The sequence below is a fragment of the Cupressus sempervirens genome, chromosome 7 (assembly GCF_028749045.1).
Source record: "Cupressus sempervirens isolate cs-2001-9-10 chromosome 7, ASM2874904v1, whole genome shotgun sequence".
Classification (NCBI taxonomy): domain Eukaryota; kingdom Viridiplantae; phylum Streptophyta; class Pinopsida; order Cupressales; family Cupressaceae; genus Cupressus; species Cupressus sempervirens.
Genome location: NC_143124.1, coordinates 534,886,322 through 535,030,500, shown reverse-complemented (window position 1 = coordinate 535,030,500; position 144,179 = coordinate 534,886,322). Strand labels below are relative to the sequence as shown.

At 32.3% G+C, this 144,179-nt stretch overlaps 1 protein-coding gene across 1 annotated transcript; it reads left to right on the top strand.

Moving 5' to 3' along the window:
* Positions 1–69,546: 69,546 nt before the first annotated feature.
* LOC149547871 (DNA-directed RNA polymerase II subunit RPB7-like) lies at positions 69,547–70,113 on the top strand. The gene has a single exon (XM_089794200.1). The coding sequence runs from the start codon at positions 69,547–69,549 to the stop codon at positions 70,111–70,113; it is 567 nt and encodes a 188-aa protein (XP_089650326.1).
* Positions 70,114–144,179: the final 74,066 nt, after the last annotated feature.

Genomic DNA, 144,179 nt, shown 5'->3' with positions numbered 1-144,179 from the left:
TGACATTTTTCTCTTTTTGGTGTGATCAGTATGGAACCATCTCCTCTAAATTTCTTTCGTATGAGAGTCTTTTATTCATTAAACATGGACACAGAAGACCCAAAATCAACATGACAGTACTTTTCCTTCATGGGGATGTAAAATGTAGACTACATTAGTGCCTTGTTGATTGATATGAGAATAGACTAGCCAGGAAACAAAATATTCCTTGATTTTGGGTTGTATCTTTTGATGCATTCCCTTACGAGCTCAAGTTCATGCACTACCATAGGAAAACTAGCTACTTGAACTAGTCCACTCTCTTTAATTTTCTAAGTGATTGGATGAATGGGTTGATAATTTAGTCTTCTTTGAAGATCACCCAAATCATAGAATTTGAAGGATGTGTCTATAAGCTCTTTTAACTCACTCTCCAAGACAATTAACTTATCCTAACAAATAACTCTGATTTCCATTCACAAGATGTAGTTTTTGATAAATAGCCATTTAAATATACTTGAAGAAACTAATTTCATGTAATTCTAATGAAATAGCTTTAGGGATTAGAACATTGGCACCACATGAACAAAATTAAGTTTGGCCAATGATTATAATGATAGGATTTGCATTTAGTTCCATGAGTAATGACTATTTATACTTTCTATTCAATTTCATATAAAATACTACATTTGCAAAAGCTCTATTACTTTACTTAAAGTAATGTGATATGACTAAGAATCACTTAATAACATGTGAATTCTTTAGCTTTATAAGAAGTGCCCTAATTTGATTCAAAATCTATAATGCATATATAATTGATTGTTCGATACAGTTGGTTAATTATGTGTTTTCTTTGATAAAAAATGTCATACCATTATCAGTCAATATATGTTGAGTTCACTTGGGTAGTGAAGATAGTTCTTAGAATCTACCAAGTGTTCATGTGTGCATAGTTTAGAAGAAAATGCCTACCGAGTTCACTCGGGCATCAAAGGAAAAGTTGCAAAAGGTGAGTGTTAATTGAACTGACTTGGATAATGAAGAAAAGTTGGATGGAGCCAGTGTTAATTGAGCTCACTCAGTTGCCAAAGGATTTTTGCAAGTTTGCTATGTTAACTGAGATTCTATTGGTTAACAAAGGAAATCATTTTTGAATTAGTTTCCATCGAGCTAGTTTAGTTAATGAAGGATTTTCTTATTTTGGCATATTAAGCTTAATTGATTTATCTAATGCTTCTAGTTGACTAAGGTGATGAATATTGATTATTCTAAGTTTTATGTGAGCCAACTTGACAAAGTGGAAGATATAAGTATAAGGTCAAGTTGTGATTTCAAAGTGTGTAAGTCATGAATGTGTTATTGAATATTTGATGATGAAAAGAGGAAGCAAATTTGAAGGATAAGAAGAATATCCTTATGGAGCAGCAAAGCCATATTCGATCAGGAAGGATCAACTATAAGAAAGAATAGAGATCTGAAATCAACAATTCAATTGCATTCAAATTAGGTCATCTCATTGTTATTCTCTAATCATTGTAGTAGTGATCTAAATCTCCTAATAGAGTTGGCTTAACAACTATTTGCAAATCCTCTAACAAGGTGGCAATTCCATTGAATTATTCTCAAGACCTCTAAGAAGGCCACTCCTAACAAGGTGATTAATTGCTCTAATAGGGTCACATTTAATAGTGTGTTTTGTAACCTTTAATACAGTTGGCTTCTAATAGGCTCACTTCAAAAGAGTGAAAAATAGTAAGTAGTTGCAATTGGTGGTTTTTCTCAAATTGGGTATCCACATTAAATCCTGGTGTCTAATGTGTTCATTCTATTTTCTTTTGTGTTTGCAACTTAGTTAGAGTAATAAAAAATAACATTAAAGGTTTATATGTTAATCACTTACCAAGCTAATTAAGTTATTACCGAATTACAACATTTTATGTGTTTACCAAGCTTCATCAGTATTTAGTTATCTATTTACATTTTGTACTAACATGATCTAAGGGATCTAGGATTTATTTTAGTGATAACTGATTCACCCTTCCCTTCTCAGTTACTCCTCTTATATTTCCAACATTGATGATGTTACACATATGTGGGAGAGAGAAATACTTAGCTTTTTCCCAAGCCAATTTTCCTTCTATTTGAGATCGTAGCATGGGGAGTGATCCTTTGTTATCTTGCGTACCTCATTCTTTCACTTTTTTCCTAAATATTTTTACACAACATCTCCTTCATGATGGGTTTGCATTTTCATAACTAACTATCCTAGAAGTATCTTTTGAGCATCTCCAAAGAACATTCACACTAGAGAGTAACTTGACTTTCTATTCTCAAAGCCTCTAGAGAAGCAACCTATTCCATTGCCTTAGGATGGAAAACCCCTTTCTCAAAAACATTTTTCAATGTGGAGCACAAAAAAAACTATAATTCATCCTTTCACCTCAATCTTTTGGCCTCAAAGATATATCTTGGAGTGTGTCTTACTTTTTATGAGCCCTAAATGATTCATTGAACACTGTACTTGCACTATTTGATCATTGGGACTGAGATTTGGCTAAAGTTCATACAGCATCAGAAGTAGAACAATATAACTTTGCTCCATAGTAGAAACCCATATACCTATGTTTCTTCATAGCACTTGATCTTGTCTTAACAAATTTGAATAAAATTCATTCTAGCTTTGATCCAAAGCTTTAACCTAGTGAGGATGTGATCATGAGTATTGTGCTACTTTTTTACTTTAACCATCAATCTACCTTAACTCTTTGTGATGGTGTGACTATCTTTATCTTTACCTTTTTCACCCCTTCACAACTACCAAACACAAGGCTTTCTCTAATAGTGCAATGTTGTGATCACTATTTTGATTAACCACCACTTTTGTTCACAACTTTTCCACTTTAGCTTTCACTATAAATTAGATTCCTATGACTTTGCAAAAACCATATAATGTTAACTATTTCATTTCATCACAATCTCACAACTTGAATTCTTAACTCATTTCTTAACCATGTGAAGCCATGATCAAAGCACTTCACTGCTTCACGACCTTAACTTTGGGTTACCTTTAACTAGCTACAAAGATGTGATAACCACTTAACTTAGTTGCTATTGTCTTTTGCACCTTCATAAGTTAGACTTTAGAGCCTAGTTGATTGCTTGTGTTGTTGTGAGTGCTTTTATCTTTGACTATAATTTCATGCTCTTTCACATTATAATAACTTAAAATTCTTCATGCCAAAAACAAGCCACAATCATGTGATTTTTAGTAAATCACTTGTTTGAAACTCTATCTTGATAGTTAGCATTAACATCTACAAGGGTGTGACGATCGTTATGAAGACCAATTCATTCCTTTGCAGCCTCACAAACAACATATCATAATCATATTCTCAACCTATTAATCCCTATCTCAGATTCATCCTTTAGATATGCGCTTGATAGAGTTTGCTCAAGGGGGAAAATAGCTTGAAAGCTTAGAATCCATGGGATATGGAATGTTAGGGAAAGATAGAAGAGATGAAGTATGGAAAAATTACTTCTCATCAAGAGGATGCCAGAACACATCCCAACCATGCCTAGATCACTTAGACCCCATGCGCACTAGAAAAATAGGAAATCTACTTAGAAAGATTAGGTAAAGGTAATTCAAAGGGAGACTCAAAAAACAAATAAAGTAGAGCACTCATGAAAGATGAGAATTAAGTGACGTAAAAAATACTTACACATCATACTTGGAAAAACACTCACTTTCATACCAATGACTTCAAACTTTAAAGGGGTGAGAATAAAATTTGGTGACAAGGTCATCATTTCATTTTTTTTTTGTAAAATAGGATTGAACCTATAAACTTTGAGGGAGTCCTTAGATGATGTCAAGATAGCTTGGATAGAATTTATACTCTCCATTCATAAACCAAAACATATGATGAATTAATAGGAATTATTACTAGGAATCTATTATTATACACATTATGATTCTTACTATTATTATAATTTCATTGAACAATTGAAATTATGACTATTATAATCATATTCTTAAGACTTATATAGTTTATGATGGATTAGATAAATATTTCATGAATGACCCTAAAAGGGTACATTACAAATTATAAACCATGTTGTGATATTCTCATAGAATGATTTCTATCTTATTCTTCATAACCACTAATGTCAAGTTCCCATCTTTATGTAAGATATACTATTATATAACTTAATAATTGTATATGAATTAGCTCATGTCATTATCTTGCATCTTTGTTCGTTATTGTATTTTTTATATAGTCATTTTTAGATATTGACTTATATTTTAATTCAATGGAATTGTGTTTACCTTTAATAAGTATACACATAAAGAATATTACTTATTAGGGCCTCCTAAGGATTCCTTCCTAAAAAATTATAGATTATTGGACCAACATTATGGCTTATTGGACCATTATTTCACTTTATTTTCATTTCTATGTTCTAATTCTATGCTATAATTTATATTTTTCTCTCTATACATCACAATACATGCCACTTCTACTTCCCAAAAAAAGTAATTCCCTCTACATTAATTTTTAAGATTTCATGGTCATAATATTAATTTCAAATAAAATTAGCTCTCGAGCTCTCTTTAGCTTAGTTACAACAAAGTATGTGATTAATATTCACTTCACATGGTTAGTCTTCCCATAATATGAATGCGGCATCCTTAATCAACATAATGGTGAGATCCTTTGCTAGCCTAATTTTCCTAGATTTACTAGCATACCTTTTTATGGTCACAAAGAAAAAATGGAAAAATGGGAAACCATGTCATATGTTAGAGTCCTATGGACTAGATGGATAATTCCTCTCAAATAGTTGGCACAACCACTCTATTATGACCTGACTCTTCTTACTAACATAGCTTTCAATACATAACATTTTAGCAATACGTTAGTTTTTTTGTTAAATATTATATTAAATTTAAAATTTGTGATTCCATTTTCTTCATCTTTTAGATAAATTAAAATGATAAATTTGTACATTTTAACCAATAAAATATTATATTCCTAATTTGATCTTAAATTGATATACTATGATGTTGAAAAGGATATTACAATCCCATATGATGTCGATATAATATTTAGATTCCAAGGACACATTGAGTGTAGTAGTGAAAAAAAGAGTAATAACATAATATCAAGAGGACTTGGAGAATGCACTAACAACCAAAACTCATTTCAATGTCATTTCATCCCATTCTATTTCCTCACGAAATATTTGAAAAGTGTCTCACTTTTACAAATAGTTATTAGAATCTTTAATATAGTGAGCAATTAAAGACCTACTAGAAACATGTTGTTTCATGTACCATAATTGTAGTTATATCTAATTATAAATTCCTTTGTGATATTCTCTTGAAATGATTTCTCTCTTATGCTTCATAAGCAAAAATATTAAATTTCCATCTTGTTGTAAGATACACCATTTTATAATAATTATTGTATATCAGATTACCATGATTAACATAAATAATGATTGTGTTATTAAAAAAAGATAATAAATGATCTATATATAACTATACACATGAATATTTCAATAACAACATAACTTAGAGAGAGAAATAGAAACATTCTAAAAAGAGGGATAAAGTTTTCATATTTGAAGAGTTAGGATATGGAAACATATAAGAAGAGTAACCATTAGAAATAGTAATAAATATACAAAAGAGAGAAACCAAAATAGAGATATTTAACTCTAATGCCCCCCCTTAATGATCAATCTAACTTCAAAAAAAAAGTCTAAAAGGGTTCATCCTTAAAAGGCCTAGTTAGATAATTCTTTTTATTGAATCTTTGGTTGTCCCCCAACACTAAGTTCATTATGCCATCTTGTACATTTCCAAATGCACAAAAAATGAAAATCAAAGAAGAGGTGATACCATACTATACAAATTCCAATGCATAAAATGGAAGATGCAAGTACAAACTTAAAAAAAATAATGAAGTGTGATTGGCATAAATTTTGAGGAAAAAATTTAGCTAATCTAGGGAAATTAAATGAAGACCCAAAAGAGATTTTGAAAATTTTAGAAGGAATCTAAATTCAAAATAAATTTTTGGTGGCATAGAAAATGAGTTATGTATAAAAATATGTCAACAATCCAATTTAAATCTCAAATAACCCTCCAAGAATTTGCAATGAGTTTTCTAGACTGGCATGAAAGAGGAGAGACTCAATGAGACTGTAACTAGTTGAAGGAAACTATTTATTTAAAATAATTATTCACTATAAAAAAAATGGTTGAGAAGATTGAGCCACAAATTAGAGAAAGACAATTATTTTAGAAACCTTAGATGACATTGAAAATGAGTTTGGATGCTCAAAACAAAATGAAGCATGATGGTTGTATAGAATTCTAGCAAAAAAATCACCACATGATTTCTACAAATAGATTTTGAACACACCTAAACAAAGAATTCTAAAAATCTTATGAGCCTAAAAATTTCATGATGAAATCAAAGATTTTCAAAATCTATTAAAAAAAAACAAGAAATTTTAATAACGAAAACATTAGCTTTTGAAAAATAACTATGATAACATATTATGATAAAATAATAAATGCGTTATTAAACAAAGATAATAAATGATCTATGTATAAAAGTATACATATGAATATTTCTAAAACAAATAAAGAGAGAAATATAAAAATTTTGAAGAGAGAAATTAAAGTTTCCATATTTGAACAAAGAGAGAACATGGAAATATTGAAGAAGAGTGAAAATTAAAAATATAAATAAATCTATGTGTGTGTGTGTGTGTGTGTGAGAGAGAGAGAGAGAGGGGGGGGGGGGGAGATTTAACTCTAATAAGTTTATATAGTGGCCTTATATATTTCTTCATTATTGCAATCAGTATTAGTCACATGCTTTTGTGCATGCAACAATGAGCCAATATGAGATTTGGTTTTTACCTATAAACTATGTGTTACCTAAAGAATAAATTATGTATTTTAAATTATATTTCTATACATATATTTTTTGTATATTTCTTCGACTATAGAAAATTACTCTTAACATACTAAGTAACAGTGGGATTGTAGTTTTGTAAATAGTGAGTGTATGATATGTTTGCACCAAATTTCCAACCAATAATTAACACATAAATATTTTTTAATTGGATTTCAAAGAGGTCACAAAAATGATTATTTAGTTGTGTGTGTGTGTGTGTGTGTGTGTGTGTGTGTGTGTGTGTGTGTGTGTGAGAGAGAGAGAGAGAGAGAGAGAGAGAGAGAGATTTAACTCTAATAAGTTGATATGGTGACCTTATATATTTCTTCATTATTGTAATCAATAGTAGTCACATGCTTTGGTGCATGTAATAATGAGCCAATAGGAGATTTGATTTTTACCTATAAACTATATGTCGCATAAAGAATAAATTCTATATTTTAAATTATATTTCTATACAAACATTACTATAATATTTTGTGTATTGCTTCAACTACAAAAAATTCCTCTTGACATAATAAGTGACATTGGGATTTTAGTTTTGTAAGCAATGAGAGTATGATATGTTTGCACCAAATTTCCAACCAATATTTAGCACATAAAGTTTGTTTGATTGGATTTCAAAGAGGTCAAAAAATTATTATTCCAGTTATGTCAAAAATAGTAACAACCAAGATAATAGGTTTTAAAAATGTACATGTTCTAGAAATTTCAACCTTGTTGCAATTGTTCTATGGTATTTTCATATCTTTGATTGAGATTTATTTCTCCAATTATATGAATGACCATTAAGGCAACCTTAGTTCCAAAAACCATTGAATGTGGAATTGATATTTGTGTATAATTGGATCCATTGATACAATTGATCAATACTACTTCTAAATGTGTTAGGGTTTCCAACCTTTTCCTTTTTTCACAATCACTATACCTCATTTATTTCCCTTACAATTTGATGCATAGAAATAAAAGAAATATTGTTTCATATAAGTTATTCTTGTGCACTCTTTTAGATGAAGAGTAATTATTATTCTTTCACATCAAAAGGAGCTTTGACCCATATTATATGTGACAATTATACTTGATAATCATGACATTTTTAGTGATGCATTAATTGTATTTGTAGGAAGGACTCGTCAAATTGGAAAAAGGAAAACTCTTTACATCCCAAAAGGATCAATCAACTATTCTCAAGTTTAAAGTATAAACTTCAACATCAATATTTTGAGTATAAAATAGAACAAAATTTTAAATTCATAGGAACTTCAAAGCCAAACACATTACTACAAGAAGACCACATACAATACTAATTAAGGATAATCTTGATTTCTCATCAATCTTAGTCATAGTAGTTTCTAGCTAAAAGTGTAAAACTTAGCAATACTCTTTGGTTTATTGAAGGAATAAAAAATAAAAATAAATCAAATCTATAGAAGCATAAGAGAAAACTACAATATATTAAGAGAAGATCACTTTGTTTATAGTCAGTATTGGTTGGTTCTAAGAAAGGGTAAATAGTGATGGCCACTATCAAGAATCAAAAGAATTTTTTTATCAACTAAAATTTACAAACATAATTATATGGCATTTAATACATGTTTCATCTAAAAGTTCATTTTATATAGATCCATAGCCTTATGAATGATGCAGATATTAAATTTCTTTGAATTTTTTGTGCTGATTAAAGTATGATTTGATTAAATTATTCACAAACAATACTTTCTAGGAAACTTGGTTATGCACTATAATTGACATCCTTATAACCCCAACTCAATGTATTTCTAAATTTATAAGATTGAAATTGAAGGGACCTAAATCAATCTTCTACAAGATCTCAACCAAAGACAACTTTGTATAGTTACCAATGATGAATCCATTTTAATTGCATTTTTTATGATCTTATGTTGGAGGCATTCAAAGAGGATAAATTATGCCGTATGAATTAAGAGCTTATTTATAACTTATTTATAACTTGTAGTAATAGTCTCAAACAAAATATAGAAAAGAGAGATTTAACTCTAATAATTTTATATGGTGACCTTGTGTCTTTCTTCATTAGTTTAATTATTACAGAGTCCTTGTTAGATATTAATTTATAATTTTTAACTCATTGAAATTTTATTTACCTTTAATAGGTATACAAATAGAATATCATCCTCAATAAGGCCTCTTAAGAACTCCTTAATGAACACACTTTAACTAATATTCCCATTGTTTCACTTTATTGTACCACCTTTTTCACATTGTATGCCCTAATTTTTTGCTAGAAAAGATATTTCTCCTTTATGTAGATGTTGCTAATACATTCCATTTCTCCTTTCCAAAATTATACTTCCCCTTATATTGACATTGTTATTTCCATGGTCATAATGTTTTTTCCAATTGTAGCTATCAAAATCAATTAGGCCCAATTACAATAAATTATGTGACCAATCTTCACTTCCATATAGATAATCTTTTGATAATTGGATTGTCGCATCATCAATTTGCATAATAATGAGATGTTCCCCTAGCTAAATTTTTCTATATCTATTTTCATGGATTTTTGTGATAATAAAGAAAAGGAGAAAGGGACAACATGTCATATATTTGAAGTCTATTCTAAATGGCTAAAACCTCTCAAATAGTTGACACGACACCTCAATTATGACCCTCTTGTTCTAGCCGACATAACTTCATAAACATATAATAAATATTAGAGATTCATTCTATACATCTACATTAAAATATTTAATTGTCACATTTGACCAAAGAAAAAATTCTATTCCTCATTTGTTATTAAATTGGCATAAGAGGATTTTGAAAAGGATCTTATGGTCTCGTATTATTGCTTTAGACTCTTAGCAAACATCTGATGTAACACAATAGCATGGAAAAGAGTGAAAACATGATGTGGAGAGGACTTGGAGAATTGACAAGTTGCAAAGAATCTTGAAGGAGATGTGACATATTCCTCCTATTATAAAGCTTGTGGGAATCTTAGAATGGACAAGAGATGTATCCATCCATTTTTAACAACTCATGACACTCTCAAATATTTTGATTAATTAGGATATAGATTTTACAATGGAGATGCGACTTTCCCATTTGATAAAAAAAATACATATTGGTATAGTCATCCATTTTGTAAGAGTGACAATACAATGTGGAAATCATTGGAGGTACTTCTCTCTTTGCTACATATGTCTTTAAACAAGAATGAATGTGCTGGCTACAAAGGATGGTAGAGAGAGTAAGTAAAATATATAGAGTTCTTCTTTGGGAGGAATGGATTTGTTAATCACAAATTAGTAGCATAATGAGCATAATTGTTAGAACCATGTCCTACTCAACAATTTCCACATCATACAATTGCTAGAGATGCATAAATGATATAAGAGAAAAACCCTAGTTTGAAAAGTCAAAAACCATTCTATTAATCATAATCAAGTTCAACAATTGAGTTTACCATAACAATATGTAAATATATTGTATTATCTAAGATGTTTACCTACACGTCATTCATCTATCAAAATTCATGATCAATAACTACAACAAGATCATTATAGATACACTATCCATTGAACATAATTACATCACAACGATCATCATCATATGACTGTTTACATTACATCAATAATAGGGTTATCATAGTGCCTCAAACATGTGTCCATCTATGTGATCCAATCTCCAAAGCCATCAGGTGTCATCCATTCTCTATTTGAGATGGGAGTGTGGCCTATGCTCCTTTACCACGCCAACCATAGAGTGTTTATATCCCTCGAGGTTCTTCTTCACATGAAGAATGCCCCGAACCTACCACAAGAAGCCTAGCTTTTCGAAACAAGATGGATCTAGTGCATCCATGAAACATACTATGTATACACATTTTCCTAGTAGCCTATTCACAAAATGTGGTAAGAAAAAAAAATGCATGCTACATATTTATTCATATGCAGTGAAAATAATTGAAACATATCTACTCATATCTAAGATGAAGCATATCTACACATATGAACCAAAAATATAATAGCATCACAAATGTAATAAAGAAATAAATGGCTTGACCAAGTACTCGCAGATAGAAAGAAACAAAACATATTGTATCCATTTCTATCCTTCCCAATTAAGCCACATTACACCCATCCCATGATAGATTTCAAAAGAAACGCCCCAAACAACATTCATAAAATTGACAATACCAAATAAAGAACGTACTCAACTTCGTTTAGCATGTTCTTGAAACGTTATGAAAAATCTATCAGTCGTCCGTATACTTAATTGTCATTGTTAACAATTCAACCGCATCATGATATCTATGTCCCACAAATCAGAATGAATATCAATGTCTCACATAAAGAATAAGCCATATATGTAGGGGGTCAGTTCCAGTCATAGTTTGAGATTCAACATTTATGTTCCTCTTCAATCAATTCTTAAACATGTTTTCACAAAAATAGTACGCCGATAGGTATGTAACATAACGATTCGGTCATTGTGCATAGAAAGAAATTTTCAGACTGAGATCTTCTTATGCTTCAGTAGCATCCTTCTTAATTTATATATAAGAGATCCCCAAATGTCCTACCTTACTCAGACATTCCGTTAATTTAGTTACTTCCACAGTAAAGTAATCATAGAGAAAACTACTTGATCTTTTTACAAACGACCATTGGTAATGGACTGTATCTTTCATTTCAAAATATTACACAACCTTTTCCAATATTTTATGTATGTAACTACTGCAAAACACAACATATAATCTCAAGAGATTTTAATCACAATGTATGACCTGAACTACTATATAATTTAGTATGTCATGGATTTCTACAATGAGAATAACATTCTACTCAAACTCCAATAGTGCCATTCATGAACTTGGAAATGACAATTTTAGAAATCATATAATCAAAAGATGTGTCATTTTGCAATACTAACAATGTAATGGAGTTCACTTAAATCATATTGACATTCAATATATATAATTCAAATATGCACAACTAGTGACATACAATCTACATTTCTGAATTGAATAACTATTCTAATCTTTTTCCAGAAATCAATGTACAGTAAGAAAACACGCATAGGTTTTCATTATTCTAAATTTAGAATGTTAGAGCATCAAGGAAATTTTTGAATGACCTATCAACACATAGACAATTTTGCTGTTGGAAAATATTTGGACATCAATATTCATGAAAAGAGCACCTTACACAACATTAAGGTTTCACAGCATTGAGTTTACAAGAAGAAGAGCGGATTTATTTCAGTCTCAACCTTGAAATTCATTAAGGTAAGCCCTTTAGTTTTCGGATTATTCCAGGCTACAACAGTTATATAAAAACAAGACTTATCTACTTATGAATTTCATTTTTTTTTTGTAATGGCTATCGTCTTAGAGGAGGATCGGTTTAAAGTTTCTTGAGTTTACGTACTAGTTTAAATCTAAAATTCAATATCTAGTTTCAAACCCTTCTTGAAATCCATAGATGGTATGGAGAGACTTCGACACTTAAATATGAGGAAGACCTATAGTGTTTTGGGTGCACATTGAGTTTAGAGTAAAACATTACATTTTTACAGCCACCGTTATAATTAAATATTTTCCCCCCTATAGTCAAATAAACACCTCTTTTATTCAATTAAATATCACCAAAAAATACGTTACAATGTATTTCGAAAGCATCAATCAATTAAGACAAATAAATATCAATTCCCATTTCTATATTTAGTTGATAACGGTTTCTGTGATGAATAAAAGAAAGAAGAGTACCATGTGCCCTAGCTGCACACTGATTCACCATTCTTTGGCTGTGACTGGATGTTACTCTATAGACGTTGTTGGGAAAGTGAAGTTTTGTAATTCAAATATTTTAGTTTCCTAGTTCAGATGTCACTCAACTATCGTTGCCAGTGGAACCGGTTTCAGCAATACTCTCCATTTAGAGATAAAATTATTCTATGGATTTTTTAAAAGAAAATGAAAGAGATGTACTCTAAAGAAAAAGTTTTCAATGAAATACAGTAATGATCAACAATACTTAAGTCACGAGATAATGTGATGCTGTTACAAAGCTCAGTAAATCATGGGAAAGTTTGATAATGAAGGGAAAGAGTAACCTGAAGCAACTAGCAATGTCAAAACCGTAATGAACTCATTTTCTCCCCAATATTTTCCTCTGCGCAGTAGCCAATGCCCTCCAAGATTTGCCCAGTTTGTAAGAAATATATAGCTTTCTCCTCCACATTTTCATTTTTCAATTGGAAACTCCATTTAGTGAGGTGGGAAAATACTGGAATGTGATTGTAAATAGCTGTTGAGAGAAGAATGAATTTTATTTCCAAGCATGCATTATTTCAAGGGAAAGTGAAATAGATTTTTGGAGCGGCAACGGTACCTATAAATTTCCCCTTTACCAAGATTAGTTACTATATATTTAATATCATATCCTTTTGCGTAACTGAACTAATCTAATACATCTGAGAAAACCAATTATGTCCTAATCAAAGAATGATCCTATTAATTTAATCGATTTCTCTAAGAAAATCAACATGGCAACATATTTCCACGTTATTTGGATGATAAAAAGACAGTTTGTGACATCCTCCCCTCCTTAGAAATTGTATCCACCTGATACATTGATATATAATAATTTCAACCATTTCTAAAGATATTTAAGAAAAAAATATGAATAGGATGAAATCTAACTTTTCATCACTTATAATAAGACTTATGTTGCATTGATTTCTATCAATAGTATTGACTTCCATCTAATGAACAAGGTCAAAAAGCATCTTAATACATTATACACCAAGTTTTTTTTTTACTCTATGAAGGTAATGTATTTTATAATCCATCTTCATATATCATAAATAATGAAATAAAATTATTTACCATCTACCATTTTATGTTTTTATCATAGGAACAAGTAGAAACAAGACTCAAAGTAGACCTGAGATAAGAAAGAAACAAGAGTTAGTAAGCCAATAACAATAATAACTATGTGGTGTGTGCAGGCTACCTAGCGATCTGAGCTTCCCCTTCCAACGAGCTAGCCTTCTCTACCTCAGCCATACTCTTGCCTTCTCCCTACAACCACTTAGACCCACTTGAAATCACATCAATAGGTCAGTGCACATAGAAACGTGATCATATATATGTCCATATTATCTCATTAATTAAATTAAATATCTATATAAGTACTAAATAAAGAACTTCCTTATCTCAAGGATTCTCAAAATTAAGTAACATATTACCTTGAAAGAACATGATTTCACACACATACTTGTGTTTACTTTCCATACCTTGGCATCACATGGATTTGACCCTACTAGTAGATACTTCATATCCACTTCCTACCATACTCATACATGCACACTCACAATACCTTTAGTTCATTTACAATGTCAATGGATCGAGGATAAGTATTCAACTATAAATATTAAGAGTCAATATTTCCTTTAAACTCATCTTTAATCACACTTTGATCATAAGTAACAAAAACAATCAATCATATATACCATATAGCATGTCATGCTTTCTAAATGAGTATGCATCCACAACATTAGGTCAGTATCCATGAAACAAAATCAAGCAATGTAATCACATTACATCTAAATATAAATGTTAGTGTAATAAAGTAATTACTTATTAACTCTATTTTACTTAGCCTAAACTTTGGGCATATAATAATTAATTCTTTTATTTATTCTATCATGTAACCTAAGTTTTACCCGTTAGGGTTTTGATTGCCTTCTATAAGGATTGATCTCTATGTAATTTATTTAATTCACTTTTGATAATAGCAATCTCCTTTTTGCTCATCAAGAATGTGCCATCTATGGATTTGGGAATTTCAACCTCCATAGCTTTTTCTTCTCTCTTTCGATAACATGTATTTGCATGCAGGTGTTTCGTCGGAGTTATAGGGTTGATCTTTTATCAACTTCAACATGGTATCAAAGCTCCATATATCTTCATGCCCCTATTTTGTTTGTAAGAGGTTTGGCTTGGCTTTTAGATTTTTGCTTGTTCTTTCAAAGGGTTTCATTTTTCATAGGATTTTTGTATTGGATCTAGGGAGTCACTAATTTTTGGTGCACTTTGAGCAAAAATGGACATCACCATTGAGCTTAGAGTGCCCAAAAACCCTTATTTTCATTTGAAATTTTCCCAATTCGAACATAGTTGGAATCTGAGGCAAAAATATTGCTCTTAGATTGGGCATGTTTCTTGAGGTGGTGATTTAATGATTTATAGCACATGAATCAAGATTTTAGTCACAAAAATTGAGATTTTTTGTAACAAAAATAATGATTTTTTAGCACACATATCAAGATTTTTGGCACACAATTTGAGATTTTTGGCATGCAAATCAATATTTTTTGGAAAGAAATTTGAGAATTTTGGCACACAAATCAAGATTTTTTGGCACATAAATCAAGATTTTTGTCACACAACTCAAGATAGTTTTGGTAGGAAACTGACATGCTTCTTGAGGTAATTTTGTACTAGTGTGCATTTTCTAGCGTATTTTGCATGAATCCTAAGGAGGTAAATATTTTTCCCTACCTACTCTATTTTGACCTACATGTGGTTTTTTGGTTGTAACTTACTCATCTATACTCCATTTTTTGCAAATGACATATCACTAAAAAGTTAGTTCTGAGCTCATTGTGCTGGTGCAATTTATTTAGACTTTTGATGCTTTTTGGTTTCGAGTTAATGCATTCAATGTTAGAGGTTCTATTTGGCACTCCAAGAGACATATCTAGCAACATTCTCTTTTCTAGATTCTACTCCAGGCATATCCCATTCAATTTTTTACTTTTTGATATTCTATTGGATATCTTGGCTGTTTCTAGCCTAGAGATCTATTTTGTTACTTCAGATGATTTATCATGGGTTGTACTATCTCTTGTATCAACCTTTTATCTTTTTAAATATTTGTTAACATCCTTTTCTAGTATTTTTGCAAATGCACTGAGCTAAAGTGTCACATTATTACATTTTAGGATTTTGCACAAATTTGTGTTTTTTTGTACTTGCACTACATTATAAAGTACCTTGGGGGGTTTCATGTTGGTCATATTCACCATCTTCCTTTGTCAAGTGAGTGTTCCTTCCACGACATTAGCCTCATGATGCATCAATGACACATGAAATTATAGGTGTTTGTACTTCTTTTGCACTCTCAATGTTCCTAGTTCTTCTTCTTACAAGAGATAATATATTTAGTTTCAATGTTCATGTCTTACCTCTCAACATTATAGGGGTGATGTTGGTTTTATTTCTTTCTTGGTTTGATAGAGTGAACTATTTATTTAGTACTTGATCCTATGTACTAGGTGATTACAGTGGCTAGATACCTATGCTTTTTAGTGAAATGGATCATATACCATATAGATATTCTTTCATTCCTATTTTTTAAGGCCACAAAGATACCTTCCATCTTTGATTGATCAGCTCTTTAGACTTAGTCTTCTCTACTTGGTCATGTTCTATAAAGTGGAGGTTCCTTAGATTGGCAGTTTGGCAGTGTTTGTAGCTTCTGTCATGTCCCCTAATTTGAGTAATATAATTAAATTATTATGAATAAATAAATATTATTTCTTAATGTTATAATATATTAAAATAGATATTGATATATTATTAATGGTATAAAATATTATTAAAGAATAAATAATAATATTGATAAAATGTTATTAAGGTAATAAGGTAATATTAAATCATTATTAATAAATCAAATAATAATATTTTTTAAAAATAATACTACATTCTAATTATATAATAATATCATATCATGTTATAATAATCTAATATAATATAGCAATGTACTATATTAATAAAGTATTATAATCTAATAATACAGTTGATATATTATTGAATTAATATATATTATAATATAAATAATTACATGATATCCCTAAAAGTTATGAATACAAAAACAATTGTAAATAAGGCAAGGGAAATTAAAAGACACCTTGTCATGAAAATAGTATGTGCATACTAGTTAGGATCTCACTTGCATTTCATTTTCTACATCATCCATTACATTACTCACCTTGATGCACCAACACATGCATGAACATCCATATATGTATTAGTACTTATGCATTTACATATATGCATATATGTACACATACACATGCCTACATTCATACATCATTGCATATACATAGGAATAGGCATACATGCTCATATCATACATATACACATGCATATATCCACATACATGCATTAGCACTTACATACATATATCCATGCTCATACATATGATTGCCTCTTAGCATATATATCTGATACACGTGATGGCATCCATATGACACCCTTGGCATGCACATGTATCAATACATGTTACGATGATCAATACTCTGATCATTATAATCTGTATGGATATATCCATACAACAATGATGCATGTTGCTCAAGTATCACATTCTGATGGACTATTAAATCCATTATTGGGTGTCACTATTGATATATGGAATAAGTGAATCATGATCAGCAAGATTACTCACAATAATGAATAATGACTATTATGAGCAATATACATTATTTAGCCTTGATGATTATTGACACTTGATCAGTTTTATTACTTGTGATTATGTCATGACCGTGCCCTTACAATAGTTAGCACTTAATTGCTTTATGCTTAATATATCATTTACATTTTTAACTAATAACATCAACATATGTGACTCTATATTGCTTAAGCTAAAGTTTGGGCATATAATAATTAATTCTTTTATTAATTATTATCGTGCAACTTGGTGTTCTAAAATGTTGCACTTTAAATTATCTCAATGAGAATAGAATACATCTCTAAAGGGGCAACAAATTCCCATCTACAACATATCCTTTCAAAAACTAGGCCAACTATAAGCCTACACCCTTTTTCTACTTCAGGCTCTACAAAACCTAGGCAGGTATACCTTAGATTCATTTATATAGTACCAGTTGTTCAAAATCATGTATACTTGAATATAAACAAAGTAGATAAAACCTTTATTTCTTCTATACTCATGCAATGACAAAGAATTCCAGTAGCAAATTGCAAATCCTATGAATTCCACAAGATGAGTGAGGGCATCCTTTCAACTCTTAAATGGAAAGGGAAATAGATGATTATGAGTTTGATTTCAATAGATTCCTAAATATGTAATTGTAAGAGTAAATTGATCCTGTAGCTGATTAGTGCCTTATCTATTGGGAAGTTCCATAAATCACACACATAAATCTATGATACCAGTGACATATTCCATACATCAAGACATCACATATATCCTATCACTTTGTCAATCAAAATTCAATGTTCATAAAAACCTCATTCTCCTGAAATATCCTTCTCAAATAACTGAAAACCCTATCAAATACATCAAGCATTTACTTGGCTATTTATACCAACAAAAAAACATACCAGACATATAACCTTAAGGGAATGCAAAAGGATCTAAGTTGTTTGTCTCTAAACCACAAAACATTGCAAATTACTAAGATAGGAGACACGAATCAAAATGAAACTAAGAAGTTTTTTGCTCATTGTGTATATTTCTTTGAAACTATACATTCAAGGTGCATGCAAATGACCCATAAAACTACTAGATAAATTAGAACTATCTATATTAGCTTTATTTATTTCTATTCATACAAGAGAGAATGTTGAAGAATGTGCAAATATAGTTTTTGATCCAACCTTGTGGCATCATAAACTAAATGTAAACAACATGGTTTCATAGCCATGAAAATTATTAAAACTTAGAACCATCCTTGTGGTATCACAACAATGAAAAAATTCTCCAGGAAATGGAACCCTTACAATGAGAGAGAAAGAGAAAGATATAGAAGAGGATTAAGAAGCCACATCTAATTTGGAAGTGACATTTGTTCACTTGAATCTTCATTCCCTATTGTTGCAAAACATCTCTCTTCTCTCTAAAACTAAAATTAGAAAATAATCTCATCATTGTTTTGTAACAAACTCAAAATATCTCCTCCAATTGATGAAAAATGATAATACATATGATAAAACCATAAGGCATGGCTCTAAAATGTTGATAGAATCTTCCCTAAAATGACTTAGAGGTGATAAAATCTATCCCTAATTGTATTCTTACTACCTCAGGCACACATCCAATTCACCATCTTGCTAAAAATCAAATCTAAATTGCTATACATGAATGTGGTTGAAAAATGGGCACTCGGTACAAAGCCATGAATAATTTGAAAAAATGGCTTCCTATGTAGAAACAAACCTCAAACATAGAAAATTCACTTTCTTCCAATTTTGACAATATATGATAGTGCTATGTCAACTTACCTGAAATGCCTAGAGTCTCCATTTGAAAATTAGCCCCTCAGTATTGACTTGTAGCTATGCTCTTCATTTTCCAAAAACTTAAATCTCCTAAGGTCAAAACTATATGTTATAACCTCTGTTTATTAAAAATTATCTGTACATGCCATTTTTGGGAAAAATAATAAAATATTTGATTTTACAGTTTTTTATTTTTCTCTTACTTTCTATTTGGGTCAACTCAAGTTTGACTTCTATGTGCCACATGGAAACACATGATTTGTTGGTATTGCACCATCATCCATCACTTGGGTGCCACATGGCACCCTCTAATTTGTCTATAGATTCTCTACTTTTTATCTAAAACGTTGCTATGTGCCACCATTTCATTGGTCCTTCTATGCATGATCACTGTGCTATGTCATCACCTACTGGGCACCCCGCCGTGTCACTTCCATGTGGTGCTTCCTAATTCATCAAATTTGTCACCTTCTTGAAGTGGTCCCACCATCACATGTTAACATGTTGCTATGTCACTATGGTTATCATCCTTGTAACTTCCTATGGCAACATAATGACGTCCATCGGATCTGACACATATCAGCATCCTATGCCTTTGATCCTAGACCTTCCATCTCATCACTCCTTATTTTCCACACCACATCATCGATGCCACATTATTGCCCCTACTACATGGTGAATTGTTGCTTTATCACCATGAAATCTTGGGTCTGCCACATTGCTAATGACATAGTGACATCATGGCACTTGTTGCTCCTTGCCATATCATTGCCTTAGGAAGTGCACTAGGCTTTGGTCTTGTCTACCACATGTCACTCTGGAGTTGGCCATTGGAACTACTAACATCATCTTTTCAATTTGTACATGTGGTTCAAAATTATCTTATAGTTTCCAAGCTGGCCAAGGCCCACCATGCGAAGCTTCACCTCTCAAAACCATCATGTCTTTAAGACACTTAAAAGGTGAGTGCTTGGGTTTTCAAACACAAATAAAAATCCATGTGGCTTCAATGTGGGACTAAATGATTAAGAGGAGAACTCACAAAGGTTACTACTATCTTATGCTCCAAAACCATTTCCAACCTCTTTCCCTCTATTGTTGCCTTGTCATTGATGCTTCTCTTCAAATCTTACCACCTACAGATGATCACCCCATTAGCAATGAAAGTGTTTTAGAGAATGTTCTATCACTACCCATTACACTTACTCCTTTGTGCTCAAGCCATAGTCAAAATTTTTTTTTTTATTCCCTCATTATATTAACCAAACTGCAGGGATCATTGAGTGGTTCTATAATCTGTGGCTCTACAACAACTATTATTTGAAATTTGTATGGTTCCCCTTAGTATGCCACCACAAATGGAGCTAGAAAACACTACAAATATAGTGAGCAATACTTTTCTATAATGCCCACCACAATGTGATCCTTTGAAAGTTGTGATTTATATGATACTCATCAAAATTGATGTTGTTTAAGGCATTCAACTCTTCTCATTTGTCACACTTCTATAAAATCACCATCTATAATAACCCTGTGTGAGTCTTTAGTTTCTTTTTCTTAATTCCTTAAGACTACCACCACCGAACTCCCTATGTCATCTGTGGCTAGCTATAGTGGATGAGTGATCCATTGGCAATGTTGCTTTTGAAGGTGACTTCATCTAATTCCCATTAGATTTGCCATGGTTTGGAATAACAAAAACATTTGTACCCCCATTTAGTATCTACTATTTCTATTAACTTGGGCATCACCATATAATCTAGGATATCATGAACTATTAAAACTAACAACCCTGCATCCACTTCAAGCCACATCTCAATTGTGCTCTGGATTACATTTTACTCCTACAACTCTACTTTCTCTTACTATCCAAATCATAGGTATCTCCCCAATACCATGTGCGCCATCCACTTGAAAATGATTTACATTCCCTCAATCAACCTCTCCATCTTCCACCTGATAATTTGCAAATTAGATGCAATATTTCTTCCTCCAAATGATGCAATTAGTTTAACAACTCCAATGATGCCCATTTTGTTGTACCTTGGATCTAGATTCACAAGTTAGAAGTGATCTTCTGTTTAAAAGTAGATCATGAAAATAAAATTGTAATGAATCTCCTTTGCCTCTAATGCATTAGTAAAGAAAAGATTCATTTAAATAACCAATAATGGATTTATTCTGGATTATTTGCACTATGCACTTTTTTGCAAAGGACCACCATTGTCATAGATGATAAACAACAACCATATATCAATCATTCTGTGATCACATTCTCTTTCAAGGCCTACAATGAATATGCCATTTCAGTGACTAATGTACATTCAAGGATCCATGTGCATAAAAAAAAAAACACTTATTTGCATATTTCATAGAAAATACTTTTGATGATGATGGCCATTATGTCTTATCAAGACGTTTTTCTCTACCAATCAAACCCCAAAGTGGGTCTAGCTAAAAAAATTCAAACTAAAACACTTGACCTATTGAATCCACTAATTTGGCTCTTTAAACTAACTAGATTCAAATTGGATTGAAATACACCATCAATTGATAAATTAAAAATCAATTTACCATGTTCAAGAAAATCATGGTTTTCCTACCAAGAGGTCCTCTCACTAGCCTTAAAAACTGACCAAAACACTTGACCAGGCTTTGAAACTGACATGTTGATTCTTTGTTCCACATTCTCTTACCCTACTAGATCTTGTTTCATGACAACACTTGGGTCAAAAGATATTTACCATCAAAGTTTCCTTCGTAAAACTTCCTACAAGAAAGCATGTCAAAAAACCATAAAATGCATTCAATTTTGGCTTCAAAAATAGGTCAAACTAACACTAGGGAGCATGAAAATTGGCGCATTAGTTCATTGTCAAAAGGAGATTATAAATTTGTGATTTGGGCTCATAAAAAATAACATGACACATTTTGCAAGTAGTCAAAGTAGGCTATGTGGATTTGCAGGACTGTGAACAATGGCAAAAAAACAATTTTCTCAAACGAAATGGACCTAGAAAAGTGTGCAAACAGATTCATCAAGACTTGTGAACCAGCACACTCAAAGAATTTATAGAGTAGAACACAACAGTACAATCCATTTTGTTCACCTATCATGGATTGAGAGTTATGACAACCCGAACATGGATACTAATCAATTTGCACTTTATGACACCATTAAAACTTTAGAAATTGCATATGGAATCATGTTAGAAAACCAATCAAATAGATCTTTCATAAGCTCAAATATGAAACATAGAAATTATTTAACCTCTAGAATTTAATGCAAAAGGAATTTTCTCATTTTGTTCAATAGTGTCAAAGTTACAATTGGTCAAATAGGGCCCCTCAAAATTCTGAACAATTTATATCAGCATGACAATAGTAAACAACCAACTTTGAGGGATTCAAAACCTAGTAAAAACATTTCAAAATGACTTGAAATCTTAAATATAGGTTCTTTTATATGCATATTAAATACTACCAAAGTGGCAAGTCATGAAACATTTCTAGGCACAAGATACTGAAATGCAATCTAGGCTACATATAATTGTTTGGCAAAAATGCAGATTTGGGCATTGCTCAAAATGAAACTTCATGAAATGACTTGGAATGGAAATTTATCTTCATGGGATGAGTGGATATACTAAATGCAAGGTGTCAAAAGTATTAAACACTTTTTATGCTTGAAAAGGACTGTCTAGTAGACATGCATTAAATGTGCTCATAGGGCATAATTTTTAGGATGACAGTCAAAATTAGGGCTTCAATTTTGAGTTGCAACACAGCCTAGCTTTTACCTATTAGGATTTTTATCTTCTTTTATAAGGATTTATCTCTTTGTAATTTATTTAATTCACTTTTGATAATAGCTATCTATATTTTTCTCATCAAGAATGTCTCATCTATGGATTTGGCAATTCCAACCTCCATAACTTTTTCTTCTCTTTTTGTGACAAGTGTTTGCATGCAAGTGATTCTTGGGAGGTGTGTGGTTGATCTTTCATCAAGTTCAACAATAATGACATCTGCATATACCATCATTTAAATAATAATAAAACATAATGACATCCACATATAACATCATCAATCTACTCAATGACATTTAATCATCATTATGCATCTAAATGTGTGCAAAATTTGACCTCAAAATGCATCATTTAGCTCAAAATTAGTAGCATATATTACCAATATAATAGGAAGATGAATGATAAAAAAACCGCGTAGTCAAATGTACCAAGAAACATCGATCCAGAGTTCTACATCCAATAGAAAATAAAACAAAATCCCAACCACACCCAAGACCAATTGTCTAAGTCAAATACATAATGATCAAGTCAATGTCAAACAACATATCGACTAGGAGTCCAAAATAGCCACTCAAGATGACTAAATCATCAGTCTATGCTCATCAAGTAAGTTGAGTAAGTCAAATGTGCCCATGAATTCCTATTAGCTAGGAAACACAATATCAACTTCCCTTTAGATTATAACTATGGAAAAACCCATATTTCCATATGCCACCTAGGCCAAAATTAAGTTAAGTCAAATCTATTCTTGACTACACATAGTCAAGTCAAATAGTAGTTAAAATATCTTCCAGATAATTATGTATCTCTATTGTTTTTTTTGACCTACATGTCAAAATGATAGATACCATAATGATTATATTTCATATATTGAGTATCTAACAAACTGTCAAATACAATATGTCATCTCAAGACTATACCATGAATGAATACACTTGAGAAGTTGACATACATGTCAAACTTTGTTCCATCATATGTTTACATGAAGTATAATCTTCAAGTGGCATACCTTAATGAGCATCATAGAAATTGTTGACCTTTACATTAGACATGGAAGAATAAGTACATCTTACAAGTATAGTATGTAATGTGATTTGCTCAAATTTAGTAAATCATTTGGGTGTGCCCATTAATCATGCGTATAGCTTTCTAATTTTTTTGACCTAGGACCTCAAGCCCATCTCGTCACCTAAGTACTCCAAGGAAATTTTAAGTCAAAATGTTACACATTAACATTAATATTCAAGGTTTCATTAGGTGTGATTAACAAACATATAAGCACTTGTTGTGATGTACGACTTACTCACCATGCTAAATCACATAAAGTATGGTTGAGGTGCTTTCCTACCCAACCATGAATCCTTACACTTCCTTGGGATCATACTTAACATGTAGAATACCCAACCCTACAATGCCCAAATAATACAAAATGCACTTCCTTGGGATCCTACCTAACACATAGAATTCCTAACTTGGCACTACCCAAAAAGTACCAAAGGTACTTTCTTTGGGATCATACCTAACATGTAGAATTCTGAACTGGCAATGCCCAATTAATGAAAAAGATAGGAGGTATTTAGTGTAGCCATGAAACATACTACTTCCTACATATGTCCAAGTAGCTCTAATCATGGATGTGTTGGGAAGATAGAACATGAGCAAGCATAAAAAATACATATTTGCACATAGCTTTGACTAAAGCATTTTTAAATTTTTGTACCAGTATTACATTGGCAGGTAGAGTGAAAAAGGAAAGCATCACTTCTACCCCTTCCTATCTATCCACATTTGGCACCCATGTTAGAATGTAATCTTTTCAAGCATCATACATAAAATGATAAAATTTTAATGTAATAAGAAGAATGACATGTTCTTTACAATCTAATCCCTTATATATCCTATCAATGTTCCACATTGAACATGATAGATGACATCACTTTTAAATCATAAGACTAGCATCATGAAAAAATACACGCACCCTAGCTACCTCAAGATCAAAGAAATCTTGAAATAAAGATTCAAAATTTTTAAATCGACAAAAAAGGAAAAAACCAATAAAAACAAATAAGAGTAGTAGACGATAGATCAGCGAGAAAATAGTTTGCTAGGTGGTCACAAGAAAGATTTAAATGTTTGGAGCTAGCCTTTCATTACATTAAAATTCATAAAAATTTGAAGATCAAAAGATCAAATGAAAAAAAAATCTTAAAAAACACAATGACTCACCAGTCACCATAGGGAGTAGATTTGACATTACACCTTGCATCCAAGGAGAGCTAAAAACATGACCAAACTTCAAAAACATGCATCACATCTTGTTAATTTTATCTTTTCTTTTACAATTTAATGCACTAATCCTAGATAAAAAATGAAACATGCAATATCTTTACAATCAAAATCCCTTATTCTTCCTTCATATAATATTAGATTATTCCAAGAATCTCATCAAGCTAATATCAAATTTCTTTGACCACCTATGAAACATGTGCCACATAAATAATATAAGATATATTTCTATTGTTGTCACAAGTCAAGTATAGAAAGTTATAGGAATTCCTAACCATCAATTTACTACCTCAATAAATAATATCAATTTACACCCTTCTTTCCTCACACAAGCAAGAATCTAATACTTTATTTTTAAATCTAAAATGCATATTGTACAAACATAGGATTCGTACAATCCTGCCAATATGAGATTCTCCACTTACTAGTAATTTTAGGAAAGCTCTAATTTGACCATATATAAATGAATGCAAGGTCAACCCAAGATCATAGGGTAAAAGCACAAACCTATGTCACCCTTTTGTAAAGGAAAAAGCTAACAAAAGTATAGTTGTTCCCTTTCAATGAGATAAAACTAGTATTATTATTTTGAATTTGAAAATGAAGTAAACTAATGAAATGTGTAGAAATGGATGAAGTTTAGGATTATAAATTTTAATAATTATTGGGAATAAGAATTGATATATTTTCCTCATTTTTATAGATAATTTTTAGCTCCTAAAAAATGCTAAAGATTAGGGGTCTAGTTCTCACCAAAAAATTATATGGAAACAAACTTATTTCCCTTCGATCTTAGACTATGTTATAGATAACATATGTAGCTAGAACTATGAAAAATAAAAATTGGATTTAGACTTATATTTTCTCTTTTATAATGATTCAAATATCAAGTCACCTAAAATCAACAACTTTCATCTTCCACCACATTTTTCAAAACAAATCTATTCTAACCAAAAGAAAAATTATACATTCTAGAAGAGGACTCTCTCCTCTAGAACGTCATATAATTTTTTAAAAAATTTCATATGAGTTAATTTTATTTTCTTTCTCAAAATCAACATCTTTTCGAGTGTTGAAATATGTGCTTGCAGAAATTTTTAATTACAATATAGTATATCAAATTAAAACACTATAAAATTTATATGAGAATATTCCTAACTTTGAGCTCTATAAAATTGAGTTTATATGTTATCAAAAAAATATGATAAAAAATAGTAAGAGTTATTGAAACACCACTTTCCTGAAATAATTTTATTTCTTTAGTAATTGGATACAAACTAGTATAAAATATGCATTTAATAGACATTTCCAATTGGAAAAGTGTGAGACCATATATAACTTAGCTACAATGAATTTATCTAGATCATATCTTTGAAAAAAATTGGATTTTAGATAGAAACACTCAAATTTAGTCATTTTGATAAGTCACCCTAAAAGGTGACACAACTTTGTACTTTTACCCCACAACATACTTAAGGAGCATCCTATGCTTTCTTGTTCGAATTAATTGCAACTTAGAGAGACAATATACAACCTAGGAGTTTATACCTATACACAAAGACTAAGCTTAGTTGATTCGAAGTTGTGTTACTTGGGGTCACATCTAACCACAATGAATTAAAGGCCCTAATGTGGAACCAAGAGCTCTACTTCTCATGGTGACAAATCAAACAATTGAACCCATAAACATTTTCATACCTTAGCATGGTAGCCCAAATGTAGTGGTTGGCCCTACTTTGCATTTTTTCTATTATTGCCAAACTCTTTTAGGCTAGTTTTATGCTTGATTATTAGTAGTATTATTTTGAGATTATCATATAGTGTTTCATATTCAGTTGATTTATGATGATATTATTTGGTACTCTATACTTCATGTATGTATGATGATTATTAGAGTGTTTTTAGTTATTGATGATGATTAGTTAGATAGATTATCGTATGTATTTTCTCATGGATACTTACCCCATACTGCATGTGTATAGTGTGCATGTATGTTTTCTTTATGTATGGTGTTTCTAATTTGGTTAAGGAAGGGAGTTGTAGTCACCTACTAGTCAGGATCTACATGATGCAACACTTCCTACCATTGCCTATTTAGTTTAGAATATTGTGTTTGTACATGCATGGATTTTATGCAAATTGCAAGTACCAAGTATCAACTTCCCTAAATTGTCAAGATGAGTGTATCATATCAAATTATCTCAATGGTAAGAGAGGGGAGATAAATTCTTAAGTCCAAATCCTAACCTTTGAACCAATTTGTCCTAGAAAATTAGGGCAAGTATCTAAGTCAATTACCTTTCGAATGCATTGTATGATGTTAATTCATGATTATAGCCCTTTAGTTTGATCTTGTATGTGTTTTATGATGATGAGTTTTTGTATTTTGTTTTTGAAATTAAAAGCGACCAAAAGCAAGGGGGTTGGCCCTTAACAGTCAAAAGGCTGGTACCCAGCACATTACCAACCAGTAGCAAAAATAGACAGCAAAAACAAGAGAACCAGCAGTCAGAGATAAGAACCTAAAACAAGAGAGCTAGAACCAGAAAGTAACCCTAGCAACTAACCAAAGTCCAATGAGGCACCTAGGCCTAATAAAAACATAATTACAACTGATAACCAGCAAAACTATAACTGTCATAACAATATATAAAGTCTTTGGATCCATGGACCCCATAACTGAACATAAAATAAAAAAACTTAGATTTCTTTTTTCCTTTTTCCTCTTGCATGAAGAAGAATTTGGGCCCAGTCGTCAGCAAGGAACTTAAAGAGAAATTTATTGTCCTCCATGTCCAGGCCAACTTCCTCCTTCTCTTGTGCTAGTAATTGAAGGGTAGTTGCAGCAGCATGAGTAACTTTAATTCCAAACTTGGAGAAGGTGAAAAACCCCTCCTCCAAAGCTTTTACTCTCTCCTCCAGGTTTTTGTAACGCTCCTCCACCATCACCATCTCCTCTTTATGCTCCTCGACCTTTGTAGCAGCAACCTCCTTCATTTTCTGTCCCTTTGGTTTATCCTGCAGCACCCGTGGGTTAGAATAAATCTTTAGATTTTATTTAACAGGGGAAGAAATGGTAATAGGGGAATTATCCTTTTTGCTCATCTAATCACAAAAAGTAAGGGGTTTGAGTGAGAAGCTAGCTGAAACATGGGTTGTGTTAGTATTCCTTTCTTTGCCGTCCGACACTTGAGTTTGAGTGTCATCCATGAAAATGCTCCCAGAATTGAAAATTTTTCCCCCCTCCTCATTACCATCATCCTTTTTTGAGTTGGAAATTCTTTCCTCCTCCCTTCTATCACTATTATTGTCAGAGCTATCTTCTTCAACTTCCTCAACAGGGTATCTAATAGACTTCTGCTTACCCCTCACCTGGGACTGAGCTAGCCTAGCTGACCTTCTTCTTGCTTTTCCCCCAATATCTTCACCAAAATCCTCTCCAACAACCTCTACCACCTTATCAACTTTTAATTTCTTGTTTCCCTTTTTTTCTATGGCTATGTCAATTTTTATGTTTTTCTTAGTGTCCTTACTAGGAGATGGCCTAGGAGTATGGATTTTCGTCCCCGTATTGGAGCTCGAGGGGGAAATCCCACTATGGTGGGGGTTTTCCACAACAACCTCTTTGGGGGGACATAAAGCTAAGTGGAACTGATACAGACAGAAAATTAATCCCTAATGAATAATGGTGAAGTTTAGGCCTTTACTTTTTTTCTCCTTAACATCCTTAATCATATCCTCAAGCGAATATAGAAGAAAAAACAAAATGGAAATGAAATCCCTATTTCTAAAATGATTCAACAAGGGAAAATGATAGTAATAGCACACTCCAAACCTACCTTCCAGGGTGAGATACTTCATCAAGACTAGACACACATCATCCCAGGGCTCAAGAAGCTTATCCCTTTTTGACCCTCCTTTGTAGTGAATCGGCTCCTCATTCTCTGCAAAGAACTTTTTCATGCTATTCTCATCTGAGACTTTCGTGACTTTCTTCAACATTTTTCCCTTCATTGTGAGTCCTGTTGCCATGGCAATAACCTCCTCCGTGACTTGAAAAGTAATGTCGTTGATTGTGACCTTCCTATCATCCCAATTATTCACAAGCTATAATGCACAATTTTCATCGTGCCCAGCCATGGACAACATATATGGCAAAAAACCCCCTTCCTTCAAGAGATACCAAGTTTCCATCCTATCCTTGAAGTTCTCAAGTCTCGTTGGTTCCAACCAATTCAAATCACCTCCCATATTAATTTCTCTACTATCCTACCTCTCTTCCTCAGAAATACGCATCAGAACTTTATCGCTTTCCAATTCTCTATGGCTACTCTCTTGCTTTAATCCTTTGGGGGAATAGGGATCGAAATTACAGACTCGCATATGATGAGCACCAGAATCCCATAACATCTTATTATGAAATTCGTGGGTATTAAAAAACCTAATTTTCTCTCCCCGTCGATTTTTGACATCCCAATCCATCATATCTATAGTACTTCCATTTGGGAAGTGATTTGAAGCTTGCCCCGAGTTACCATAATTGCGAAATGAAAAATTTCTTAATTCGTAATGACTCCACTTATCATTTGTACGACCATGTCTGTCTCTTATTTCCAAAACGCTAAAGTTAAATTTAGTGACAAAGTTCTCCATCTCGCCAAAATTGGCCTTGCTTTTAAATTTAGTAATCATCATTTTGAATTATGCTGACTTTTTCTTTGATTATCAACATCCTTAGATTTTCATTAATATCAACTAAAATTTCCCAGCACGTGATTGCCCTAATGTTAAACCCCATGGAAGCTGTAGCGTCTTCCAATTGATTACCCTCCCTGTAGATATGCTGCAGGTGGACCATTCTCATTTCCTCCAATATATTTTTAATATCTAGGATGATATTTCTAATTTTCCATCCTAATTTTTCCTCCCCCTTGACCCAATCAATCACCAATTTGGAGTCCCCTTCTATAGTTAACTCTAAAATGTTTCTTTCCCTAGAGAGTTGTAGGCCCCATAATAACGCCATAGCTTTTTCCACATTATTGCTACCAATCCCCACCTAGCCTACATAAACCAATAGAACATCACCATTCCTGTCTCTCAGCACACCACCAGCCACTCCCTGTTCTCCTTTTTGTAGCTTCGTCAAAATTCAGTTTATACTGTGTGATGGTGGGTGGTCTCCATATTGTTTATTGTCTCCTCCTCCCAGAAGAGCTATCAAAAAGGAAGAAGTCCTCTTGACAACCCTAATTCTAAGCCACAATTCTTTCAAGTCTTCTAGGTTCCTCCTTTGGCATCTTGTATTTAGCTACTCTTATATTTTCCTTCAACAGTTTGTTCATCACTCCAAAAATGACTTCAACTGTCCTATTTTCTCCCCTGAATATCTTGTTATTCCTTTCTTTCCATATATGCCAGCATACATATGGTGGGATAAACTTCCAGAAGAGGATTAGTCTTGGATGGTGGAATGGGCAATCCCAATTATCCACAAACTGTCCCAAGTTATCTTTCATGAACCATACCACCCCCAATCTTTCCCAAACCTTAGTCCAGATGTCAACTACAAACTGACATTCAATGAACAAGTGGTAAATACTTTCTTCCTTTTGTTCACAAAGGCAACAAAAGTTTGTTATGTAGAATCCCCTTTTTTTCAAATTATCAATTTTTAGGATTTTTCCATGTTGAACCATCCACCAAAAGAAATTAATCTTAGGTATAAAGTTACTGATCCATACCTTACTCCACATAGTTGGGCATTGTTCTTTACTGAACATCAGGGTATAAGCAGATTTGACAGTGAAGTTTCCAGTCGGAGTTAAATCCCAAGCTAAAATGTTGTCCTATGGCAGCATTGGGATCCTTTGTTCCTTTATTAGTTCTTCTAGTTCCTCTATGAGAATACCTATCTCCCACGGATAATCCTCCTTCAACAACTTCTTCCATCTCCTCCCCTGATCAATGTAGTCTCCCACTCTAACCCCTATGTGCTCTTTAAGGCGTTCCTTTAAAGCACTAAATTTACTTAAAGCTAGCGGTTTCCCCTCTATCCACCTATCTTCCCAAAACCTTATATTGAATCCATTGCCCATAATCCACCTCAATCCTTCTCTTAGCAGTCCTCTATTTCTAATAACGTTTTTGTATTTTGTTATAAGTCTTTGGTGATTTTTTTATTAATTATGTTAGATTCAAGGATTAAATTAATGATTTAATTTAAGGGAAAACTATTATGGTATTTTTAATATTTAATTATCTTTAATTAATTAGAAAATTAATTAAATAAAAAGAATTAAATTTAAAGGTAAAAGTTATAAGTTTAGTTTTAGAACGTGATAATATTTATTTAATTTAATAATAATCTATTTAGAATTAATTTTTAAATAAATGCTAAATATTATTATTTTTTAAGTTAATAAATATTTTTATCAATTAATGTTTCAATATTTTTTTTTTAAAAGATAGATATTAATTATTAAAAGTTCTAAAATTATGTAATGTGTGCATGAGATTAAATTTTAATAAATTATTTAGGAAAAGAGAAGACATGTGAAATTAAATAAAGTTATATTTATATTTTATAAACGTGCATGAAAAAGGTAAAGAAAAGATAGTAAAGAGTTAATGTCTGGTGAGCAAGGAGTCCTCTTGGGTGATCACACAATTAGTGCCCCAATTTTAGGAGAGAACTCCTTATCACTAATTCGGGGTTTATTTTCAAAGGACTACAAATTTTGGAGAAAGAGAATTTTGAAAGACAGAAGGTTTTGAGAGGAGAAATTTCTCTCACAATCTTTTTGGGTGTAGGGATTAGCATTTGAGTCCAGGTAGGTTCTTGTGATGATTCGTACAATTTATTACACTTTTTTTTTTCTTGTCTTCTTCGTGACTGTGGATTGTAAATCCAAATTTCTCTATGATGAATCCTTGAATATGTCAATATCTTCTATATGCATAGAGATTTAAAATATAGTAAAAACCCTTTTTCTGTAGTTTTGGAGTCACAATTTTATTTGGGAAGGGTTTGAAATGATATGGAAATTTTACATTGAAAAGTTGATTGGTTCCCTAAATTTTCTCTATTAGAATTTTGGTCAAAATTCTATTAAAAAAAAAAAATTAAACAAAATTGCATTTTGGGAAAATTTTTTTAAAAAAAACAAATCTTATATAAAAATTTATAAACATTAAAAAATTTAATTTGAAAAAAAAGTTAAATATATTTAAATGGGGTCGGGGCCACCATACTTGCACTTCACATATCTTACCTTATAGTGGCCTACCACTGACTGCATGATATTATGATAGTGGTAGTACTATCTACTACCATGGTCATAGGCCCTTGCGGCAGTCACATGGCTCATTAAAGCCAACCAGCTTTTAAAAGATATGTGGGGTATTACTACATCTACATCTATCTACATAGGTACCACTCCCTATTTACTGATGATACTTTTCTTTTTGGTACGTCAAATGTAAAGGAAGCTAACCATATTAAATATGCCTTGGATCTATATTCAGAAGTTTCTAGTCAAAGAATCAATACCAACAAGTCCAAAATTTTCATTTTCAACACTAATGATGTAGTGGCTCAGAGGATTTCTTCAACTTTGGGTTTCCCGGTGGATCACCTCCCATCCATTTATCTTGGAATTCCTTTTTTTATGGGAGAAAACAAGACAACTTTTTGGCTTCCTATTATTGACAGAATTAGGGCTAGGATCTCTACTTGGAAAGCTAGATGGTTATCTTTGTCAGGCCATATTTTGTTAGTTAAAGCTGTCCTAACAGCTATCCCAAACTATTATTTGTCAATTCTCAATGCTCCCTCTTCTATAATCTTGCAAATTCAAAAGATTATCAGAGACTTTATATGGAAAGGAAATTTGTCAAATAATAAGAAGCTTCCTCTTGTTCCTCTGCTTGAAATGTCTCATGATAAGGCATCTGGGGGTGTGAGGTTGCATGATATTGCTACAAGAAATAAGGATTTTGGGGGCAAGCTTGTGTGGAAAATGTATACAAAATCTCATGCAAAATGGTGTTCAATCATGCAAGAAAAATATTTAGATTCCTCAGGTCCTTCCAGAATTTTTACTGTGTCTAATCCTCCTTTAGGTTCAGCCATCTGGAATTTTATGATGTCTTCAAAGAATATTGGTTGTAATTATGTTACTTGGGAAATTCACAATGGAGACAAAGTAAAGCTTTGGGAAGACTCATGAAATGGATTTCCCCCTCTATGTAGAAAAGAAAAGTTGGATGAAGCACGCCACGTCCTAAAAGTTGAGTGGGGATCCTCTTTTTAGGACTATGTTTTGGCTATTAAAATTCATTCAAGAAGGGTTCTCTGGAAAGAACCTCCAACACATCTTCTTAGTCAGCCAAGTCTCCTTTCCTTGAGGGACTCTCTTGCTGAAATAATTGTTTTTCTTTCTAATAGGGAAGATATAGTTATATGGGCCCCAGCCAAAGGTGGTGATTACTCAATCAAGGAAGGTTATTATGGTCTTCGAGAAGCATATAATTCAAGCAGGAAGTGTAGAGCTTTTTCCTTTTGTTGGAATTCCACTGTGTTGCCTAAGGCTGGATGTTTTTCTTGGCTAGCCCTTAGAGAAAAAATACTCACCAGTGAATGATTGTCCAGGCTAGGTATTCATGAATCTTTTATTTGTAAATTATGCAACAAGGAGCTAGAATCTATAGATCATCTTCTTCCCAAGTGTCCCTTTTCTTATCAATGTTGGGTTTTTGTGTTGAACAAGCTTCAAATGTCTTTACCTCTACCAAATAGTCTTTGGGACCTATTTCAATCTTGGCTAGTTCTATTCTCAAGATCTCTATTTGCTAGTATTTGGAAGTGCATCCAAGCTACTATGGTGTGGGCCATCTGGTGGGAACGTAACAAGATCATTTTTCGCAATGAAAAGTCAAATCTAGAATCTGTTCTAGATGGGATTGAGAATGCAATTTCAAAAAGATTAAATGAAAATATGTTCAATTGTATGAATAATATTTTAGTTTCTGCTTGGGATTATCTTCTTCTAAAATTCTGGAAACAAATTAAGTTACCTCCAAGTTTCTCTACAAACTAGAATTCTAATCATCTATCTGATCAACTTCATGTAAAATGGTCTCCCCCCTCTAGAAATTTTCTAAAGTTAAATTTTGATGGTTGCTCTTGTGGGAACCCTGGTAAGTCAGGATTGGGTGCTTGTATTAGAAATTGGCAAGGTGAAGTAGTTTCAATCAAAGAAGATGTTTTACCAAATGGTACTAGCAACCTTGCAGAAGCCCAAGCTCTATTGGCAGGTCTAATTTTGGCAAAGAGATGTAATGTTTCCACCATCCATATTGAAGGTGATTCTCAGGTAATTATAAATTCTTGCTTATCACAATCTTCACATACCTGAAAACTAGCCTATATCCTTCAACAATACTGGGATTTAATTGGTTCTTTTCAAGCTACTTGTTTCTCTCACACTCTGAGGGAGGGCAATAAATTAGCTGATTGTCTAGCTAATCTTGGTTGTGAAGGCTCCATATTTGAATCTTGCCATTCAGAGGTTATTTTTTCGAAATTTCCTTGCTTAGCAGAGTACCATATTTGGGACAAAAAATAGTTGAATGAAGCTTAATAGATTAGCTTGCACATTCTTTGTGCATGATTCACAAATGCTCCAATTAGATTGGAGGTTCAAAGTTCTCTTGATTTTAGTTAAATCTTTCAGACGGAGAGATTTATTGGCATAATTGGACCCTGATCATTGTTGAGTATTGATATATATCATATTTTGGGTACTCTTGCTTAGTGCAATGAAATTGTATTTTGCTGTAGGTATGCCTGGTATGACATATCAGCTTTTAACACTTTTGTATTTTGGCAATGATTCAGAGTTTTCTTGCTAGTTCTTTCTCTAATGAGCCCTTGAACTAGTTTATTAATAAATATATTATATAAGTGCTATGTCACTTTTTGATTTTTTTTTGAAAAAAATTATTTAAATTTAAATTATTAATTATTATTTATATTAAATATTATTTCTTTATTAATAAAATTTATTAATAGTTTTAAATTTTAATAATTCATTAAATATTTGTTAAATATTTATTTTTATATTAATTAATTTAATTTAATTTATTTATTTAATAATGGAAACTTTTTAATAATGAAAATTATTTAATGAAGATATGAAATTATTTTATTATTAATTAATGATATGGATTTTAATAAAATTACAGATATTTTATTTAAAGATCAATAAGTATTATTTTAATAATTTAATTAAATAATTATCCTTGGAATATTTTAGGAAATTGACTTAAAATATCATGGGGGTAATTTTATATTTGATTTGAATAAATGAATGGGTTAACTTGTAGGGTAAACTGAGAATCTCTTTTACTTGAAAAATACATTGGAGCAAAAACTGAGACCTTACATTTAACTCAACAATATGTTTTCAAAATCAAACCAAACTATGAGACCTACACTCTATTTCCTATATGTTGTCTATGTTTTGGGTTTGGGTTGACTAGAGTGTTGACCAATTTAGGACATCTACTAGAGTCTTGGGAGTTTTGTGTATGTGCTTTTATGATGAACTAATCTTGATCTTTTAAACTCAAGTAGGGTAATGTGTTGGTATGCTTTATGTTGAGTTTGACTATATTGTTTGTTATTGCTTTCCAATGTTCTTGTGTGAAACTAAGGTGAATGTTATCACATATTTGACTTAACCATTTTGAGTCTTCAATTAGTATTTTCAGGATGCCTTCCAATTGCTCATAGAGAATTGATGTGTTACTATGAGTTATCTTTTGACGCTTTCCACTCACTTATATAGGGATGAGGTGAAATTTGTGATTCCTTGATTTATGTTTTTATGAGCCTAGGGTAGGTAATTTGTATGTTAAGTTGGGAAATGGATTACAATGGAGGCTGAGGCCCAAAGAGGCTACTAGGGTAACCCATTGTAAGTAGTTTAATAACTGATAACATTTTATTAAATGTGGTTAAAATAAATTAATAAGATATTGGTACCACAAAAACTCACTAAGGGGCCAAAGGATTAAAAGACTAGTCGGGTAACCTTAGAATTGACTCATTAGTATGCCTTGTCAATACATAAGGATATTAGTGTCAGATAGGATCACTAGGGGGGCCAAATGATTAAAAGACTAGCCGAGTAACCATAGTGTTGATTTGTGCAATGATAGTGGTCCACTACAAATATAGACTTCTTACTTGTCTTTGTGGTTGCCTTTGGGTCTAGATGTCAATTTATCTTGGAACATTTGAGTTAGGTTACTTTTAGGGTTTCCTGGCCTTAGAGATTACTTTTGATATTTGGTTTGATATCTTGTTTGGGACTTTAGACTATATCCTCAGCATGGCGGGAGTGGGCCATTTAGGTTCCACGTGGTTGGGTGGTAGTGCTTTTTACTCTTACTATTGAGATCCATCCATTGATACAATGGCTCAATTTTGTTGTCTGCATTTCCTCTCTTTTTATCTTTGTGTATTATGATGAATGGTTGTATCTTTATGATGGATAGTTATATATTTATGACAGATGGTTACATTTATTGTATTGTACTTTGTATCATGGATCTGAAGAGGATGATGTAATCTATTTTATTAAATGTATATTCTTTTAGCCTTTTATACCCTATGACATGTATAGTGGATGATTGAGCATTTCAATTTTTATTGCTACTTGAGTGGCATCTGGAACAAATGTATATTATTTAAATGGACTTTGGACTTTTAATTATTCTTTCATATGGATGTGATAATTGTTAGACTTAGTAAATTAATTAAATTTAAACGTAACTCAATGTCTTGGGATCCTTAAGGAATGTAATCTGTTATGTTTACTTTTGTATGATTGTATGTTTTTGCTTCCACTACTTTGTGTTTGATGTGTATGTTATTTGTTCTTTATAAAAAATGTTTGGATCCCTTGGCAAGGTGTTACATCTAGTATCAGAGCCTGAGTTTCTACATTGGGAGCTTTGGATATATTGGAATGCCACTAGTTGATAGCTAGTTGAACTTAAACAAAATTTAAACTATTATGTATATTATTACAAATTGAAACTTGAACTAGTTGAATTGAAATAGAACATAAACTTTTATTTGTAGACTTTCTAACTTGAATGCTTATACTTCAAGACTAAAATATACTTAAACCTAAAATAGGCCAAATTGAAAATTGACATATACTATTTTCAAAACATGTGTCTATTATGTATGCTTTATAGTAGTATGATTTATGGTTATTATAGCATCTTGTAATCTTGGATATTATTGTAGGATGGTATCTGGGACAAGATCTTCTATTAAAGGTTGTAGCCTAGGCCATGGTAGAGGTCATGGATGAGGCAGAGATATTGGTGTACACGAGTCTATCCATGAAGGCCCTATTCAGGAAGGGTCTAGAGAAGAGCATGTTAGTGAGCATCAGGAAGAGAACAATAGAGAGTAGTAGGCTACCTTAGAGGAAGTAGACCTAAGGAAAATGGTGAAGACCATAATTGATTGCCTACCTCCTCTTTAGGGTGTTGGTTAGGATGGAACACATCGGGTAGGACATGAGCATAGACCTAGGTCTAGGATCCCTTGGACGGATTGATAGAGATTTATCATATCTGCTAAGATGAAGGACCTTCAGATGTCCAAGGTCAAACCCTTTAATGGTTTAGGTGCTCTTGATAGGGTGTTTTCCATTCAAGACTTTGACAGTAACGTCAAAGCGAGGTTTTCTATTATCAACCTAGAAAACTTTGGAGCCACTTGGTGGACTACTAAGGAAAAGAAGCTAGGCATAGACATGCACAATGTCAGATGGGAGTTATTCCTGGAAAACTTCCATGAGCAATTCCTACCAGAGGAATGGAACCAATACAGGGCAGATGAATTCCACAACTTGAGATGACTCACTATGACTTTAGTAGAGTATGAATGCAAATTCTATCAGGTCATGCCCTACTCAGGTATTAGTGATAACCCAACACAGTTGGCACAACATTTCATTAGAGGCTTGAACAACTATCTATTTGAGCCTAAAAACCTCAAAGATGTGGTACATCAAGAAATTCTTGTAGAGCAGAGTGTTAACTGAGGACATGGAGGTTTTGTGGGAGCACCTACAGTATTAGGGTGCAAGAGTAATCAGGGAGCAGTTACTAGTAGGAAACCTCCTTCTGGAGGTAATCATCTATAGGGAGGAGCTCATCCTCCAACAAAGAGTCATGGTGATAGTTCCAACACTAGGAGCTATCCTAATGTGCAACAAAACAAGTGAAATCAATACACTCAGCCTGCACAGACTAACCAATCTTATGCTAGTGGGGATAGCATTCAGCAATCCAGTGCACCTAGAGTGCAGAGGAGCTTTGATAGCAAATATTTTTCATGTAAACAATGTGGACACAAGTTGTCTCATTACCCTCAATGGAAATCACAATTCTTAAATTAGAGACCTTCAATTTTAGAACCTACAGTTGGAAACATGGGTAGGTCCCAATGGAGTCGTATCCTCCTACAAGGGGGAAGAGTCCAATAGAACCCACATAGTGATTCCTTTAGTTTTACAATTCTTGTAGGATTCTAGGAGTAAGCCTAAGTCTAGGGGGGGTGGATGTAGTGCATGCCCCTAGTTTGCATTTTTGCTATTATTGCCAAACTCTTTTAGGCTAGTTTTATGCTTGATTATTAGTAGCATTATTTTGAGATTATTAGATATTGTTTCATATTTAATTGATTTATGATGAAATTACTTGGTACTCTATACTTCATGTATGCATGATGATTATTACAGTTCTTTCAATTATTGATGATGATTAGTTAGATGGATTATCATATGTGTTTTCTTATGGATACTTACTCGATACTACATGTGTATGGTGTGCATGTATGTTTTCTATATGTATGGCATTTTTGGTGTGGTTGAGGTAGTCATAGTCACCTGCTAGTCAGGATCTACATGATACATCACTTCCTACCATTGCCTATTTACCTTAGAATATTGTGTTTGTACATGCGTGGATTATCGACTTACCTAAATTGCTAGGATGAGCATACCCAATCACATTATCTCAATGGTAAGAGAGGGGAGATAAATTCTTAAGTCCAAATCCTAACCTTTGAACCAATTTTTCTTAGATAATTAGGGCAAGTATTTGAGTTGATTACCTTCCGAATGCATTGTATGATGTTAATTTGTGATTATAACCCTTTAGTTTGATCTTGTATGTGTTTTTTGATGATGGGTTTTTGTATTTTATTTTATAAGTCTTTGGTAATTTTTCTATTAGTTAAGTTAGACTAAAAGATTAAATTAATGATTTAATTTAATGGAAAATTATTATCGTATTTTTAATATTTAATTATGTTTAATTAATTGGAAAATTAATTAAATAAAAAGAATTAAATTTAAAGATAAAACTTATAAGTTTAATTTTAGAACATAATAATATTTATTTAATTTAATAATAATATATTTAGAATTTGATTTTAAATAAATACTAAATATTATTATTATTTAAGTTAATAAATATTTTTATCAATTAATGTCTCAAAAATTAAGAAAAAAGAAAGATATTAATTTATTAAAAGTTTTAAGATTGCGTAATTTGTGCATGAGATTAAAATTTAATAAATTAATTAAAAAAAGAGAAGTCATGTGAAGTTAAATAAAGTTATTTTTATATTTTATAAATGTGAATGAAAAAGATAAAGAAAATATAATAAAGAGTTAATGTTTGGTGAGCAAAGAATCCTCTTAGGTGATTGCATAATTAGTGCCCCAATTTTAGGAGAGAACTCCTTATCACCAACTAAGGGTTCATTTTCAAAAGGCCATGAATTTTGGAGAAAAGTAATTTTGGAAGAGAGAAGGTTTTGAGAGGAGAAAATTCTCTCACAATCTTTTTGGATGTAGCGATTAGCATCAGAGTCTAGGTAGATTCTTTTGATGATTCACACAATTTATTACACTTTTTGTTTTCTTGTCTTCTCTATGACTGTGGACTGTAAATTCAAATTTCTTTGTGATGAATGCTTGAATATGTCAATATATTTTGTATGTGTAGAGATTTAAAATATAGTAAAATCCCTTATTTTGTAGTTTTGGAGTCACAATTTTATTTGGGAAAGGTTTGAAATGATATGGAAATTTTATATTGAAAAGTTGATTGGTTTGCTAAACATTCTCTATCAGAGTTGTGGTCAAAATTTTGTTAAAGAAAATATATATTAAACAAAATTGTGTTTTTGGATTTTTTTTTAGAAAAACAAGTCTTATATAAAAATTTATAGAAATTTAAAAAGTTAATTTTTTTTTTTAAAGTAAATATATTTAAATGGGGGTGGAGCCACCACACCCGCACCTCCCATTTCTTACCTTATAGTGGCCGGTCGCTGATCATAGGGTACTACAAAAGTGGTAGTACTCTGTACTACCATGGCCGCAGGCCCCCTATGATAGGCACACAACTCATTAAAGTCAACGGGCTTTTAAAAGATACGTGGGGTGTTTTATTGCTATTTTTATTTTATATTAAATTTAATTTTTATTTAAGTTTTAATTATTATTTATTATTAAATTTAAATAATTTTTTTATTAATAAAATTTACAAACAATTTTAAATTTTAATAATTAGTAAAATGTTATTTATGTAGTTATTTTTATATTAATTAATTATTTTTAATTTATTTTATTTATTTAATAATGGAAATTGTTTAATAATAAATATTATTTAATGAAGATATGAATTTATTTTATTATTAATTAATGATATTGATTTTAATAAAATTACAATTATTTTATTTAAAGATCAATAAGTATTGTTTTAATAATTTAATTAAATAATTATCCTTAGAATATTTTAGGAAATTGACTTAAAATATAATGGGGGTAATTTTATATTTGATTTGAAGAATTTAATGGGTTAACTTGTAGGGTAAACTGAGAATCTCTTTTACTTGAAAAATACATTGAAACAAAAAATGAGACCTTACATTTAACTCAATGATATTTTTTCAAAATCAAACCAAACTATGAAACTTACACTTTGTTCTCTATGTGTTGTTTATGTTTTGGGTTTGGGTTGACTAGAGTGTTGACCAATTTAGGATGTCTACCAAAGGCTTTGGAGTGTTGTGTATGTAGTTTTATGATAAATTGATCTTGATCGTTTAAAGTCAACTAGGGTAATGTGTTGGTATACTCTATGTTGAGTTTGACTATATTGTTTGTTGTTGCTTTCCAGTATTATTGTGTGAGACTAAAGTGAATGATATGACATTTTTGAGTTAACCATTTTGAGTCTTCGATCAGTACTTTTGGGATGCTTTCTAGTTGCTCATAGAGAATTGATGTGTTACTGTAAGTTATCTTTTCATGCTTTCTAGGCACTTATATAAGGTTAAGGTGAAATTTGTGATTCTTTGATTTATGTTTTTATGAGCCTAGGGTAGGTAATTTGTATGTTAAGTTGGGAAGTGGCTTGCAATGGAGGCTGGGGTCCAAAGTGATTGCCAGGGTAACCCATTGTAAGTAGTTTAATAAGTGTTAACATTTCATTAAATGAGGTTAAAATGAATTAATAAGATATTGGTACGACAAAAAGTCACTAAGGGGTTGGAGGATTAAAAGACTAATCGGGTAACCTTAGAATTGAGTCATTAGTATGCCTTATCAGTAGGAAAGGATACTAGCATCGCATAGGGTCACTAGGCAATCAAAGGATTAAAAGACTAGTTGGTTAACCGTAGAATTAATTCATGCAATGACACTTTTTCATTAGTAGTATGAATTTCCTATGTGTCTTTGTGGTTGCCCTTGGGTCTAGATGTTGATAAATTGGGTAAAAGCACAAACCTATGTCACCCTTTTACAAAGAAAAAGACTAACAAAAGTGTAGTTGTTCACATTCAATGACATAAAACTAGTATTATTATTTAGAATTTTAGAATGAAGTAAATAAATGAAATGTGTAGAAATGGATGAATTTTAGGATTATAATTTTTAGTAATTATTTGGAATAAGAAACTATATATTTTCCTATTTTTTAAAGATAAATTTTAGTTTCTAAAAAATGCTAGAAATTAGGGGTCTAGTTCCCACCACAAAACTATATGGAAATAAATGTATTCCCTTTGATCTTAGATCATGTTATCGATAATATATGTAGCTAGAATAATAAAAAATACAAATAAGCTATAGACCTATATTTTCTCTTTTATAACAATTCAAATTTCAACTTATTTAAATTGATAGTTTTCATCTCCCACCACATTTTTCAAAATAAATCTATTCCAACCAAAAGAAAAAATATAGATTCTGGAAGATGACACTCTCCTCTAGAAAGTCATAATTTTTTTTTTTTTTTGTTATTATTTAATATTTTTCTCTTTCCCAAAATTGACATCTTCTTGAGTGTTAAAATATGTAATCGTATAATTTTTTTAATTACAATATAATATATCTAAGTAAAACACTATAAATTCTATATAAAATATTCTTGACTTTGAGATTTATAAAATGGGTTGTTATTAAAAAAATATCATAATAAATAGTAAGAGTTATTGAAATGCCATTTTTTTGAAATAATTGTATTTTTTTAGTAGAGTATGTACAGGATCATGGTGTGCCAAAAAGTGGTGATCTGATAAATTTGTAGTTCTAAAATATCTCAAACCATTTCAAAATATAGTCCAACTTTTTTTCCACCCACCCTAATACTAAATGAAAACAATTAATATCTTTATAAGCTCTACTATATCTTTTCATACCAAACCTATATGGTCAACTTTAAAAACATCCTTAAAATGGGCTTTTGGCCTATTTTATGTGATTTTTACTTCAAACATGCAGCTGACGACCTTTTTTTCACCAAAATTTGACGAAATGAAAAGGGTTTCTTAAGAATGTTCTTATCTTTCCATAATTGTAAGGTTTGTCAAATTATGAGTTTAGTAAGTAATTATTATTTAATTTCTAATGGAGTTAAGTATAAAGTGTTGACTGATACACTACTTGAAAAGCAACTATAACTTTCAAATGGTACAACATTTTTAAAATCCAAAAGATGCATCACATTCTATGTATCTTCTACTATAAGGAAAAAAAATGAAAAATTGAATTTTATAGAGTTTTGAATTAGTTAAGGTGGTCAAACATGAGAGCTTTTTATTCCAAAAATATTAAAGTCAAAAATTAATTATTAATTAATTATTTAGAATAAAAATAACCAAAAATATTTGTCACATCTAGGCATGAGTCTACTACTTGTATCTAGAATATTATTAAAAAATATTATCAATTGATTTTGATTAGGGTGGTCAGACATACATCTACTTCTTATTTTTGTTCTAAAATTTTTGTAATATTGCATTAAAATTCAAAATTTTGACTAATAAATTGTTTTTTTTTTTAGATAAGTCCTAGTAGTTTAGAAACTAGATTCAATTTTCTAGAGATTATTTTCTCTCAACATTTTGATATAAAGTTAATAATAAGTATAAAATTGCATGTCAAGTTGATACAACCTTGACTTTCTAATTTTTCATTATCGCTTAAGAGCATAGTTTGGTTGATCACGATCCTGCACATACCCAATAATTGGATACTAACTAGTATAAAAAATGCATTTAATAAACATTTCCAATTGGAAAAGTGTGAGACGATGTATAGCTTAGCTAGAATGATTTTATCAAGATCATATGTTTGAAAAAAAAATGTTTTCTAGATAGAAATACTCAAATTCAGTCATTCTAATAAGTTGGCCTAAAAGGTGGCACAGCTTTGTACTTTTACCCATTTATCTTGGAACCTTTGAGTTAGATTACTTTTAGGGTTTCATGGCCTTAGAGATTACTTTTGATATTTAGTTTGATATTCTATTTGGGACTTGAGACTATCTCCTCAATATGGTGGGAGTGGGCCATTTAGGTTCCATGTAGTTGGGTGGTAGTGCTTTTTACTCTTACCATTGAGATCCGTCCATTGGTACCATGGTTGGAGTTCATTGTCTACATTTCCTCTCTTCTTATCTCTATGTATAATGATGGACGGTTGTATCTTTATGATGGATAGTTATATCTTTATGATAGATGGTAACATTTATTGTATTGTGTTTCGTATCATGGGTCTAAAGAGGATGATCTAATCTATTTTTATAAATGCATATTCTTTTAGTCTTTCATACACTATGACATGTATAGTGGATGATTAAACATTTTGATTTTTATTACCAAGTGGCATTCAGAATAAATGTATATTATTTAAATGGACTTTGGACTTTTAATTATTCTTTCATATGGATGTGGTAATTTTTAGACTTAGTATTAATTAAATTTAAATGTAACTCAATGTCTTGGGATCCTTAAGGAATGTAATATGTTATGTTTTCTTCTATATGATTGTATGCTTTTGCTTTTGCTACTTTGTGTTTGATGTGTATGTTATTCTTTCTTTAAAAAAAATTGTTTGAAAAAATTAGTAAAACTTTAGGTTAATTCTTTGAATCCCTTGGCAGGACATTACACCAAAGGCTCTAGGGTTTTAACACCACTCTGATACCATATGTAAGAACCATGTCTTACTCAACAATGGCCACATCATACAATTGCTAGAGATGCAGAAAAAAAAAATATGAGAAAAACTCTAATTTGAAAAGTCAAAAACCATTCCATTAACCATATTCAAGTTTAACAATTAAGTTTACCATAACAATATATAACTACATTGCATTATCTAAGATGCTGATCTACATGTAATTCATCTATCAAAATGCATGATAAATAACTACATCAAGACCATTATAGTTACACTATCCATTGAACATAATTTCATCACAAAGATCATCATTAGATTATTGTTTACATTACATCTATGGTAGAGTTATCATAGTGCCTCAAACACATGTACATCTATGTGATCTAGTCTCCAAAGCCATCAGACATCGTTCATCCACTATCTGAGATAGGAGTGTGGCCTAGGTGCTTTTACCATGCCACCCATGGAGTGTTTATCTCCCTTATGGTTCTTCCTGACATAAACAACCTGACCTTGGAACAAGAAGCCTACCTTCCCAAAACAAGATGAATCATATGGATTTGGTGCAACCATGAAAAATACTATGTACACACATGTGCCTAGTGACCTTTTCACAGAATATGGTAGTAGTAAAAAGGAATATAGGCTTCACATTTTCTCATATGTAATAAAAATAATTAAAACATATATACTCATATGTAATACGAGGAATGTCTACTCATATGAACCAAACATATAATAGGATAAAAAATGTAGTAAATAAATAAATGGCTTGGCGAAGCTCTTAGTTGTTAGATTTAATTGAAAAGGAAAAACTAAGCATAAAGTATCCATCCATGAGCACTGGCGAGTAGAGAGAACCAAAACATATTGTGTCCATTTATATCCTTCCCAATTAAGCCACATTACACACATCCCATGAAGGATTTAAAAAGAAACACTTTAAACACCACTCATAGAATTGACAATACTAGAAAAAGAAAGTACTCAACTTCATTTAGCATAACATTATAACCTGGAGAATGTGCTTGCAATATTATGACAAAACTATCTATAATTCAAAATATATAAGTGATCCTCAAATGTTCTACCTTACTCAAACATTCCATTAATTTAGTTACTTCCACATTAAAGTAATCATAGAGAAAACTCTCAATGATGAGTCCTTCCCTCCTTCGATTCTTGTTATCTCTTTTTGGAGTAAGGCTTTTTCCATGTGGTTTTCCCTATTTCTCTATTTCATAGAGATTTGATTGTGATTGGGTACCTCATTAGGCCTTATTGTTGCGACCCAAGTTTGCTTTCAGTATTACGTTGTAGTTTCCTTTCTCTTTCTGCATTATTTATAGTTGTGTTGTTTCTCATCTTAATGACAATATTAGAGTAAAGTGTTAAATTTAATTTAATTTATTAAATTAATTTTACCCCCTGCTTAATATTTCACTTTATGCATCTTTTATTTCCATATAATAATTATTTAGTAATTATTAAATGTCATTTAGCTCTTAGGGTTTCTCTTTCAGGTTTTCAATCTCCTTCTATAAGGATTGATCTTTTGTAAATATCTTTCATTATTTTCAATCTGATAATACAATTTGCATATTCTTCAAGAAAAACTTTTTATTCTTAATTTTCTCCAAATACTGAACAAGCTACAACATATCCAACTCTAAGGCCATGAAGAATTTGAGCAATAAAAATTCACAAAGCTCAAAGAAAACCTACATGCAAAATGGTGTCATAGAGAAGAAAAAGAAAAGAAGAGGCAAGGGTAAATTATATTATTAGACTAAAAATAATGAAAGATATTTACAAAAGATCAAATTTTATAGAAGGAGATTGAAAATCTAAAAGGGAAATAGTAAGATGCAAATGACATTTAATAATTACTAATTAATTATTGAATAGAAATGCAAGGTTCTTAAAGTGAAATCTTAAGAAAGGAGTAAATGTAATTTAATAAATGAAATTAAATTAACACCTTACTCTAACAAAAACTACATGATCTTTTCACAAAGAACCATTGGTGATGGACTACATCTTTCATTTTGGAATATTACATAATCTTTTTCAGCATTTTCTGTATGTAACTACTAGAATACACAACATATAATCTCAAGGGATTTTAATCACAACATATGACCTAAACTACTATATAATTAATATTTCATGTATTTCTACAATGAGAATAACATTCTACTCAATCTCCAATAGTCCCATTCATGAAAGGAAAAGATATTTTTAGAAATCATATCATCAAAAGATGTGTCATTTTGTAATACTAACAATGTATTGGCATCCTTTTAAATCATATTGACACTCAATATATGTAACTCAAATATGCACAAATAGTGACGTTCAATCTACATTTCTAAATTTGGTAACTATTTCTAATCTTTTTAGAGACATCAATGTGCAATAAGAAAACACAGACAGGTTTTCATTATTCTAAATTTAGAATGGTGGAGCATCAAGAAAATTTTGCAATGGCCTATCAACACATAAATGATTTTGTTGCTAGAAAATTTTGGACATCAATATTGAAGAAAAGAGCACCTTGCACAACCTTATTTCAGTCTCAACCTTAAAATTGATTAAGGTAACCCCTTTAGTTTTGGGATAATTCTAGGCTATATTAGCTATATAAAAACAATAGTTATCTCTTTATGAATTTCAAATGTTTTTTTTCTAATGGATACCATATTAGAGAGGGATTTGTTAAAGTTTCTTGAGTTTAATTACTAGTTTAAATCTAAAATTTAATATACAATTTCAAATCCTTCTTGAAATCCATACATTGTATGAAGAGACTTCAATACTTAAATATGAGGGAGACCTATAGTGTTTTAGGTGCACATCCAGGTTAGAGTAAAACTTTACGTTTCTACATCCACCCATATAATTAAACATTTTCCCTCTCTTGTTCAATAAACACCTCTCTTATTCAATAAAAAATCACTCTAAAATAAGTTATAGTGTGTTTCAAAAGCATCAATAAATTAAGACAAATAAATATTGATTCCCATTTCTATATTTACTTGATAATGGTTTCTCTAATGAATAAAAGAAAGAAGAGTACCATGTGCCCTAGTTGCACACTGATTCACCATTCTTTGGCTATGGTTGGACGTTATTTTACAAATGTTGTTGGGAAAGTGAATTTTTGTAACTCAAATATTTTACTTTCTTACTTCAAATGTCACTCAACTAACATAACCAATGGAACTGGTTTTAGAAATACTTTTCATTTAATGCAATTTAAAATAAAAGTTCTAGAAATTCAATGTAACCAAGAAGTGGAAAAGATGCTTGCTATCCTTTTATGAATTTTTTAAAAGAAAATGACAGAGATGTATTATAAAGAAAAAGTCATCAATGAAATATAGTAATGATCAACAGTATTTAAGTCACATGATTATATGATGCCATTACAAAGCTCAATAAATCATGGGAAAGTTCAATAATGAAGGGAAAGAGGAACCTAAAGAAATTGGCATTGTCAAAACTATGATGAACTCATTTTCTCCCCAATCTTTTCCTTTGTCTAGTAGCCAATGCCCTCCAAGATTTGCCTAGTTTGTAACAAAAATCTCCTAGCATCACTTTGAAGAAATATATAGGTTTCTCCTCTATGTTTTCATTTTCCATTATAAACTCCACTTCATGCAGTGAGAAAATAAAAAAATGTGGTTGTAAATAGCTGTTGAAAGAGAAGGAAAAATTTTATTTCGAAGCATGCATTCATTCAAGTGAAAGTGAAAGAGAGTTTTGGAGCGGCAATGATAGTTGTATATTCCCCCTTTACCAAGATTAGTTACTATATATTTAATACTATTTCCTTTTGCGTAAGTAACCCAATCTAACACATTTGAGAAAACCAATTATGTCACTAATCAAAGAATGAGGCTAATAATTTAATTGATTTCTCTAAGAAAATCAATGTACGCAAAGGTTGCACAATGAGCTCTGCTAGGGTTTGTATGGTCTGCATCTGAGCCCTTTCTGCATTACTATCTATCATTCTGCATTTAGTGTAGGAATTTATTTTAACTTATAATTTCCTTGGCCCTCTTTGACCCAGTAGGTTTTTCTAGTGCTGGAGTTTCTACTGTGTGCGATAATGGCCGTACCAAGGAAACGCCTGTGCAAATTCGTGCCCAAGGTATTTCACGAGGTAATTCCTATCCTGACTTGGTTTTGAACATTTCAACTTTTGAATTTGCTTGCCAATGGCTAGAATTTGAAACCCTTATTGGGTATTTTGTTGGTCACACTCCATTTGAAAGCACACTACATGAATGGGTATCCAAAGCCTAGTCCCCCCAGGAGATTCGCTTTGAAGGGATTCAAAACCTCATGAAGGGTTTTTTCTTAGTTTATTTTGGAAACCCCTTCTAGGCTGAGAATATTTTCAGCCATGGTCCATGGATAGTTTACTTGTCTCTGTACATTTTCTAGAGATGGTCTTGAGACTTATGCATCTTGAATGACTACAAACTTAGGGTTCTAGTTTGGGCAGAGTTCCTTGGGTTGCCCATCCCTTGCTGATCTTTTCTCACTAAAAGGCATGGAACTAGACAAATTTTTAATGCCCATCCTTAGTAGAGAGTCTATGTTGAGGTTGACCTTTATAGGGACCTTAAAGAGATTGTGGAAATTTAGATTGCTGCTACCACCTTTTCTCAAAAGGTTCTTTACTTGAATCTCCTAAATACTTTTTTTTGCTATCAATCTGTGAGTCACAAGATCAAATATTGTCCTCTTCTTGAGCACAATTTCTCTTCAATATAGGAACCCAAGTTGGCTCTAGTTGTTAAAAAAGATGAGTGAACAATGTTTGTCAAGCAACACAAGGGTCCTACAAAGCCAAACCCTATTTCTCAAGAACCTAGTCATCCTAGTTTCAGTATAGCTCCTCTTGTGCCCTTGGCACTAGAGACTCCTCTAGTTGTGTCGCCACTTGTTTCAAACCTTGCATCATAGGGGATAGCTAAGTCAGAGGTATGATTGCTTGAGTTTGGGTTCCTCAAGCAACTCTTATGATTTCTTCTTCATCTCCCTGTCACTCTTGTAGCCCTAAAGGAAATAATTGAAGAGCCATCACTTTGGGTGACTCTTTGTTTGAACCCTCCACTTTCTTACATAACAATTTTTTCTCTCTTGAGGATGAGGAGAATATGCAAGCTAGTTTATGATGAATTTTTTCTCATGGAATGTGCGAGCGCTAACAGACCTCCCTAGAAAGTATTATGTTCATGATACCAAGCATAGGCTTGGCAATATTGATGTTTTGTGTTTGCAAGAAGTTAAAGTCTTTGGGTTCCTTCTGAACTTAGCTTGCCATGTGATATGGCTAGATGGTGTTAGTTTTACTTCTCAACATGAAGCTAGTCAAGGTGGTGTAGTCACTTTCCTCTCCCATTGACTTTCTCCTTTTGTTATTTCCTATGGTTCTGACCTCATGCTGAGTGTAGTTTGGATTTTATTGTCTTTTCAAAATCATTCTTTTGGCATTGCCAATATCTATGCCCCTAATGATGCGATTGAGCCCTCACACTTGTAGAGGTGGCTAGCTAATTATTTTCTATCTACCACTTGGTTATTCTATGAGGATTTTAATATGGTTGAGCTAGTTGTAGATAAAGTGGGCCTTCTACCTTTTCAATGGTCAGCTGGTGAGCAAGAAGCTTAGTTCTACATATGGAACAAGTTGGGTCTTTTTGATCCCAAAGTTCATCACCACCAGACTGATGGCATCTAGTACACATGGTCCAGCTTTTGAGAGGGAGCTGACAGGGTCCTTATAAGATTGGACTATGTTATGATTTTTGCTAAGTCCTTTTTTTCTCTTTCTCACACAAGTCTACTTTCTATCACTCTACTCCTTGACATGACTCTTTCAGACCAATTTCCCATCCACTTCTCCATTACCTAGCTTTCTAAATCTCTTGGTAATTGTAAAACTCAATTTTACCTTAATACTTCTGTGTTGTCCCATCCACCCACCACCACCCATATTTTACAAACTTGGAACCTTGAACCTAGGCCCCACTCATCCTCTAGGTGGATCTAGTGGCAGAATGATGCCATCACTCATACTGCGAGGTTTCTTCACATTTATGGGAGGCAATTGGCCACGTACCACAAGAGATCATATGAGTCCACTATCAAAGATCTTTGTATGGCCACTAAAGCTCTTTACATGAATCTATTTAATACGGATCTCCAAGTTTGGCTTGCCAACCTTCACCATCAAAAACAAGTTGTAGATAATTATACAACTCAGGGAGCTTAACTCAAAGCCTGCCTTAACTAGTTGGAGGTTGGTGATCAAGCTTCCAAGGAATTCTTTAATGCATTGAGGGCATGCTAGTCTAGGACAAGGATCAAGCACATTTTAGAGGGTCAAAATGCCCTTTGTGAGCTTCATAATATTCTTCAAGCCTTTTTTCACCACTATGAAAGAGTTTTCATAGCTCAGGGTCCCTTGGAAGCGAAGGACCAAGCCTTGCAAGCTTGTTTGGCTATCATGCCTACAAACCTCGCTCCAAAATAATATGTATTCTGTAAGAAGAAGCTCACTCTAGAGGACCTCAAGGAAAATGTCTTCTCCATGGTGGATGATAAGGCCCTTGGTTGTGATGGCTTCCCTTGTGAATTTTACAAAGCATTTTGGGATGAGATTGGTCCAGAGTGCATAAGGTTTATATTAAGGCATACAATTCCCATTCTCTAGGTAATCTTCTTAACAAAGGAAATATCAAGTTCATACCTAAGGTGGGTGAGCTTGAATACATCTACAATTGAAGGCCTATCACATTGTTGAATGTTTCCTATAAGATCATTACTAAGGCTCTCTCACTCAAAATCTATCATCTTCTTCCTCAAATCATTTGCCCTAAGCAAATGGGTTTTATGCAGTCTCATTATATCTTGAATAATATAGTTTTGTGTGGGAAGGGATGGAATGGGATCGTCATTCCAAACAATAGGCCATCTTTCTCAAAATTGATTTTGCCAAAGCTTATGATAGGATTGAGTGGCCTCTCATTTTGGCCATGCTTTAGGCTCTTGGGTTTGGCCCTACCTTTTTGCAGTCACTCTAAATGCTCTTTGGAGATTTCGTTGCTTGCATCTCCATTAATGGTCATCAGTCTCAAGTGTTTGGTTTTTATCATTAAATTTGCCAAGGCTATCCACTAGCACCCTCATTATATGTTTTGACAACAGAAGGTTTTGGGTATTTTCTTGCAAATGCCATCTCCCAAAGAAGGGTCTAAGGTGTTTCCCTTCTGGATTCCCCTAATTAGCTTGTGAATGGTCATTTTGTAGATGACTCTTTCCTCACTCTCATTGAGGATGAAGAGAATATTGCCTCTACTTTGCAATGTCTTAACACATTCTATCTTGTTTTAGGGTTTGCCATTCAATGGCACAAAACCCTTTGTTATAGATAGCCTTACCTTCCTCAACCTTCTTGGCTTGAGCAATGCCAATGGAAATGGGTTCATCACAGGGATCTTTTTCATTTTTTGGGTATCCCCTTCACCTTCCAAGCCTTATCTATTGAGCTCTAGAATGTGGTTCTCACTAGAATAGAGAAGAAGCTAGAGTATTGGATCACCAAACCTCTTTCACTAGCAGGAAAATTCAAAATTTGTTCCAAACTGTTAGTTGCCACCCATGTTTATTATTCTTCCTATTGGGCTCTGTCAAATGCCTTGTAGCTCAAACTTGAACGCCTTTTATGTGACTTCTTTGGGTGTTAGATGCTTCTCACCAGGGCTTTCATAGAGTTGCCTAGGATTTCTACTATCTTCCCAAGGAGTCTAGTGGCCTTGGCTAATTGTCCACCTAGAAGCAAGGTACTAATTTATGTGCCAAATGGGTGATTCAAGCTCTTTCTGGGAATGAAGCCTAGAAAATTCTACTAAGGCATTACATTTATTCAGGCTTCCCAATTCACTAGCTAGCCTGGAAGGTGATTAGGTTTCAAACCCTTTTGATTACCCCTAAACCTATTCAAATTTAGGGTACTTTTGTTGCCAAGAGTATTTGAAAAGCCTAGGAAGTAGTTAAGCCCTAGCTTCATTGGGTTGGCAATGGTTTTAGAGATGGGCTTTCCTTGAACCAACATAATCTCTAGTGGTCACCTTTATTTTCTATTCAAGGTGTTCCCCTAGCTAAGGTGCATGGGGCTAGTGCTCTATGTTTTCTTAAATGTAGCATAAGGACCCCTAAAGATCTTTTCTCTAGAGTTGCTATGAGTTTGTGGTTCTAGGAAGACATGAGAGTGAAATTCTAGCTCACTCATCTAGATCAATATACTTTTGATCTTCTACTTTCTATGGTACCTTCACATTTGTTACACAAAATGGACATTCAGTCTTCTTGCTCTTGGTGGAAAGATTGGAAGTGGTATCCAGACACTCCACTAACTAGTTATAAACCTAGGCTGGGTTACCAATGGTTGGTTCCTCACTTACCCATGGTTGATGTACTTAAGCAACATTGGCATTTTCAATCCTTGCATCACACTTGGTGTCATAGGTTCTCCATTATATGGCATGCCATTACTAAACCCAAAATTGTGCATTTTTTCTAGTATATTCTTTTCTAGGGCTTATCTTTGGTCTCCTAACTATAACATCTAGGAGTTCTTGACCCTCGTTGCCCATTTTGTGGTCAACCAGAGTCCTTTTTGTACATTTTTTGGTTCTGTAGATGAGCTTAGTATTACTGGCAATGGATCCATGATCTCTTTCACTCCTTCTACCCAGAACCTTTTTCTCTTCAAATACACCCAGATATGGCATGCTTTAGATTGGAGATCTTATTTACCATTTGGAAAAATCACAATCTAGTCATTTATGCTCACAATACGCTTGACATTAATGTGGCTATGTACTCTAAAGCATGTATCTATAACAATGTCATGTTGCAAATTCAAGTATAGACAGATAAAGTGGCTTTGGAGGTGTTGCACTTACAAGAGCTTTCGGCGCATTGGGGAAACACCCCCTATATGGTTGCTCGTGTTCTGCTAGATTTTGCCTCTAGTGACCGCACCCCTCCTCGTGGTCATTGTTGAGGACATTGTAGTTTTTCTCACCACTTGCACATGGCTCACTCTCACCAGCACCACTCTTCCAGCACTGGCGCTTTTGGTCAACACCATGTTTTTAGAGGTTTTGGTGATTAGCACCACTCAGCCTTGCCTCCCCATAGGTCTGGTTTAGGGTGGTCCCCAATGGCTTCTCCTATAGCTCATGCTACTAGTTGGCCCTCTACTCAATTAGACCCCAAGTGGGTGTTTCCCTAGGTAGACTTAGTCATTTCTCCTCCTAGGCCTAAGGGAGAGAAAGATAAAGTTAATTTTGTTGTTGCTAATGATGGTTGGGCTCCCCCTCAGCCATTTACTCATCCCACTTTTGTGTAGGGCTCTAATGATAAGGATCCTCCTTCCTCGATTGGCATTGGGCTGGCAGCATGAGGATTTCTTTGTCTTCTATTGTTTTCCAAAGTTTTTTGATGAATAGCTGATTTCCAACCAGTGGTTGTATGAACTCACGAGGTGATCCTTTATCCCCTAGCCCCTTTTTTTGTGAATATGTAATTTTATTGTATTTTTTTAATATGAGGAAAGGACTATTCATCAAAAAAAAGAAAACCAACATGCCAACACATATCCATATTATTCAGATGATGAAAAGACAGTTTGTGACAATAATGACTAGTATTAGATCTAGCTGAGATAGTGTATTGATCTACTAAATGTTCCCTTTTATGTTATGATTTGCAATTTTCAAGTGTAGATGAAAAAATCATATGCTTCTTGTATTCATCTTCCTATGCTATGATTGATAGCTAATTCTAAAATCTCTTGGAATTAGCTAATTTAAAAATCTATTGGAATGTATTGAGGTGGGTTAAAACATAAAATGATTTTTAATAAATTGGATTTAAAAAATAAAAAATAAATCCCAAAGTTCATATGTAATTATTTGATTGTATTTTCTCTATATTTTTAATCTTAGAGTTGGCATCTCAGTTGGTTATTATTTTATGTCTTTGTTGGGCACACATTTCCCACTATTGTTGTATTTTGAACTATTTTGGTTGCACTTGATATCTTATTTTGGAGATATGTACTCTTCTTCTTCATGGAGAATAGTTGGTTTATTCTAAAATCTATTGAATGTATTTTCATGGGTTGATAGATAAAATGGTTTTTAATAAATTAGATTTTAAAAAATAAATTCCAAATGCTAATATATAATGCTATGATTGTATTTACTTTTAATCTAAAATGGGCATCTCATCTGGTTTTCTTTTTATCTCTTCTTTGGACACTCATTTCCCACTATTTTATGCTTTAATTGTATTTTCCCTCTCTTTTAGACTATATTTTAAATCTTAGAATGGGCATTTTAGTTGGTTATCTGTTTATCTCTTTGTTGCACACTCATTTCCCATTATTTTTGTATTTTGAACTATTTTGGTTGTAGTTGGTATCTTATATTTGGAGATACTCTTCCTTCATGGAGATATATACTTTTCTTCTTTATTGGAGAGTAGTTAATTTATTCTAATTTTGTTTGGAGGTGGAGGACATGACATATTAATGAAAAAATTAAGGTTAGAAAAATAATTCAACTTTGACTATTTAACACTTTTAAGCTAAGAATGAAGCCTTAATGTGTAATGTTTAAGCCTTAAAAGGTGGAGCTGATTTTTAAAAGAACTTTTAGAGCTCTTATTGTATGAATATGGAAGAGCAGGCAATGAACTATTAGTCTATTTAAAGTTTTATCACATTTGACAGCCTATCATTTAACTTCGTCAACTAAACTATGAGAGGAATTAAATGATAGGTTGCCAAACGTGATAAAACTTTAAATAGATTAATAGTTCATTGCTTTCTCTTCCATATTCCTATTTCACATGTTGAAACATATGTCAAAATGGTATAACAATAATAATTTAACATTTACTAAGTAAAATCTCATTAAATATTTCAATTTAATTCATGACCAAGTTTTTAAATTTGAAAACTATAAATTACTAATTTAAACTAACTTTAAAATAAAAAGAGAAAAGATTTATTACAAAATAAAATAACTACATCTGTGTGTGTGACTACACCATACAAATTCTAGGCCAACCTTGCCAAGGAGTTAAACTCCTCTACCTCAAGCACCCTTCCGCCTTTAGTACATGTACACTCACAAACTTGAAGCTTAAACATCAGTATTGCCAACATAATGATAAATAAAATAACATTTTTAATCCCATATCTCTTATCAAAATTCATAAATTCAATTACATTTAAATAATACAAATTTTAAACATTCATCATACATCATACAATATAACATGTACATACAACCAGAATATTGACCATGATGCCGCAACCTCATAAAATCAAATATATAATGACTATCATAATGAAAATTAAATTAAATTACTCATCTAATAACAATACAATAAAAATCTAATCAGGGTCTATAAAGTATTTGACTTAAGTCAAATCATACATAGTAAATCAACACTCATAATTGAACAAGGTCTTCATCATATAAAATAAAGAAACCAAAACCACTAGCTATATAGTCAGAATGCATATCAACCAAGATCATATAAACCATAGTTTTAAGTCAAACATATAATGACTAAATGTCTAGCTCACACAAATTGATGCAAAGATAAAATTCTCTAGTTGAAGTCAAGCAACCTAATTGACTAAATCAACAAGCACTGACAACCTCCTACCAAATAAGAGTTACACAAGGTCAGTCATGACATCCTTCCCCACTAGGAAGAGACATCATCCTAATGTCACATAATCATCACATCCATAATGAAATGATCATATTACATGTAAATTTTTGCACATGACAATAAATCATAAAATATCCATATATTCTAAATAATAAAGGATCTAAGCACATCCTTTGCATTCTCTCAAGAATTCTAATCAATGAGGTGGATAGGTTCTACAAACACTTTCCTAGTTCCTAGACTATCTAATTGTGGCTTCAACCCTATTTCCCTATTGCCTCTATGGCAATACATGGTGGCTAGTACTCTTGTTCTGAGAATACACTACGTAACATTAGCATTAGTAGAACCTTAGGTCCTAGTGTTTAACACAACTTTGATACGACATGTAAGAACAAAATCCTCTAACATTGTACACAAAACAAGCATAAAACATGGAAATAAAAAGTTGAAAAGTAAAATGTTGACTTCATACACATAATTACTTGTTTCATTTCCAATTATAGTTGGAAATTATACATAATGACATTTAGTGAATTTGAAAGTGGTATCACATATCATTATTACACAAACACCATAATCTTTCTATAATTTGATTTTACAAATTCCACCACATGTTGATATCATAAACTAACAAAAGTTATAAAATCACTTCCATCTAACTAGTGATTAATTTTTTCTACTTCAACCAATGAATTGTGTTAGCCTTATTTTGAGTCACCCTTTATTTTGGCTTTTCTCTATTTTCCCTCAGAATGCCGAAGTTAATTGTTGAAATAGTCTTCCTTAGTCTCCCATGTCCCAAATACCATCAAACCTTGTGTAGTAGTATTTACATTGTGTTATCTATTGCATCTCTTACATCTTTGAACCTCTTTGAACCCCTTTGAACCCCTTTGAACCTTGATTCAAAGTAGTTCAAAGAAGTTCAGCCAAAGGATTTTGTACTGACCATTTTCCTAAAGGTGGGACCTACTAAGTATTATATAAAGGTTTTCTTTCAAAGCATTTTGAACCCCTTTGAATCTCAGTTCGAAGTGGTTGAAGGTTGTTCTACCACTCAAGATTTTTTTTTTTTTGGCAAAATGTGCTCATGATTTCTTGAAGGTTTCTAGTTCTCGAGGCATTAATTGATATGTTAGGGGGAAATGATTTGGAGTCATAATTTAATATCAAACACAATGATTTGGAGTCATGATTTAATCTCAAACATGAGAAGAGTTGCAACCATGACTTGGAAAGGGAAATCTTTCACCCAAAAAATAGATTGTTTGTCAGACGAAGGTAATCATCACAAGGATAGCTGCAAAGGAATATTATTAAAAAAAGAGGACTTGTCATGGGTTTTCCAACATGTGAATCTAGCCACAACTGATTTTCTATGAATGCTTCATTATGAGGCCATAATTCTGCCTGTATGTTCTGCTTTCCTTTTGAAAGAACACAAGTTCCTTCTTTTTGTTTTTCATGAAAAAGAATGAATTGAAGGAGGTGAAGCAGAAAGAGAAGGGAAAAGGTCTAATTTTTCTCAGTGAGCTACAAGTGTGAGTACAAAAAATTCCTTCCTTTTTTCTATCCTTTGTGTACATTTCAAAAGAAGAATCAATATTGGGCTTTATTTTCCTTGTTTGAAATGAAGTCTATTTTGCATTTCTTCAAGCATGTTTCAAGTTTAGAATGTAAAAAATCATGTCATTTGTGATAATAAACTAGAGGGTGTCAAGGTGGAAAATTTGCAAGCTAATTTTCTTGAGCAAGCTAATGAGGCGAATGGTTGTCCAAAAATTCTCACCAGCAATCTAATTGAAACTGTAACTTTTTCGCCTGCCCTATTAAGTCCTAAATTACTTCAACTTTGTATCAATCACTATGATGTAAGGACTAAAAGAATTTTGAACAAGGATGGAGAACTTGTGTTAACTATTTCCAAGGAAATCATTTCCTCAATTTTGCATTCACCTAAATGTACCTTTGCTACATTTAACCCTACCCAGTCCTTGGTTGAGTATCAAGAAAACCCAAGTAAATATTGTAACATCCTACCATATGAAACCCCATATTCATGACCTCAAGGTTCTATTACATTAGGTTAAAGGTTCAACTAATGTTTTCATTTTTGAAAAATGGATGTATCATTATGTGGAGATTATTCTAAAAGGACAATAGTTTTTAGATTGGGCTAAGGTAATTTCTAGTTCATTAAGGAGCTAGCTCAAGCATGCTAGAATCTAGAGAGAATTTCTACATGGCTTCTTACTTGACTTATTGCATTGCATGTGTCAGTAATATTACCTCTCTTACACATGAAACCTAGAGTGAAGATATAATCGTCTACCAATACTACCCTCTACTCCAAAGGAATAGGGTGTTAGAAGATTTTAGGAAAGTGCATGATGTGCTAATAGAGAGTGTGAATGTCACTTTAAAGAAGGCACCAATGCCAAGGTCATCCTTAGAAGCACAAAAGCTAATTCAAAACTATGAGAGCTATTTTATCCAATTTCATACATTCACCTATTTGAGGGTAGGCAGGCTTGAAGAAGGACCAATGAAACTACCTCACTATGTAGTTGATGGTTTTGTCTTAGTTGAGGTCTACAGGTAGTTGTTCTTAGTGATTAAAGATAACTTGCCTCAAGAGAATTAGGAATCAATTTTTCCTATCAAACTTGGCCATTTAGCCTGTAGTAGTGTGATTAATGGCTTGGTCATTGGAAGCAATTTGCTTGGTTTCAATTTTGGATCCTATCAAAGAAGGAGGGATTTTGATAGCAAAGGATTTGTAGCCCAAATTCTTGGTTTAAAAGGCCAATCATCTACAATTCCACATTTAGAAGATTTTTGGTAGGATTGCAAGAATGAAGATGAAGTATTAAGAAGAGATCATTGAAGATTAACATTTCAAAAAATTAGTTCCCTCAAGCTGAAGTTTCAATTAGGAGTGGTTGAAGATGGTTCATACATTATCGAACTAGGATGGGAAGAAACAAGTGAGTCAAAACAATTAGAAGTGGATTGGAACCTAGAAGAAGAATATGATATAAATTTGAGAACCAGATCCATCCTCACTCACATAGATAATTAGCTAAGGACAAGAAGCATGAGGATAGACAATGAACCTCAAGCTGGAAAATCTCCAAAAATGATTTCTTTTTTTGAACCACTAACTTCTGACATTCTAATTTTATCTCCTATTGCAGGTAGTTCATCGACTCCTAATAGGAAAAAAATAATGTCGTTTCCTGCAAAAAGGATGGCCCCTAGAAACAAGTCCAAAATCAAATCTAAGGCACTCATGTAGTAGGAGATTCAAAAAGAGAGGACGATGGATCAAGGATAGAGTCTAGGTGATGGACTTAGTTTATTAGATAATCCTAATGGCGATGCGCAACTAATTGAAGCTCCTAGGACAAACCAGCCCAAGTTCATGACTCCTACCAAAGAAGCCCAAGGAATCTACACTACTCCGGTTATCCCATATTGGTTGTCCAATTTACAAGAAGAGGAACCTACAACATATGTCTACACTAGTAGAGGACATTGTCATGAAATATGCAGCTCGCACCTCTAAGATCAAGAAATTAAAAAGTGATGCTCATCTGATCAAAGATCTAGTAATTGAAAAAATCACAGCAGAAGTAGCCCCATACAAACAGAAGAATGAATCTAGGGAAATTGATACTAAAGGTCTTAAGGTCACCATTTTGGAATTAGGAACCATCATTAGAGACATAGGTAATCACTTTTTCAAGTTCTTTGTAGATCACATGCTGCCCCAATCGAAAAAGGATAGTAAAGGAAATAAATAACTCAATGCACTAGTGATTACCATGGCTACCTATATAGATTCATTCATGAATCTCATTACACTTCTAGTGGTTTAGACCCTACATTCCTTTGATCCTAATTCCATAGATAGTTAGTAGCTAGTTAAACAAATGTAGAGGGGAAAACTACTCTCAGACGCAATGCAAGACTGGGTAGCCTCTATAATCAAAGAAGGTAGTAAATTTATCTTGGATTTCACTATTACATGCCCTGAGGGAGAAACACTATTGGGTGAGATTCAAAACCTCATAATAGGATAGGAAGCCAATCAAAATCGATGTCAAGCCATCATGTTTCAGGTTAATGAAGTTGAAAAATATGGAGTACTAAATTTTTTGATGAAAATTCTATGAAAATCGTGGATTCGTGCATGCTATTCATCTTGAAAAGTAATATGGGCTAGAAGAAGTTTATCTATAGAGAAGCCATTGAGGAAATGAAATCAATTGAAACTGATATTGCTAGGATGCACAAAGAGCTCCTAAAGGATATGAATGTTGTAAATCCCACAGGGATTCTGTCATGCCCTAAATTTAACAAGGCAAAACACAACCAAAAATATTTTATTTTTTATTTTTTATTTTTAAAGGGTGAACTAGAGGTAATGTGTATCGACCTTTACTTTTTTGAATGTTCTATCGAACTAGCTAAGTAATGTTATCATATCAAAATTTACATCCTATCTTCGAAGTGAGTCATTACTTATGTGATTGTTAAACACAGTTTCTACATTGGTGTGGATATAATAGTTCTATAGTTGTTTTGGTGAAGTTTTTTTATAATTAGGTTTTGAAACCATTTATCATTAATTATTTTTCCAAATTCCATGATGTGTTATGATTTACTAATTCTTACTTATTATCTATAAACATACCATTTAATGAAAATAAATAAAGTAATATGAAGATTCTATTAGAACTTGACTCATAGCTTACTCTTCCAATTAATAAATTTATGTGTTCTAACTAGAAACATCACTTAATTACCAATTACTTAACCTTTACTTAATGCATATGCCTATCAATCCACTAATACCTATATATAAAATAGCTACTTTATAATTACCAAATATATCCTATACTTTGAAGTCTATTCACTACAAACCAATTAAGATATGTTTGGCTTAAAACACTAAATGCCTACCAATTGCCTTTATTCTATTAATGACTATCTATCAATCTCACCACCCTAACATTCTATTAATCATATTTACTAAGAGCTTTCCTTATTATCTCCAAATTAATGTCGTGCATTCCTTAACCATTCTACTAATTCCATTTACTAACATACCTTATTATTAATTAGACCACCTATTCCTAACTAAACGCCTAGTCCAAAAAGCATTTTCTAACATTTTACTATATATCATAGCTACATCACACAAGCCATACCATAAGGTGACTACCCTACAAGGAATCTAAATGAGTAACTCCTACATCATTGCCTTCATCACTTCATAGGACATACCACATATACATATTTTATTCTCCTTATAAACTTCTTAATGGTTGTCCATGTTGTATAGTATAATAATAAATCAAATTTTGCATGTCAATCAAAATTTACAATTATGATGATAAATAGAGCAAGTGGTTAAATATATAAGCTAGAATGTTAAAAATCACTATGACATATCACCATATAACTATTAAACCATTAATCCACTATTCCCAACTAATTTAAATGTATATGTACACCCATATACTTGATTTCTTCATAGCTAATTGTTTCCTTAGGTCATATACTAAGAGATTATTTATCTATGTAAAAAAATATATAAGAAGCATAGATCCTTAAAGAATTTTTCCCAACCAAGCTCCACTATACAAAATGGACAAGGTTATTCTATACCATTTATTTAAATAGATTGTTATAACTTGTCTTAGGATCGATTATAACTGTGTTGTTCCAAAAAATATCAACATTTGAATCTTAAAAGAAGGAATTGTTATCTTAATGGTCTTTAATTAATTAATTTATCGATTTATTTTAATTAGTTTCTTTTATTTTCTTATTTATTATTATTCTTTTAAATTTACTAATTTACATATAATTAATTATTAAATAAAAATTAGTATATATTCCTAAATTGAAGCTAACCCATAATATCCTACCCTCCTCTCCTTGTTCTAACCACTAACACATGACTCTATGTAATAATACAACTCTAAATTAATTAATCTACTCCCAAATTCTTAGTGCATGTTATAGTAAGGGATACTATATGAAGCAACAATTATTTCCTAAGTACTAATACCCACTCATCACGATTTCTTATTGTTGTTATTTATGCTCCTTAAGTACAAAACCACCATGATGTTTCTTTTCCTTCACATTCAATTAGTTTAACTGACTTACAAGTTTATCTCAATTTAAGAAAACTCCCTACTAATTGCTAATGGAAGGATAGCCCAAATATTATAATAAGACTACATTTATATACTCTAAATGTATAGATTATAATCCATTGCCAAGCATGTTTTGTAAATATAATCAAAAGGATATATAGTATGTATTATATTTATATGTGTTAAGAACATATAGTAGTCTTGCAATAAGTACACTTACTTAACATTTGTAGTAGAGATTAAAGTATAAATATATTTATATTTATATTTGATTACTAACTTACATAATAGTTTTAACTTTATATAGGACGAAAATTAAACCACTAGCCATACATATATTACTAAAGAACTTACTGTCTACTAAACATTATAATTTATTACTGACCCATCCACAATCTTATTTATAATCTACCTACTTAACTATAATCCTAACCACTAACTACTTGTCCCCTTAAAATTCTACCCAACATTCCTATGTCTGAAACTTCACATTAAGCCCCATTTGAATTTCATGGCGACATGGTCACATGCCCCATTTTCTAGTCTTTCAAAAGCATTTTGAAATGGTTTTGTTACCTCCCCCTTAAGCATCTAAATGCAAGGTTTGGACAAACATTAATCCTTAGGCAACCTAACTTAAATCTATTCCTTCCACTTCCCAAATGCATAACTCCACTTTCCTAGGTGTGGCATGTTGGGTAGCAGTTAAAACATAGTCTTGCACCTTTCCCTAAACCTACTAGGTGCCTAAACCATGGGTTTGTCTTATGTCAACAAAAACAAAAAGGTTCTCATTCTTTCTTTCACATGGGCCAAGGTGAGGCTACAAAAATTCAACTAGTGGGGACCACTACTTGATTTGCATGTCTTGAACAATGATTATATCCCATGTAAGTTGTTACCTTTCTTTATTCCATTTGACCTTTGGTCCTCCATTAAAATCTAATGCTTCGAAATCTAGGGAGGTGGGTTTGACATTATGTTGGTATGTTGACCCTTTCCAATACTTAATCCCATATATCCCAAAGCTCTAGAAAAATAGGCACTTGGGTTTGCTTGTCTTTTTTTGTGTTAAGATTTATTATTATTTAAATTTCATTTTTTTTAGGATGGTGATGTTTTCTAGAATAACAACTAGTGTTAAGGATTAGGTGCTTAGGTATAATTGTAGTCCTGATCTTGTTATATATGTATGTATGTGTGTGTGTGTGTGTGTGTGTGTGTGTGTGTGTATATGTATGTATGTATGTATGTATGTATGTATGTATGTATGTGTGTGTGTGTGTGTATGTGTATGTGTATGTGTATGTGTATGTGTATGTGTATGTGTATGTGTATGTGTATGTGTATGTGTATGTGTATGTGTATGTGTATGTGTATGTGTATGTGTATATGTATATGTATATGTATATATGTATGTATGTTTGTATGTATGTATATGTATATCTATATATGTATGTGTATGTATGTATGTCTATACATACATACATACATACATACATACATACATACATACATACATACATACATATATATATATATATATATATATATATATATATATATATATATATATATATATATATATATATATATATATATATATATATATATATGTATATATATATATATATATATATGTATATATATATATATATATATATATGTATATATATATATATATATATATGTATATATATATATATATATATATGTATATATATATATATATATATATGTATATATATATATATATATATATGTATATATATATATATATATATATATGTATATATATATATATATATATATATATGTATATATATATAATTTGAGGAAGATCTGACATGACTCATATGATTCTTTGACTTTTGGTTATTTATAAGTTTAAGGTTTATTATTGTGTTAATCTTTATGCATTGGTTTCCAAAGGGTATATTTTTATTAGAGTATTTTATTGCTTTGTATTTTGGGGGAGGGAATACTTTTCCTTCCCCCATACATTTTCCAGAGAGCATAATATGATCCTACAACAAGTTTCCTCTTAGTTTTGGTCTATGTATATTCTCAAGCTAAGTTTCTTTTAATCCTTTCATGGGATTGTGGTGAACATGGTTGGTGATGTGATAGTGTTAACTAACCTAGAGATTTATTAGATCTTGGAATCTAAATGATCTAACTCTTATGCACATAAATTGAACTATCAAACCATGTCAATTTTCTTCTATTCTAGAACATATAATTTTACAATGAAATCATCAATATTAAATCAACTATATAAAAGAAATCTTTCACAAAACAACTATGAAATGTTCCTAACCGATCATTTATAGACCATCATAAGATGAAGGGTTTTCATTTCATAACTTCCTCCTTATTACATACAGTCACATAATGTGGAAATTTTACTGGAAATATTTCCTTGGAAGGAGCTATATATAATTCTCCACCTTTCCTTACACAACTGTCAACAATAAAGAATGATAAAGATATATCTTCTACATCACAAAGAAATAACAATGGGGACTTGAAAAACTCAACACATTTGAGATGACATGGAACATTGGTCTCTCTTTACACACTTGATTTTTCCAAACTTTGTGAATGGTGAAAACCATAATATCTTCAAGTAATAAATCTTCACAAAACTTGCAACACAACACAAACCTTAGAATCATGGAGGCTCACCTCCTAACCTAGGCCTCTACGAAGCCACCCATGGAGTAGGGGAAACAAGACCAAATGGATACACCCACACACAACAATTACCAATGCATAAATCATATCACATAACACAAAATAATCCCTCCCATGGCTTACACATTGATTCACCATTGTAACCATTAAACATAGGGTGAAGGTGTGCTTTCAAAAAGGAGATTTTCCATATCAAACATATCTGCAACAAATAATTTTTCATGCCCTTTTGGGGCTTTCACAAATATACTCCCATACTCCATAATCCTCCTTTCTACACCATCATTCCCCTTATCACCACCAAAGAAAGATATTAATGGATATGGCATACAATGGAGCCCATACTCCAAGGTTCTCAACTATATTTCAAGCCCAACTAAGCCCTTCACCCTGGATTTCTCTTCCCTTCCCAAAGGGCAAGTGAAGCCTTCACACCTATAACAATACCTGACATTCAAATCAAAACCAAAAGGATCAAAAAGGAAAACCAAGGAATTTCATGAACACAATGCACATTCATACCACTAAAACAAAATATAGAGATTTACAATGACACAACACAATACCAAAATCTACCACCCAAAGATTCACAATACAATGCAAGATCCCATAACAAATGCTCCATGCTTGTAGATTTACTATGCAATACTAAAAGGAAGAAAATGGACATGGTTTTAAACACCAACCTTGGTCCAATGCTAAGGCAATGATATTGTTGTAGAGCTCCCTTTGTCCTTCTCCAAACCCTAACTGTGTCTAAACTTAGAGAGTGGGAAAACACCCCACTAGTTTTCCCAAGACTCTCTAATAAGGCCTTCTTACTAACTATTTTAGCAAAGACACTAAGCCACTCCTTCTCACAAACTTGTCTCCTCTAAATTTGCTATATTTGACTTAATGGGAACATGGAAGAGAACACATGTGACAAGTCCATTTTCGAATTGGTCAAAGAAAGCATGGATAAAGGGGCCCCCTAGGCTATCTAGTCACTATCATGGTCAAAATTAGGTCACTAACATGTTATACTATCACATGGGAAGCTCATTTTCACATAAAAGACAGTTTGGGACCACCTAATGACCCCTCAAAACCCTAGCCAAGTTCAAATTCGAATTTTCTTTGATTGTGACCCATCTTACCCCTTGTCAAGTGGGTTTACTTACTCATTAATAAGGTAATTAGCTTTAGGGTAAAATGCCACCTTGACCAAAACCCTACATGACATGTCATTATACACAAAATCCATAAGTGTCAAATGACACATACAAGCACATTCCACATCACCATGGCATGCCCTTAATGCACCCTTATGATTAAACATTGAACCGCATACAAGAAAACTTACATTTACGAAGAAAAATGCTTTCACAATGAGGCTTTTGAATCTTCCAAAGATTCACCTTGGTTAAATTGTATTCACATAGGTTTGGATCTTGTTTGCCCCAAAATTCCCATGGTCCCACTTCTTACACATCAAAATCGAGCATCAGTAGTCCAAGGAGGTCATATAAATATATATCATAAATGCATATAATTTCAAATGTTACTTAATCTTATTAACATAATTTAATCAAATTTCCTTTCCTAATCATTTCAAATAAATCATCCAAAATGTTAAAATATTAGAATCTGTAAACCATCATAGTCACATCAAAATTTATCCACATATCACATTAAATCATAATCATCATTATCAAATTAACATTTATTTGTATATCTCATTAAATCGTAAACCATCATGGTCAAATTAAAATTTATCTGCATATCTCATTAAATCATAATCATCATATCATAATCTAATTCTATTATGTCATAAAGTTGCATCCATTGTGTTCGATCATCCCATTCACAATATCAAGTTCATAGTATATATCATAGATGTAGGACACTACTGTAATTGTTGAAAATCAATAGTTAAACTAAGCCATTGTCCTACTAAGTCTTGAATAATGTCGAAATATCCAAATTGAAATGCAAATAACATACCTCCACTTGCATTACAAGCATTCTAGAATGTAGCTTCTATCAAAGCAATTGAAAAAGATTAGTACATGAACGAAACCATTAATTATATCATTTAGGTCTTAATGTGCTATCATAAGTGTGAATCATCAAAATGTAGATATTACAATAACATAACCCTATAGTCTCAAAAGTATGTAAAAACATCAAATTAGAAGCGTCATAATGCAATTATGTCATCTATACTATGATGAATTAGGTGAGGCCTCATAGATTCCACTATTTGAGGATGACAATACGAACTCTAAGGTGTTGACAAAAAGCTTCAATGATGCAATAATGAAGATCAAAGACAATGAATTTCCTATAGCCAGTGATTTCATTATGCTTGCAAACATCGAATATATGCTATACTTAAACAGGAATCTCATGCCATGACAAAATCAAAAGATTAAGGAGTTCAAATGGAAAAAGGATGCTTGCAAATCCAAGTTGTTGAGCTTGAAGAACTTGTACTCCCATGCAATGTAGGAATTCATGAATGTCTTCAAGAGCTGGAAGCTGGTGAAGAAAACCATGGCTGATGAAGAAAAAAATGGTGATGAAGTTTAAACAAATTAGTTACTTTCTATTTATTTTTTGGAACTGTTTGAAAAATTGTCTTTACTATTTGTAACTGTTTTAACTGAAACGCTAGGCTTTAATGGAGACCTTTTTAGATATGTAAAAACTATTAATGTTGGAGCATTTAACTAGTTAAGGGTTAGATTTTTAGAAGGCAAAATACACTTTGATAAATTTAGTACTATTTTCAAGTTAATTCTTATTAAAAGACTTGGTGCTAAAGGAAGTATTTGAATATATATCTATCATCTTTATTTACATTTTAAAACTTGGTGTTTGAAGCAATCTAATCATGGTTACTTTGAGAACTATGATGATTAGCTACTTATAATATCTACTACTATTTCTTTACGGTTTGTTTTCATTTATTTTCTTGCATGATTATTTCAAACTATGGTGGTGTTTAGATTCCAATTGGTTTATTGTTGCTAAAAGGACTATGAGCTTTTCATTTATGCTTTGTGAATGAATATGTAAACCATTACTTCGGTAGCTAAGAGTGCGTGAGTGATCCTTATGCACTTTCTGGTAAAAGTGTGAATTTAGCCATTGTTATTTTCTTTGAGCTTATTGATAAATCTTTGTAAAGAGAGCTCCACCTATAAATGCAGAGGGAAATGATAAGTATTATGTTTTCCCAACTGTTATGAATATTATTGGATTTTCCAAGATTTGGGCATAGAGTAGATTATTGATTCATTGGAAAAGACAATCTATTCACTAACAAATTGTGAGTATTTCTAGTTTTTATTATAAGTTTTAAGTTTTCTAATGTTTATATGTTAGATATTTAATTTCTAAAATTGTGAAATTTATTTTACTTGAGTTTGATTGGCTCAAATAATTTAGGTCTTATAGAAACAAATTATTAGGAACCACTACCCTTATTGTATGGCAATATTTGAGGACAACATATATATATTAAAATATGAAACTCATAAAACATATTGAATAAAGTTATAATAGTAACATGTGATAAATAATAAATCTCAAGTAACTAGTTATTATAATTTTAAAAAGCATATAACTCGTCCCAAAAAATCTATAAGATGAATTGAATTTTACCAATCAAATTATAATAATAAATAAATAATAGAAAAACCAAAATGTTTCTCATGAAAAGTTTAGTATGTACAATCGTAGTTAACTAAGCCACCAAATAATAATAAAAGATGATATTATAAATTACATTCACCACAAATTGGACCTAGACTGAAAGGCAAAGACGCAGATTGTCCAAAGAGCACGTCCTTTTACATTCATATAAATTCAACCGGACAGAGAAAAATTAAATCACCAAAAACAAATTTAACACCACACAGTACTGGAATTTTTTAACTCTATATATCAAACCCAAATAGAAAATTTGATATTACTGAATTAAAAATGTACATTTTGGTGGAGCTGGAGCGAAACGTAGAGCTCCCCCCGAAATACTTCGCCAACAGGCTGGACGAGAGAATTTGCAAACAGCTGGCAGCTGACGTGGAGGGGCGGCGCTGGTTGGGAGCGTGCGGGGCAGACGCCGGAGTGCCCGACGGAGTGGTGGTGGCAGTGCACAGCGTGCACGAGATTGAGGAGGGAGAGCTGCCCGTAAACGGAACGGGCCGCGCCGTCTTCCACGTCAGATTCACGGGCATGATGCTGACTGTGCTCAAGAACGAAATCGTGGAAGTCGAGGTGGAGAGGGTGACGAAGCTGGGACTGCTTTGCGTGGCGGGGCCTGTAGAGCTTTTCGTTTCCATATACAATATGCCTCACTATTTGCAGTTTGATCACATTAATAATGATGGCTGCTTCTCCAATTCAACTGGGGATGTTAAGATTGAGAGAGGGGCGCTGCTGAGGGTAAGAATAATGGGGTCTATTGTGAACTCTACAAGTATCAAGTGCACTGCTTCCATTGAAGGGGATTATTTGGGAGTCGTTCAGGATTGGGACTCTTATTCATAAATCATATATTTAATACTTTTTCCATGGGTAAAGAGATCATGTGGATTTTGATGATAGAATGGACACTTATTATTTTTACTCTGATTTGTGTGTATCAATGTTGTTATTAAGATTTAATTATAAAGTTTTTTATTCAAATTTCTTGACTCTTGTTTGATGAGTAGTGGCTTATAAGAACCTACTTAATCTCTCATGAGATTAATGAAATACTTAACATTCCTTACATCTAGGTGATGCTCACAAAAGCAAAGCATTAGAATTTTTATGAAGATCACCCATCCTAATACTATACCTTATAAAAAATAAATGCAATACTTACTTATATGAAAATATGAAATAGTAAAATTTAATTGACAATACCATGAAATTTTGCTAGCAAATTGTTAATAATTTTTTTAACATCATCGTCACAAATATGACAAGAAATTTGTAAGTAAAGTATTTATATCTACTAATGAAATTAATTATTTTATCTTTAGTACCTTGTTTATAATTCACCAAAGTGTTAAGGTAACTTGGAGACCAATATGAGTTTGAAAGTATTGAATGGAAGCATCAACCTATATTTAGTATGAAATATACAAACAAAGGTAAAACTATTCCAAAGTTCCATCTTTACAAGTAGAGGAAAATGTTTTATAAGAAATTTTTTATTGTGATTGAAATCACTACACAAAGTCTATTTTTTTTAAAGATGGGTATATGGTTCACCTTGTGCATTAGTATTTACATGTGGAGAACCTCAATGTGTTGGGAAAGAGGTGTATAAAGAATATTAATGCAAAGATGATTGGATGTAGAGTATATACAAATGTTGGATTTGGATTGAATTGTAAAAGCTTTTTTTGATGTAAGGATGAGATATTGTTTAATCCATACTTAATTGTACCTTTTATGTATAAACTAGCATGATAAAAAATTGATTGAGGATCACAAGATGTGTTATGGTGGTATGCAGGTAAACAAGATGGTCGAAGAGTAAATGGAAGGCAGATTAAAGGAGGAACATAAGCATTTAGTCATATAAAATTTATCCCACTACTTACATGTATAGCAATAGCATTTTATGTAGAACTAGTCATATTGCAACATTTATATGAAGAAATACAATGTCAAGATATTAGAATAGGCATGGACATCTCAACATAATTTAGATTATTTAAATATCCAAGAATATTGACACAACTAGTCATTTTGATAGTTTTTAAACCTAATTATTGAGCTATCTACCATACAAAAAAATTACACAATGTTTGTCATTTTGAATCAATCATCCAAAAAACTTAAATCAAGTAGAGGATTATGTTTATAATAATTTTTTCTTTGTGATTGAAATCACTACACAAAGTCTAAAATATTTTTAGATGAGCATATGGTTCACCTTGTGCATTAGAATTTACATGTGGAGAACCTCAATGTGTTGTGAAAGAGGTGTATAAAGAATCTTAATGCAAAGGAAATTGGAATTAGATGATATAAAAATGTTGGATTTGGATTAAATTGTAAAATCTTTTTTTATTTTTTATTGTAAGGATGAGATATTTTTTATTCCATACTTAATGGTATATTTTTTGTATAAACTAGCATGATAAAATTTTGACTAAGGACTACAAGATGTGTTATGGTGGTATGCACATAAACAAGATGGTTGAGGAATAAATAGAAGACAGATTGAAGGAGGAATATAAGAATTTAGTTGTATAAAATTTATCCCACTACCTACATGTGCAATAATAGCATTTTATGTAGAAGTAGTCATATTGCAACATTTATATGAAGAAATATAATGTCAATATATAAGAATAGGCATGGATGTCTCAACATAATTTATATTATTTAAATATCTAAGAATCTTGACACAACTAGCCATTTCCATATTTTTTGAATCTATTTTTTGAGCTATCTACCATACAAATTATACCATGTTTGTCATTTTGAATCAATAATCCATAAAACTTAAATCAAGGATATTTCCCCCCAACACATGTACTCTTGACTAGAAAATTGATAAAGCTATTTTAATTTCTTATCAAGCTTTGCCAATTGTTGATGAGACACTTTAATAGAACTATTGTCTTCATCATGAGAATTGTTGCTTGATATGAATTCTCAATAATTGTAGGTGTGCTAGGTCATAGGTTAAGGTAAGAACATCCATTCAATCTCATGGGAGAAAAATGTAATCAAATCAAGCTCCAATACTTTTAGTACATGTAAAATGTGGAAACTCATAGGTCTATAACTTCTTTTTTCTAAGGTATTGGATGAACGTGATAATGTATGAAATTGAATGGGTACAATTAACACCTATTTAAGCACTTAAAGAGCATAAGAAATGTGAGAAAACCTTGGATCCAAACATTGAAAATAAAATGATTATGGTATGTTGGGTTCATCAAAATAAAATAACAATGGGTGGATAAGAGGTCTACTCATGCAAAATAGTAATCAAACCTACTTATATCCACTACTTCATTAGGGATATTGGCACTTGATTAAAGTTCCACAATGGAGATAGGTGAGAGCTAGATTGAAAATGGTTTGGAATGATGTGCTATCATTTTTTCTTATTATTTGATTCAGATTAATTCATACAAAAAAAAACTAGGTAAAATATACCAACTTGTACATTAATAGGATTGAATAGTGGGGTATATGTATGTTAAAACAACTATGTATGTACATTCATAGGATTTATAGATTGAATTGAAGAGGACAAAAGAAGGTATCCTTGTGCAACTGGTGAATATGTGTCATTTGGAGTTATCATCCAATTTAGTGACAAAGCATGGGCGCTTCCCCGAGAACATGGGAGCAATGAAACATTAGGACCATCTTTGGTTAAGTGGATTTGTAATTTCCAGGTTGGATATGCGAGTTGGAAAATATGAGGGAATTGTATTTATGGGAGAGTGAGAAGCAAAGAATCCTAAAGGAGTTTAGAAATTGAGAGCATTTCAACAACTCTGCATTTTGAAACTTTTGTTTTCCCCAGAGTTAGAGGAGTTCCTTGAAGTGGAGGAGCGAGCCCTGCCCTAACCAAAATTGTAGACCCATTGAAATATATATATATATATATATATATATATATATAAGCCCTTTTTATACAAGTATTAAACCGCTTAGGGTTATAACATGTCGGCCATATGTCGGCCATAATATGTCGGCTACCATGTCGGCTACTTCCAAAAAAAAAAATTCCCACTATTTATGAAGTATGTACAGTACTTTCCTGATCAGTCACCACAATCTAACAATCTCCCACTTGGGGACTGATCAGGCTCCACACTAAACAACAATCTCCCACTTGGAGACTGATCTTGTAGTAATACAACTACCGCATGGGGCTCCCACTGGATCAAACCACCCTGGACTCTGCTGTTCTTTTATTCAATTTAGTCTAAAAGACCAACTGAAGCTGAAGAGGAGTTCAGCTTCTCCCTTGTTACAACCTTTGTCAACATATCTGCTGGATTTTCATTGGTATGTATCTTCTCCAGCTTTAACTGTCCATCCTCCAAAACTGACCAAATGAAATGGTACCGCAACTGTATGTGTTTGGTCTTAGAATGTAGAGCTGAATTCTTAGCAAGATGAATGGCACTTTGACTATCTGTGAACAAATAATTATCCTTTTGAGGATGTCCCAATTCTTCCAAGAAGAACTGAAGCCATATCATCTCTTTGGTTGCCTCTGTAGCAGCAACATACTCTGCCTCTGTAGTGGAGAGAGCATTAATCTTCTGTAGTCTAGAAACCCAGCTCACGGCTACCCCACCAACAGTAAAGACATAACCTGTAGTACTCCGCCTGGTATCAATATCCCCAGCCAAATCTGAGTCAACATAGCCTTGTAAATCAGTAGTAGAGCCCCCAAAGTGTAAACACTTATTGGATGTTCCTCTCAAATATCTAAGAATCCACTTGACAGCATTCCAATGCTCAAAACCTGGATGACTCATATACCTGCTAACGACTCCCACTGCATGTGCAATATCTGGCCTAGTGCATACCATAGCATACATCAAACTTCCTACAGCTGAAGCATAGGGTACCTTGGACATCTTATCCTCCTCTTCCTATGTCTTGGGACACATCTCCTTAGTCAATTTCAAATGACCAGGTAAAGGTAAGCTGACAGCTTTAGCATTCTCCATAGAGAAACGTTGCAGCACCTTCTCAACATAATCAGCTTGAGATAGCATCAATGTTCTGTGCTTCCTATCTCTGTAAATCTTCATACCAAGGATTTTTTTTGCTGCCCCCAAATCCTTCATAGAAAATGCATGTGCTAATTGGCATTTCAGCCCCTTAATATGATCCATGTTAGACCTAGCTACAAGCATATCATCAACATATAAACATAAAATAATGTAGCTATCATCATCCAACCTCTTAAAATAAACATAGTAATCTGAATGACACCTATTATATCCATGCTCATGCATAAAACTGTCAAATTTTAGATACCATTGCCGAGGTGCTTGCTTCAAGCCATATAAACTTTTCTTCAATTTGCACACTAAGTTCTCCTTACCTTTGACCTCAAAACCCTGTGGCTGATCCATATATATTTCTTCATCCAAATCACCATGAAGAAAGGTTTTTTTAACATCCATCTGCTCTAAATGCAAATCTTCAGTAGCCACAAGACTTAAAATAGTACAAATAGAAGTCATTTTAACAACAGGAGAAAATATCTCATCAAAATCAATTCCCTTTTTCTGTGCAAATCCTTTTACAACTAACCTGGCCTTAAATCTTTTCTTACCTCCTTCCTCTTCTTTCAACCTGTAAACCCATTTATTCTGTAAAGCCTTTTTACCTGCAGGCAACTTGCACAAATCCCATGTCTTATTTTTTAGCAAAGAGTCCATTTCATCTTTCATTGCAGACTCCCACTGAATCTTAGTATCCACCTGCACAGCTTCATCATAACTTTCAGGTTCACCAGCATCAGTAAGTAAAATAGAATACAAAGAGGGAGAAAACCTTTGTGGAGGTCTAATTGGCCTTGTTGACCGTCTAACATTCACTGGTGTGTGTGGTATTTGTTGTTGCAGTTGTTGCACATCATGAGGAATGGCTGGAACATCAGCTTTTGGAGTATCATCCAGCACTACATAATCATCTTCTTTCTTCTCATGTTGCTGCAACAGATCTTTGTACAACACTTTTTCATTGAATATGACATCCCAGCTTCTATTAATTTTATGATTTTCAAAATCCCAAAGCCTATAGCCAAATTCATTAATGCCGTATCCAACAAAGACACATTTCTTTGATTTAGCATCTAGCTTGGTTCTATTTTCAGAGTCTATATGAGCAAAAGCTTCACAACCGAAGGTCTTGAGAAAAGAATAACTCACCTTCTTACCAGTCCATGCTTCCTCTGGAATACCACAGCCCAAAGGAGTAGAGGGACCTCTATTAATCAAATATACTGCAGTATTGACAGCCTCCGCCCACATCTGTAAGGGCAACCCAGCATGCAACCTCATTCTCCTTGTACGCTCCATTATAGTCCTATTCATGCATTCAACCACTCCATTTTCCTGTGGAGTCCTTGGAACATTTTTTTGTCTACGAATACCATTAGTGGAGCAATAATCTTCAAATTCATGACTGCAATACTCACCACCATTATCAGATCTGAGACATTTTAATTTCTTACCAGTCTCATTTTCAACCAAGCATTTCCATTTCTTAAAAGTTTGAAATACATCAGATTTCTATCTAAGGAAATAAACCCATACTTTTCTAGTTGCATCATCAATAAATGTAACATAATAATGAGAGCCACCAAGGGAAGATACCTGAGCCGGTCCCCATACATCTGTATGCACAAGCTCTAATTTCTCCTTTTTGTTTTCCTTCCCTGTCTTTACAAAACTCACTCTCTTTTGTTTTCCATACACACAACTTTCACAGAAATCCATATTCACACATTTTAGACCTGGTAAAGCTTTCCTTGAATGAAGTACTTTCATACCTTTCTCACTCATGTGCCCAAGTCTATTGTGCCATAGCGCTGTATCAGAATCTACAGCAGCTATTTGTTCTCCCTGCTCAACTGCAGTAATTGTTCCTGAATATTCATTTTTCTCTGAAACAATCAAAGTAGAAGGAACAATATGACCTGTACAAAGATATAAGGTGCCTACTTTCACACCTCTTGCTACTACAAGGGAACCTTTTGAAACCTTCCAATTTTTATCATTAAAAGTAACTACACAACCCTCATCACCGAGTTGCCCTACTGAAATTAAATTTCTACTTAGTTTTGGAACATGTCTTACCTCATGTAGTAGCCAATGATTCCCATTCTACAACTTAATCTTAATTTTTCCCTTTCCAACAATCTGACAGGTTTCATTATCCCCCAAATAAACAAGCCCAAAATCCCCTTGGACATAATCAATGAAATAACCTCTATGAGGTGTAGCATGAAAAGAAGCACCAGAATCTAAAACCCATGAATCATCAACATTCTCTAAAGACAGAAGCAAAGCATCCTCTTCAGATTTGTTACTTACCACATTTGCCTCTTTGTCTCCATCTGATTTATCTCCTTCATTTTTCTTTCGAGTCCAGCAATCTTTCTTTTTGTGCCCTGGTTTCCCACAGTACCAGCAATCATTTGATCCTCTCGATTGAGACCTCCTCCCCTTTGACTTTCCTCTTGATTTCCCACGATTTCCAGAGTTACTTCCTCTTTCAGTCGTTCTGCCCCTGCTTTGTGCATTTAAAGCACTTCCTGATGTAGATCCACCTGAGGATTTTCTATGAGCTTCCTCACTTAAAATAACACCAATCACATCATCATATTTTAGGGTACTAGATCCAGGAATAGAATTACTCACCGCCATTACCAAGCCATTCCAGCTTTCAGGAAAAGAACACAAAATCAAGAGAGCCCTAATTTCTTCATCAAAATTGATACCCACAGAAGATAATTGACTAGTAATAGTATTAAACTCATTTAAATGATCTACAACAGATCTGCCTTCTGCCATTTTCATATTAAATAAACGCTTCATGAGAAATACCTTATTTGAAGCGGAGGGCTTTTCATACAATGTCGCTAGGGTTTTCATCAAATCTTCTGTCGTCTTTGCTTTTGTAATATTAAATGCCACCGATGGTGCCAAGCATAACCGAATGCTTTCGAGTGCTTTTCTGTCCAAAAGATCGCATTCAGCCTCTGACATAGTTCCCTGATTCTTGGCTTTTCCTTCCAACGGCTTCCATAAATCCTTCTGATATAAATATTCTTCCATTTGCATCTTCCATAACTGGAAGTTCTGCCCATTAAACCTGTCAACCCTCAACTTACCCTCATCTGCCATCACTCCCACTCAACTGTGAGACTCCCACTTAACTGTGAGACTTTCCTGCAGAGGATAACTAAAAGACAACCTTGCTCTGATACCACTTGTTAAGAAAAAAACCATGGACAAAAATAAAAACTACATGCAAATATAACCAATAATAGAAAATAATAGAACACACAGAAATAAACACAAGGCACCAAGATTTAACGTGGTTCACCCAATCCCTAGGCTACGTCCACCAAACAGCAAGTCCGATCTTATTACAATCCAGTGATTACAACCTGATTACAATCCGTAATCCCTTACAGCTCAATACCGTCGCAAGAACCAATTTCGTATCACCACATATGAAAAAATACCCAACCCTAAGCCCTTTTATACAAGTATTAAACCGCTTTAGGGTTATAACATGTCGGCCATATGTCGGCCATAATATGTCGGCTACCATGTCGGCTACTTCCAAAAAAAAAAATTTCGGAGCGATGCCCCGAACTCCACTATTTATGAAGTATGTATAGTACTTTCCTGATCAGTCACCACAATCTAACAATACATACATACATACATACATACATACATACATATATACATATATACATATATATATACATATATATGTATATATATATGTATATATGTATATATGTATGTATATATGTATATATGTATGTATGTATGTATGTATGTATGTATGTATGTATATATGTATATATGTATGTATATATGTATATATATATACATATATGTATATATATGTATGTATATACATATACATACATATATATGTATGTATATACATATACATACATATATATGTATGTATATACATATACATATATATACATATATATGTATGTATATACATATACATATATATATATATATGTATATATATATATATATATATGTATGTATGTATACACATATACATACATATATATGTATATATATATACATATATATGTATGTATATGTGTATACATACATACATATATATATATATGTATGTATGTATACACATATACATACATATATATATGTATGTATACACATATACATACATATATATGTATATATATATATATATATATATATATAGATATATATATGTATGTATATGTGTATACATATATATATATATATATATATATATATATATATATATATATATATATATATATATATATATATATATATATCTATATATATATATATATATATGTATATACATATACATGTATATGTGTATACATACATGTATATGTATATACATATACATGTATATGTATATATATATATATATATATATATATATTAACCCAACTACTGAGATGCCCATGTTACCTGTAGATATCTCAACCATAATTTTTTCAGCCACATTGCCTAGTTGTGTATTCATCCCTCTCAGGCCTGGACACATAGCATTCCTTCTAGCCAAGGATTTTTTTTAATTCGCGAATGAAAATAGAGAAATTTATTTGTTTTTAAAGAACTAATGACAATTTAAGGTTTAATATGTTTATTTTTTGGCCTTTATTAGAGCATACATGATAGAAGCATTTGCATGCTCATATTTCCTATCTTGTTCTTGATATTGATACTCAATGTATGTTTATTTCAAATTTGCAAAATTATAATAGAGATAATATTTTTCTTACTGAATTTACTTCTTTTTCCAACAACTTTGTGGAATGCTTCATCATTATCAAATACGAGTTAATTTCAAAGCACCACTCCAATGGCTCCTATTCCTTTTGATAAAAGTAATGTTGCTCCTTTAATCCAAATGAAATTCAAATATTCAAAAACTATGTCAAGATAAACAAACAAGAAAATGCAATTGCTGATCAAGTTGTTGTTGCATCTCACAATGCCACTTTTGCATCCACCACTTTTTTATTAGATCGTACATTTACTCCTCTCTCTGAATCTTTACATTCTATTATAAATAGGTTGTTAGCTACTAATATGATTATTTTACCTCCTATTCAACCTCTTTTACCTACTACAATGGCAACTAAATCTCTTGATCTAAAAGATTTTTGTTAATATCATCGCCAGAATGGTCATGATACTAAGAAATGTTATTCTTTAAAACATAAATTTCATGATTTAATTTATTCTAATGCTTTATTTGTTGATAAATTTGAGGGTAGTGGGAATATGTTTGTTTCTCCTCCTAATCAAAATTTGCAAATCTATATGAATCCTTTTCCTACACATGATACTAATACTATTGCTCAACCATCTTCTATGGATATTGTGTATGATTCAAAGATGGATGATCTTAATAATGTGGTTAATCAAGTGGAACATGTAGTTCACTCTGTATGTCCACCTCAATCTCAACCTCTATTTCAATCCCAAGTTTATAATTTAAGAGATTATTTTCTTACTAATATTACAATAAGTTTTGGTGAAATGTGCAAATAAAAAATATGAGACAATTATTAAATGGGTAATTAACACCTATTTAAGCACTTAAAGAGCATAATAAATGTGACAAAACCTTTGATCCAAACATTGAAAATAAACTAGGAAGATTGAATAGTAAGGGTTTTATTTCTTGTCCTATCCTTTTGTCAGTTGGATCTATTGGCTTTTGCTTTCTGGCCATTGGCTTGTCTTTTGTTTTTTCCTTATGTAGGTAGAAGTATTGAGTCTAGGCTTTATTTAATATTATGCTACAAGATATTTTGTAAAAAATTTTGGGTTTCAAGATCCTTATAAAACCTATTTTTCTTAATAAAAAACATTGAAAATAAAATGATCATGATATGTTGGGTTCATCAAAATAAAATAATGGGGGGTGGATACGTGGTCAAGTGATGCAAAATAGTAATCAAACCTACTTATATCAACTACTTCATTAGGGATATTGACACTTGATCAAAGTTCCACAATGAAGATAGGTGAGAGCTAGATTGAAAGTGGTTTGGAATGATGTGCTGCCATTTTTTCTTATTATTTGATACAAAAAAAACTAGGTAAAATACACAAACTTGTACATTAATAGGATTGAATAGAGGGTTATATGTATGTTAAAACAGTATTGAAAATATATTTAGAAGGAAAAATGAAAGATGAGCCCATCATCAAAATTCTAGCTTAAAACCATATGGCAAGTATTCTCACTCCATCATCATATTAGACCAAAAGGTGATATCAACTAGGGATCTAGAACTAGAACATGACAAAAAATGCTTCCCACAAAAAAGAATCTTTAAACTACATTAAGCTAATTTTCTAAATATCAACTATGTGGGGAAGTTAGATGCATCCCTATTCATATTTTATAGTCTAAATATTCATGTTTCAGTACAACTTCTCTATATTTGCATATGCTCTCTTCATCTTTGGGTCTTAAATTTTGAAAAAGAGAGGGAGAAAAGTGATGTTTGATGTTTTAATGGGGCCTGTGTTAGTCAAGGTGATGAAGAATTCAACCCTTCACACAACATTCATTTATAAAATAACACTCAAATATGAAGTAAAGAATAATATTTTTTAATGATAAACCTTCTCCATTAAATGTTTATGGTATTAAAAAGATGTTTTGAGATCATGAGACATAATTACAATGGTTGTAAAGGATAAAATGGTTTGATGGGAGGATGCTTAAAAATATTATTATTAAGGAATTATATATAGTTGAAACATAGATGGCAAAGGAGTCACACTTGTTGTAGCTACCACTTGTGCATTAATATTGTTTGAATAACTATTGATATTGATGAAACCTTCTTTTTTTTTTTAACAAACTTTATTTAGATTGTTGAGAGACATTACTCTTAACAATTGGATCCAAAGGAATTGATGAATCAAAATGATTTACTTGAAGCTAATAATTATGAAGCACTATAGACAATTTAGAGAAAGAGGTAGAATTTATAAGAAAAATATTATTCCTAATGTCTATTTGTAAACTAGAAATGAAAATACAATAACCATATATATTAGACACAAGATTAAAATAATTTGAGTAGGAAAATATTTAAATGTCACTTGATTGTGCCAATAGTTCCCATGCATCTTTGTTCCTCTATTCTTAGGTTTTGCATTGGTTGGCTTTTGGGGATAGAACCCAAGGCTACGAAGACTTCAAATCTGGGGGCCTAGAGTAAAAGGTTAATTTAATTTAATTTATTAAATTAAATTTCCTCCCTTCTTAATATTTCCCTTTATGCACTTGAATTTCCATTTGATAATTAATTAGCAATTATTAAATGTCATTTACCTCTTAGGGTTTACCTTTTGCATTTTTTGATCTGCTTCTATAAGGATTTATCTTCTATAAGTGTCTCTTATCTTTTTAGTTTGATAATATAATTTTTCATATTATCAGAGCAAAACCATTACCTCTTCTTTGTCTTTTCTTCTATGTGATAGGTTCTTGCATGTAGGTGTTCTTCATGTTTTGTGGATTTGTATTGCTCAAATCCTTCATGGTATTAGAGCCTAACTTGCTATAGGTTGTTCTCATTTGTAGAAAAAGAGGAATGAGGGTTTGACATAATAGATCTAACTTTTTTCAAGTAGTTTTTGTGAAAATAGGGGGATCTCTAAAATTTAGAGCACTTTGAGGCCAAATCAACCTCATAGTTGGATTCAAAAGATGTGAAAATCCCTATTTTCATATAAAATTTGTGAATTTTGGAAAACATTGACTAGGGAGACAAATTGTTTTTTGCATATCAGGGTTGTACAACCTTTGGCACACACTTCGAGGAAGAGAAAATGGAAAAAAAAAATGTTTTTTTTTTGTTGTAGTTTTTAAACTATATCAGTTATCAAAATCATGCATTGGTTAGCTATAAGCCACATAGGTCTTGAAACCACAACAACACTGCTAGTGGTCAATCTTCTCACCATAGTGGCCTCCGCTAGTTTGTGCCACTACGGCCCTACCCGCCACCAACTTTACACCGCCCAAACATCTATATCCTTGGCTGCTCCACTTGGCCTCTAGCCCGTGGTCATGTGGATGGCTAGGGGCCAATGAACTTTTTAATTTTTTTTTAAGAAAAAAGAAAATTAGCATTTTGGAGGCCCTCATAGTCTTTTCGCTTTAACTTGAGCATAAAAAGGTGTTTTTTGGATCCCAAAGAAGCACTGGAAAGCTGATTCAAAGACCGAGATGATGTAGAAAGTATTTTTCTATTTTTTTCTATTTTAGTAATTGTTATTTTCTCAAAGTTAGATGATTCCTTCCATCTTTCAAGGGGTGTAACTTGCTTGTTATAGCACTATTTTTTGATCCAAAAGAAGCACTAGAAATCTTTTCTTGAGACCTATTTAGATTCTTTTTATTTTCATTAGTATTTGTGAAAGGTGCATGTGATTCTCAAATTGAATCTTTTCTCTCTCTCTTACTATTTATGCATTTCTTCTAATAGTTTGGGTTTAGTTTTTTGTATTATGGTGGTGCTTTGTATTATTCTTTCTATTATTTACATTAGTAAACTAGAAAATTTTCAAAAAGAAAACCAACACCTTCTAAAACAATGGTTGACCCCACTTCTTGTCTAAAACTTTTCTATAACTATCACACATGGAAGTCCCTAATGACACAACTTCTCTAGTCAAAAAGGTTGTGGTCTTGTTTAGACATAGTGCAACTAGTTTTACAAAGGCCTTTTGAGGTCATGCAATATAGAAACAAGATAGATGAGGAAATAGGGTTGATTTCTTTATAGGTATCTAATAGTCTACAATTTCATCTTGATGGGTGCAATACCACTCTAGCTATGTGGACCAAGCTTGATGACTTATTCGGTACACTGAATGAGTTCAAGGCACTTTAGTTTGAGGTAGAGCTTAGCTCTCTTGTACCAAATTCATTTCCTTCCATTGAGGACTTCTTGATGAAGTTCAAACAACAAAGATCTTTATTGCAAGGTTGTGGGAAAACCAAGACCAATGCTAAGTGCATTAACCTAAATCTCTCTAAGCTTCATGGAAACTTTCATATTTTTTCTTTTACCTTCTATTCCACCAAGGAATCTTTGGGTACTAGATTTACCATGTCATCTTTTGAGGTCTTTTGTGATCGTTTGACTCAAGAGGAATCTAAGATCTCTTAGTTGGATTCTCTCACATGACAGACTTATGGTAGCTTAGTCATATTATGGGATGAAGGAGAAGAAATAGGAGTCACATCCTATAGTGGTTGAGATTAATTGTATCCTTCACATTACATCAGGCCCACCTCCTCCTAAGGGTAATAAACAAAAGCTAGAAAGATAGAAGTGTTCTTATTTTAATAAGCCCAAATATGATGAGTCACATTGTTATAAGAAGAAGTTAGATGGTTATGCCAAATGGGTTTCAGATTTGATAGCTCTCCTTCAGAAGAGAAACATTTTTATTCCTTCTACTTCTCATAGATCTTCTTCATCATTTCCTTTCATTCAAATGGTAAAGAGATGGGAAAGGGTCATGCACTATGTGCAACTACTACTCTACACTCTTCTAGATGGTTACTGGATTCAAATGCTTCATACCATATGGCATCTTCTTAGGATTTGTTCTCTTCTTTTGAGGCTTCTCCTACTCCACACATTTTGATGGGGAACAACATTGTTATGACCATATGTGGGAAAGGTTCTATTGAAATGATAATGGTACATTTTATGATATATTATGTGTTCCATCATTGTCCTCTAACCTTCCCTCTATTTATCAAATTACACACTAGGGGACAGGGAAGACATTTGAGTTTGTACAAGATCCAATGAACATCAGAGACGATGAGAGAGAAAAAGTACTGATCCATGTCACCTTTGAGGCTAAATTTTAAGTTTCAGTAGGATTGGATCTAGCCGAATAGCTTTCAAGGGGACTGAATCTAGCCAAAACTATGTGGCTCTAACTGTATGCCAAGTGGCATGGAAACATCCATAGGGGTATGGTTGCATTGAATCTGGCTAAACTCAGTCTGGCTAGATCCCATCCAACTAGAACAGTGAAAATTATATAAGCAGAAAAAAGATAAATTTGCTAGTCATTTTCACCACACAAGCTTGCTAGAACTATGGAGCAAGAAGAGCTACAGGAGACATTTGGCTAGATCAGGCATGTCAGCAACTCCCCCTAATTTTTTAAAATGTTTTAAATTTTATTTTATGTTTTCTTAGGTAGAAATATGGTTTTTAATGTGTATTTTTAATGTAGATTGTTTTAAAGAGTTTAATTTTTTTAATATTATTACACATTTATATTTTTAAGTAGTTCTATATTAGATAAAGTTTAGAAAATGTATTGAAATTTAGTAAAACTTAGAAATTATTAGAAGAATTATAAAATATTATTTATAGAAAATAGTAGAAAATTATGTAGAAAATTATATAGAAAATTTAGAAAATATTATAATAGTTAGATAGTTTTGAAACTTTAAAAAATATTAGAAAATTTAGAAAATATTAGAGCAATTAGAACTTTTTGAAAATATTAGAAAATTTAGAAAATACTACAACAATTAGAAACTTTTGAAGCTTTAGAAAATAATAGAATTTTTTTTATTAAATATAGAAAATCAGTTAGATGTAAATTAGAGAATTTAATACTTTTATTTTTTTTTTATTACAAATCATTAGAAATTTTTATAAAGGTAAAGGTTTAGAAATAATTGTAAACTGGTAACTAAAACCATCAGATTGAACTAAATTAGACTTTACCTCTTACTGTGAACACAAATAAATTCTAATTGAAACCTTAATATTGAACCTTAAGTAGGAGAAAAGTTTAACATTAAATGTAATTAAATCACAACATTAAACTTAATCAAATTCAAACTAAAACTCTCAGATTGAATCAGATTGGACTCTAACTCCTATATTGAACTTTAAATCCAAATATGTTGACCTAAACTACTCTCTAAACCCTAAATTTCTCTCTAAACCCTAAACCACTCTTTAACCATATAATCTTAGAACCTCTCTCTCTCTCTCTCTCTCTCTCTCTCTCTCTCTCTCTCTCTCTCTCTCTCTCTAAACCCCATAATCCATAACATAACTTCATCTCTCCTACCCCTAAACTTCATATCTCTAAACACTAAACTACTCTCTAACCCCTCAAATCCATCTCTCTAAATACTAAATTTCTCTATAACCCCTAACAACCATCTTTGAAAACCCTAAACTACTATCTAACTCCTAAACCTCATCTCTCAAAACCCTAAATTGATCTCTAGCCCCATTTAATCCCTAATGTAACTTCATCTCTCCTTTCTCATCTCTCTCTCTCTCTCTCTCTCTCTCACACACACACACACACACACACACACACACACACACACAACCTCATCTATCCCAACCCTAACCCATAATCCCTAACATAACTTCATCTCTCCCCTCTATCTCTCTCTAACTCCTAAACCCTATCTTTGTTAACCCTAAAACACTATCCAACTCCTAAACCCCATCTCTCCAAACCCTAAACACCTCTCTAACCCCATTTCATCCCTAATGTAACTTCATCTCCCCAATCTCATCTCTCTCTCTCTCTCTCTCTCTCTCTCTCTCTCTCTCTCTCTCTCTCTCTCTCTCTCAACTTGATTTTCGCTTTTGTGCATCTAAGTAAATAATAATCCACAAATTCCACATTTTGAGGATCCACATTGACAATAAAGATGTCACCTACACATGCACAACAATAATGGAAACTGTAAATAAATAAATATGAAGATATTAATATTAAAATGAAACATGTTTATTGAAACTCACCTAGAACAACTAAATTAGAAACATGTTCATAATTAGCTGAATACATAGGATTATGAATGTCTATGTCATTTTCATTTTCTTCATAAGGGGTACTTTTGATTATGTTTATCCATGTCCATTCAAAGACATAACTAGTCACAATATTCTTGCATTGACCCATTGCATTTTGTTGAATGCAAACATCATAAAAATATGAATTTTCTCTTACTTGAATTACTAAAGGTTTTTTTTGTCCAGTAGTCATCAATTCATGTAATCTTCTAATTCCAAAAATGGGTTGACAATTGTAAGAATTTGATCACCAATATCTATAGTTCACATTAAATTGGCAAGTATCTATGTCAATAATCAAAATATTAAAGTAATCATGTCAAAGAAAAATGGAAATCTTACCTTTCATTTCCCAAAAAAAACGTTTATTATATGCTATATCACGAGGAAAAAAATGAGATTTGCACCATTGAACAACTTGATTTTCTTTGTCTATTTTTGCACCTATATAGGAAAGAAAATTGTATCACTTTTAAAAAAATATAAAAGAACTATCTAGAAAATGGTCATATACATCAAATTTTATTAGTACATAACATTATTATACCTAAAAGTTCATGTTGGAAAAGTACACACTTTACACATGCTCCTGCTCCATCATGCTCTCCTTTTCCATGACCACTTCAAAGAAAATCCAAAGAAACTTAACATTTTGTTTCGCATGTTGTGCTACAAGCCAATTGAATGCTTTTGTAGACTTAAATTGTCCTAGGAAAAAATTTAAAATAAATTTATGAATAATAAAATCTCTATATAATTAAATTTTTAGCTAATTAAATATGTGCATGAATTTTTAAAGTTTAACTTTCAAATACACTTACTAGCACAACCATCGGACCAAATCTAATGTTTTGAAGTATTTATCTCATGATTTGTAAGATCATCAAAGAAAATTACAAAACAATGAGCTACTTAGCTCCTATCATGAACCCTATCATCACTAAGATAAAAATATACCTCCTTGATGATAATGTGTTCATCTGGATCGATACTTTCTACCCTATCCACCTCCAATTGCGCATGTTTGTAGGAAACTTGTACAAAAATTTTAATTTGATTTGAGTGATAATATTTATCTTGAATTTTAGATTGGGGGGGAAAAGTATAATTTTCAAAGAAGTCTACAATTGATAGTATACATCTCAATGGAAAATAATTTTTTGAATCTCAAAACTATTTGGCTTGCCATCTTACAACATGACAATGTTGGACATGTGGATAACTCATAGCTCTAAATTTATCCATAAACTCACCATATGGAAAATCCTCTCCTTCAAAGCTATTTTGTTTATTCTTCTCCATTCCTTGTTCCATATATCTCATACTCAAATCTATTCCACACAACTAGTGTTGAAACATCAATATTGTCCATTTCATATGGAAATTTTTGTAACTCTCCACAATTTGTGCATGCACTTTTTATGCATTGTACATTGAATTCATTTGACTCTAGCATTATCACATAACAAATACTTGAAAAATTGTGTTTTACTTCTAGGAATTATCACATCTAGCTTAAGTGATGCCATAACTTTTCTAAAAGATTGCAAATAAAGATGAAACTCAACATGATTTTGACAACAACAAGTTTCACGTACCTTATTTATGTGTACAAAACATGGGCACAACCTCTCAAACATTCTTTAGCAAATTTTCAAATTTTCAAATTCTTTTATGAAAGCTTTAAATAATTCACTTTGTGTTGTGTCTACAAAGTGTTTTGGATGTTCTATTTTGATACCTGTCTCTTCATCTTTGATCTGCATCGTGTCTCTTCTATTGGAAGAAACACATGACTCGTTGGTCCAATATTCAATAACCTATCTTCTAACATCTTCAAAAATTCTATCCTTTTGAGGATGTCAAAAAATATTAACCCAATTCTTTTCAATGTTCTCATCAAGAAAATTTCTCCTTTTTATGTATCTTTGAACACTTCTTCTACATAGATTGAGCATTTCAAAAATTACTCGAACTTGGTTTTTTGTGACAAGTCCTTTTTCATAATCATAGTCATCAATGCTCTCTATGTAGCACTTAAGTCAGCTTCTCAACTTCTATTATCAATAGAATTTAATGCATCTCTCAAATTCTAAACTATTGTTGCCTTCACATTATTTCCTAAGCTTTTCTTATTGTTCACACGTAACAACTCTAAACAAGACTCATGTCTCTTTTCCTAAATAGTTTGACAAATAATTGTGCTTTACCAATTAGAGATTTAATTTCAAGAAAAATTCCAACATATTTTTAATATGTATCTTAATTGTACTTTTAGGCATCATATGTTTAGATGATTCAATTTCTATTAAAAGAGAACCTTTATGCATCTCCATCAAATTTTCCAACTATAAACCATATTTTTCCAAATGTCCTACTACTTCTTGGAACTTCAATAGGATCTTCTTCAACTTCAATCAATGTATCTTCAATTGGTGGCTCTATGTTACATTTTGTCCATTTCTTCTTTTAGTCATCTCTGACTTGATCATATCTTTTTGCTCTTTTTGCTTTATTCTTCATTACACAAAAACTTGAATAGAGAGCTTGATATCACTTGCATTTAAAAGACTTCCAAATTCAATTACATAAATACTGGTAAATCATAGAAAATTTAGAAAAAACTTTCAACATTAGAAGGTTATTATATTTGACCACCTATAACACTACAAAATCTTAAGACAAGTAGTTGTATTAAAGCATTGCTAAATTTAGATTAAGTAATTTATTAAATATGTTAAATAATATAACTATTAGATAATTTTAATAGTATTCATAATATTTTAAAATATCTAAATTCATTCTAATAATTTATTTAAATCAAATTAATTAATAAATTTTAAATGAACAATAATTTTAATTAATCTATTTCAATAGAAAAATAACTTTAAAAATCTGATTTCTAAATATTACTTCGATAAAATTTCATTTAAAACTTTATTTTTTTACTATCACAAATGGAATTATGAATTAAATATAATAATTTATAAAAAAAACTTTACCTTTAAAGAAACCTATTTTATTGAATTAAATATAACAATTTAAAAATAAAACTTTACTTTTAAAATAAAAAACATATTTTATTGAGTTAAATATAACAATTAAAAAAATAAAACATTACATTTCAAATAGAAAACCTATTTTATTGTTTAATTTTTATTGGATTATATGTAACAATTTAAAAATAAAACTTTACCTTTAAAATTAAAAAACCTATTTTATTCAATTAATAAAAAAAAACATTACATTCCAAATGCATTCATGCATGTGACCTTGTGCGAGCAAGTTTTGTGTCGTATTGACCCGGTTAGATCTAGTCTGGCTAAATCTTGTATGGTCGAATTGGATCTAGCTGGGACTGTCTAAGTGTCATTTGATGTGGCACTTTCTTTCATGTTTTTTGTAATTCTAAAGAACTTAACACTTTAGAGGCTAATTTCATCTTCAAAATTAGGGTTCCAAAAAAATAAAACAATACCAATGGATAAAACTTGTAGTCAAAATTATGCAAATATAATTTTTTTTATAGGTCACCCAATATCAATCACAATAATTGCAAAATAATGCAAGTAGGTATTTCAACATTGAAGGTGATGAACATTCAGAAAAATATAAAATTTAGTAGATGGCAATGAAAAAAATTTAAAATGATGAATTGTTCTAGAGGAGAGAGTCATCTTCATTAATAATATAACATTTGTAATTTTCGACATAGATTTACTAAGGAAAAGATGGTGGGAATGAAAAACTATCAAATTATGAAAAGTCCAAATTTAAATAGCTATAACAAACAAAATATACAATATTTTTGAAATTTTCTTTTTGATAGTTCTAGGTACATATGTCATCAACAACATAGTTCAAATTTAGATTAAAATATATTTATTTGTAGTTATTTCTATGGTGGGAACTATAACCCCTAATTTGTTCAATTTTTAACACTCTCAAAAAAGGTCATTGAAAATTATAAAAAAATAATAGTTTTATTTTTTAAAATTTTAGAAAAATAATATACATAAAATTTATCCTTTTATACACATTTCATCAGTTTATACAACCTTAAAATTCAAAATAGAAATGTGACTTTTACATTGTAGAAGTTTAGCACTTTTTTTGATGTTAGCCTTTTCCTTTGTAAATGAGTGACACATGTTTGTACTTTTACCCGAGACATGCAATATTGTTTCTAAAGGGACTATTGATCTCTCTTCTTGCCTATACTCTTTCTCTAATTTTGATCCACCATCTCCACTATTAGAGACTCACTTACCTTCTTCATGAGAAACTACTAAGGTGAAGTCACATCACTTGAACTTGTGTGTTGTTCCTGAGACTAGTGTTATGACTTCCTCCACTTCCTGTTTAGATTCCATCTATTGCAGAAGATTACTCTTCAACATTGCATACCATTGTAGCTCCCTTCATTGAGCCACCTACTATTGTTGTTTCTCAGATGACATATTTAACACACCTGATATCCCACCTTCATTGGAGATTCCACTTTTGGATTCTCATGCATTCTCCTTTGAGCATCAGCTAGGACTTCCAACTTCACCTTACATTCAGGAGTTTCATCCTACTTGTCCATTACCTTTATTTCTTTCATATTGGAGCCACATTGGTATGTTCATCAACACATGAGTTCTTCTATTCCAGGGTGGGGGTGCTATGTAGTCTCAAGCTTCTATCATGGGCAGTCTCATTGTACTTATGGTCTTGAGAGAGTCTCTTGAGATATTTTATTTGTGCATCCTTTTCTATCTCTGTTTTCAGTAGGGTTTTTCCTACTATGTTTCCTCTATTTCTCTATTTCATAGAGATTTGGTTGTGATTTGGTACCACATTAGGCCTTGTTGCCAGGACCCAAGTTTTTCTTTCAACATTATAGTTTCTTTTCTTTTTCATCTATTATTTGTAGCTGCATTGTTGCTCATCTTATGGGGGTGTTAGAGTAAAAGGTTAATTTAATTTAATTTATTAAATTACCTTTCTTCCTTCTTAAGATTCTCCTATATGCACTTGAATTTATATTTAATAATTAATTAGTAATTATTCAATGTAATTTACCTCTTAGGGTTTCCCTTTTAGCTTTTTCAATTGACTTCTATAAGGATTGATCTTTTGTAAATTTATCTCTTATCTTTTTCATTCTCATAATATAATTTTCCATATTTTTAGAGCAAAACCCTTGCCTCTTATTTGTCTTTTCTTTTATGTGTCAAGTTCTTGCATGGAGGTGTTCTTTGGGTTTTGTAGATTTCTATTTCTGAAATTCTTCATAGTATACCAATAAAATTAGTCACTTAAATTCTCAAACACCTTGTTTACAATGAATCTAGTAAGTTAAATAAACCTGATGACCAATATTATTTTGATAATTTTTGATGAAAACATTGCATTTTTTTTAAATGATTGAAGTAATTAAGAATCCAAAATATATTACCATTGTAAGACCCAATCTCTAAATTCTTTATTAAACAATTTAGCTACAAGTTTGTGACAATGAGAGAAGTCACTACACAAAATTTGAAATGTTTTTATAAGTCAAGGAGTCACCTTGTTTAGTGTAGATATCCAAATGAAGTATTTTCATGTATTGAGGGATAATGAAGTGGAAGATATCAAGGAAGAAAAGGATAGAAGTGTCATAACTAAGAATAATAAATTTGGATTGATTGATGAAGGTAATTTGTTGTTATATGTATGACATAGTTCGGTAAATGGTATTAATAGATTGGTAGATGTTTTAGTAGTGAGAATATATGAAGGTGAAGTAATTGGAGAATTATGGGAAATAAAGAGTAAATTGGAATATGAAAGTGTCATATTGTGGTAATAGGAATAGAATTATAAAACTAGTATTAGGATGAGATAGATTAAGGTCTTTTGAGAAAAAAATCACTTCTTTTATTTTGTAATGGGACTATAAAATACACTTTTTCAATAGTTTTTTATTAAGAAAATAAGAAATTAATACGTGTTTACCTTAAGTACAAACATAACACTAGATACCAAAACATAACATTACCAACACATAGTAAAGAATGATCTAGATAAGCATGATCTCCCTCTATCAAAGACAAAGGTCCATAAGTGACTGACCTACCAACCATGGTCAACACTACCAATGAAAGACTTGGGACAAGCCTCCATAATAGCTAAAAACTTAAACTTAAAGTAGCAATAAAGAACCAGACTATGCCCTTTAAAACTTCCAACAATCACTCAATCGCAAGGAAAAAAAAGCTAAGGTTGTAAATCACCATAACAATAAGTGAGAAAACTCGAGCCATCCATGCCTATCAAAATAGTAAGTAAAGAAATAGAACCAAACAAGACTATTCCTCTAGCCTTGGTCGACACAATGCATATCATCCAACCATGGCTCTAGGCAAGGCTCAACCTTGAGTCTTGGAAAATGTAGTCAAAAGTCTTCCATCACCATGAAAACTCCCAAAACACCATAATATCATTAAGAGGAGTAGGAGTGAAGAAGAGAAAGCCCTAGAGGTAAGAGCAACTCCCTCTTTCTCTATTAACAAAAATACTAAAAGTAGCACTAGTATTTAGAATCTTTATAAGAGTCTCTCATGCTTCCCAATGCCCAAATATGATCGCCACCTCAATAATAGATTGCTCCACCTCTATAGGAGTGCTAGACTTAGAAGTAAAGAGTAAGACCTAAACCATTCCCATAGGAAGTAAACACATCTCCACACTATAGTGTTTAGTTATAGAGTCATCCCTTCTTCACCACTTGAAGTACATCATCCATACATACTCTTTCTAGCCAAACATTTTACAATAAGAAAGAGATACTAACAAATAATGGGAGAGTACCCACTAAACACATTCACAACCACTTTCCTCTAGCAACTAGCTACCTCCATAATATTTTCCCCCAACTCAATAGGGTCCTCCACCTCAATAGGAAGTAAGATATTGAAAGAACATGATAGAAGAACTTCATACATGTTATGTGACCATTTGTGGAATTTCGTAGATGATGTTGACTTGAGGTCAAAGGCTTAAAAATCAATCCTCCAGTCATGCTCCTGGAAATGACCCTAGTTCTTTAGAAAATAATATTCACGTTGATCAAGGAGCATTGACATCTCAGATAGGTAAGGACAAAATTCCCTTTGATTTTATCCAATTCTATGAAGAGTCAAAAATCCAAATTTCCCCTATAGATTATTTAAAGTCTCATCCCTCTGTGTTGAAAATATTGGTAGATCATTGTAAAGGAAACACTGTGGATTTAGATCACTATGTGACCATTAAAGATGTAGATGAAACTTTGACATCTAACCTATTTAATCAAGAGGATTCTACTACCCTACCAACTTCTTTGCGCAAAGACCTAACCAGTTCTATATCTCACTGTATATCAATGGATTTAAATTGAGCAATTACATAATAGATTCAGGCACATTAGACAATGTTATGCCTTATTTTGTAGCTAAAGCCCTGGGTCTCAACCTCACTAAAGTTCATGGAACCTATTACTCTATGGATGCCAAACAAGTCCCCTTAGTTGGATAGATTAAAGATGCTCAAGTAGCCTTAGCTTCTCGTCCAAAAAAGAAACTCTTATTAACTATTCTAGTGGTGGATATTCTAGTAAGCTATGAGCTTCTCTTAAGTAGAACTTTTTGTGGAGATTTAGGAGGAGAAATAAAATTAGATTGGTCCCAGGTAGTCATATTCATAGGGAATAAGAAGGTTAAACTAGAACCTAAAGAAAAGGAAAAATTCACAATGCTAAAACCAGATGATCCTAAAGCTCGGATCCTTTATCAAGAGCTAGATTTTGGTAATTATATGTTGTTTACTAAGGAAAATCTAGCTGAACAAAGAAGTGAAGGCCTAGAAAAAGAGATCCTTAGTGAGAATGAAGATTTAATTGATATTTGGACATTAGAGTTTGGCAAAAGCTATTCTTCTTCAAGGTCTAATGTAGGTGTAGTGTTAATACCTCCTAAAGGAGAACCTGAACCCATGGCCTTTTAACTAGAATTTGTAAAAAAAAATAAAACCATAGAAAATGAGGCCTTACTACTTGGGATAATAGCTACAAAAGATAAGGGGATAAAGATATTGAAAGCCTAAGGTGATGAGGAACTTATTATGAGACAAGTTAAGGGGTAGTATTCTGTGAATAACCATAAGCTAAAAAACAATAGAAATAGAGTTTGGGATGAAATAGAAGGCCTAGATGCTTTTTCTATTGAAGAAATACCAAGGGAGATGAACACCAAAGCTGATTCCTTAGCTATTTATGCTTCTCTATTGCTACCCCATCTAGAATTCAAAGATAAGAAGTAGTAGATTGAGATTGTATATCGAGCCTTTGTCCCAGATAATATAGAATCCTAGCAATTTTTTGAAGATGACACGAGCTTACAACTGTTCTTAGAAAATGGCAAGGCCACTTGCAAACATTAGTCTTATGAAGATAATAATGGAGGCTCTAATCATGAGCCAAAAGAAGATCAAATGACTAAAGTTCAATTATGAGGTAATATCATTCTCCCATACTTTGTATCTTTTGAAAAATTGTTTAATAAACATGATGCCTCCATAAAGAAAAAGAGGGTAGAGAAGGGACCTACTACTGGTTAGTATGAAGGAGTGAATAATGGTAATGTTTATAATCCTAAAATGATCAATATTTGTAAGTGTTGTTCACTAGAGGAGAAAGAAGCTGCTAAATAGCTTTTTATAGAATATCAGGATGTATTCACCTAGAGTTATGAGGACTGGTAAAGCTACAAGGATGGGAAAGTGAAACATCAAATTCTCCTAAAGCCTAACATGGTCCCTCTCCAATAGAAGCAGAGGAATTATAATCCTAGAGTAGTTGATGCCATATTCCTTGAAGTAGACAAAATGTTAAAAGCAAGGATTATCTATTCTATTCATCATTCCACCTAGGTAGCTAATAGAGTACCTATTGGGAAGAAGAATGGAGAGATAAGGTTCTGTGTTGATTTTGAGAATTTGAACCAAGCATCTTTGAAAGACAATTTTGCTCTCCTTAATATGGATCATTTATTGCAAATAGAAGCTAGAGCAAAAATGATGTCCATGCTCAATGGTTTCTGAAGATACAATCAAATAGAAGTAGAGGAGAAGGATCAACACAAAATAGCCTTCACTACTCCATGGGGTACATTCACATATCATAGAATTCCCTTTGGACTCATTAGTGCTAGTGCCACATTTCAAAGGTGCATGAGAAAAACATTTGCAGATCTTAAAGATTAGATTATAGTCATATACTTCGATGACCTCACTGTGTTTTCAAAGAAAAGGAAAAACCACATAGAAGATTTCAAGAAAGTCTTACAAAGATGTTGAGAACATGGAATCTCACTCAACCCCAAAAAGTTTATTTTCTATGTTATAGAAGGAAAACTTCTAGGTCGTATAGTTTTCTAGGAAGGCATCGGGATTGATCTAGAGTGAGTGGAGGCCATTCATAGGTTAGTATTGCCAATAAAAAAAACAAGAGTTAAATCCTTCTTTGGACAAGTAAATTTCCTCAGAAGGTTTGTCCCAAATTTTGTAGAAATGACTAAATGTATTGCAGATATGATGATAGGGGATTCAAGTTTTAAATGGAATGAAGATGGAAAAAAAGATTTCTAGAACATTAAGACTACCATTGCCAGTGCTCCAATATTATGTCACCAAAATTATAAATGAGATTTCATCATTTACTATTATGCCTCTGAACACACTTTATTAGTATTACTTATGCAAGATAATAAAAAAGGGATCCAAGCCCCAATAGCCTTCATGAGAATACCTCTAAAGAATCATGAGTTAAAGTACTCATAAATCAAGAAACATGTGTTTACAGTAGTCAAATCACATTAAAAAAAATTTATTCTACATCTTGCATTTGCATTCTGTGATCTATGTCCTAGATGTAGCAGTAAAAAGTGTGTTAACATAATAGGATGTAGGGTGTAATGCTAGAGGAACATGGATAGAAAAGGCACAAAAGTATGATATAGAAATTAAGCCCAGTAAGTTAGTGAGAGGCAATGCCTTGTGTAAATCAATTGCAAAAAATATAATTGTTGAAGAAGCAAAAGAATTAGGAGAAAAGAAACTAGTATTAGTAGTTGGCATGCAAGATTCCTAGTTTGAGAATATTGCTTATTTATTGACCTATAGAGAATTTTTGAAGGGCTTAACTACAAGACAAAGGAGAGATCTTAAATTGAAAGCAGCTAAATATGTAATTTGGGATGGCAAATTGTTTAAAAAGGCTATAGATGGTAGTTTCCCAAGGTGTGTAGAGATACAACAACATGAAAAGCTATTGAGAGCATTTCATTATGAAACCTATGGAGGACATTTCTCATCCTCAATCAAAACTTTCAAAATATTGAGATAGTGTTACTACTAGCCAGGAATGTTCAAGGATGCCAATTCTTAGGTGGAAAAATGTAAGAAATGTAAGATGTTTGTCCGACATCCTCAATTAGCTGCTTTGCCTCTTAGGCCTATCATCATTGAAGGGCCTTTTCAACAATGGGGTCTTGATTTCATTAGATCTATCAACCCAACATCCAGTGTTGGTCACTAGTATGTCATAATAGTGATTGATTATTTTACCAAGTGGGTGTAGACCAAACAAACTAAGAAATAATTCTGAAGTAGTAGGTGAATTCATTAAGGAAAACATTCTAGTTAGATTTGGTGTCCCCATCAAATTAGTGATGGATAATACAACATACTTCTCTTTAGTTGAGATCACCAAGTTTTGCTTCAAGCATGCTATCATGGTTAGTCATTCATTCGACTATTTTTTGCAAGGAAATGGTCAAGTAGAGTCTAGTCACAAGAATTTGATAAATATCATTAAGAAATTAGTATCTAACAATCATAAAACTTGGCCCAAGAAAATTCATAAAGCACTATGGGTGTACAGGGTGACACCTAAAAGGGCAATTGGTATATCCCCTTTTGAACTAGTCTATGGGACCAAAGCCAATCTTCAATTACCATTGGAATTAGCTACAAAAATATTGAGGACAATAATTGAAGATGATATTTATAAGGATGGTTTGGAAAAGAGAATTCTCTATTTAAGAAAACTCAAAGAGGAAAGAGAAGAAATTGTGGATCATATAATATAACACCAAATACACGTGAAGAACCTATTTGGTAAAAGGGCGAGACCACAAAAATTCATGGTAGGCGGTAGTGTGTTACTATTGGATAAGCGAAGAGCTCCAAAATGTATGCATAATAAATTTGATACCTTGTGGAAAGGCCCATTTGTAATTCGTCAGGTATTCAAGAATAATTCATTTAAATTGGCATATCAAGATGGTGAAGTGCTACCTCTGACCTACAATGGTCAAGATCTCAAGCTTTATCAAATTTCAAATTGAGAGTAGGTAACCCCTGCGCTATACAATAGTTAAGTTTAGTTCTTGTTCTTTTGTTTTTGTTGGTGTAAATATGTACTTTACTATTTACACTTACTTTAGTTTACTTAGGTTAATGCATTATTTAATTATATTGCATTATTTTATTATTTTTATTTGTGAGACACTTAGGATTTTGCACACCTTTTGAGTTTTCATGTTGAAAACATAGGAGTACGCAACTCTATTTGAGCACATGGTGTCTACAACACTGATTTGCATGTCCCACCCTTGTAGGCTTATCCTCTCATCACCGCACTTACTTCTATGCTTAATGGAGGATAATCCATATCTGGTGGACATGTGCTTGGTTGTATGAAACATCATGATGCTAACTTCTATGCATTCTAGAAGATCTCCTAAGGCCTTTATATTCAAGCACTCCTAGTGTACTATGTGATAGTTATTGAATACATCATTATTCTAATCATACTCTCTCTTTGGTCTATTGTGTGCTTGTGTTTGAGTTCTTAGTTCCTGGGTGAATTTTTCCCTTAGGAAAATTCTTACATGGTATCAAAGCTTGGAGACTTTCTCTTCACAAGTCGTTCGAGACCTCTTGTTTACTTCATCACCTCAGCCTGAATATGGAGTTCTGTAGAAATTGGGAGCGTCTAGCATCAGATCTAACCTCGCCATTGCGTCCAAAATGCTAAACCGATGAAAATCGACTATAAGCATGCCTACCTTGGCCCAAAGTCAACCGTGAGGCAAAAATTTTTTTGCAAATCGGAACCTAGAGGCCCCGATTTGCAGTATGGGTATGGTCATTATTTTCAGATATTTGATTTAATTTTTGGATTTGAATTTTTTTTTTTGCTGCTATTATTTTCGAAAATATTTTTCCAGGGTAGAGAATTTATTTTTTGCAGTAACAGGCTGTCAGATCCTGTACTGCATTTTTTATTGTCGCAGGGTATATTTAATTTATTTGGTGGGCATTCTAATTCATTCATATTGGGTTGTTCTGCATACATCAAATCTGACTTAAATATCAATTTCTGGTAGATTGTACAAACTCTCGCCGCAGTCTTAACAAATCTAGGAACACTAAGGCCCATGGCCAGTCGAGCCTCACAACACCAGCGGCTTCACATTCAACCATTGTATGCAAGGGTTTTACTTTTTAAACACCACCTGAACCAATATCCTAATGCATGTGGGATTATCAATTACAGGTTCCGGCACATCGCTCAACAAAATTCGATGCCATATTCAAGCATTTTTGGTGCTCAATACTATTTTCCACTCTTCGACCCCTGCAAACTTTGCCGACCCGTGTAGACACTTTTAGCGTCCACAAACATCTCCTAGTGGCGTCCATCTATGCATAGAGGTGTTTTTTGGCACCATTCTATCTTTTTTCTAGCATGCCATTTGTTGCAAACTTTGACATCAGCATTTTTTGGCACTAGAACTTTCCTGCCCAGATCGTAGTTTTGGTGTCTGTAGGCTCAGCCCATGGTTTTCAATACCACACCCAAGACTGCTTCCACACAAGTAGTAACCACAAACACATGGACAGCTCCTCCTCCACCACGTGGATTCACCCTTTGCCAAGTCAGCAGACGTGGACAGTGCCACGTAGTCCCAGACTACCACGTCACTCGTGGAACTGGAGTCTACTGCCATATCAGATTCTATATGCCACGTCAATAGTTCCATACAGTACGGACTGTTGACTTAGTAGCCACGTCAGCACTGGGCACTATTTTTGCTGACGCCATCATTTCAAGGTGTTAAATTTGATGCCTATCTAAATGTCATTTGCAAGCATTTTAGAACTATTTTGATGGTCATTTGACTGTCAAATTTAACCGCACATTTTCTCCTCTAGACCCCATCCAGATTGCTTTTTAGTTTGGTAGCCTGACTTTGCGAGCTCGTACCTTGGACATCCGGACTCCTATTCAAGTGCTTTTTTTTTTGAAATCAGGTAAAATTTCTTAAATTTTCTAGTGGTGGTGTTGTTTTTTGGTTTTGGTGCACAAATTTTGTAGCATTTGCATTTTTTGGCGACTATACTTGCATAATCCTACCTTTTGCAACTTCAGAAGCTTCGTACGAGCACATCTGGTCACCTTTCTAGGTTTCATTTTTTTTGAAAGTGCATATTTTTTTTGTCTGTACTTTCTAGATCTAGAGTCAGATTCTAGGATTGTGGGGACCAATTTCTCACTTTCAGAATTAGGCCTTCTTTGGCATTGTAAAGCTTTGATTCTTTTGCAAAATTGTTGTAAAACTAAGCTACAGTGCTTAAGTGACAGATTCCAGCCTTATAAGGCAATTGTAAAAGCCAAATCAGCAAGTCCACTTTGTTCATTTTGACAAATGGCCCATTGTAAATGCACTACTTATAAAGTGCCAAAGCATCTCTTTTGGCAGGGTCTTTTGATTAAGTGAAAAGGGGGGGGTGTGTAGTGTGTTTTTGTGTCTCTATTGTGTGCTCTTTCATTTCTACATCATGGGTTTCAAATGTCCTCCTCTAGCTTCATGCAACTATTCTACATGGAAAGATATTGCATGAAGTAGATTAATGGAAAAAGGATATAGTTTATATGTTGATGGTACAATTATCCAACCTACTGATGCTAAAGAACTCATTGATTGGAAAAGAAAAGACCAACAGGCTTTAGGGGTAATCAGAAGTTGTGTACATAGCGAATCTTCTCTTCCACATTAAAAATTGTTCAAACTCTAAAGAAGCTTGGGATAAACTTGAACAATTGTATGGTAAAGTGGATGCAGAAAAGGGATTTTAGATTGAGGATGATCTACTTCTCTTAGATCCTAAAAATTATGACACAATTCAGGATTATATCATCAAAGTCAATGAGTATAGGGCACTTCTAAAAGATTGTGGAAATCCCATGAAGGATGACAGGTTGATATATGACATCCTAAAAAAGCTACCTACTGAGTATGCCAACTTTGTTTCGAGTTTTAATACTCACAAGTTAACCATGGGATCTGCTTATCAGAAGCCTTCCTTTGATGGATTTTTAGACATGTTGATTGTTGAACAATCTCACTTGGTGGATTTTGGCCTTCTCAAGTCATCTAAGACCAAAGCCTTAGTAGCTAGTGATGGTCAGAAATCTAGTCAAGGGGGAAAAAGAAACAACAACAACAAGTAGTGGAAGTAGAAAACATAATCTGAGATACAACATGACTCCTCTCAACAAGGAAGTTCTTCTTCAAACAAGAAGGGAAGTAATGAAAAGAAAGACAAACTCTTTTGTGCATATTGCAAAAAGCCAAATCATGACGAGCATCATTGCAAGACAAAAAGAATCGATGAGTTAGAAAATCTACTCAAGAAGAATAAGATTCAAGTGCCAGGTACTTCCAAGGATTCTACTCCTCCCTCTTCAAAGGGTAAAGGTCAAGCACTTATGACCAACACAAGTTCTTCTTTGGAATGGATACTTTACTTAGGTGCCTCTTACCACATGGGTTCTTCAAAGCAAGACTTTTCTTCATTGAAGCAGTCAAAGGTGCCACACATCTTTGTGGGAGATGATGCTAAGATGGAAGTTGAAGGAAAAGGACATGTAGAAATGGAAGATGGGGAATTCAAAGACGTTCTCTATGTTCCAAATCTAAGCTCCAATCTCCTATTAGTTTACCAAATCACTCACCTTGGAGATGGTCATAAGGTTGAGTTCCTTCTCGATTCAGTGATGGTGCACAGTCTAAAAGATGATTCATTGGTAGCAGTTGGGAAAGTCAATGATGACAAGAGGCTTTATTCCTTCTCCCACTTTGTTCCTAAGAGTTATTCTCAAGCCTTGTTAACTCACTCTAATTCAAACAACAACTTATGGCATGAGCGGTTTGGTCACCTTGACTTTCTCTCTCTTCAGCAACTTTGCTCAAAACACATGGTCAAAGGTCTACCTAAATCAACTTTTCTAAGGGGGAGTGTTCATCTTGTTCAATGGATATGCATCTCAAGGAGAAGTATGATAAAGGGAAGTCTTGTCAAGCTTTAGTTGTTCTTCAGCTAGTTCACATGGTATTAGTAGGACCATTTGCAGTGACTTCAGTCAGCCAAGGCTACTACATACTCGCATTTGTTGATGACTTTTCAAGATTCACTTGGGTCTTCTTCCTTCATCATAAGAATGAAGTAGCTCATAAGCTTCAAGACTTCAAGACTCATGTTGAACACAAGTCAAGGAAAGCCATCAAAGTATTAAGAGTGGACAATAAGAATAGATATGTTGACAGGAGACTTAAGAACTTTTGCAGAATTGAGGGGATTGAATTTCAAAACTCACCAGCATTTAGTTTGCACAAGACAGATGTTGCAACAATGAGGATTAGGACTCTCAAGACCATGGCAAGTTGCATGATAAAGGCCAAGTCTCTTGATCCTACACTTGAAGTTGAATCTATTAGCAGTGCTACTCACATACTTAATAGATCTCCTCATCCAGCCTTAGATGGCAAGACTCCTTTTGAGGCATGGTGTGGCAAAAAACAAGTTGTGATTCACCTTAGAGTCTTTGGTTGTCCAGCATGGGCAAATCTTTCTTCCAGGAGATGCAAGGCATTGACACCTAGGCCTTGTACCTTTATTGGTTATGAAGACAATATGAAGGCTTATAGACTTATGGATCTAGAGACACATAAGATTTTTGTGGATAAGGATGTTCACTTTGAGGAAAGTTCTCTCAGCTTATCCTCTACTCCTCTCCACACATCATACACAGTGGAAACTGATAGTGACATCAGTGATAGTACTTCAACAGGTTCAGACATGTGGGGTTCTATCAACAGTTCTAGTGAGAGGTCACATCAATCTAGTCTATGTGCTTATATTGTCACAGTGAAAGGTCCATCTCAGCATGGTACATCTTGTATTCTAGCTCCAGCTTCAATTGACTTGGGAGACAGACTTGAGGACTTACATCTTCTCATTGATGATGATTCTTCTACAGTTGTTGCGAGGGCTCACTCTGACCCTCACGTCCATTCTCTACATGATCAATCTTTTCAAGTTGTTGTGATTGTGGATCCTTATGAACAAGAATTAGTGGATGTCTCTTTGTCAGTCGAGGAGACAGATGGTTCAGTGGAACAGGTTCAGTAGACATCCTTGCCAGATCTTCATTCGTTCTTTTTAGCACAGTTGGAAAGGGTGAACTTTAGCATAAGTGCAGGGGATACTTGAGCAAGTTTTCGAGCCAGCACACATCTTCAGGACAACACCTTGGGCATTGTTTCTTCCTAAGGGGAGGAACACCTTTCTGCATCCTTGGACCAGCTTCTTCATTAGAGGAGTTTTCACTTGTTGGCATTCTTCTTTTGGGGGGGGGGGGGGGGGGCTATTCTGTCTCTCTTCCTTCTCTTATTCTCTTATGTATATATTGGATGTATGTCATAATGGGGGGGTCTTGATTACTCCATCCATGAATGCATCCTTCTCTATCTCTCTTTTTGGGGAAGGGTTTTTCCCATGAGGTTTTCCCTCTTTCCCCGCTTTATGGGAGATTGCATTTTCATTATGTACATGGGTACCTCACATGGCCTAGTAGCCAGGACCCATTATGCATCTTCATCCTAGTTTGGTAACCTTAAGGGCATTTCCCTAAGTTACACTTAAGGGGGGGTGTTGGTGTAAATACGTACTTTACTATTTACACTTACTTAAGTTTACTTAGGTTAATGCATTATTTAATTATATTGCATTATTTTATTATTTTTATTTGTGAGACACATAGGAGTTTGCACACCTTTTGAGTTGTCATGTTGACAACATAGGAGTACACAACTCTATTTGAGTACATGGTGTCTACAACACTGTTTTGCGTGTCCCACCCTTGTAGGCTTATCCTCTCATCACCGCACTTACTTTCATGCTTAATGGAGGATAATCCATATCTAGTCGACATGTGCTTGATTGTATGATACATCATGATGCTAACTTCTATGCATTCTAGAAGCTCTCCTGAGGCCTTTCTATTCAGGCACTCCTAGTGTACTATGTGACAGTTATTGAATACATCATTATTCTGATCATACTCTCTCTCTTTGGTCTACTGCGTGCTTGTGTTTGAGTTCTTAGTTCCTGGGTGAATTTTTCCCTTAGGAAAATTCTTACAGTTTTCCTAGTTAGGTTTCCTTGTTTTCCTCTTTTCCTCACTTTTCCTCGCTTTAGTTTTGTTGTGTGTCCCCTTTATTTTTGCCAAACTAAAGATTTTTTATTCCTTTCTTGGGTATAGTCTACCCAAGTCCCCAGTCAGAGCTAGTTGTTGCCCCACTTTTCACCCTATGACCATTTTTCAAAGTGGAAATTTTGTGTCCTAGTTAGGCCCTAGGTAGGTCTAAGTCTAAGTTCAAGTCCCCTAAGGTGGAAGGAGTCTTCATCAAAATTTTCATCTTCCCCTTCCCTACATTTCATAGCCAGGTAGTTTTCCTTTATGTTGTGAATCTTACAAGTAGCTTAGTACCTAATCTGATAGAGATTCCCATAACATGCAAACATTATTCAAAAAATTTTATTTTCTTGTAGCTTATCATATTCTCCATGAAAAGAAGAAGCTTGCAAAAATCTGGACTTCACCTTATCCTTAGCAGCTCTTTGACCCATGAAGGCAATTTCCTGCAAAGATCACGAAGTGATGCATACGAGACATATAAGAAGATAATGAGATACTTTATGGTAAATTCTTGCCTCTTTTTTGATTATTTACCTTTGGAAGTATTAACGATCCATCACAGCTCTCAAAATCATCCTAGGCAAAAAACTCAAAATCAACTTCTCCTTGGCAGGATTTCAACCCATGAAGTCTATTTTCCACAAAAGGCGATTTTAAAGGAAATAAATGAGAGGTGGGTCCATATAGAAGATTCACACTCCTTATGGACATCTTCGAAACCAAAGGAAGAAATAAGTTTAAAAGTAAAGGTGAAAAGAAGGACTGGGTGGAGAAATGAAAATCATCTTCTCTTTACTAGTTTTCAACCCATAGGAATAATTTTTTGCATTTAAAAGAAAATCAAGTTTATAAGTGAATTGGATCCACATTTTACATGTAAAATATTTCAAGAGGATAATGGAAATAATCTAATCATTGTAGGAAAGATGTATTGTGCAGGATTTGATTTGGCAGATATTTTCTTATGGAGTACTTTGTTCATAACTTCCAAAACTTAATGGGAAGTAAGATAGTAAGTGTTAAAGAATGGAAAGTTACGATTGGGCCAATGAAATAGTGAAAAGAAACTAAGTTATCCATTAAGACCCCCGCATTTACTATTTCAATGGATTTATCCTTTAATTCATTTGTGTGGCACAAATTCTGAAGATCAATGGGTGAATTGAGACTCCTATATAGATGGAAACATAAACAGTTATTCAAACTACCACTCTTTCTTGAATTGTTATTCTATTGATTTGCAAAAAAAAATCAAATAACCTGTGTTTTTAAATTCAATATCCTATTCTTCTTCTAGATTCAAAATTCAATTCATTTCATTCTTAGACAGAATGGCAACTAGATTTGTAGGTTTTGACAGGTTGAATGGAATCAAGTCCACAGTACAGAATTTTACGGATACTTCTCTCCATTTTTATGAGATTAAAGAATTTCAAAAGAGAGTAAAATCAAAGCCAATTCATCCCATAACTAAGAGGCTCTGAGGATGTGGACTAGTTGAAACAACTAGTTTCCTAGTAGCAATCTAAGCCCCAAAATTGATCTATGAATGCTTAAATCATTACAATCCAGATACTAGGCATATTGTATTTCCTGGTGAAACAGTATTAATTTCCACTAAAAGAAAAAAATGGTGAACTATCTATGAATTTTAGAGTGAGAGGAGTTTTCAGACTTGACAATTGGTGGAGCCGTCTCTAATTTTTTTGCAAATAAAATGGTCTAGAGAAAGGAGATTATATAGACATAGTTTCAAAAGCCACAAGGTTTTGAGAGTAAGTTCTCCAAGACCCTTTTTGGTACTAATCTCAAACTTGAGATTATAGACATTCTAGTTCATCTGTACATATTGAAAGGTGAGGTAGAAGCTCTCAATTTCATTGCACAATATTTCTTTTTGATACAAGATATCTATTTGGATACCCAATATATTGACTGGGCTCATGAGATAAGTGAGACTCTTTCTAATGCTCTTAGTGCCATGAAGTTCTACAACACCTTATATATGTCTTCTTTTCTAATTTACATGCTAGCTTCTCTAGAGTTATGGTCGAGCCTCCCAAGGGTAGAAAATTTCCCTGATAATGTGAAGTCTTATGAATTCTATCCATTTTTGTAGTTGGAAAATAGTTATGCTAAATATATAAGGGTTAATGATGCATTTTCAATGAGAATTTGTAGAGAGCTTCAAGAATGCTCAGAGAGGAGATTTAGTCTAGAAGCAATGGTGACCATTAGTCAGTTTGGAAGCTATTTTATCTAGTTCTCATCTTTATCTTATTTATGTCTTGTAGCTTTTGATGGATTCCTTTTGAAGCTGCTGAGGTACCCAAGTGACATGATTGTGCTAATTAAGATAGTGAGGCAAGCCATACAAGTGAATGTGTTGAGCAGGAGTTTGAAGAAGAAGGGATATGAGTTCCCTATGAAGGTGGGAGATTTCAGTTGTGAGTCTTATTCTAATGCAAAGAACATGTAGAAGGCCTTCGAGATGAAATACAAATTGGAAATGTATGAGGTCTTAAGGCCGATGTTTAACCCAAATGGGTACACTGGGAAGTGTTGCAAATTGGGAGTGTGATCAAGGACATCACCATGGTTAAAGAATACTAGGCAGATTGTAAAGATAAATTTGAAAGTCAGGATCATGCTTTTGCTAGATTAATAGTGGATCAAGTTAAAATGTATCAAGTGAACCTTAATGTCAAAGGAATTGAGGATGATGGGTAGAATATGTATAGTAATAAATATTTAACAAAGATAAGAAATACCCCTATTAGTTTAGAGCTGTATCAAGATGTTGGGGATGATCTAGATATTATGATGGCCCAAATTGTCAAAAGGATCAGGAAGTGGGTAGAGTGAACTATAGTGAGAAAAAGCCAAAGTAAGAGCACCCCCACTCAAGCTCCTTTAGCATCTACTCCTACCTCCTCACAAGATGACACATTTGGTGTGACTCTAGCCATCACTCAAGGACTAGCTCAACCAACATGTGGAGGTGATCAACCTCTAGACAAGAACATCCCTTTGACAAAAACTTGTCAAGATGGCTCTTCTCCGGTGATTAGTGCTCAATCAAAAGCTAAGAAGAAATTAAAGGAGCCCAAATATAGTGATGTTACTCTAGTTCCTTCACCTCATAGCAGTCATGTTCCAACTATGAGTGCTACACTTCTCTAGCCAAGTAGCCCTCAAGTGCAAGTAGTAGATTTGGGAGATGGAGGAAGTAGTGATAGTTAGTCCACTAAATTAGATGAAGTAGCTAAGAAGACTACAAAAATGGAGAAAGGCCAAGAGTCTTCAAGCTTGTCTCACAAGCCCAAAAGAATCAATTCTCCTTGATCATAAAAAAAAATTACTCCAGTCAAGAGGAAAATGTTTAGTATAGATTCACTTAGGACAACTTCTAAGGTGATAGACATTGATTCCTGGTTGGAGGACACTTTGGAGCGAAAGAGAAAAATAAAGGATGAAGGGACTCCTAGTAAGGACACCTTATCTCTTGCAGTTCACTTTGGATCTGCATTGAGTAAAGTGAAGATGTAGAAGACCTTGTCTATTCTAGGACAAGATCCAAAAACATGGCACGTAACAATGGAGATTGTGAAACCCACTAGAGACAGGAGAATTGAATATGTCTACCAATGATTTTACTCTGCATTTAGTAGATGTTGGGGAAGCCAGACATGACACCAAGGTTGGCTTGTGGAAGTCAACAAAAAAGGTAATTGAAGGAAAGTTGGAGAGCCCCAAACTATCAAAGGTTAGGATGAAGGGAGAGATAGAAGAGTTGAAAAACTGTATAATACAATTGGTCACTCCATTGGCAAGTATCTCTAGAATGCACGTAACTAGTAATCCTATTGTCACCGATGTTCAAGCACTTATCTCCTAGCTTTAGGAACTTAAGCATTTTGCCCAGATTGGTAAAGAATGGAGTGACAAGCTAAAATCAGAAGGACTCTCCATTATAGAGCACATTGGAAATGTTATCTTAAGGTTAGAAACAGAGAAAGATAACATTTCATCTAATAGAAATACCTTGGCCATGGAGAGGATTAAAAGTGATGATTATGTATCATTATTGAAGATGATTATTCAAATGAAATCAAAGGAAGCTACCGATTTTTCCCAAAGGAGATGAGCCTTTGTTCGAATGGTTACAAAGCATGTAGTTCAAGTCAGAAATGATCTTGGAGGTAGAGAAAGGTCTAAAGGAGATTGAGGAGAAGGTAAGGAAAGATCAAGATAGAGATTATGAACTTCTAAAAGGGCTACACACAGATTCACAGGCTAGTGGGAAAGGAAAAGGAGTAATTAGAGTCACTGTCATGCAAAAAAATTTCTCCAATTTTATAGACAACCTAACAAGCATATCTTTAGGGCACCCGAATAGAGTTTTTGAGCTTCAGAAACTTGGCAGATGTATACATGTATCCATGGAGGAATTACAAGATAGACTAAGTGTTGTCAATGATTTGGCTAGGGAACTCTACAAATGTGCTCTTGAGATATACTAATGTGCATGTAAAAAGACATGAGGAGCTGATTCTGATTCCTATTACTACCAAGGCCTATCGGGAAAAAGCTAAGAAAGGAATGAAGGTGAAGTGATTCATATTCCACCCTTTCCATTTTTATTTTGTAATCTTTGTAATAGAAAAATTGGCTCTTTTCCATTTGTCAATTTTGAGAAGATGAACCGATTAAACTTCTTTATAATGGTCATCTCGGAATCCCAGATGTATGATGATGAAAGATAAATGAAGGGTTGACAAATTTTTGGTATGAAAGACTTGATGTTGTAGAGTCAATTGAATAGTATTTTTGTATCAATCATTTTTTGTTCCATTTAAAATAGTTTTTACTGGATTGTTGTTTCTCTTTATTTGGAATTGTAGCGGGGAATAAACAGAGTTTAGTTTCCTCTATTTTAATATAGCAAGTTGAATGTGATAGGAATTGCCATGTAAAACTCAAAGATATTCTTTAAGTTTTTTAATTCAATACAATCTTTTATTGCAAATTAGTTCTTAGATAGATCAATTAATTTCAATATGAATCCATAAGATGTGTAAGTTCATTTGATTCAACTAACCCTCAAAACATTACTTCTTGCCTAAGTACAATTCTTTATTAGGATTGACTTAGGTTTTTTCCTCTCCTGTTCTCTATTTAAGAACATACCATGTTAGATTTAGGAATAAACAAAATTCATTGCAAATTCATAATGGGGAGTTGTACCTAATAATTCAGAGGAAAGTAAATCTTCAAGAAGCTACTTTCCAAACTATTGTAATCATAATTTGTTCATAAATTAGGGCATTTTTGAGTTAGAACCAAAAAGAACAAATTTTTTTACCAACAAGTTCATCAATGTCCAAGCATCTACAAGCCCTAGGGTTCACATGAGCCCCAAGAGCCATAACTAGAGGCCCCAAGATAAAGTATTTCCAATGAAGCCACTACACATAGCCATCCAAACCAAACCCATAAGAATCCTCATCTCAAGAAAAATCCAATACAAGAGATCCCACTAGAGGCATGAACTAGAAATACACTTGGGACAAAAGATCCCAAACATCCAAGACCCAAAGTGGGGAACATGGGTGCCAACAAAAGACACCTCCGCCAAAAAACCCCAACCCCTTATAGAGGTCCAACCAGTGCATAACCCAAAAACTTTCCAAACACCAACATTGGACCTTCCACTTGTAATCATCACCCATAAGAGCCAAATCCCTATGGAGTGAGCAGAAGAGTCATTAGAAGAAAATCATCCTTCAACAAAAGTTTCCCATTGAACAATAGAAAACCCATTCCATTGTGCACTAGTGAGATATGCCTTAAGAACATGATAACACCCAAAAATCCTAGAGGGAGTTGGCACAAAGAAGGCCCCCCATCCATCATCCTTGTCAACTTTAGACTCCCCACCCTCACCATTGCAAGCATTCTCTAGGCTAGAAACCCTAGCTCATGCTCCCTTGTCACTTGCTCTCTCAATCTATTGCTTGATCTTTAGTTGCAAGAATAATTATTGTCCCATTGGAATCCATATACTTTTTCTATAGTTGATCATGTATGTCTCTATGATTTTTCTTATTTTCCCATTTATACAATATTTTCTTAAAATCTCTTGTAAAATTTATTGGACTTCAACAAGGCATGATAATATTTTAATATATGATATTAATTTATATCTATGATATTGCTCTTTATCAATTCTACTTCTATACAGTTAGATAGTTACTTTTAGTTGTGATAAAATATGTGTGCATTTACAAGTAAGAGGATATTTTGGGCTAATAAAGTTATTGGCTAAGTTTCTTAATAAAAATGAAAATGAAAACTTATTTCAGCATCATTTCATCCATTGTAGTGGTCTAACCAAATCTTCAAAAAGTATCTCATTTTTAGATATAGTTATTAGAATCCTTATTATAGTGGAAACTGAAGTCCTATTAGTAACACCTTGCTTCATGTACGATATTTGTAGTTATGTCTAATTATAAACCCCTTCATGATAATCTCTTAGAATTCTTTATGTCTTATGTTTTCTAACTACAATGTCAAGTTTCCATATTTATGTACAAGGTATGCTATTATCTAATAATTATTGCATATGGAATAGTTTATGCAATAATATTGCATCTTTCTTCTTTATTGTATTTCATTTATAAAGTCATTAGTAGATATTAACTAATACTTTCAACTCAAAGGAGTTTTACTTACCTTTAATAAGTACATACTTAAAGAATCATCATCAATAGGGATTCCTATATATTTCTTAATGAACACATTATAATTTATTTTACCATTGTTTCACCTCATTTCACCAATTAGTTTCCATTTGTATGCCCTACTTCTATGTTAGAAAAGATACTTCTCCTATGTTAAGACTTTTCTAATACATGAAACCTCTCCTCTCCAAAAAGATACTTTACCTTATATTAATATTATTGTGTTCATGGTCATAATATTCATTCCAAATGTGGTTCTTAAGACCTCATATGTGCAAGTACAATACACTATGTGACTAAAATTCACTTCCACTTGGCCTAGTTTCTTGTAATGTTATTTTGGCATCCTTAATAGGTGTAATGGTCAGATATACCCATAGATAATTATTTTATATCTAAATTTGCATGGCCTTTTATGATTGAAAAGGAGAAAAGGTAAAGAGGAGACCATATCATATGTTTGAAGTTTATTCTAGATATTTAAGACATCTTAAATAGTTGGCACAACCCCTTAATTATGACCCATGTAGTCTAACTAAAAAAAATTCCATTACATAATATATTAACCACATTGTATTTATTTGTTGAATATTATAATAGATCTAAAACACGTAATTCCATTCTATCTATCTTTGGAATTATTACATTTCAATCAAGAAAATATTATATTAATAAATTCATATTAAATTGGCATAAGAGGATATTGAAAAGAATATTATCATACTATATTATTGCTTTAGACTTGAAGAAAACATTTTTTGCAACATTATCAAAAAGATCGCATACAAGGCACAAAGAAGCTTCAAGGAGATATGTTATATTCCCCTTATTATACAAAGCTTGTCAACATACTGAAATAGATAAGAGATGTAAACATCCATATTTTATTTCTCACACTGTTGCATCCCATTTGGTTGCTAGCATTACCAAATTTTACATTTGTCTCATATCTAGAATTTATTAGATGTCAGATTTGTTAATTCAGAATTGGGTTTCAAGAAAATGGTTGGATTCATTTCATTTTCTTGAAATTTGATGGGACAGATCTTTTATTCTACATTTGGTTCTACAAAACTAAAATTGGAATTGAAATATTTGAATTACTTTTTCTATCTTTACACTTCTATTTTCTAACCCTTTTTCATCAACCCTCATCTCTCAACCATTGACCTTGGCCTAAACCATATATCTTGGCTCCTTCTCTACCATTGCTACCAAATATTATTTCCTTCTCATCTATGTGCTTTGTTTGGTAGTGTTTTTGGTGGATGCCACATGTTTTCCAAGCCCGATGTGATCTATTTATTGGTGGTCACTTTACATCAAACTAATTGCAATATCACATTCCAAATGTAGACATATGTTGCGATCACTCCATGGATCCCTTAAAATATGCATGGGCCAATGCAAAACTCTTCCAAGCACATTCACAGAATCCAGTGGCTTCCAATCAGATTCTTCTTAGTCAGGTTGTGGTTCCTTTTCAACAAGATTTTGTTTCCACTAATGATTTTAATTTCTTAATTCAAGTCCTAGCATTATTGCACTTCTTCTGGAATTATTGGAAGAATGATATAAATATGAGCACGAGCTCTAAGTCTGCATTACTATTGATGGGGTCAAACAATTTAGAACCTGATGAAATCCCTGATCTGCTACTGGACATGATAGTGCATGATCTTACCTATCATAACAAGCCTCTGAATTTCTCACGAATTATTAGTGATCTAAAATGTAAGAAGACCCCCCAGCATCAACGTTTTAATATAGCTACGGCTCTCTCAACAACTTTTGCATCTAATTTGATTCATGAAATTGCAATTGAGGAAGGAGTTTCTATAATGGAAATTATTCACCTGGATGACATAATGTCTATTAATCAATCTAATTGTCCAAATGGGACTCAATTAGTGAATGTGGAAAATCCCCTAGGTCTCAATGAAGTACAAGAAGGGACAACTGATTCCTTATATCCAAAATCATTTGACAATTGTCAAATGAATGCTCTCATCAAACCTAAATTGTTAGCAGCTACTAATCTTGAAGTAACCCATCACTTGAATGATATAAATAAATTGGAGCTTCCTTTAGATTATTTTTAGATCAATGAGCTTGTAGAATCTCAAATGGGGATGGCTAATCTATCTGAAGAAGGTCACATTTTGAATGAATTAAATGATGCAGATGTTATGAATCCGACTAGTCAAGAATTAAAAAGTTCTTAACAAAATGGTAGTAACATAGATAGAGGGTATTTTGACTTCTCAGTTCATTTGTCATTAGATCAATCCCCTACTGCTACCATCGCAGTGATGAAGACTGCAAAAAAGAGAGGTAGAAAGCCAAAATCTACAAAGATGTTATTGGAAGTGGATGCTAGTATTCAATCCACTCTTGATGATAAGTTTTAATTAGTCAAAATATTGACAAGGAGAATGAGAGGTTCTCCTTATCAGCAATGAAAATCATTACGTGGAATGTCAGAGGTATCAATGCCTTTGACAAAAGAGGTAGGATCAATTAGTTGCTAGATTCTACAAAAGGAGATATTATTCTTCTTCAAGAAACTAAATTATCAGAACAATTTTTTGATAAGACATTGGCTAAATGGACTAATTGGCTTTCAGTTCATGTAGAGGGGCATGGGGCCTCTGGGGGTTTAGCAATTTTATGGAATCCTAAAAGTATTCATGGTATTCTTATTGGGCAAGATTCCAATTGGCAGTTGCTGAAAGTTGAACACTTTGATTTGAAATTCCTTATCTTCAACATATATGGTCCCACATCTACAAATGATAAGAGGAACCTTTGGGCTGTACTGACAAATCTTATCCAAAAAGAAAGAGAAATGAATTTTATACTGGGTGGGGATTTCAATGCATTACTATCAATGTCTGAAAAGAAAGGGGGAATTTTTCCACCCATTAGAACTATCCAAGATTTTTCTTCATTTGTAGAAGATAATAAATTAAGTGACATTTTTCTTGATAATGGATTATACACATGGACTAATCGACGTATTGGTTTTTTAGAAATTTCCAAGAGACTAGATAGGTTCTTGTTTTCACAATCATGGAGGCTATTGAGTTTTAGTTTTAAATCTGAAATCTTACCTTTTGTTGTATCAGATCATTTTCCAGTCCAATTATTGATATCAAAGAATAACATATTGCAACATCTTAATCGGGCTAGTTCTTTTAAGTTTGAACATATGTGGTTCAGGCATCCTGATTTTATTATGCTTTTAAAACATTGGTGGATAAATGCACCAACCTTTAGGGATCCTAAGATGCTTCAGTTCTCTAAAAAGCTTTGTTACATGAAAGGGATGATCAAGGAGTGGAATGTGAAGGTTTTTAAATATGTGTTCAAGTAAAAACAAGATGTCTCAGAAAAACTTGAGAAGGTAAATTCAGTCATCATTCAAAAAGGTCGTAGTCCAGATTTATATCATGAGCAAAAATCCTTGAAAGAAGAATGGGAGGAGCTTTGCAATAGGGAGGAGGTTTATTGGAGACAAAAGTCTTGTGAACTATGGTTAAGAGATGGTGATAAGAACACAAAAAAATTTCATGAAACTGCTACAGTTAAAAGGGCAGTTAACACTATTTTTTCAATTAAGCACTCAAAATCTGGTCATCTTATAGAAGATGACAATGGTATTAAGGAGGAAGGTGTTCACTTTTTTTCAAATCTCTTGGCTCCCCCTCATTTGGATCCTATTGATGACAATTTGATTAATGATTTTATTAGTTGTATTCCCCCTCTTATTACAACAGATCATAATAAGATGTTGCTTGCCCCTTTCACATTGGAAGAAATTTAAAAAGTGGTATCTTTATTCCCACCTGAAAAAGCCCCAGACCTTGATGGATTTACAACTCTTTTTTATCAAAAATGTTGGGATTTTATTGGTTCTGATTTATTAGTAGTGGTTCAAGAGTTGAGAAGGAATGCCAAGATGATCAAGAGCTTTAATTCAACTAACATTGCTATTATTCCAAAAGTTAAGCAGCCGGCCTCTTTTTCTGACTTTAGGCCCATCTCTTTATGCAACATGATTTATAAATTGATTACTAAATATATATACATGAGGTTGCCGCAATTTATTCCTCATATCATTTCTTTAGATCAAGGTGGTTTTGTGCCAAGAAGAGAAACATGGGAAGGCACTATTGTTGCACATGAGACTCCTCATTCTATCAATTCTCATCAGTTGTCTAGTTTTGTGATCAAGCTTGACATGATGAAGGCTTATGATAGGGTAAGATGGTCATTCCTCTTTAAAGTTATTTCCAAATTTGGTTTTTTAGATAACTGGTGTAGATGGATCAAAAATTGTATTTCTGGTGCCTAGTTTTCAATCATTATTAATCGAGAGTCAATTGATTTTTTCCCCTCTTCTCAAGGGATTCATCAGGGTGATCCACTTTCTCCAGCTTTATTTATCCTTATGGCTGATGCTTTCAATAGATCTTCACAATTGGGCTTATGGAAAGGAATTTTGATTCCTCGTACATCTATCACAGTTACCCATACACTATTTGTTGATGATACTCTTCTTTTTGGTTTGTCAAATGTAAAGGAAGCTAACCATATTAAATATGTCTTGGATCTATATTCAAAAGTTTATGGTCAAAGAATCAATGCCAAAAAATCCAAAATTTTCATTTTCAACACTAATGATGCAGTAGCTCAAAGGATTTCTTGAACCTTGGGTTTCTTGGTGGATCATCTCCCATTTGTTTACCTTGGAATTCCTTTTTTTATGGGAACAAACAAGACAACTTTTTGGCTTCCTATCATTGACAGAATCAGGGCTAGGATCTCTACTTGGAAAGGTAGATGGTTATCTTTGTTAGGCCATATTTTGCTAGTTAAAGCTGTCCTAACAACCATCCCAAACTATTACTTATCAATTCTTAATGCTCCCACTTCTATAATATTGCAAATTCAAAATATTATTAAAGACTTTATATGGAAAGGAAATTTGTCAGATAAAAAGAAGCTTCCTCTTGTTTCTTTGCTTGAAATATCTCATGATAAGGCATATGGGGGTGTGGGGTTGCATGATATTGCTGTACTAGAAATAAGGCTTTTGGGGGAAAGCTTGTGTGGTAAATGTATACAAAACCTCATGCAAAATGGTGTTCAATCATGCAAGAAAAATATTTAGATTCTCTAAGTCCTACCAAAATTTTTACTGTGTCTAATCCTCATTTAGGTTCAGCGATATGGAATTTTATGATGTCTTGAAAGGATATTGTTTGTAATTATGTTTCTTGGGAAATTCATAGTGGAGAGAAAGTAAAGTTTTGGGAAGACTCATGGAATGGATTTCCCCCTCTATGTAGACTAGAAAAGTTGGATGAAGCACACCAAGTCCTAAAAGCTGAGTGGGGCTCCTCTTTTTGGGACTATGTTTTGGCTATTGAAATTCATTCAAGAAGGGTTCTCTAGAAAGAACCTCCAACACATTTTCTTAGTCAGCCTGGAAATCTCCTTTCCTTGAGGGACTCTCTTGCTGAAAGAATTATTTTTCTTTCTAATGGGGAAGATATAGTTATATGGGCCCCAACCAAAGGTGGTGATTATTCAATCAAGGATGGTTATTATGGTCTATGACAAACATATAATTCAAGCAAGAAGTGTAGAGCCTTTTCCTTTTGTTGGAACTCCATTGTGTTGCCCAAGGCTGGATGTTTTCCTTGGCTAGCCCTTAGAAAAAGAATACACACTAATGAACAGTTGTCCAGGCTAGGTATTGCTAAATCTTTTATTTGTAAATTATGCAGCAAGGAGCTAGAATCTATAGAACACCTCCTTCTCCAGTGTCCCTTTTCTTATCAGTGTTGGGTTTTTGTGTTGAACAAGCTTCAAATGTCTTTGCCTCTGCCAAATAGTCTTTGGGACCTATTTCAATCTTGGCCAGTTCTATTCTCAAGATCTCTATTTGCTAGTATTTGGAAGTGCATCCTAGCTACTGTGGTGTGGGCCATCTGGTGGGAATGTAAAAAGATTATTTTTGGTAATGAAAAATCAAACCTAGAATCTGTTCTAGATGGGATTGAGAATGCAATTTCAGAAAGAGTAAATGCAAATATATTTAGCATTTTCTAAAGAGCTTTTGTTGAATGGCAAATATAAAAATAAAATATTAATTTAATTCAAATTCCAATTTCAATTGGTGCGACCAATTTTACCTCATGAGGTGTAATTAACAAATCCTCATTTTGAAGAAAAATGGGAATTCAATACTCATATTCCAACTCTAGTTTGATGCATCCAAGTTGAGGATTAATTTTTTTTTTATAATTTGTTCCTACCAATTCTTATCCAATTGTGACAAATAAACAAGCCCTGAGTAGCTAAGATTCAGATTTTAAATTGAATACGCCACTCACCCATTTGACATTGAAACATATTGGTGCAACCCTTGTAGTCATCCATTTCTTGAAAGAAAAAGTGACAATATAGTATAGAAACCATGGGAAGTGATTCTCCCTTTAATAAAATACTATTTGTATAGATGTCTTTAAACTAGAATATGTACACTGGTTACAGAGGGTGGTAGAGAGAATATGAAAAACATATATTGGATTGAAAATGTTTGGTAATTCTTATTTGGGAGGAATATATTTTTGAATCGCACATTACTCAAATACATTCCTCCCAAGGAAGATTTTTCGAGCAACTTCTCTTCAATAAATTGAAAAAGAAACATCTTCATAATCACTAGTAGCAAAGGTTAGTTATTCCTAAGCTTCATATAGTGTATTGATCTATTAAATACTTCATTTTTATGTTACAATTTAGATTTTAAGAAAATATGATAAAATAATATAATACTTGTATTTATTTTTTTGGGTTATCAATTCAATATGCATAATTCAATTTTAAAATCTCTTAAAATGTATTCTAGTGAGTCTATACATTCATTTTTTTTAAATGTGACAAGTTTAATGCTCTGATTAAAAATAAATGGGATTCTTAGCATTCTAAATCTTGTTAGTCTCTTTTTATCCAATTAGAATCAATTTAGTGCATTTGTCACTATTCATCTTCTTGGTCCCATTTAGTCCTAAATGAATTAGCTTAATTCATTTTTCATCTCTCATTTCTTTAGAATGGGGAATAAATGAGCTTATTGACATTAAAATAGTAGGGTGGTACAAGATGACATCATTAATCACTTATTTTGGTAAGGGTCTAATATATCTCCTTGGGATTTTTGGCATAATCCAATAGCCTCCTATGAGATCCTTAACTAGAATATATATTTTTTCATTGATAGATGTATCTCTCGAGAGAAATAACTAGCTCAACTCCCTTCAAGTAGTATCAAACTGGGGTGATGGGTTGAATCTCCACAGGGTAACACTAAGGCATCTATAGTTCCTAGCAGATCCCATTAGGAATTTCTTGTGAGATCTTTGAAACTTATTTCTTCACCCAAAGTTTTATCTTCCTCTAAAATTACTTTCCCATTGGCCTTTATTGTGTTTCTCTACTTTCCACAACAAATGTTCTTCAACCCTCAAAGCCATTTGAAAACATTCAAGCCAATATTCTAGGTACGACCATGCTTATTTCATCTTGTATACTGAACTTAAATGCAATCATATATCTGATAAATTTAAATCCCTTTCATCTTCATAATGATTTTCCTTCAAACATAACTTGTGGAATTCCTCTATATATTAATCCACATAAAAATCATTTTCATTCAAGTTATGTAACATTCTAATGACTTCGATCTCAAAATCAGTAGGCATCAACATATTCTTTATTAAGGACACCATTCTACTCAATATCTTGAGCATGTATTTTTCTATATTCACCTTTTCAACCTACACTACACCAATGAAGACTCCTTGAATTCAATTTTAGAAAACTTTACCTTCCTATCTTCAACCACTTAAATTTTAAAATAGGTATTCAAGAATGTATCCATTCTAAAATTTTATCTCCATCCAACTTTCCACTATAGGTAGGGACATCTACCTTATCCTCCAAGTGTATTTCTTTTAAAGAATTTATGGAAAAAAATCATTTGTATACATCCAAGATTGTAGGTTTCTTCCCTTCCACCTCTACTTCATCTTCAATTCCTTTAGTTTCACATTCAACCTTTATATCTTTTCCCTTCATCTTCTTTATCTCCTTAACCACCATGATCTTTCACTCTTCCTTCATCTTTTGATCCATATTTTGGATTTCTCTCATATTATCTTCATTTTATCTATTTGGAGACATCATGCTAGCATATCCTTCACTCTTTTCTATTGACATACACCAAGCTCAAAAACTATAATTCGCTTCGCTACCAATATGATGTAGACGCGCATAGAATCTAGTGGATTAAACTCACAAATCTTCAATGTTTTATTCAGAAATTTCATAACCACTCTTTAAGGGACCAAAAAGTTGTAGATCTATTAATTTTCCTCAACTAGACCAAGGCTATACCCATGACATATGTCCTTTAGAAACCTTTTTAAACCACCCAATCACTTTGATAATACTTCTCAAATCAAAAATTACTATAGGAACTAGAATCATTTTTTATCAAATGTGTGTATGGCTTCATATTGTCACATATATGTGTTAGGAATACATAATTGACATATTTATTCTTAGAGATCCAAATAATAAAGAACATAGACCAACTTCAATTATGTAAATTCCTAGTCAAATAAGGTTACTCCTTGTAGCCCTTGCACAATACCTTTCTAACCATAACTCTTAATACTTGAAAAATAAATACAAAAAAGACCACTTTTAGATACCCTTATCAAGACATAAAACATTTCCAACTTTGATACTTGGGTCCCCTTATTGACTGGGCCAAAGCACTATGTCTCAAACATACACAATAGGCCTAATAAGGCACATTTACAAAGAAAATAATATATAGAGGTTTGATCCTTTATCACAATTTTTTTAAGATATTCTTATAGATATCTAAAATCATCAAATTAACCTTCATTTTGCATCCATCTCTTACTCAAACCCTTTACCTTTTGTAGCTAGTCACATAGACATGCCTAGCCCTAATTTACACATTTGACTAGTTAGTCCAATTTCTCTGGATCCAAAACTTTAAAAACAATAAATAATGCATGTATGCCCTTCATAATACCAAGAATGATAATTTGTCACCAATACAAGGAAGACGTATTCACCATTTTGTGTCAAAACTCTAGGTTGTTAGGAATTTCATGCTTGTGCTTTTAAATGTGAATGGATTGCTAAGAATAAATTGAATTCAATGGGACCAAAACAAAAACCAAAAAAATTAATTCATTTCTTCATAATTATAAATAGATTTGAAGACTCCCCCAATTTCCATCAATCCATACAAAGTGACTGTTACTTAGAAAATTGTGTATTTGATTAGAAATTTAAAGTCATTTGTATTCAAAAAATTTTCAAAACTTCAAGTTACATCCCAAACAAACCCAAAAGGATTTAAAATTCCATTATAGACCTATCTCATCAAATTTTCACTAATTTTTAAATTAGTTGACCATTGGAAAGAAAGTTGCTCAATATGTTGTCAAAGTTGCATACCGACATTTCGAGAACCTTTTACAAAATTTTCCCTAACATATCATAACACTTCAAAATCATTATGATTAGACCACAAATGGTCGAGTAAAACTAGAAAACACATTTTATTCCCATTTACACACTTTGTCCATCTTTGACCATAGTTGACCAAGTAGGTCTTGATATGTTAAAAACACAATGTTGGCACCAAGGTTTTATTATAATGCACAAAAAATTATGAATGGTCTCACAAGACCTTAAATTATATTTTGTAAACACAAACATACCAAAAATCTCTATACAATTCTTTAATCTCTTATGTGATCTTGCAACAAGTGGAAACACCAACAAAAATCACATTTAATATCTTTTTTTCTAGTCATTAAGATTAACAAGTTTGAAATCAATGACAATATAGGGAAAACTACCAACAAAAATCCCTTATGATGACACTAATTATGTATCTAATACAAATTATCTCTTCTTTTTTATTTGAGTGTAATTTGAGATCTTAAATATTTAAATATTGGTGCATAGGTTGAAGATAAAATTGGTATTAAAAAATGAGGGACCAAATGCATTGAAACTAAATCTATTGTAATATAATTAAAATGACAATGTTAAGGACAAAGGTCCACATTTACATATAAGTACAAATTTCCACCTTCCAAATAATTCACCCTCAATAGTGGTATGATTACTAAACAACATAATTTGAAGATCCTTGAGATGGAAAATTTACTCTCTTTTTTATAGAGAAGAATCTAATTTATAGGCTTTCAAATAATTTATAATTATATCTCTATTATTTGGCCAATTATGCATAACATTTCAATTAAAATCTAAAATAAGAGAAATAAAATGCATCCCTAATAAAGAAAGCTAATATCTATAAGAGATTTTGTATCGATGTCAAACTCACATTCAAATTTCTACTTTTATGGGTTCTAACATATATTACAAGTGAATCTAAAGTTCAAATATGTGGTTTATGCACTCTATCTATTTATAATGACATAGGCATCTTTAAGTTCTTCAATGATTCTCTCTTCCAACCAACCAACAATAACCTTTTCTTTATTAAGACTTTAATATATATCTTAAGCTTCTCCTTGCAACATGTCATGGGTGCATATGCAACATGTTGTTTGTAAATTTTAATGAACTCATATCGTAGCATTAATAGTAGATGCTTACATGTAGGGAAAAATACTTTTAGAGAGAGGATACAAATTTATTTAATCATGCATTACTTTTATATATATATATATAATTGTGCCACATTACAATATTAGTATATAATGTTCACATTAAACCACGGTTCCTAGTGATGTGGCCATGCTCCATACAAAATGGACCTTTGACCAACTTTAAAAATATGAAAAACATTAGATTTTTATGAAATTCATAGCATTTTTTAATTCATGGTTAGTTTCATCTTTGTTGTAAATGCACAAGAAAATTGGATAAAAAACTAAGTGTTTTTGTCAATTTTGTTTTATTTTAAATCTCTAGTACATTTTGTATGGAGCTTAGCCAGTATTGATTCCCAATAAATCTTGTTGTACATGATCTTAAATAAGATATTCTCCAAATGCCAACACAATACATGATTAAAGAATATAAATCTTGACCTATATAATACTAAGGATGAATATATAGCAATCTTTAAATTTAAAAATAATTAAAGACACCCTCAACACAAAATGTAAGAATAGAATTAATTAAATATGAACTCCATTATTGCCATAGGACACTCATATTGCCATAGAACACTCATATTGCTTAGTAAATATGAGTTCATCAACATTAAGAGCAGGAGATGCAAGTGTGTAATGCATGCAAATGAGTGTTATGGACCTTCCTCTATGTTGAAGTAGTAACATGGGGCCTCAGGGTATCACAAAATCCTTCCAAAATGCAGTGTGTCCAAGAAAGAAAACCAACAAAAACTTTTTGAGGGCATGAGAAGGATAGGCACCATAGCAATTTGCACACTGTCCATATAACAAAGAGTTACAAATGAGGATTATGGCATGTATGATAAGTCATAGAAAGTTGTGGCTTGTGGAAGTGAGGATCAGATTTACTCGATATAGAAGAGAAAGTCTACTAGCTAAGCCATGTTGAGTTCAAAGGAAGGGAGACAATTTGCAGAAAGCAACAATACAAGAAGAGGTGACAAGTATATTTACAAATAACGTAAGAAATAATTAAAGCCCCTTACTAAAGTAGCGAAGAATGGTTTTTTTCGTGTGCCTCCACTAGTGGAAGAGCAGTAGAAGAGCAATTCTCCTTTGGCAGGATATGACTTTTAGAAATGCCTCCGTAAATATTTTCCTGCCAAAGGAGAAATGCCTGCCACTGATCTTCACTCTATAAATCATGGCCTTCAAGGGATTGTAAGACATGCACTTTATATGGACCGGGCGAGTGGCATATTCAAAGTGGAAATCCGGATCGAATGTGTAGAAAGTACGAGATAAATATCATGGGTTCTATTCTCCGAAGTCAAGAGATATAATGGAATATTTATTTTTATATTATTGCATGTTCTAGTCTCCGCGTCCTCTGCTTGCTTGCGCTTTATATCTGTGATTTCAATGGAACGCATGTAGACTTATTTTCTTTCCCGTACAGATGAAGAAATCCACCGGTTATGAGTTGCAAACGTTTTCTAATCCATCTTTTCGTGCGACCAAAAGAATACTTTAAATTTGGTACCCTGTAATATACTTCGAATATCCTCCTAGCTTATAGAAAAAATAAATTGTTTTAAAACGATATAGTTATAAAGAATATTAATAGCGAGGGTCACACAAAGTGAAGCTTTTGTCAAAAGTTGGAAAAACAGTCTTGGTCATGTGATCAAAGTATATCAATTAATACTTTTAGTCTAAGAATCAAACTTAGTGTCTGTGTAAGCCGTCCAATGATTTATTAAGTCTAGAAGATTATGTGTGTGTGTGTGTGTGTGTGTGTGAGTAATATGTGTGTTTTGATAGCTATGGATATTTGTTTTTCATATGGAACCATAACAAGTTATAGGAAATATGAACTTAGAATTGACATTTTTGTCAATCTATTTTATTTTAATGATAGAAGCAATTTAACAAGAATGATAATTTCATAGCATCTACATTAAATCACAACTCTTCATATGTACACAATCTATAGATGAATGAAAATATGACAAAGTCGTCCATGTAGAGAAATATAAGTAACTCTCTATGAATAGAAAGAAAAACACTTTTTAAGGAATTTATATATGCAACTAAAGTTGACACCAATGAGTTTATTCTAGAGTCTAAATCTTTGTTATGCACTTAACATGATTGCTTATGAAATGTAAACACATGATCAAGATTAATGCAACGTGTCCCCTATAAATAAACTTCAAATTGCTTAGTTCTTATGTCATGTTATAATTAGTGAGCTATGATATGCTAAAAATTTATGACCAACTAAAAAAGAATATTACATTATATAAAATAAAACAACACTAGAATTAGTCATAATTAGACTTAAACAAATGGTTTGCATGAACTAATAAAGCCTTGCTACTATAATTTAGGATCTCTAGATTAACCACTAGAACAACTCTATCAAAGTAGTATGCTCATGCCTCTTCTATTTCACATTTCTATACACGCAATTTAGATTCAATCCCAAAAATGTTTGAATCTATCTGCATCTCAAATCAGCCATCAGAGAATCTATATATTATCTTGATTATACAAAATTATAACTAGGTCCACCATTGTAGAGATAACCATCATTTAAATGAAGTCATCCACCATGAACACATAATATCATCCAACATATGAGATAATAGGGACTAAAATACATCACAAATTGCTTCCCATAAATTATTTAATGAAAGCACAACCACCATAGTACTCTCTTATATTAGTGCCAAAAATAACATGTATAAACACATAGGAATATGTGTGCCTTTGAGTCGAAAATAATCATTGTTGTACATAACTCCACATGAAACACAAATATGATGGAGATGTCAATTTTAACCTCTCAAGTATTTATTTAATGAATATTTAAACCAATAGGAAAGAAAAATAAAATCAATTCAATCAATTAATTCTACCAGAGACCAACATAGACTAGAATATCACACTAACAACAACATAACTTCGCTTGTAGAGCAAACCAACATAATATATCTCATCTTGAAAACTCCATGAGTATTAGGAACATATCCAAAAACTACACATGTAGAAACATAAATAATAAGAAAGGCATATAATTCTCTAAACTAGTCTTCACTATTACTAAAAATGAGTTAAGTATAGTTAGCATAAAAAAAACCACAATTCAAACCTTTGAAATTTTGTGGACTTGGCAGTAGGATAGTGAAACATTCATATACAATATATGAAATCATCATCTTATTGTATGGAATTATTAGATTACAAAATTCTCCTTTAAAAAGATTAGGTACTCTGATATGCACATATTAGCTTCCAATACTAGTCATTTTATAGGTATATAACACACTAACTTTCATCATAACAAAACATTAGAGCCAATACTAGACTTCATTGACCTTTCCTACATATCAAACTTCAAATGATATTTTAGAGATGTGTTGGTTTCCCTTAAATAGTCACATAAAAATGTTGGCAACATCACTCATACTTCTTTGCATTAAAGCTACACTACAAAACTAATACACTTCTTCCTTAGATTAACATTAGTGCACACAAAATGTAGATTATATTATAACATCATTTTTTACACAAATATTATGGATGTTTTGAACTCTAAACAAGGTCAACTTTAAATATGTGATGACGAATTTTTTATTATGACTCATAATACATACGTTATCAATATCCCAAAGAATTCAACAATTCATTCAAGAATAAAATATATTTCTATCTTGTATCACTTCTTGATAGAGAGATTTATGGAGAAGGAGGTCAGATTAATGTATGTTCCCACAAAATATTTTATTTCACACATCTTCACAAAGGAAAAATCAAAGTATATATTAATTATCTCTAATAGAAGTTAGGTTACCTTAAAATCCTTCAAACTAGATGCATAATAGTGGTAAATATTTATAGGGGGAGAAAAATTTCTATTCTCATCTCTTGGATTGATGGGGTTGGCACTTTAAGGGAGAGAAGTGACTTTTTCATGGTTTTTTGAAATGGTTGCATAAACGAGGTTTCTATGATAGGGGAGAGATGTTTTGATTAAGCTCAAATAGGGGAGGTCACATACCTAGTAAAAATTTTTGGAAATCTAATGGGAAAGTAAGATACTAATCAGGGGTGGAGGGGCGAAAATTAGGATCTTCAAAAAATTTACCACTTCAAACAAAAACCATTTACAAACTTCATTCACCACACATCTCATTCTTAACCTTAACCATGCATCTTCATGTAACAGCATGTAACATCAGATCTAACATCTAATAATATGAATGAAACACATAAAAAATTAATCAACACATAACACTAAATGTTATAACACAAAAACCCTCCAATAAGAGGGTAAATTCATGGTGGGGATGTCACCCACAAAATCTTCACTACTGCAGCAATAAAGTGTCTATTAGGGCTACAATTTTGATCACTCCCAATGATCTACCCTATGAGGGTTGTTCTTTGCTAAAATATTACAAAAATATTAAGTCTACCTTGATTAAAGGATTCTTACATCACAATTAAGTGAGCACTCTATTAGGAGATTTGAAATAGGTTTTTTAGGACCACTCTGTTAAGAGATTCACCTGATACACTAGTTAGAGTGTAATCCATACCATGATCCTTTAGTTTGTACTTGATTATTGATGACATATCTTCTCATTCTAGTAAGTAATCACCTGGATGTGACTGATATGTGCAATATCTCCTCTTGGTACTGCTCGGTTGCCTTTGAACTTCAACCTTTGATTCATCTTCACCTTTGCAATCCTCTTGCTAAAAACTTCAGCAACTATCTTTTTTTTTTTTTGTCTTAAACCCTTTCTTTATAGTCATCTAAAGAAACCTCTATATTTTGATCAATGATTAGGATTCATCCCATTTTTGGCTTATTCATTCCTATTTTTTGATTGGTTGATCATAGCACATAGAGATTAATGCTCTATTACTACAAGCATAATTACCTCCTTGATTAGCTCTTAAAACGTAGAAACATGTTTCCAACTCAGAAAAAATGGTTTAAATATGATTTTATGTCATTCCAAACTCATATAAAAAATTTGTGTAACTCGGTACATATATATACCTCCTGATGCTCAGCTTTCTTTATTCTCCATCATGTCCCATTATATGAAATTTTCTCGATGCAAACTATTTATCTCTTCTTTTATAGGCTTGTATATCATTCATCATACACTATTTCTCCCTTCTAGATAACTCATCTTGTATGTTTCCCTCTAAGCTATTGAACAATAATTGGATTGCTCGACAATGCTTATATTTACTTGGGGACTATATTTGTCTTGATATATAATCAAGTTGTAAACTTCTTCACTATATGGATCAACCTCTATTGTGGCCCAATTAAAGTGTTGACTTACTAACTCTTCCTAGTAGATGACTAGATATTTTGTACTAGTTGATAATACTAATATTATCTTTAGGTTCAACAATCTCCCCCTTTGGCATCGATGGCAAAAACACTTGTCATGGTCAAAATATAACATATCAAAAACTTATAAATATGTACTCCCCCTTAGCATGTACTTAGTACCTATAGATCAGTTTTCATATAATTGTGACTTGCAGTTTCAATATCACATTCAAAAGTCTTTTTGTTTTTAGCTCACTACTTATCACAGCTTAGGCATATTATACGTATCATGTAAAATTCCAATTTTTTTTACATTTCCCCTTAATATTCATACTCATCAACATATATTTCCCCTTATTTTTTTCATTGTTGCCTCATAGTAACATTAAGTTGGGAACTGAGGATTATTCCAAACTTAGCCAAAAATAACTGATGTCCCCTCATAATGAGAGTCATTGTATTATCTGAATTATTCTTGAATGTCTCAATAACTTGGCTTTCAATATCTAATTAGGAAGCTAAGTTAATCACATTGTCTACAATAGACAAATTATGATTACTTTGAATTAGATCCCTTGAAGTCTTCAAATGTTTTTGCATTACCTCTAAATGAGGTGTCAACAAAACTTGTATTGATGTGATCTTTTCTCTTATTTTACATTCCTCTTACATCAACTCAAATTATTTACCTTGCAAAAATCTTCACTTTGAAATATGGATTGAACTTGAACTTGCATCCAAGGTTTGTGTATCATCACTCTGTTGTAAATTAGCATCAATATTTTCCATTGTCTTATCTCTTTGGTAAATGATGTGATATAACAAAAATTTAAAAAGAATTATTTACATTTAGTACTAAATTTCCCAAATCATTAACAAGATTAGAAAGTTCAACCTATTTGACTACAATTTCTATTTCAACTTTCTCCATCACCTTGTTCTTAAATTTTCTTTCTAACCTTTGCATTAATTTTTTCCTTGTATCTATATCAGGATCATTGGTCTTTTTAACAATCTTTACCAACTATTCAATGATGGGGACTTGATCATTCAAGTATTCTACATGAATTGTTTCAAGAGATATATCCTTAATACCATGAAGTACCTATTTATGTTCATGTTCTTTCCTCGTCTACTCTTGCTTAACCTTTGCATTAATCAAATAACTTAGTAACTCCATGTCCTCAATACTTCAATTGTATGTATTAACATGAGGAATCACAACCTCTTCATCTAATGTGACAACATCTTCTTGACTCTTCTAATTCTTCTCGACCTCTATATTGACAATGATATTTCCCTCAATGGCATCATTTTGTTGTTCATGCACTTGTGCATTATATACTTCATTGGTCAACAAACTCTATGGCTTAGCCTCATCAACATTTCCTTCACCTTGTACTTAATATTGACTAATAGTCTGTTATATGGACTCTAGTGAATCAATCTTAGGATAGTTTTTAACTAGCACAATTACAAGATTTGGGTTCATCAATGCTTCACAATCTAGAAACTGTATTGTCTCAATTTGTATACAACTTTCATTTTTTTTCTTTGGCTCGATTATGATATTCTCTTTATGCTTATCTAGGCTTATTTCAGTCTCATCATCTATGACCACTATCTCTAGCTTCTCTTCACTTTGTTGTACCATATTGTGAATAGTGTCAAAAATATTTTCTATGTCATCATAGATATCTTATTTGTTGTTTATTTCAACTTTTTCATCACCCCTTTCTTCTTCATCTTTCTACTCGTAATCAAGAATTAAATCAAATATCTTATTCTATATCACTTTCCTCTCATCTACAACATTTTCTAATTCTCAAAATTAACAAAGATCCCCTAAAATGTATTGCATGTCCAACACTATAGTTTTTCTTCATGATATTATCTTGTATAGATCATCCTTGTATACACAAGTGAATTTTCTTAAATAATCAACCCACTTACCTTGCTCATGTATGTCTTATGACTTTTATGATATTTCCAAGGTTCTACAAAATTGTGGTCAATCTCAAATAAGTTCTTTAAATCTTCAAAGCCAAGCACTTGAGCTATCATCTCTATCAACAAACTTCTTCTTTTTCTCAATACATCTACTACCTTATTTGACTATCTACTCTTATATTTTAACACAAAAGAAAATTTATGCATGTATGCAACCCACTTCATATGTCTCTAATTCAACTTATTATGAATTGCCAAATACTATAAATCTTTACAATTAGTGTACAACAAAAACTATCAATGCATCAAATAATGTATCCATTTCTTCAAGAGCTTGAATAATTGAATAAAAAATTGATCATAGACTAAATATTTTATCTTAGCATAATTCAATTTATCATTGTATAAATCTATAAACTTACCTTCTTGGTTCAAAATAGAACCAATGGCATTCTCTCCAACATCACAGTCAACTTGAAAAACTTTGTTAAAATTAGGTAAATCAAGAATAGGTAATTATGAGACCTTTTCTTTCAATGTTTCAAATCTTGGGTCAAAGCACAAACTTGTGTCACCCTTTTTGTGGAGGAAAAGGCTAACAAAAGTACAACTATTCACCTTCAATGATATAAAACTGGTATTATTATTTAGAATTTGAAAATGAAGTAAACTAATGAAATGTGTAGAAATTGATCAAGCTTAGGATTATATTTTTTAACAATTATTTGGATTAAGAATTGATATATGTTCATAATTTTTATAGATAATTTTTTAATTGCTAAAAAGTGCTGAAAATTATGGGTCTAGTTCTGACCAAAAAACTATATGGAAATAAACTTATTTCCATTTGATCTTAGACTATTTTATAGATAGAATATATATCTAAGACATTCAAAAATTAAAATTGTCTTTTGACTTATATTTTCACTTTTATAATCATTAAAAGTTCAACTCACCTAAAATCAATAATTTTCATCTCCCATCACATTTTTCAAAACAAATATATTCTAACCAGAATAAAAATTATACATTCTAGAAGAGGACTCTCTCCTCTATGACATCATATAAGTTTTAAATTTTTCTGATATGATTTATGATTTTTTTTCTTTCTCAAAATTGACATCTTTACAAGTGTTAAAATGTGTGCTTATAGAATTTTTTAATTATAATATACAATATCTAATTAAAACACTATAAACTCTATATGAGAATATTCTTGACTTTGGGCTCTATAAAATGGTGTTTATAAGTTATTTAAAATATATCATAAAACATTGTAAGAGTTACTGAAACATCAGTTTTCTAAAATAATTATATTTCTTTAGTAATTATATACAAACTAGTATAAAAAAGTAATTTAATAGACATTTCCAATTGGAAAAGCATGATATTGTATATAACTTAGCTAGAATTGATTTATCTAGATCATATCTTTGAACAAATTTGATTAGTTAGCCTAAAAGGTGACACAACTTTGTGCTTTTACCCTCTTATGTTTGCTTCATGTGTCCTTTTGTATTATTTTTTATCACATCTCAAAGTTTCTCTATCAGCACATTACATACTAACTTTAATTTTTTAGATAAACTTTCTATAGAAACTTGCCAAACAATTAAATGATCTAACTTCTCCAATATTATGAGCTTTGGTCTAATCAAGAATAACTTTTACTTTTTTGGGGGTCCATCTTCAATTCATTAGTAGAAATTACAAAACCAAGATATGCAATCCCTTCCATTAAAGAGAATTTCTTCAAATTTGTGAACAACTTATCTTCTTTTAGCCTCTACAACACTTGTCTGGCATTCTTAATATGTTCCTTTTTAGTATCACAAGACTAGTATATCATCAAAGTATACAATCACAAACTTACCCAAAAAAATCTTCAAAACCTCATTCATAAATCTCATAAAAGTGCTAGGTGTTTTAGTCAAAACAAAAGGCATAACCAACCACTCATACAAACCATCATTACTCTTAAAATAAGTCTTACATCCATCCCCATATTTGATCTTAATAGGCTGATAACCACTTTTTTAACCAATCTTTGCAAAAAAATTTCTACACTCAATTAGTCCTTAAAGTCATCCATCCTAGGAAAAGTGAGCCCATCTTTCAATGGTATTATGTTTATAGCTCTAGAATTAGTGCACATTCTCCATCCTCCATTCTTATTAGGTGCTAATATAGAAGCTATTACACAAGAACTCAAACTTTATCTCATCAAACCCTTCTCATGCATTTCTTCCACTCGTCTATTTGATTGATCATTCTCCATAGGTGTTAGTCTATGTAATTCTTTATTAAGAAAAATAGCTCCAAGTAGATTCATATAATGACTTATACTTCTTATAGAGGGTAATACAATAGGTTCATTATCTGAAATAATATCTTGAAATTTAGCCAACAAAGATCTAACCTGGGGTGCAAGCTCAAGTTCATCTTGTTTCTCAAATATTTTCTATGGATCAAAGAAAATAAAATATTATGTTTCTTCATATCCTTCACACACTAATTTCCTTCAACCAAGCAAACTCTTATAGTGGTCTAGTGGTTTCCCTCTAGTTTCAATATCAAAGGCAACAATAATTGTTTCTTTCCATTAGCCTAAATAATAAATTGATTCAATCTACCATAATGAAAATCTTATCTATCATACTACTAAGGTCTTCCCAAAATAATCTGGCAATAATTTAGAGGCATAATATCACACAATACTTCATTAAAGAAATTCCCAATCTTAAATTTCATAAGGCACTACTCACTTATGAGTAATTTATGTTTGTCATTGATCCAAGAAATGTGATAAGAGTTTGGGTGTCTCAATCTCAAAGAATTAAACTTAGATACCATCTATTTAGATGCCAAATTGTTGGAACTACCACTTTCAATGGTTATATTGCAACACTTTCTTTCGATCTTACATCTGTTCTTGAAATGATTCTTCCTCAAAATATGTTCTTCATCCAATTTTTTATTCCAAATATTTATTCTAACCATCAGATTCCCCAATTTCTTGGTCTCATTAGGTGTACTAATATCTTCTTATTGAATCAAAGAATATCTATTACTACTTCTTGTCTTGTTACTACACTAGTTCCATTTGAAAGATCTATATCCTTGGTCACCACACTTACAACAAGTACCTTTAAACCAAGATCTATCTCATCTTTTGCCAATGCTCCTATTCCTAGAGTAACTAGTATAACTACATCTAGTATAGTTAACTCTTCCTCTATTTCAACTATCTTCTTTCCATTCAAATTATCCTTTTTCATTAGATGTGCCATCATATTTTCTACTTTCCCCATAAGATCTTCCTCTACTTATTTAGGATATTCCACGAGTCTTTCTCTTTTCTTTATTTGAGAAAGGTTCTATACAAGATGGAAGTACCCAAATGCTCCTACATCAATAATTCACCTCCAAGCATGTAGGTCATATTGTGCACCTCTAAAAGTTAATAAGGTTTATTTGTGTTATCAGAATTTAGACTACAAACTTTTGAATAATTTAGTTATTTCTATTCCTTTTTTATAAGCTATGGTCTTGGATTGACTTTGGAAATTGCTTTGAGATTACAAAATGACACATCATTTTACAATTATTTTCTTTTGTTGATATTCATTATTATTCACATTGATTTCTTCCTCTTGCAAATATTCTATTGTTAAAATTTCATGTGTAATATGAAAACTATTTTGCTACATTAGAGTGCAAATTGTTGTACTAATTGCCAACATTCCCCTTAAGGATTTGTTACATGGTTTAACTACCTCTTATGTTTTATAAGTCTAGTGGTTGTATCTGGCATTACTAGGTTGATCTTTTGGTGTAATGACAACTCTAGCTTGTAACAAGTGGTATTAGAGCTTGGTCACAGGTTTGAATCTCCTTAAGTAATATTGAGGGGGGGATTGTTCATCTAATCACCAACGTCCCCTTTGAGATTCGTCACATGGCTTAACTGCCTCCTATGTTCTATAATCTAGTGGTTGTATTGGGCATTAATAGTTTGATCTTTTGGTGCAACAACAACTCTAGCTTGTAACAAAAATAATATTAGGTACATTAGTTATTTTATATGATACTTTTTATGCTTTTAAAAAAATTTAATTAAGAAGGAAATTTTTTCTAATTAATTATATAAAATTTGTTTATAATATTTTGAACTTGAAATTTTATTTATTTATATTTTAAGAGATAATATATATGTGCTATTACATATTTTCTATATAAATAAAAGATGAACATATGAAAAATAAGGTACTTGTTCAAAACATGGAAAATAAAGTACTCTATCAAGTTATATAGGAATAAAGAGAGGGAGAGAGAGACAAAGAAATAATATGATAAAGATAAAGGGGTATATAGAAGAAGAAATATGGATGAATAAAGATAAAGATCCAAATAGTTATATGCATACATGTCTTCCAAGATAGTAGATAAATATATCGATAAAGGGAATGAGATATAGATAGGGATATCTGAAAGTTAAATTAAGCAGAAATATAATTTAGAGAGAATGGATGACAAAGACACTAATAGTTTATGTCATTGTGTGCCATTGTGTATGTAAGCTTACTTGACAAATTAGTTTTAAAGTATTTAATATTGTGATGAAATGCTTCCATCATAGGAACCATATATTCTCATTCGTAAACCATGAAAATGGATTTGAAGAAGCTAGAAAAAATCTTTAACCTAATGCAATTGGTAGACAGAAATGTCTTTTGCTTCATGCAACCCTATTGATAAACTTAAAAAGGATATAAAATTTGACCTAGTCATTTTTTATTCAAAAAGGAAGGATAAGGGTCTTGAACCCAAGTAATAGCAATACCATACACCCTTTACTATTTTGGACCATTACAACCAAGTAGCATAAAGGAGAAGCTCAAACCTCAAATAGCTTGAGACTGACAATATCAAAAGTTAATTGAAAACTATCAAATACACATAGTTTTAATAGTATCCTATCTAACTATACTAACACCATTACTATTACTACAATAACTATAAAAGTTCAAGAAATTTATTTTTCCTTAACAAGAGTGGGGATTAACCACAAATATAAAAGTATTAAAACCATGTCCTAAAATTACATGTGAGAGCACAACAACCAAGTCTAAACTAAAGTAAAACATAAGTTATTAAAAACAAATAGGAACTAAAAAAGTGAAAGCAAGGAAAAACAACTAAGCCTACTTAACATTATCGTAGTCATCAACCAAAAACTTGATGTCCTCTATCTAATTGGCAACATCCTTTAGGCTCTTCACCTAATTGTATTTTTCATCCTTGAGAAGACTAGCCTTCTTGAGTTTTCTCTTTCTAGTAATGGTGCCACACACCACCTTCCTCATTATTTCCTTCTAAACCCTACAAATAGAGGAAACCACTACCTCGAGCTTGATATTTTTATAGCACTAGCAAACTTCTTATTAATGATATCAACCTTATCCTAAATGACTATAATCTTAGCAGAAAAGTTATATTCCATAGTATTTATCTTGTTTGACACATGGTGGTCAAAAGGTTATCTTTTTCTACACCAGCATCTTCCATTTGTAATTTAGGCAATTGGACCTCCTCTTGAATGCATAGGTCAACCTAAATATGAACCTCCTAGGAGTAATGTCCATCCTCTATCTCATTGGCCTCTTCCATTTAATAGTCTTCATCTTCAATAGAGTTGTTACCCATTTTTTCTAGAGTTTCATCCACTTCAGTGTTGTAAACCTCTTCATTCTGAGTATCCAAAGTTTCCTCCTTATTGTCTTCCTTTTATTTCTTCCCTTTATTTTTTGTAACCTAGCAAACCTTCTCTCCCCCAAGCTCATTTTTTCTTTCTCATTTTTATCTACTTCCTCACCATTCAAGTTACCTTTCGAATCTTGCTTGTCCACTTTTATAATTTCCTCTATATTCTACTCTTTTTAGGGGTTTCTATAGGGCTAGATTTCATAGATGAATTTTTACACTTATCAGGGGTTTCCAATAGGTAAGACTTCTCCAAAGAATGGTGTTTACCCTTAGGAGCTCTAGACTTATTTTGAATAGAAGACACATTTTTAGTGGTTAGATGGGTTTTTCAAGAAATAATATGATAAAGATAAAGGGGTATATAGAAGAAGAAATGTGGATAAATAAAGATAGAGATCCAAATAGTTATATGCATACATATCTTCCAAGATAGTAGATAAATATATCGATAAAGAGAATGAGATATAGATAGGGATATCTGAAAGTTAAATTAAGGGGAAATATAATTTAGAGAGAATGGATGACAAAGACACTAATAGTGTATGTCATTGTGTGCCATTGTGTATGGAAGCTTACTTGACAAATTAGTTTTAAAATATTTAATATTATGAGGAAATGCTTCCATCATAGGAACTATATATTCCCATTTGTAAACCATGAAAATGGATTTGAAGAAGCTAGAAAAAATCTTTAACCTAATGCAATTGGTAGACAGAAATGTCTTTTGCTTCATGCAACCCTATTCTAAAAGTTCAAGCAAGATTTTGTAATTTCATATGGAAATTGATAAACTTAAAAAGGATAAAAAATTTGACCTAGTTATATATTTTTTATTGTTTTTTATTGAAAAAGGAAGGATAAGGGTCTTGAACCCAAGTAATAGCAATACCATACACCCTTTACTATTTTGGACCATTACAATCAAGTAGCATAAAGGAGAAGCTCAAACCTCAAATAGCTTGAGACTGACAATATCAAAAGTTAATTGAAAACTATCAAATACACATAGTTTTAATAGTATCCTATCGAACTATACTAACACCATTACTATTACTACAATAACTATAAAAGTTCAAGAAATTTATTTTTCCTTAACGAGAGCAAGGATTAACCACAAATATAAAAGTATTAAAACCATGTCCTAAAATTCCATGTGAGAGCACAACAACCAAGTCTAAACTAAAGTAACACATAAGTTATTAAACAAAAATAGGAACTAAAAAGGTGAAAGGAAGGGAAAACAACCAAACCTACTTAACATTATCGTAGTCATCAACCAAAAACTTGATGTTCTCTATCCAATTGGCAACATCCTTTAGGCTCTTCACCTGCTTGTATTTTTCATCCTTGAGAAGACTAGCTTTCTTGAGTTTTCTCTTTCCAATAATGATGCCACACACCACCTTCCTCATTATTTCCTTCTAAACCCTACAAATAGAGGAAACTACTACCCCGAGCCTGATATTTTTATAGCACTAGAAAACTTCTTATTAAGGATATCAACCTTATCCTAGATGTCTATAATCTTAGCAGAAAAGTTATATTCCATAGTATTTATCCTGTTTGACACATGATGGTCAAAGGGTTATCTTTTTCTATTCCTGCATCTTCCATTGATAATTTAGGCAATTGGACCTCCTCTTGAATGTTTAGGTCAACCTAAATATGAGCCTCCCAAGAGTAATGTCCATCCTCTATCTCATTGGCCTCTTCCATTTAATAGTCTTCATCTTCAATAGAGTTGTTACCCATTTTTTCTAGCATTTCATCCACTTCAATGTTGTAAACCTCTTCATTATGAGTATCCAAATTTTCCTCCTTATTGTCTTCCTTGTAGTTCTTTTCTTTATTTTTTGCAACCTAGTAAACCTTCTCTCCCCCAATCTCATTTTTTCTTTCTCATTTTTATCAACTTCCTCACCATTCAAGTTACCTTTCAAATCTTGCTTGTCCACTTTTATAATTTTCTCTATGTTCTACTCTTTTTAGGGGTTTCTATAGGGCTAGAATTCATAGATGAATTTTTACACTTATCAGGGGTTTCCAATATGTAAGACTCCTCCAAAGAATGGTTTTTACCCTTAGGAGCTCTAGACTTATTTTGAATAGAAGACACATTTTCAGTGGTTAGATGGGTTTTCCAAGAAATAATATGATAAAGATAAAGGGGTATATAGAAGAATAAAAGTGGATAAATAAAGATAGAGATCGAAATAGTTATATGCATACATGTCTTCCAAGATAGTAGATAAATAGATTGATAAAGGGAATGAGATATAGATTGGGATATCTGAAAGTTAAATTAAGGAAAAATATAATTTAGAGAGAATGGATGACAAAGACACTAATAGTGTATGTCATTGTGTGCCATTGTGTATGTGAGCTTGCTTGACGAGCCTCCATGTGTCCTTTCTTGATATCAAGCAAGTCTACCAATATAGCTTTATCATCATTCCATTTTGAGTAATTCTTCACTCTTTGTCCTAGACTAGTGGAAAGCCAATCAACCAAGAAGTGATTAGAAATGGCCTCCTTTAATTGGACTTCCTCTTTCCATATATTTCTTCCTAGAAAAAATCTTTTATGTCATTATTAATAATCATTATACTACCTTTTCTAACAATTCCTTTGATTGTTAAGATATTCTTCCACAAAGAAGAGAATCCAATAGGGTTGTTCCTATTTAGAAAGGGGCATGATGAGCCATATGACATATATTTGTCTATTTTAGTCCATTCCTTAGTTCCTTCTAGCTCCAACTAGTCTATCTTGGAAATCAAAGCATTATGCATACCCTTAATACTTTTGATTCTAAGACCTATTCTCCTTTAGGTATAAATACTTGGTTCTAAATAACTAGCCTTGTTTTCCTCTTATCCTTTACCATAGACCAAAGGAAATTATTTTGGATACCCTCAAGTGCGTCAACAACTTTAGTAGGCATGAGGGAAAAAGATATAAAATACATTGAAATACTTCACAAAAAATCTTTTTAGTAGACGAAGTTTCCCGCCCTAAATAAGGAGTTTACCTTTCCATCCTACCAAATTTTTGATTCAGCCAAAATTTCTCAAATAATTAACAGAAACATAAGATAGAAAGAACACAAAAATAAATATTAGAACTCTAAATTATTCTTTATTCATCTTCCCAATTCTCTTCCCCTATAATGAGAGGAAATACAAATTTAAATACAAATATGAAATTACCACTTTTGATAGTTTTTCATAAAACTATTTTTTTGCCATTTTTGGTAATTTTTAAAAATAGCTCAAAGAAAGTTGTATTTTTAACCTTCCTAAAACTAAGACAAGATGAACTGCCAACTAATATTAGAAATTGGAAGTAATATTTTGAGGTTATTAATAAAAAACAACTTTCTACAAACTAAGAAAAACATTAAAAACTACTAAAAAACTACTAAAAGATCAAGCATTAGAAGGCCACTAAAAGCTTTTGCATCATTGTCCTCTAGTTGAAAGAATGCAACTCTTGCAAGTTGTTTTTGAATGTGTGTAGTTTCCTTTCTTAAACTTTTTCTTCCATTGTATCAAACATTGATATTATTAACTTAGAGGAATGCAAGGTTATTCCTTCTACCCTGTCTTACATTTTTTTGACATTTTATCATTCATCTTTGCATATGTCATTGGATCCCTCTTCCTCTTTTTTTCCCTAATACATATTCTACTCAATATCTTCTCAGCCTTTAAAATTCAAAATTCCATTTCTTCTATATAAACCTTCATACCATAATCATTTATGTCTTCAACATATAATATATCAACATATCCACCATTGCAACATTTAACATAATACCTTTAGAAACATTCATATATCTCATTAACAAAAAAATCTAAAACATCTTTATTAGATTTAACTCATTATAAACAACCATTACTATTTCCTCATTCTTAGCATAAGGCTGAAAATGACAAAAAAAATCTTTTGCGACTATGTTTATCTTGGCTTCTTCAATTCTTGATGTCAAAATTGACATTGGTATACCACCATTTCACTTTTTAGCTCTTCCTTTATTTTTTGTGTCTCTTATTTCCTTTTCTTCTTCTAAATAATCTTTTGAATAGGACAGGTGATTTTCTTCTTGACTCATAGGTACTATTTTTGCATTTCTAAGTCCATTAGCTTTCTTTATTGTTGAATTTTTTTTTTATTCCATTAGCATTTATTTCAACTCCAATCATCTCATCTCTTCTTCCTTCCTCTTCCTCTCTTTCTCTTTTATTTTCTTTTCTTCTTTCCTCTTTTGCAAATACTTCATCAATAAATTCAACTCTTCAAATGAGTCCATCATTTGCCACAACTAGATCTTTTCTCTTTTCTACCTTGATTTTTGGAAACTAGTTTTTCTTCTCAACCTGCATAAACAAAAACTCATAATCACACAAATATAAAATTATTATTTTCCTAGAACTTCTGAGCTCTAATACTAGATGATGTAGCCAAAATTCCTCAAATAATTAATAGAAACATAACAAAGAAAGAACACAAAAATAAATATTAGAACTCCAAATTATTATTTATTCATCTTCCCAATTCTCTTCCCCTACAATAAGAGGAAATAAAAATTTAAATACAAATCTGAAATTACCATTTTTTTGTAGTTTTTCATAAAACTATTTTTTCCATTTTTGGTAATTTTTGAAAACAACTCAAAAAAAGCTGAATTTTTTTTTAAGCTTCCTAAAACTGAGATAAGATGAACTGCCAACCAAAATTCAAAATTGGAATTAATATTTTGAGGTTATTAATTAAAAGTCAACTTTCTAAAAACTAAGAAAAGAATTAAAAGCTTTTAAAAACTACTAAAAGATCATGCATCAAAAAGCCACTAAAGGCTCCTGTATTAATCTCTTTAGAAATTATCTAAGATACCATTCCAAAATTGGGGAGGAGGTTTAAAGGGAGAGTGTGGGAGCCCCAAGTACAAATTAGGAAATTAGCAATGTTACATTTTAGCACTATCAATATTCTAAGGTAAATTTTAGGCTAAGTACTAAAGAAAAAAATCTTACTCTTCTGAAATTTTTTGTGTTTTCCCATAAATGAGGCATAATAAGAGAGAAATTTTTTCTATGTGAATGCTTCTTCTACCATAGAAACACCAAAAGGAAAAGTGTTGTTCATGAATTATTGATGTATAGAAGGAGCGAGTCTTGAAGATTCCTTAACACAATTTATAGAATTAGTCAGACCTAGCTTATTTAAGTTTCTTCCCAAAACTTCAGACACCAAGATAAAAAGATACAAAGATAAGGGTCCCCTTGTCTTAGCCCAATCATAGTAGAGAAAAATCTCGATGGAGCCATGTATTGATTAACTCTTCATAATTAGTAGTAGCGACACAATGCACTACCATTTTTTGAAATCTTCCCTTGAAACCAAATTTAGTGAGAACTTGATCCAAAAATGCCCATTTCACCCTATCATATGCTTAAGATATATCTTGTTGAGTTCCATAGTAGCTCTTTTAATACCATTCATTGAATGTCTCAATTCATGTGTAGTAATGATTGGATTCATTATTTTTCATTTTTCTCCCTTCCATAAAACTTTTTTTATTTTTTGAGACAAGCTTATTCAAGATTTATTTCATTCTATTTACAATAACTTTAGCAATCATCTTGTAGATAATATTACAAAGACTTATTAGAATGAAGTGATTCATGCAAGTCAGGCCTCCTTTTTTAGGCATGGGAGAAATAAAAGTTTGATTAGTGTTTTATGTCATAGAACCAGTCCTAAAGAAATGAAAAACATTTTCCCCTACTATCTCCCAGTATTCATGGAAAAAGTTCAAGGGCAACCCATATGGACTTAGAGATTTGAATCCTTGTAAAGAGAAGGTCGCTCTTTTAACTTCTTCCATGTTCACCAATTTCATTAGAGCTTTATAGTCCTCAATTAGAACTAATAAAGGAATACAACATAATAGATCATGAGGGTCATCCACACCTAAATCTTCAGGCCCCCTCTCAAGGAAACAATTAATAGCTTCAGTAACCATTTCTTCAATAACTAAGGTAAGGGATCTAATTTTGTTTCTACTTGTATGTTTCAAAGTGTGTAACATACCCTACTAATTCTACCTTGAATTTTTTTAGTTTTGATTCAACAACATTTTGTCAAACAGTTGGTGTGCAAAGTCTGATTTGTAATTTCTGAGTTCTTGTTCAGATGTTATAATACTTCTCTGCCAAACAATGACCATATGATCTGAAGAATAGCAAGGACAAATATCTTGGCACTTGAACACTACTACAAATATGCAATGTAAAGAGTTCTTATGGACTGATCGTAAATGTTCCGTACACTTATCCTCTATTCAAGATATACAAACTTCATATAGCTGTGTACAAAAGTGACCGAGTTTGTAGTGCAAAGACTGTTACACAGTGACTGAATATGCAAAACTCTTTATAATTATGACACCTATACATTCATTGAACTATTATAATCGGGTGTAGAAGAACCTGGAAATAATATGATCGCTATTGTTCAAAATTTGAGGATGGATGTCCAGTTTAGCAACCCATCTAATAGTTGCTCGGTTAGGGTATGAAATATGACCTCCAAGTACACAGAATGAGGATTGTTCATGCGCACTATTCACACACACTATTCACGCGCACTGTAGCAGCACTATTTACCCACAAACCTGCTCCAAATCTCACCTCCAAATCTGTTGTCCATGCTGTTCAATGTCTGCAATGATAATCCTTTGGAAATGGAACAATTTCAATCTTACCTGTAGCTGAAAAATTGAAGCTGAATGCACACAGTATGAAGCTAATAGATCTTAAATCCCTTGACTCTGTCTTCCAAGAGCGAAAGGATTGTCACCAATGGAGGATTTCATCTCCAAAAGCCAGCAACCAAACCAACCAAACTAAGCTTGAATTCATCAATCTCTTCATATCTCCACACCCCACTCATGGCTGTATATAAAGTCCTCTTAGAGGGTCGACCCCCACTCCACAAGCAATGTGGGATTAAATCTCATATTTGCATTTTAATATATTGTTTCCATTTATCACTTTAAAGTCCCAAGGAGATCATTTGGTGTCCCACTCTTGGGCACACATATAAATACAAAATATAATAAAGTAACCTTATAATATTAATTTAATTGAAGTTACTTTATTAAATAACTTCCGGCATTAAAATTCCATAGCAAATGATCTCGAAACACCACAAATGATAGCTCGTTAGAAAGAGCTAAGAAAAACAAATCCAACCCCATCATCAAAATTATCATCCGACTAGCCTGGCTGACTTACTAAAAATAGTAAGTCACATTGTAAATGCCTCCAAACGAACTTAGTTGGCCCCAGAACAAAATCGACTAGGCCAAAACACCACAAGATCCCGTCCATGTCCTTGTTAGCCCTCGGGACCACATAGAAGTAGGCTAATGACAGCATATATCCAAACTGGCTAAACAGGGGACATTACAAAGTGGTTTGACAAAAGAACCTTGTATTTTTGTCACCTTGTTTCAACCACTAAACCCTTGATTTTTGTTTCTAGAAAGTTTCCTCCTATGCTGACAGAGAAAGCCATGGTCTCTTAGGATATGTTCTTGCAAACTCAAATTCATGCCTTCATGATTGAATTCTAGGTTCTTTTGGGCTTCTCCAAGGTTTCTTTTGAGTTCTTTCTTTTTGCAAAAATATTAGCAAAGGCAATGTTATTCGATTTTTAAAATTTTTTCCTTAACCAAACCCAATTTCAAGCTTAGTTTTATCAAAGGAGAAGCAATACAGGCTTATTCCACCAAATATCAATTAGATCATGAAACTTCTGATTAGGCAACAACATATTCTCAAACCTAAAGGGACTAGAACTACACTTACAAGATCTCCATTCTAACAAAATAACATTTTGATCAGAACCTATATGAGGCCTAGCTTCTAAGTGGAAGTCATTAGTATTACTCCAATTAGAGGAGAGATATCCTATTTAAAAAAATGTTAGTATTTGTTTGATCTATTACTTGAAAGATATATAAGTACATTAAAAATATTAACATAAATATTTTTTATTATTATTATTTAGTTATTATTTTCAATTCAAAATTTAAATAAATTCAAATCATTATAATTTAAAATTTAAGTAAATTCAAATCACTATTCATTTGTAAATTTTGATAATATCACAATTTTAATTGTTGTGGAAAATATTTTGTACATATCAAAATCCAACATGTAACGGGATATTTGATATTGAAAGTAGTAATTTTTATTCAAATAAGTTTTCTCATTTTAATAGACATTCATTATTTCAAATCTCATCAAGTTTTTTTTTTTCAAGATTTAAGGATTATTTTAATTTTTAGAGAATTACATTGAGAGTACTAAAATTTAAGGTTACTTGTTCTATAACTTTTATCTAATCTTTTGTATAACTGTTTGAATTAAAAATTAGATAAAAATGTGTTCTATTATTTGTGAACAAATGAAGTAATCTTTACACTCAAAATAGTCAATATTATAATAATAATAGAACTACCCCATAGGGTCCTAGGGTGTAGTAAATTATGATGATTTAGTAATAACCCTTCTGATTATGTTTAATATTTAATTTCATACTAAGATGTGTGTGTGTGTGTGTGTGTGTGTGTGTGTGTGTGTGTGTGTGTGTGTGTGTGTGTGTGTGTGTGTGTGTGTGTGTGTGTGTGTGTGTGTGTGTGAGAGAGAGAGAGAGAGAGAGAGGTGCATTATGATAGAAAATCAAAACGGGAAACATTTATGAAGGGAGGAAAAATGAGTAAGGGAGTGGAGTGAAAGAAATTGAAAGAAGAGAGAGGAGAAGGGAGAGAGGAAGGAATACAATAATAAAGATATATGAGGTGATATAGTGACAATAGCTAGGTAGGAAGATATTTAGTTAGGTAGATAGATAGAAAGACTAGATCAAAGAGTTCAATAGGAAAAATGGGTTATACTTTATCAATCCCATAGTCAATAATGTTGGTCATTTTTTTGTGCATTTGTAGATTTTGAAGATTTTACTATGTTACACAACATAATAACTAATGAAAAAAATAGCGCACATCCACCCATTGCAAAATTACAAATTTGTGTTGTCTTACTCAACAGGAATATATAGCATGAATTTATAGAATAGATGAATCACGTATCCATAATAGAGATCTATGAGTTCTCATGCAAGGTAACTCTATGAGTTCTCCTACAAGGTGACTTGGAATCAACAATTGTTCTGTAAATTAAAGGAATAGAATTTGAAGATGAGAGGTAAAACCCCATGTGCATCCCAAACTTATGTGTTGACATAGATTGCTAAAAACTTCTGAGAGAATGAATTTCATGGTGGTTGTGTAAGGATACATCCTCATTTTTTCATGAAATAAAATACCCATGTTTAGTATAATCATAGTTAAATTTTAAAAATTAATTATAAAGAATCTAATCAAATAAAATTGTAAATGCATTGTTTAAGAACAATTCTAAATGGAAAAATAATAAGATTACTTGAATAATTTAGCTTATTAGGTAAGACAAAGAAAAATAGAATTTCTTAAAATCAATTAAGTGAATATAATAATATAATTCTCTTTTTTTATTTTATATAATATAAATGAATACAGATTCAATCCTAATGGGTTATACCAATAAATTATGCAAAATGTAAATTAGTAAACAAAGAGGCAGTGAGATGAATAAAGAGAGGTGGAGGAATAGGTCAATCTAGAAAGTACAAAGTGGAGGTAAAGAAATGAAATACTAAAGATTTATAG

Bases quoted from the DNA above. Each gene is read 5' to 3' on its own strand.
- LOC149547871 (XM_089794200.1), top strand. From the start codon at position 69,547: ATGTACATTTTGGTGGAGCTGGAGCGAAACGTAGAGCTCCCCCCGAAA.